This window comes from Pongo abelii, chromosome X (genome assembly GCF_028885655.2).
Source record: "Pongo abelii isolate AG06213 chromosome X, NHGRI_mPonAbe1-v2.0_pri, whole genome shotgun sequence".
Taxonomy (NCBI): Eukaryota; Metazoa; Chordata; class Mammalia; order Primates; family Hominidae; genus Pongo; species Pongo abelii.
The window spans coordinates 76,174,893-76,319,071 of NC_072008.2; the positions used below are offsets into that span (position 1 = coordinate 76,174,893).

The following is a 144,179-nucleotide window of genomic DNA, read 5'->3' on the forward strand; positions in this document are numbered from 1 at the left end:
AAACCTTCTATGATAATTTTTAAAAATTACTAATCATTTATTGAGCACCTACAATATTTTGGTACCTTTGATACAGTAGATCCAGACCTTATGATAACAGTGTAACACAAATACCTATGTGGATGAATGGTTTTTAATCTTTTTGAGCTCACCCAAAGATTAAAAAGCCTTTTGTGAGATACTGGTGACAGCTCTGGATCTTCCTTCCAGAAAAATTCACTTATGCACATATACATAGTATTGTACACAACTTCAGAAGAGGCTTCTAGGACCTACTGAAGCCCATCCTCTAGTAGTCCACAGACTCCAGGGTAAGAACTCTTGACTTATACAACCCTTTGCAGCTGACTCTTTTATGGCATTAAGGGTATAGAGAGTGTGGGGGGCATCTTATCCTCCTCATCTTCTCCTCAGAGAGAAATGTTTAGAATAGCTCCCTACATTAACCAAGCATCTCTGAATATTCTTTCTTTCTCTCTTGTACATAGGACTACAAGGGAAGAATGCAGACAATCAAATGTGTGGTTGTAGGAGATGAGGCTATAGGTAAAACCTGCCTCCTCATCAGTTATACAATAAATGTCTTTCCTGAGGAGTATATCCCCCAACTGCCTTTGACAACTATAGCGTCCAGACATCTGTGGATGGGCAAATCGTTAGCCTGAACACGTGGGACACTGCTGGCCAAGAGGAGTATGATGACTGCAAATGCTCTCCTAACCCCAGACCAGTATCTTTGTTATTTGTTTTTCCACTGGGAACCCATCCTCTTATGCCAATGTGAGGCATAAGTGGCACCCAGAGGTCTCCCAGCATTGCCCCAATGTGCCTGTTCTGCTGGTAGGCACCAAGAGGGATCTGTGGAGTGACCTTGAGACAGTGAAGAAGCTGAAGGAGCAGAGCCTAGTACCCATGACTCCTCAGCAAGGCACTTCCCTGGCTAAGCAGGTGGGGGCTGTGAAGTATCTGGAATATTCGGCCCTGATGCAGGATGGGGTGCATGAGGTATTTTTAGAAGCTGTTCGGGCTGTGCTTTACCCTGCTACAAAGAAGAACACCAAGAAGTGCATCCTCTTATAGCTTCTAGGTGCTACTTGGGGACTTCACCTGAGAAGCATAAGGGTGATATTCCTTTGTCAGCAGTTAAAGAGTGCCAGCATGAGCCATTGCAGAAACCCTAGACTGCAGTATATTCAGCTTTTGGAGGAACGAAGACAGACTTGTTTGTACATGGCTGCTTTGAAGTTTGGTCTGACCTTTTGGAGGAAGGTGTGTGTGTGTGTGTGTGTGTGTGTGTGTATGTGTGTGTGTGTGTGTGGGAAGGTGTGTGTGTGTGTGTGGGAAGGTGTGTGTGTGTGTGTGGGAAGGTGTGTGTGTGTGTGTGTGTGTGTGTGTGTGTGTGTGTGTGTGTGTGTGTGTGTGTGTGTGTGTGTGTGTGTGTGTGTCCCCTGTCGAAGTGGTAAGAAGAGATGCCATTCAGTGCTGTTCTTTTCTCTCCTGGCCAGGCAATGACTAAGCAGAGCAGCTTAGGACTGTTCATTGTAGACTTTTGCTTGTCTGCTTTTAAATCTAATTGGAGCTTTCCTTACTGTATTTACCACTGAGCAAGTGCCTCACAGAAGGACAAGGTTATCCGGTTTTATTTATTATTATTATTATTATTGTTATTATTATTTTTTTGAGACGGAGTTTCTTTCTTGTCACCCAGGCTGGAGTGCAATGACGCGATCTCGGCTCACTGCAACCTCCGCCTCCCAGGTTCAAGCGATTTTCCTGCCTCAGTCTCCTGAGTAGCTGGGAATACAGGCGCCTGCCACCATGCCCGGCTAATTCTTTTGTATTTTTAGTAGAGACAGGGTTTCACCATGTTGGCCAGGCTGGTCTCGAACTCCTGACCTCAGATGATCCACCCACCTCAGCCTCCCAAAGTGCTGGGATTACAGGTGTAAGCCACCGTGCCCAGCCTATTTTTATTATTTTTTTGAGAGAGAATCTCACTCTGTCACCCAGGCTGGAGTGCAGTGGCGTGATCTTGGCTCACTGCAACCTCCGCCTCCTAAGTTTCAAGCGATTCTCCTGCCTCCTGCCTCAGCCTCCTGAGTAGCTGGGACCATAGGCACGCACTACCACACCTGGCTAATTTTTGTATTTTTAGTAGAGACGGAGTCTCACCATGTTGGCCAGGCTGGTCTCAAATTCCTGACCTCAGGTGATCTGCCTGCCTCTGCCTCCCAAAGTGCTGGGATTATAGGTGTGAGCCACCATGCCCGGCCGGTTATCCAGGTTTTAAATCTCATTGCTTTAAACTTTCTCATATATGAATTTTTTTTTTCGGTTATTGAGACAGGGTCTCGCTTTGTCATCCATGGAGGCTGGACTGCAGTGGCAGTGGCATGAACATGGCTCACTGCCATCTCGACCTCCCAGGCTCAAGGGATCCTCTTGCCTCAGCCCCTCGAGTAGCTGGGACCATGAATGCGTGTCACCATGTCTGGTTAATTTTTGTATTTTTGTAGAGATGATGTTTCACCATGTTGCCCAGGCTGGTCTTGAACTCCTGAGCTCAAGTGATCCTCCCATCTTGGCCTCCCAAAGTACTGGGATTACAGGTGTGAGCTACAGTGCCTGGCCGACTAATTTTTGAAAACCATATTATGGGCTGGGCGTGGTGGCTCACGCGGGTAATCCCAGCACTTTGAGAGGCCAAGGCAGGCAGATCACAAGGTCAGGAGATCGAGACCATCCTAACACGGAGAAACCCCGTCTCTACTAAAAATACAAAAAAAAATTAGCTGGGCGTGGTGGCGGGTGCCTGTAGTCCCAGCTACTCCGGAGGCTGAGGCAGGAGAATGGCGTGAGCCCGGGAGGCGGAGCTTGCAGTGAGCCGAGATAGCGCCACTGCACTCCAGCCTGGGCAACAGAGCGACACTCCGTCTCAAAAAAAAAGAAAAAAGAAAACCATATTATGTGTGATTCCTGGGTGTTCCCAGTGTTGACATGTTTCTCCCATTCTTGAGATGAGACGTGTTCAGAAAAATGGTTTAGGAGCATTTTTTAAAGTTCTGTGAGATGGTAATAGATGTTCCTTAAAAGAGTTCTGTGAGAAGAACAGAACTCTGTTCTTCCTACTGGGGATTAAAAAAAAAAAAAAAAAAAAAAAGGAAAAAACGGTTCTGTCATCAAATAAGCTCAAGAACCAGCAATTTAAAAATAGTGCTGAGCGCGGTTGCTCATGCCTATAATCCCAGCACTTCGGGATGCCAAAGCGTGTGGATGGCTTGAGCTCAGGAGTTTTAGACCAACCTGGGCAACGTGGCGAAACTGTCTCTACAAAATATGTGAATATTAGCCGGGTGTGGTGGTGTGCGCCTGTAGTCTCAGCTACTGGAGGGGCTGAGGTGGGAGGATCACTTGATCCCAGGAGGTTGAGGCTGCTGTGAGCTGCGTTTGTACCACTGTACTCCAGCCTGGGTGACAAAGGGAGGCTCTGTCTCAAAAATAAACAAATAAATAAATAAAACTGAACAGGTTCTTTAATGGCAAGACTTTATAACTGAATATGATGTATGTAACATTTCTCAAACTTATTTCACCACTGAATTTTTTTTTTTTTGAGACGGAGTCTTGCTCCGTCACCCAGGATGGAGTGCAGTGGTGCGATCTCAGCTCACTGCAAGCTCTGCCTCCTGGGTTCACGCCATTCTCCTGCCTCAGCCTCTCTGAGTAGCTGGGAGTACAGGCGCCCACCACCACGCCCGGCTAATTTTTTGTATTTTTAGTAGAGACGGGTTTCACCTTGTTAGCCAGGATGGTCTTGATTTCCTGACCTCATGATCTGCCCGCCTCGGGCTCCCAAAGTGCTGGGATTACAAGCGTGAGCCACCGCGCCCGGCCACACCACTGAATTTTTTTTTGGTCCCATGTAACACCTATTAATATGTCTGATGACATCATTTCCTTTTTTTTTTTTTTTTTTTTTTTTGAGATGTAGTCTCACTCTGTCGCCCAGGCTGGAATGCAGTGGCGTGATCTCGGCTCACTGCAACCTCCGCCTCCCGGGTTCAAGCAATTCTCTGCCTCAGACTCCTAAGTAGCTGGGACTACAGGCACCCGCCACTGTGCCGGGCTACTTTTTGTAGTTTTAGTAGAAACGGGGTTTCACCACCTTGGCTAGGCTGGTCTTGAACTCATGACCTTGTGATCCACCCGCCTCAGCCTCCCAAAGTGCTTGGATTACAGGCATGAGCCACTGCGTCCGGCTGACACCATTTCAAAGAAGCTGGGTTAATGGGAACTACGAATTTCCAAGGAAGAGGCTGTAAAACCAAAAAGCATAATGTAGTCTTGTTCTTTTTGATGTTTTCCTCTTCATGCCTTTGAGACCAATGTTTATCAGCATGATCTTGTTATTTGTTCCTCTGCTTCAGGAGATGGGTCTGGCACTTAGTCATGATAGTAGTGCATTGGAGGTGGGATCTGACAGTGAGATCTGCTATCACATCCTGATAGCACTATGGGCCTTGTGATGTGGAATTACCAATCCCTCTGAAAAAAAGCTTGTGTCTGAGTCTTCCGTGTGGCCCCTCTGTCACTTTCAGCTTTAAGGATAGACCACTCAAGGTTAACCCACAACAGGGTGCAGTGGCTCACTCCTGTAATCCCAGCTACTCATGAGGCTGAGGCAGGAGGATCGCTTGAGGCCAGGAGTTCCAGAGCAGCCTGGGCAACATAGGGAGACCCCCATCTCTATTAAACATTAAAAGAAAAAGGAGAAAAAAATAAGTTAACCCCCTAAATAAAACTAACAGATAAAATACTGTCCTGCCAGTCATTGTTGGAGTTCTGTACTTTTTCTGAGACTTCTCTTCTGCCCTCGTGTCTGGGTTTAGCTGTTCTGAGTCTACACAGGCTGCCTTGCTTGCTTCCTGTCCTTCCCTGCTCGGAACATCTCCCTGTGTGTTTATTCAGCTCTGTGTGTCTTTTGAGGTCTTTTAGTTGCTCCAAGAGAGTTTTAGCATGTTTGATCCATATCTTTTTTTTTTTTTTTTTTGAGACGGAGTCTCACTTTGTCACCCAGGCTGGAGTGCAGTGGCGCTATCTCAGCTCACTGCAACCTCCACCTCCTGGGCTCAAGCGATTTTCCTGCCTCAGCCTCCCAAGTAGCTAGGGTTACAGGTGCCCACCACCACGCTCAGCTAATTTTTGTATTTTTAGTAGAGATAGCGTTTCACCATGTTGGCCAGGCTGGTCTCGAACTCCTGACCCCTGGTGATCCACCCGCCTGTGCTTCCCAAAGTGCTGGGATTACAGGTGTGAGCCACCGAGTCTGGCCCAGATCCATATCTCTAGCCACTGAGGTCATTCCCCTTGTGGTTATAAAGGAGTTCAAGTTTTGCTGGAGTTGCTAAGCTTGCTCCGGGGCAATAAGAGTCAGATTTCGACTGGGCGCGGTGGCTCACGCCTGTAATCCCAGCACTTTGGGAGGCCGAGGCGGGCGAATCACGAGGTCAAGAGATCGAGACCATCCTGGCTAACACGGTGAAACCCTGTCTCTACTAAAAATACAAAAACTTAGCCAGGCATGGTGGCGGGCGCCTGTAGTCCCAGCTACTCGGGAGGCTGAGGCAGGAGAATGGCGTGAACCCGGGAGGTGGAGCTTGCAGTGAGCAGAGATCACAGCCACTGCACTCCAGCCTGGGTGACAGAGCGAGACTCCATCTCAAAAAAAAAAAAAAGAGTCAGATTCCATGTCCTAGTGGGCCTGCTTCTCTTCCCTGTTTGTATTTTTGACCTTTTTCATTTGATCTGGAAGGAAAACTTACTTCTTCACCTGGCGCACAGTGGTTGATAACTCCACTGTGCACACATGCTCCCTGCCAAATAGCATTGGGTTTTTGAGAGTTTGGGAAATGAAGCTAAAGGATTGCATGGTCCCCACCCCCTGCAGTGGATAAAGTGTCTGTGCTTTGTTCTGTGGTAGCCTCCCTGTTGCTCTTTGACAAGGTTTGGTCAGCATAGCCTCCTGGATAGGGTTGACAGATAAAATACACAACGCCCTGTTAAATTTGAACTTCAAATAAACAGATAATTTTCTAGAATTTTTTTAAATCCCCAAACTCTGTATTTTTTTCAACAAAAATTTTTTAGTGTATATACCATGCAGTATTTGGAACATACACTAAAACATTATTGTTTATCTGAAATTCAAATTTAATGGGCCATCTTGTGTTTTTATTTGATAAAACTGTCAAGCCTACCCTTGGAGAATCTGGAATCTGAAAGTCAAGCAGATATCAAGTATTGATAGAAGATAAAAGGTTACATAAGCTTCCTATTCTCCTTCCTTTTCTTCTGGTTTCCCTTTTCTCTCACCATGGGCTAAAGTGCATGGGCTAAAGTTTTTGTTTGTTTGTTTTTTTGTTTTTGCTTTTCTTTCATCACTGCACCCTTAACTTTGGATAGCTCTTCACTGTTGACACCATCGGTTGTCTAATGGCTGTGCACAGTCCAGGTTGGGCATGTGAACCCTGAAAATTTGAGACAAATCTCAGTTAATTTAGAAAGTTTTATTTTGCCAAGATTGAGGATGTGAGCCCATGACACAGCCTCTGGAAGTCCTGATGACATGTGCCCAAGGTGGTCAGAGCAGTTTCGTTTTATACATTTTAGGGAGACATGAGACATCAATTAACATATGTCAGATGAACATTGGTTCGGTCTGGAAAGGTGGGACAACTCCAAGCAGGGAGGGTGCTTTCAGGTCATAGGTAAATAAGAGACAAATAATTGTATTCTTTTGAGTTTCTGATTAGCCTCTCCAAAGAAGGCAATCAGATATGCATTTATCTCAGTGACCAGAGGGATGACTTTGAATAGAATGGGAGGCAGATTTGCTCTAAGCAGCTCCCAGTTTGACTTTTCCCTTTAGCTTAGTGATTTGGGGGACCCAAAATATTTTCCTTTCACATTTCCCTCCTTGTTATTTATTTATTTATTATTATTATTTTTTTTTGAGACGGAGTTTCGCTCTGTGCCCAGGCTGGAGTGCAGTGGCGTGATCTCTGCTCACTGCAAGCTCCGCCTCCCAGGTTGACGCCATTCTCATGCCTCAGGCTCCCGAGTACCTGGGACTACAGGCGCCCACCACCACGCCCAGCTAATTTTTTGTATTTTTAGTAGAGATGGGGTTTCACCGTGTTAGCCAGGATGGTCTCAATCTCCTGACCTCGTGATCCGCCTGCCTCGGCCTCCTAAAGTGCTGGGATTACAGGCGTGAACCACCGCACCTGGCCCCTCCTTTTTATTTTTAAAATTTTTTTTGGAGAAAGCACTTTAGAAGAAAATTAGTCTCTGGTTCCAGGTTTTGTCTGATCTCTCATGGCTAGGACGGTTTATTCCTAGACGGGTAGGTCCTGAGTTATTAGGAAAGCTAATTTTTATTATTTATGTATTAATATTTAAGACACAGTCTCATTCTGTCACCCAGGTTGGAGTGCAGTGGTGCAATCTCAGCTCACTGCAACCTCTGCCTCCCGGGTTCAAGTGATTCTCCTGTCTCAGCCCCCCAAGTAGCTGGGATTACAGGTATGCGCCACCACACCCGGCTAATTTTTGTGTTTTTAGTAGAGACGGGGTCTCACCATGTTGTCCAGGCTGGTCTCGAACTCCTGACCTCAGGTGATCTGCCCGTCTGGACCTCCCAAAGTGCTGGGATTACAGGCATGAGCCATCGCGCCCAGCCGACACACTTTCATAAGCAATGATACCAGCAATTTAGTCCATCCTGAAAGAACTGAGGGTCCTGAGAATTTAACCACGTTAAATGCAGTTTTTTTACATAATGAATTGAGGAAAGGCCGGGTATGATGGCTCACGCCTGTAATCCCAGCACTTTGGGAGGCCGAGGTGGGCTGGAGCTCAAGAGTTAGAGACCAGCCTGGGCAATATGGTGAAACCCTGTTTCTACAAAAAATACAAAAATTAGCTGGGAGTTGCGGTGTGTGCCTATAATCCCAGTAACTGGGAGGCTGAGGTGGGAGGATGGCTTGAGCCCCAGAGGCAGAAGTTGCAGTGAGCTGAGATTGGACCACTGCACTCCGGCCTGGGGGACAGGAGTCAGACCCTGTCTCAGGGCTGGGCGTGGTAGCTCGCACCTGTAATCCCAGCACTTTGGGAGGCTGAGGTGGGCGGATCACTTGAAGCCAGGAGTTCAAGACCAGCCTGGCCAACATGGCAAGACCCTGTCTCTACTAAAAAAAAAAGAAAAATTTAAAAAATTAGCCGGGCAGGGTGGTGCATGCCTGTAGTCACAGCTACTCGGGAGGCTGAAGCAGGAGAATTGCTTGAACCCAGGAGGCAGAGGTTGCAGTGAGCCGAGATTGTGCCACTGCACTCCAGCCTAGGCAACAGAGCAAGACTCCATCTCAAAAACAAAAACAAAAAAAGAGTCAGACCCTGTCTCAAAAAAAAAAAAAAAAGAAAAAAATAGATGGTCTGCGGCTGTCAGCTTCATCTTCAATATTGTCTTGTCCCTTCTTACAATGAGTTATCTATTTGTAAACTGCTTTCTTTTTGTTGTTGTTTTTTTTGAGACAGAGTCTCGCTCTGTCACCCAGGGTGGAGTGCAGTGGCACAATTTGATTCACTGCAACCTCTGCCTCCTGGGCTCAAGCAATTATCTTGCCTCAGCCACCCGAGAAGCTGGGATTACAGGCCTGTGCCACCACGCCCGGATAATTTTTGTATTTTTAGTAGAAGCGGGGTTTCACCATGTTGGCCAGGCTGATCTCGAACTCCTGGCCTCAAGAAATTCACCCGCTTTGGCCTCCTAAAGTGATGGGATTACAGGCGTGAGCCACCTCACCCAGCCAACTGCTTATTTCTTTATGGCATTGTCCCCATAAACTTTTCATGAAGCACCAATGATTTCACCATTCTTTCACCCAAACTTGAACATAAATTTGATGTTCTTGCTTCAATTTTAGCAGAATTCATATTGCTCTGATAGGGGCTCTTTTCAAACTGATGTGTTATCCTTTTTAGTGCCTGAAACTAGATCCTGTTTAGACATTTTTTTTTTTTTTTTTGAGACGGAGTCTCACTCTGTAGCCCAAGCTGGAGTGCAGTGGTGTGATCTCGGCTCACTGCAACTTCCGCCTCCCAGGCTCAAGCGATTCTCATACCTCAGCCTCCAGAGTAGCTGGGACTACAGGTGTGTGCCACCATGCCCGGCTAATTTTTGTATTTTAGTAGAGATGGGGTTTCACCATGTTGCCCAGCTGGGTCTCGAACTCCTGAGCTCAGGTGATCCGCCTGCCTAGGCCTCCCGAAGTGCTGGGATTACAGGCATGAACCATGGCGCCCGGCCTCAGCAAATAATTATTAAGCTCCTACTATGTTACAAGCATTACCATACTAGGGGCTGGAGTTGTAAAGATAAGACATCATTTAACGTGCTTTGCCTCTTCTCAGCAAAATATCCTTCTGTTATAAAAATTGACTAATTCTGGCTGGTAATTGTGTAGCGCTGGTGCACTTGTAAGGAAAGAACCGTGTATTTTTATTCAAACCCAGCTTTATTGAGGTATAATTTACATAACATAAAATCCACCCATTTCAAGTGTACAATTTAATACTTTTTAATACATTTACTTAGTTGTGTAGCCATCCCCAAGATCCAGTTTTAGAACATTTCTATCACCCCAAAAAGATGCCTCATTCAGTAAATCCCTGTTCCCATCTCTAGCCCTAGACAAACTAGACTACTTTCTTTTATAGATGTCTTCTCTGGGTATTTCATATAAATGAAATAATATGACATATGGTCTTTTGTAACTTCATTCATTTTGGATGTTTTCAATGCACATTCATTTTGTAGCATGCATTAGTACTTCATTTCTTTCTTTTTTTTTTAGAGATGGGGTCTAGCTCTGTTGCCCAGGCCGAAGTCCAGTGGCTATTCACAGGCACAGTCATACCACACTAAATCTTGAACTCCTGAGATCAAGCGATCCTCCTGCCTCAGCTTCCAAAGTAGCTGGAACAACAAGTGCTGGCCACTCTGCCTGGTTAAATTTCTTTTTATTGCTGAATAATATTCCATTATGTGGATATCCCATACTTTGCTTATCTATTCATGAGTTGATGGGCATTTGGGTTGTTTCTACTTTGTGGCTATTATTAACACTGCTGTGAACATGTACAAAGTTTTGTGTGGACGTATGTTTTAATTCTCTTGGGTAGAAAACTATGAGTGAAATTGTTGGGTCACAAGGTAAATTTATGTAAAACCATTTTTTTAAAATTTTTTTCAGATGGAGTCTCACTCTGTTGCCCAGGCTGAAGTGCGGTGGCATGATCTCTGCTCACTGCAACCTCTGCCTCCCGGGTTCAAGCTATTCTCCTTCCCCAGCCTTCCAAGTAACTGGAATTACAGGCATGTGCCACCATGCCCAGCTAATTTTTTTGTATTTTTAGTAGAGATGGGGTTTCACCATGTTGGTCAGGCTAGTCTTGAACTCCTGACCTCCAGTGATCCACCTGCCTTGGCCTCCCAAAGTGCTGGGATTAAAGGCGCGAGCCATTGTGCCCGGCCTATTTTTAAAAACATTTTTTTTTTGAGATGGAGTCTTGCTTTGTAGCCCAGGCTGGAGTGCAGTGGTGTGATCTCGGTTCACTGCCAACCACCGTCTCCTGGGTTCAAGCAATTCTCTTGCCTCAGCCTCCCGAGTTGCTGGGATTACAGGCGCCCGCCACCGCATCCAGCTAATTTTTCTATTTTTAGTAGAGACGGGGTTTCACCATGTTGGCCAGGCTGGTCCCAACTCCTGACTTCAGGTGATCTGCCCACCTGGGCCTCCCAAAGTGCTGCAATTACAGAAGTGAGACATCGTGCCCAGCCCATTTTTATTTTTAAAAAATTTTTTATTTTACTTTCTGGACAGAACAGTGTGAATATATAAAACCATGTTTTGAATCAAGAATGGTATCTTTAGGTTAGGTGTGGTGGCTCATGCCTGTAATCCCAACACTTTGGGAGGCCAAGGCGGGAGGACTACTTGAGCTCAGGAGTTCAAGACCACCCTGGGCTACATAGTGAGACCCTGTCTCTACCAAAAAAAAAAAGAATATTATGTTATCTTTTATATTTATAGGACCTGAAGTCTCCTTCCACATCCTACAAGCCTCTACCTCTCATTGAATCTGCTTTTTCTCAAGCACAAGCATCCAAGAGACAATATGTTGTACTAAATAACTTCTTTTTGAGGCAGAGTCTTGCTCTGTTGCCCAGGCTGGAGTGCAGTGGCATGATCTCAGTTCACTGCCAACCTCCATCTCTTGGGTTCAAGCAATTCTCTTGCCTCAGCCTCCCGAGTCACTGGGATTACAGGCACCCACCACCACATCTGGCTAATTTTTGTATTTTTAGTAGAGATGGGGTTTCACCATGTTGGCTAGGCTGGTCTCAAACTCCTGCCTTCAGGTGATCTGCCCGCCTGGACCTCCCAAAGTGCTGGGATTACAGGAGTGAGCCACCGTGCCCAGCCTATTTTTATTTTTTAAAAACTTTTTATTTTACTGTTTGGACCGAACAATGTGAATATATGAAACCATGTTTTGAATCAAGAATGGTATCTTTCGGCCTGGCGCGGTGGCTCAGGCCTGTAATCCCAGCACTTTGGGAGGCCGAGGCGGGCGGATCACAAGGTCAGGAGATCGAGACCATCCTGGCTAACACGGTGAAACCCCGTCTCTACTAAAAATATAAAAAATTAGCCGTGTGCGGTGGCGGGCGCCTGTAGTCCCAGCTACTCGGGAGGCTGAGGCAGGAGAATGGCGTGAACCCGGAAGTCGGAGGTTGCAGTGAGCCGAGATCGCGCCACTGCACTCCAGCCTGGGCGACAGAGCGGGACTCCGTCTCAAAAAAAAAGAATGGTATCTTTAGGTTAAGGTGTGGTGGCTCATACCTGTAATCCCAACACTTGGGAGGCCAAGGCGGGAGGATTGCTTGGGCTCAGGAGTTCAAGACCACCCTGGGCTACATAGTGAGACCCTGTCTCTACAAAAAAAAAAAAAAAAAAAGTTATCTTTTATATTTATAGTACCTGAAGTCTCCTTCCACATCCTACAAGCCTCTACCTTTGTTCAGTCTGCTTTTCCTCAAGCACAAGCATCCAAGAGACAATATATTGTACTAAATAACTTTTTTTTTTTTGAGACAGAGTCTCGCTCTGTTGCCCAGGCTGGAGTGCAGTAGCGCGATCTCGGCTCACTGCAACCTCCACCTCCCGGGTTCAAGCGATTCTCCAGCCTCAGCCTCCCAAGTAGCTGGGGCTACAGATGTGCGCCACCGTGTCGGCTAATTTTTTTGTATTTTTAGTAAAGATACGGTTTCACCATGTTGGCCAGCCTGGTCTCAAACTCTTGACCTTAGGTGATCTGTCCGCTTCGGCCTCCCAAAGTGCTGGGATTACAGCCGTGAGCCACTGCGCGGGCTGCTACATAACTATCATAAAGTACATTAAAGAGCATTCCAGGCTGGGCGCGGTGGCTCACGCCTGTAATCCCAGCACTTTGGGAGGCCAAGGCGGGTGGATCACCTGAGGTCAGGAGTTTGAGACCAGCCTGGTTAACACGGCGAAACCCCGTGTCTACTAAAAATACAAAAATTCGGGTGCGGTGGTATGCTCCTATAGTCCCAGCTACTCAAGAGGCTGAGACTGGAGAATCGCTTGAACCCGGGAGATGGAGGTCGGCACTGCACTCCACCCTGGGCAACAGAGTGAGACTTCCTCAAAAAAAAAAAAATAAGAAAAAGAAAGAAAGATCATCCTTTCACATTCTCCCGATATAACTGATTTAGGCAAGGGACATCAATGAATGCTAAAACCACACTGGGTGCAAGGTCAATGGGGAAAAGAATATTCACAATTTATTCTGCAGAAGGATGGGCTCAGTACCAAATGACCGAAAAAAAAAAAAAGAATATTCACACAATCTCTAAGTATCTGTGGATTACTTAGTAATTACAGAGGGTAAATCGTACCTTTGTGATGGAGCAATCTGGTGGTGACTACTTTATCAAGGTGATGAAATTTAGCATCACCAGTAGTAGGACAACACTGTATCTGACAGTGTACCTTCTGATGGCTGATAAAATATTTAACCTGGGCCGGGCGCAGAGGCTCACTCCTGTAATTTCCAGCACTTGAGGCGGGCGGATCACAAGGTCAGGAGTTCGAGATCAGCATGGCCAATATGGTGAAACCCCGTCTGTACTAATCATACAAAAATTAGCCGGGGGTGGTAGCGCCGAGATCGCGCCACAGCACTCTTTCCTGGGAGACAGAGCAAGAGACTCCGTCTCAAAAAAAAAAAAAAAAAAAGTCCGGGCGTGGTGGCTCATGCCTGTAATCCCAGCACTTCGGGAGGCCGAGGTGGGAGGATCACGAGGTCAGGAAATCGAGACCATCCTGGCTAACACAGTGAAACCCCGTCTCCACCAAAAATACAAAAATTAGCCGGGCTTGGTGACGGGCGCCTGTAGTCCCAGCTACTCAGGAGGCTGAAGCAGGAGAATGGTGTGAACCCAGGAGGTGGAGCTTGCAGTGAGCCGAGATCGCACCACTGTACTCCACCCTGGGCGACAGAGCGAGACTACGTCTCAAAAAAAAAAAAAAAAAAGGAGGAAACAAGAGAAATTCAGATCATGGAATGTTTTCAAGACAACTTGCCTGGATTCTTCCAAATTTTTAGTGTCATGAAAAACAAACAAGAAGGCAGGTGGATCCTGGACTAAAGGAAAATGACCAAATACAATGCATGAAACGTGAATGGATCCTAGATTGGAAAAAAGGGAGAATGAGGAAGAGTGCTATGATGTGGTATAGAAATTATTTCAGTCTATATTATCATAATAAGTGAAAAAAGCAAGGTGAAAGCCGGGCGTGGTGGCTCATGCCTGTAATCCCAGCACTTTGGGAAGCTGAAGCGGGCAGATTGCTTGAGCCCAGGAGTCTGAGACCAGCCTGTGCAACATGACGAAACCCCGTAAAATGTCCCAACTAGGACAACTGGGGAAATTTAAGTGCGGACTCTTCGTTAAATAATATTGACTTACTTCCTAAAGATGTGATAAAGGTACTTTGGTTCCATAGTTAAGATGCTTATTTTTAGGAGTGAAGAACAAGATGCCCATAAATGGTTTAGAAAAACAAAAATCCTAGCAAAATGTTAACCATTGTGAGTCTAGGTGAGGGGTCAGCTGTCCATTTTACTAAACTTTCACATTTTCCGAAATAAAACGTTGGGGGAACAAGTATTTTTTTTGAGGCGGGCTGGAGTGCAGTGGCCCGATCACAGGTCACTGCAGACTCCAACTCCTGGCTCCCACCTCAGACCCCCCAACAGCTGGGACTACAGGCACTGGCCACCACATCTGGCTAATTTTTTTGATTTTGTGTAGGGATGGAGTCTCGCTTTCTTGTCCAGTCTGGCCTCATACTCGTGGGCTCAAGCGATACTCCCACCTCGGCCTCTCAAAGTGCTGGAATTACAGGCGTGAGCCACCGCGCCCGGTCAAAAAATCAATTTCTAGGGAAAAATGTCAACTCAAAACAAGTAACCTGCATAACTGGGGAATGCCTGTATAATTTACGTCAAGTCTCTTCTTGGGACGGAGCGGTAAAATTGCGGGCAGCACAAAGACCGGCTCTTACCCTTGCTTCCGGGTATTGTGGCACAGGAACCCGAGGTTGCCTGAGCGTAAGCCACGTGACCCGAGCAGCTCCTTCTGATTGGAGGAAGAGCCACTGCTCTAATTCGGTGCCGTGAGAAAGCTCGCGCGCAGAGCAGTGGGAGCGGGCGGGACTGAATATTTTCTTTGACCAACCGCTTTCCACATATCCATCCTCCTGATCCCGTAGCGTCGAATCAAAAGCCGTTAGTAAAGTAGTTACTTCTTTCTCCTAGGATAGCCGGTCTTTCCGGGTTTTTTCCCTCCCTCCCCCCTCTCCTCTCCCCCTCTCCCCCCTTCCCCCTCCCCTCCCCTCCCCTCCCCGCCCCCTCTGTATTCAGCTTCCGGTAGAGGCTGGTAGGGTAAGGGAGCTTAGTAAGTCACTTCTGGGCGACTGTTGTTTTATTTCCGGTCTATGGGACCCGGCTGCGATTTGTTGCTGCGGGCAGCAGCTACCATCTCTGCTGCCGCCATCATGTCCGACACGGACAGCGACGAAGATTCCGCTGGAGGCGGCCCATTTTCTTTAGCGGGTTTCCTTTTCGGCAACATCAATGGAGCTGGGCAGCTGGAGGGGGAAAGCGTCTTGGATGATGTGAGGGGGTGGGCGTGGGGGTAGGGCTGGGGGGGTGCGGCTAAGCAGAGGAAGGAGGTGCAGGGAGGAAAGGAGAGGGTGCTCAGGCAGCGAGAACAGGGCGCAGCTAACGCCGGGGAGGAGGATCCCGTCCTCATGGGTGCAGGAGCAACGTGGCGTGGGAGTGATCAGTTCTGGGGGAGGGTGGGCAGAAGAGAGCGCGAGGCGAGCCCAGGGCCAGGGGCGCAGGGAATGGTGGCTTTGGAGCTAGCGCTCTGCCAATCAGACAGTAGGACACATGCTCGTTTCGCCTACTGAGATGGCTTCCCACCCGTAACCTGCTTGGAGATTCTTGACACTGCCTGCCCCTCTGACATCGCTGCCCTGAGATGGCTCTATAGAGCCAGAGGACTGGACAGGACCTGCCCCCCCGCTCGTTTGGTTCCGGCCCCAGACTTAGGACAATGGGGTGTTCCTAGCACCCCGGCGGGCCTCCTGGTCCCAGTGCGCTTTTTAGGTGGTTCTCCCAGCGTCTTCACTGACTTCCGTGAAATAGTGTCCTGCGCCCTAGTGAAACTACCCCGCCTTCATCTAGGCCCGTTTTCTTGAGGAGTGAAGCTGTCGGCCTCTGTGGCCCCTCCTGTGCCGCAGGCGCATGCGAAACAGGGACTGAACGAGCCCCGCCTCGCCGCCTCCAATCCCACCGATCTCCCTGCTTCGGCCCTGGTTCCGAGAACGACCGTTCCGTTCGTTCAGTCTTGGCAGTAGTTATTTGATTCGTCTTCTCTTGTAGTATTGTACTTTAAAGTGTGGGCGATGCAGTTCGCTGTGGTGCTTTAATAAAGATCTGATCGATGCGGAGTTTGGTCGATGTATATTACAGTTCTTGAACCTGTTCCTTGTTTTGGCACACTGCACAGTCATTTTTCATGTGGAGTTGTGACTTTGTCGTGGACCAGGGAAATAAGCCCTGTGGTGTGGGTGTCGTAGGTTTAGTTGTTATCTTCGACTCTGGTGCTGTCCCTTTTTCAGGAATGTAAGAAGCACTTGGCAGGCTTGGGGGCTTTGGGGCTGGGCAGCCTGATCACTGAACTCACGGCAAATGAAGAATTGACCGGGACTGATGGTGCCTTGGTAAATGATGAAGGTGAAGTCTGGGTTGTGGGGAGTAGGCGGGGGAGGAGGCTAGCCACGTAGTATATATGTACTTTTTTGTGTGTGTAAGACGGAGTTTCGCTCTGTCTCCCAGGTTGGAGTGCAGTGGGGCAATCTGGGCTGACTGCAACCTCCGCCACCCAGGTTCAAGCATTTCTCCTGTCTCAGCCTCCTGAGTAGCTGGGACTACAGGCACGCACCACCACGCCCAGCTAATTTTTGTATTTTTAGTAGAGACAGGGTTTCATCATATTGGTCGGACTGGTCTTGAACTCCTGACCTGAGGTGATCCGTCCGTCTCGGCCTCCCAAAGTGCTGGGATTACAGGCGTGAGCCACCGCATCCAGCCTGTACGTGTACTTTTAAATGGGAATTATATGAGGGAGTGAGGGTCACTTACTGTTGTTGCGATTCTTCCTGCTTTTTCATAGGGTGGATTAGGAGTACAGAAGATGCTGTGGACTATTCAGACATCAACGAGGTGGCAGAAGATGAAAGCCGAAGATACCAGCAGACGATGGGGAGCTTGCAGCCCCTTTGCCACTCAGGTGATTCTTTGGTGTATTGGCTTGAACATTCCAGTGCATTATCCTGCTGTATAGTCCAGTTTGGGCTCTGGTTTCCATACCCGCTGTCTGCCATTGTTTCTGCTCTCCATGCCTTTGCTTTGGCTCCTCCTCTCCCTTTGTCAGGTCAGTTCCAAGTAGCTGCTATCTTTTTTTGTGTTCTGGCCAGTCTTAACCGTACTCATGTGGTTATTCCTCATACTGTTCAGTCATGAATTCTTGGTTAATGACAAGTAGCTTTCTTGTCACCTGGTATTTGAATACCTACAGGGTTTGTGAGATACACTTCAAAGTTGGAAACTATGAAACAAATTCAGTTTTTGCCCTTAAGGAATGGGTAGTTCAAGAAGGATACAAAATCATACATAAACAATGAACTAAGGCAGGACGTGGTGGCTCACGCCAGCACTTTGGGAGGCTGAGGCGGGCAGATTACCTGAGGTTGGGAGCTTGAGACAGCCTGACCAACATGGAGAAACCCCGTCTACTAAAAATACAAAATTAGCCAGGCGTGGTGGTGCATGACTGTAATCCCAGGTACTCGGGAGGCTGAGGCAGGAGAATTGCTTCAAACCGGCAGGTGGAGGTTGCAGTGAGCCGAGATTGTGCCACTGCACTCCAGCCTGGGCAACAAGAGTGAGACACTCCGTCTCAAAAAAACAAAAACAAAAACAAAAAACCAATAAAAAGCAATTTTTTTTTTTTTTTTTTTTGAGACGGAGTGTCTCACTCTCTTGCCCAGGCTGGAGTGCAGTGACACGATCTCGGCTCACTGCAACCTCCGCCTCCCGGTTTGAAGCAGTTCTCCTGCCTGAGCCTCCCGAGTAGCTGGGACTACAGGGGCCTGCCACCAAGCCCGGCTATTTTTTTGTATTTTTAGTAGAGACGGGGTTTCACCGTGTTAGCCAGGATGGTCTCAATCTCCTGACCTCGTGATCGCCTGCCTCGACTTCCCAAAGTGCTGGGATTACAGGCGTGAGCCACCACGCCCGCCCACACCTGGCCAATTTTTTTTGTATTTTTAGTAGAGAAGGGGTTTCACCGTGTTGGCCAGATTGGTTTCGAACTCCTGACCTCAAGTGACCCTGCTCCCCTCGGCCTCCATAAGTATTAGGATTACAGGTGTGAGCCACCGCACCGTGCCTAAAACAATGAACTTGATACCTGCTTGCAAATATGTTTTTTTCCTCTCTGGTATAAGGTGCTACATTGTAGAATCAAAACCTCAGAAGGTAGAGTCATTGAGTGGAAGGAGTCTTAGGAATTATTTATTCGTAATCTCTAGTAGAAAAGGAAAACTTGAACTTTAGAGAACTTTATAATAAAATGTGGGATTTTATCAAAAGTAATACAATTAGCTAGTAGTAGACTCTGACTAATTTAACTCAGTTCGTTAGACATTGTTTGAGCACTTGTTATGTACTCTAAACTGATAGGCAGTGTGTTTCTTTGTTTTTTTTTGAGACGGAGTCTTGCTCTATTGCCCAGGCTGGAGTGCAGTGGCGCAATCTTGGCTCACTGCAAGCTCTGCCTCCCAGGTTCATGCCATTCTCTTGCCTCAGCCTCCCGAGTAGCTGGGACTACAGGCGCCCGCCACCACGCCTGGCTAATTTTTTTTTTTTTGTATTTTTGGTAGAGACAGGGTTTCACTGTGTTAGCCAGGATGGTTTCGTTATCCTGACCTCGTGATCCACCCGCCTCAGCCTCCCAAAGTGCTGGGATTACAGGCGTGAGCCACCATGCCCGGCCTAGGCAGTGTGTTTCAAAGATAATGAAGTCCGCTGAGTGTGGTGGCTCAGGCCTGTAAACCGAGCACTTTGGGAGGCCCAGGCGGGCAGATCACGTGAGGTCAGGAGTTCGAGACTAGCCTAGCCAACATGGAGAAACCCTGTCTCTACTAAAAATAGAAAAATTAGCTGGGCATGGTGTCGTGCGCCTGTAGTCCTAGCTACTCGGGAGGCTGAGGCGTGAGAATGGCTTGAACCCAGGAGGGGTAGGTTGCAGTGAGCTGAAATGACGCTGCTGCATTCCAGCCTGGGCGGCAAGAGCTAAACGCTGTCTCAAAAGATAATGAAGTCCATTTTCTGATCTTGAGAAGTTCGATTTAGTGGTCTGGAATCTAGAGGTATTGGTCCATAGTTCATTTTTTGCACTGCCCTGTTCTACCTCTCACTGCTTGAGACTCCCCCACCCCACTCCACCTGATGGAGTCTCTGTCACCAAGGCTGGAGTGCAGTGGTGCGATCTCGGCTCACTGCGACTTCCACCTACCGGGTTGAAGTGATTCTCCCACCTCAGCCTCCCCGGTAGCTGGGACTACAGGCGTGCGCCACCACTCCCGGCTAATTTTTTTTGTATTTTTAGTAGAGATGAGATTTCGCCATGTTGGCCAGGCTGGTCTCGAACTCCTGACCTCAGGTAATCCACCCACCTTTGCCTCCCAAAGTGTTGGGATTACAGGTGTGAGCCACCCCGCCTGGCCTGCTTGGAACTTTTTTGTGAAGTTGCTCGTTATTTATTCATCGTCCACCTCTTCAAACTAGATTTCAGTCTGCTGATAAATGTAGATAAAACCTTGGTAAATACTTGAACTTAGTTTTTTCGGGACAGCTTATGGATTTGAGTGCTACTTATATGAAAAGAATTAACTGTACTGCATATACAAAAAGTAACCCATAAAAAATAGAAGATATAAGCCCTGCCTTTAAGGATATTGTTATCTTGTGGGGAAGATGACGTGAACAAATGCAGAACAATTATTCGTAGTAAGACAAACCACCTATGAGCTCATGTTTCTGTATATAGAGGGTTACATTTAGTTTTGATGGGCTGCAAGAATAGCTAAGTCAATAGCTGTCATTTTTGAGCACCCTGACTGGGGGGAGATGGTGGCAGTTATTTTCAGTAGAAGTTATAATTTCCAGGTTTGTGTTTGTTGTCTTGACTAGGGATGGTAAGGAAAAGGCTGGGAGTTTCCCTAGGGGAGTTTTATGAGCTAACTTCCTATAAAAGGAGGATGCTACATTTGATAGAATCTCAGTACTCTGGGATGCTCATTTCTAAGTTCTCTTGTCCTCTAGGGGTGCCTTCACCTATACCCTTAGCTTTTTCCTTCCTTGGCATTGGCTCCTTTGCATGGCTTGGTTTACAAGGGTACTTCTTTGGAATAATTGTAAGTGGGTGTAGATTGCTAATAAAGCTTTCAAGGAGGTGAATTTTGAGTAAAATTTTGAAAGTGAGGCAAGGTTTGGTGGAGAAGGAGCAGCAGGGGATTTTGGTTTGGAAACATGGCTTGTCTAAAGGTTTGGAGATATTTAGAAATAAGCAAGTAGTGTGTGTGGAGGGGAGAATTAGCCAGTAGGTTTTCTTGAAAGGAGTAGAAAACATATTGCCAAATAGCAAGAACTGAGAATAGAGCAATTTCATAGTACCTTTATGTATGCATTACTTGGGATTTGATGACATAAGGAATTGTAAACCAACATAGACTGTTGAGTAGGCAGGATGGTATAATGAAAAGAAAAGGACTTTGGAGTCAAAGTGTCCTAGGCTTAGAGTGTCATAGATTCAAATTCCAACTCCATATTTAGTGTGACCCTGAGCAGGTTGCTGAATCTCTGAGGCTTGGATTTCTCATTTGTAATAATCCACCAGTTTTCTTGTCTGTAGTAAAGGTGATAATATTAATACTTTTGTGAGAATTTAAGTTCATTATCACATGATGTAAAAGCACGTAGTATAATATTATGGTAAATGCTCTGTAAATATTAGTTGGCTTTCCTTTTTTTCTGCTTTGCTAGTTTACAGTCTTACAGGCTTCCCTTTCTGAGGCTTTAGAAGAGTGATACTTGTCGCTCTGGGGTTTTGATTAGTAAAAGAGTGAATGTCACACCAACTTGCAGGCTGTTCTTGCAGGCTAGAGATGTAAAGTTGTTAAGGTCCGAAGTAGGGTGACAGTTGTAGAAAATGATACCTAGGGTCAGGCCGGGCGTGGTGGCTCACGCCTGTAATCCCAGCACTTTGGGAGGCCGAGGTGGACGGATAACTTGAGGTCAGGAGTTTGAGTCCAGCCTGACCAACATGGTGAAACCCTGTCTGTACTAAAAATGCAGAAATTAGCCACGTGTGTTGGCACACATCTGTAATCCCAGCTACTTGGGAGGCTGAGGCAGGAGAATCGCTTGAACCCGGGAGGCGGAGGTTGCAGTGAGCTGTGATCATGCCACTGCACTCCAGCCTGGGTGACGAGCGAAACTCTGCCTCAAAAAAAAAAAAAAAAAAGATAGCTAGGGTCAAACTTAGAAGATACTGATAAAGTATCGTAGGACTTGGTTGCCTATAGTCCCAGCTACTCAGGAGGCTGTGGCAGGAAGATAACTTGAGCCCAGGAGTTGGAGGTTGCAGTGAGCTATGATTGAGCCTCTGTGCTCTAGCCTGGGCAACAGAGCAAGACCCCTGTCTCAAAAAAAAATAAAAATAAAATACAGGGCTTGGTGAGTGAGGAATTGTGTTAGAAAGAGTGTAGGCTTTGTTGTTAAACCAGGCTTGCATTCTGATTTTGTCACTTAAAATTCAGTCTCTTCTATATCTCAGGATGATTCCTGTTTTGAAGTGTTATTGGGAGGATTATACATAAAACAGCTAGAAATGCCTGGCACATAATGGAAGTTTAATAGTAGGAAGTTGCTATTTTTTTTTTTTTTTTTTTTTTTGAGACGGAGTTTCGCTCTGTCACCCAGGCTGGAGTGCAGTGGCGCGATCTCAGCTCACTGCAAGCTCCGCCTCCCAGGTTCACGCCATTCTCCGGCCTCAGTCTCCAGAGTAGCTGGGACTACAGGCACCCGCCACCACGCCAGGCTAATTTTTTGTATTTTTAGTAGAGACGGGGTTTCACAGTGTTAGCCAGGGTGGTCTTGATCTCCTGACCTCGTGATCCACCCGCCTCGGCCTCCCAAAGTGCTGGGATTACAGGCATGAACCACCTCGCCTGGCCACTTTTTTTTTTTTTGAGACAGAATCTTACTATGTCACCCAGGCTGGAGTGCAGTGGCACAATCTCGGCTCACTGTAACCTCTGCCTCCCTGGTTCAAGCGTTTCTCCTGCCTCAGCCTCCTGAGTAGCTGGGACTACAGGCCCGTGTCACCTCTCCCAGCTAATTTTTTGAATTTTAGTGGAGACTGGGTTTCACCATGTTGCCTAGGCTGGTCTTGAACTCCTGAGCTCAGGCAATCTGCTCGCCTCAGCCTCCCAAAGTGCTGGGATTACAGGTGTGAGCCACCTCACTGGCCTTATACTTACTATTTATAATGATCAATTGGATAAATGTATATTGGGGGTTACGAGATTGATGAAGGAGACAGTGGACTAAAGTCATAAGCTGGGAAAATGCATATGGATGTGATGTTGATAGGGAATTTAAAAGAGATAAAGGATATTTCAGTGTTTTATAAGGTACAGTTGTTAAATATCTGAGTAGAAAGATTCCTTAGGAAGCAGAAGAGTCGTGGAATTGTAGAGGAGGTAAATTAGGTCCGCATATGTAGATTTGGATTTAATCTAGGTGAAGGTGATTCTTGAGAAAGGGAATAGGGAATATATAGGGGAATAAAAGCAGAGTCTTTAGGACGAAGTCTTGAGTGATGCCAATGGTTAAGAGGCAGTGAAAAGAGTAATAAACTGCAGATGATAGATAGAAAAAGTGTGTCATCGCTCATTTGAGAGATGAGAAGAAAGACCAGTCTTACGGGAAACTGACAGAGGGAGAAGATTCCCAAAGTGCTGGGATTACAGGTGCGAGCCACTGTGCCCGGCCCAGTATGAAAATTCTAAAAAAGATATGGTCAGGAAAGGAGCAAAGGTTTCAAGCAGCTCTTGGAAACGCTTTCATATGTTGTATGATTTTTTCTTTTTCTTTCTTTCTTTTTTTTTTTTTTTGAGACAGTTTCACTCTGTTGCCCAGGCTGGAGTGCAGTGGTGCAATCTCGGCTTACTGCAACCTTCACCTCCCGGTTCAAGTGCTTCTTGTGCCTCAGCCTCCCAAGTAGCTGGGATTACAGGCACATGCCACCACTCCTGGCTAGTTTCTGTATTTTTGACAGAGATGGGGTTTTGTCATGTTGGCCAGGCTGGTCTCCGAACTCCTGACCTCAGGTGATCTGCCCGCCTCAGCCTCCCAGAGTGCTGGCGTGAGCCACCATGCCCAGCCATCATATCTTGTGTGAGATATTATACATGTTATAGCAATTGACTTGTACTGTGATGTCATCTCTTTCTGAAGGCTAAAGATATGTTTCAGATATATATGTAAAATATTTTGAGGCATGGTCTTGCTCTGTCATACGATTACTGCTCATCAAAGCCTTGACCTCCTGGGCTCAAACTGTCCCCTGACCTCAGCCTCCTGAATAGCTGGTACTACAGGCGTGTGCCACCACGCCTAGCTAATTTTTGTATTTTTTGTAGAGATGGGGTTTCTCCATGTTATTTAGGCTGGTCTTGAAATTCTGGGCTCAAGTGATCTGCCCATCTTGGCTTCCCAAAGTGCTGGGATTACAGGCGTGAGCCATCATGCCTGGCCCTCACCTTGCTTTTTTCACTTGTGTGTTCTTAAGGGATATGCATAGTGCTTCATGTGGTGCTTTAAATTATTGAGTGGCCCTGTAATCCCAGCACTTTGGGGGGCTGAGGCAGGTGGATCACGAGGTCAGGAGTTCGAGACCAGCCTGACTGACATGGAGAAACCCCGTCTCTACTAAAAATACAAAAATTAGCTGGGCGTGGTGGCACATGCCTGTAATCCTAGCTACTCAGGAGGCTGAGGCAGGAGAATCGCTTGAACTTGGGAGGCGGAGGTTGCAGTGAGCCGAGATTGTGCCGCCGCACTCCAGCCTGGGCGACAGAGCGAGACTCTATGTCTCAAAAAAAAAAATTGAGTGGCAAGGAAGCTTAAGGCGGTTGTATAATATTTTGGATATTGAGGAGATCACGTTCTTTGTTTTATTAGATTATGATGAAGATGACTATGATGCTGATTGTGAAGACATTGATTGCAAGTTGATGCCTCCTCCACCTCCACCCCCGGGACCAATGAAGAAGGATAAGGACCAGGATGCTATTACCAGTGGTAAGTAGAGATTGTCTACTTTTGTCTTAGGAGCAAGTTTCCATTCATAAGTCCAGGCTTGTGGCACACACATAAGGGACAAACTTAAGCTTATGCGAAAGGACAAAACTTCTAGAAATAATTCATACAATCTCAAATTTTAGTATTAAAGGGAAGTTTTACTTTTAAAACATTTGGCAACAGTATTTTAACATGTGCTCAAGAAATAGTAGTTTAGTCAGTGGTTCTCAAATCTGGCTACCCATCAGAATCACTTAGAGTCTTTAAAAAAAGAACAAATACCTGACTTTCACCCCTTGAGCCTGATTCAGAAGATCTTGGGTAGAGTCCAGGAATTTAATTAAATTAAATTAATTAAAATTTTTTTGAGAAAGAGTCTTGCTGTGTTGTGCAGGTTGGAGTGCAGTAGCACGATCTTGGCTCACTGCAACCTCCGCCTCCCGGGTTCAAGTGATTCTCGTGCCTCAGCCTCCAGAGTAGGGGCTGGAACTCTTGACCTCAAGTGATCCGCTTGCCTTGGCCTTCCAAAGTGCTGGGATTACAGATGTGAGCCACTGCTCCCTGCCGAACCCAGGAATCTTAAAGAGTTTCTTAAGTAATTTATGATACAACTGATCTGTATACTGGTATTTGGAAACTACTTGTTTAGATGGCTTTATTTTAAATGAAGTGGTTAAATTAGGAAGGTGCCCTGGAATGTTGATAAATCAGATAGTGTCAACTACCAGATATTCAGAGATTTCAAAGGCTGGTAGAGTCTTCAGTGTTTATCTTACCTATTCCTATAACAGTAACTGTCCTAGGCTTGAAAACTGGGGAAGAGCAGTGTTTTTGACCTCCTGTATTTTGAGGCTTGTATTAACCTAAATTCTTCCTGTTGGAGTTTTAAGCCATTTCTTTTAACAGTCTGCTAAATGTCAGCTGTTAACTTTGTTTTATAGATCTTATTTATGCCAAAGAACCTAAATGTTGTCCCGTGGGCTTAAAAAAATTCTCCAGCTCATGGGTCTCTGAACTAGGACTACCTGAGTGGTATAAAGTATTACATAATTTTGCTATTGGTCACAACATTGGTTACAATATTGGTTACTTAACAGAAAGTAGGGCCAGGTGTGGTGGCTCACACCTGTAATCCGAGCACTTTGGGAGGTGGAGGCAGATCATTTGAGGTCAGGAGTTCAAGACCAGACTGGCCAAGATGGTGAAACCCTGTCTCTACTAAAAATGCAAAAATTGAGCCAGCTGTGGTGACGCATGACTGTAATCCCAGCTACTTAGGAGGCTGAGGCAGGAGAATCACTTGAACCCGAGAGATAGAGGTTTCAGTGAGCTGAGATCTCACTACTGCACTCCAGCCTGTGCGACAGAGCAAGACTCTGTCTCAAAAAAAACAAACAAACAAACAAAAAAAACCGAAAGTGGTAAACGTAGTAATAGTGTTTGTTTTCTCATCACAACCCTAGGGTACCAGGTACGTGGTGAGTTGGGGGATGATGGGAGATAACGAGTTAGAATTGAGTTTTCTGGGTTGCATACTAGTAGTATGATTTGGGTGCTTGGGCCTATATCTCCTGGCATTGAGCCATGCGTATAGCCTAAAGTGGGTGTTTGCAGAATTCGAGGAAATATGTTCACAGTTACATGCCAAAGGGGTTTCTCTTCCTTGTTGCAGTGTCTGAAAATGGAGAAGGCATCATCTTGCCCTCCATCATTGCCCCTTCCTCTTTGGCCTCAGAGAAAGTGGACTTCAGTAGTTCTTCTGACTCAGAATCTGAGATGGGACCTCAGGAAGCAACACAGGCAGAATCTGAGGATGGAAAGCTGACCCTTCCATTGGCTGGGATTATGCAGCATGATGCCACCAAGCTGTTGCCAAGTGTCACAGAACTTTTTCCAGAATTTCGACCTGGAAAGGTACATTCTATGTAGAATGCTCAGATTGCAAACCACTGACCTCTTCCAAATAATGAGTTTTGTTGTTAAGATGCTGAATGTGGAATGGGGTTTCCTTACTCAGTGACATATTATTGGCTCTATAAGAGCTCTTCACACTGTATTAGGTCTTTTTTTTAAAGTTGTATATATTGATAGTAAATGTGATTTATGCTGTTCTCATTGGAAATTTCTCTGTTATCTTAAAAGAACTAGTCCAAATTATTAAGGAACGCTTCTTTACTTTCTTAGACGTTACAAGTCTGAATGTGACACTCCTTTGTTTCTCCCCCACATTTGAATAGATCTCTCAAGGGAGTTTTCAGGCCCAGATGCTGCTGTTTTCCCATCTGACTTTGAGTCTGTGTCATAGTAATGTATTCTGTGTTCTAGGTGTTACGCTTTCTACGTCTTTTTGGACCAGGGAAGAATGTCCCATCTGTTTGGCGGAGTGCTCGGAGAAAGAGGAAGAAGAAGCACCGTGAGCTGATACAGGAAGAGCAGATCCAGGAGGTGGAATGCTCAGTAGAATTAGAAGTCAGCCAGAAGTCTTTGTGGAACTACGACTACGCTCCACCACCACCTCCAGAGCAGTGTCTCTCTGATGATGAAGTAGGCAAAATAGAGACCTGAGATTATGGCTTATGAGAGGAGCAAATGAATTCAATGAATTCTCCCTAGTTTATGTCTGAATTGTAAATAACACCATAGCAGATAGAATTCTGTGCTAATTTTCAATGAGTAATCATGGGTTCAATCTCAGCGGCTGCCCCTTCCCTATTGTAAAAGAAAAATGTTTGGTGGGGTAGGCGGGGATGAGAGGGGTAGATGGTGATATGCTGCTGAATAAGAAGGTTTGATTGATAGGTGGAATGTGCTATGATACATCTCCATTGTTTACATTCTAACTCCAGGTAAATCATCCTCAGTTTCTCTAAGTTCCCCTCCTGACTGTTAACTCCCTATAGCCTTAGGACATCTGGGATCAGGAAATTCTCCCTGCTCTACTTCTTTCTTCTGTTACAGATCACGATGATGGCTCCTGTGGAGTCCAAATTTTCCCAATCAACTGGAGATATAGATAAAGTGACAGATACCAAACCAAGAGTGGCTGAGTGGCGTTATGGGCCTGCCCGACTGTGGTATGATATGCTGGGTGTCCCTGAAGATGGCAGTGGGTTTGACTATGGCTTCAAACTGAGAAAGACAGAACATGAACCTGTGATAAAATCTAGAATGATAGAGGTGAGCAACACTGGTATGTAAGAAAGGAATCAATGTTCTCAGGTCCTATTACTTTTACTAACTTTACTTTTTAATTGGGGAGATACTGGGTGGTAGGGTTTCTTTGGTGGGAGATTGAGGTGTCTCAGCCTTTTATTTGGTATGGTGTATCACCCTGGTAGCTAGGTCCTATTCTAAGGATTCTGTTTGTGAAATGAGTGCTGTGCCAGACTAGGAGTGGGAAGAGGCAAATATTCCTCCGTTATCAGGTGGTTGTTTCAAGTAAAGGACCACTTAGGATGTGTCTGATGTATCTCTAATGTGGAATTTGGAGTGGAAACTTTGACCAGTGACCAATCAAGGTTGTGTTTTTTCTTCCCTACTTAACACAGGAATTTAGGAAACTTGAGGAAAACAATGGCACTGATCTTCTGGCTGATGAAAACTTCCTGATGGTGACACAGCTGCATTGGGAGGATGATATCATCTGGGATGGGGAGGATGTCAAACACAAAGGGACAAAACCTCAGCGTGCAAGCCTGGCAGGCTGGCTTCCTTCTAGCATGACTAGGAATGCGATGGCTTACAATGTTCAGCAAGGTGTGCTTCTGTGACAGCTGTGTCTAGCAGATACTGCCCTTAATCTTAGTCACCATAAGTGGGCTTAGCTGTGATTTTTTTTTTTTTTTTTTTTTTTTTTTTGTGAGACAGAGTTTCGCTCTTGTTGCCCAGGATGGAGTGCAATGGTGCAGTCTCGGCTCACTGCAACCTCCGCCTCCCGGGTTCAAGCGATTCTCCTGCCTCAGCCTCCGGAGTGGCTGGGATTACAGGCGTGCGCCACCACGCCCGACTAATTTTTGTATTTTTAGTAGAGACAGGGTTTCTCCATGTTGGTCAGGCTGATCTCGAACTCCCGACCTCAGGTGATCACCCACCTCGGCCTCCCAAAGTGCTGGGATTACAGGTGTGAGCCACCACGCCCGGCTGGCTGTGATGTTCTGAGCTGCCAAGAGTTAGTGAAATGTTTAGGATCCGAGGCCTAATTCTAGTCCCTGTAATTTTTATTTTATTTTTATGCTCAACCTGGAGGGAGATAGTCCATGTAATTTTTTGCCCTGTTAAGAAGCTAGGCCAGACTCAGGTTTCTTAAAAACATGTGATAAAGGTCTTTTTTTTATTTTTTTTTTATTTTGAGACAGTCTTGCTTGCTCTGTTGCCTGGGCCGGAGTGTAGTGGCACAATCTCAGCTCACTGCAATCTCTCCCTCCTGGGCTTAGGCGATTCTCCTGCCTCAGCCTCCCGAGTAGCTGGGATTACAGGCATGTGCCACCACGCCCAGCTAATTTTGTATTTTTAGTAGCGATGGAGTTTCTCCATGTTGGTCAGGCTGGTCTCGAACTTCCGACCTCATGTGATCTATCTGCCTCAGTCTCCCAAAGTGCTGGGATTACAGACATGAGCCACCACACCTGGCCTGAAGTTAAAGATCTTTCTGAACTATAACAGTACTTTATAGTATATTTTTGTTTCCCAAGTCCGTTTGTATTTAGAATTCTGGTTTCCTTTTTTTCTCCTTAAATAGGTTTTTTTTTTTAAGGTATGCCATGATTAATGTAAAAAACTTTGAAAATACAGTATAGTGTTAAAAAAAAGTCACTGGTAATCTATCTGGAGATTATCAACTGTTAATTTTTGGTGTATTTTCAGTGTTCTGTGTGTGTATGTAGTTGAGCTCATTTCTGTATGTACAGTTTTGCATACTGTGCTTTTCACTTAATAAATATTTTTCTCTCTTTCATTTTTTATTATTGTTGAGACAGGGACTCACTTTGTTGCCCAGACTGGTTTCAAACTCCTAGACTCAAACGACCTTCCTGCCTCGGCCTCCCAAAGTGCTGAGATTACAAGCAAGAGCCACCCCACCCAGCCACATAAATATTTTCGTGTCATTTAGAGTTCTTTATAAAAATGTTTAATGACATGGGAAACTCGTTCATTTTATTTTAATTAAATTATTATTTTTTGTAGAGGTAGAGTCTTACTATTGTTGGTCAGGCTGGACTCCTGGGCTCAGGCGATCCTCCTGCCTCAGCCTCTCGAGTAGCCGAGATTTAAGGTGCACGCCACCACTCCTGGCTTGAGAAACTCATTTTAAATGGAAAGAAAGAAGATATGAAACAACATATATGATATCCTATTAGTGTAAATGAAAAAAGCAGACTATATAAACATGGAAAGCTGGATTACTTTTATATTTTGGAGGGAAAACAAAATTTTTTCTTTTTTGAGACGAGTCTCTGTCGCCCAGGGTGGAATGCGTTGGCGCGATCTTGGCTCACTGCAACATCTGCCTTCCTGGTTGAAGTGATTCTTGTGCCTCAGCCTCCCGAGTAGCTGGGATTATAGGCGTGCACCACTGTGCCCAGCTAATTTTTGTATTTTTAGTAGAGACGGGGTTTTGCCAGGTTGGCCAGCCTGGTCTTGAACTCCTGACCTCAAGTGATCTGCCTGCCTTGGCCTCCCAAAATGCTGGGATTACAGGCGTGAGCCACTGCACCCGGATACAAAAATGTCTGATTTTTAAAACCTAAGAAATCGGTCTTTTCCCTTCCATTCTGCCCACTTTATGGGTTGTGTATTATTCTTACGAATGTTTCATAATTTACCGATACATATTGCATTTGTTAATACAATTTATTACCATTTATTGTTAGCATACTTTACCATATCATTTATTATCGTAATTTAACCAATTCCTTCTTAAACATTTAGGCTATTTAAATTTCGGCTATTATAAACAGTATTGCAATGGACGTTTTTGACTGCAACATTATTTTATTTTTATTTATTTATTTTTTGAGACAGAATTTCACTCCTGTTGCCCAGGTTGGAGTGCAATGGCATGATCTCAGCTCACTGCAATCTCTGCCTCCCGGGCTCAGGCGATTCTCCTGCCTCAGCCTCCCGAGTAGCTGGGATTACAGGCATGTGCCAGCACACCCAGCTAATTTTTGTATTTTTTGTAAAGATGGGGTTTCTCCATGTTGGTCAGGTTGGTCTTGAACTCCTGACCTGAAGTGATCCACATGCCTCGGCCTCCCAAAATGCTGTGATTACAGGTGTGAGCCACCACGCCCAGCCTGCAACATTATTTTAAAGTGAGAAATACACTGTGTAGGTTCCTCTTCAGTGGACATATGAGTAACTCCACTAAGTCACTCTACTAACATGAGTAACTCTTTTTATCTTTGCCAGAATCTTGATTGAAAGGGGCATAAATGTTTTCTCTGTTACTATTTCCTCCTTGCGCTTTGACTAGGTTTTGCAGCCACTCTTGATGATGACAAACCTTGGTACTCCATTTTTCCCATTGACAATGAGGATCTGGTGTATGGACGCTGGGAGGACAATATCATTTGGGATGCTCAGGCCATGCCCCGGCTGTTGGAACCTCCTGTTTTGACCCTTGATCCCAATGATGAGAACCTCATTTTGGGTATATTACTGGCAGAGGCCAGTGTTCCTTCTCCTTTGACAACTTGCTGTTAATGTCAACGGGCAGGAGGAAATCAGAAGGGTTGGAGATGATTAGGGCTAGAAACTTACAGGTAGCGGCTTGAGAGAGCGAAGTTTTGGCTGTTAGTTTATATTATTTGTGTATATGCTGAGGGAACACTCACGTAGGAATGTTGGAAAGTTGCAACTTTGAGATGTCAAGAGCGTAGTTTGTTCGATTAGTGAATCGGACTGGAAACTTCTAGGTAGCAGTTTGAGAGAGCAAAGTTGTGGCTGTTAGTTTTTATTATTTGTGTATTCCCTAGGGAAAACTCATGTAGGACTGTCGGAAAGTAGTACCTTTGAGATGTCAAGCATGTAGTTCAGTTAGTGAATCATGTACTAGAAGTGATTTGGGATGGGATGAAAAGATACAGGTGTAGTTCAGTTAGTAAATCATGGACTAGAAGTTATCTGGGGTGGGATGAAAGGTCTAGTTAAGAACTTCATTAGAACATTCATCACCTTAAAGAAGAAAACTGAATACTTGTCTGTAGGAAAGGTGAATCTTCAGGGAGAGCAACTCAAGTGATTTTTGTTTTATTCTCAGAAATTCCTGATGAGAAGGAAGAGGCCACCTCTAACTCCCCCTCCAAGGAGAGTAAGAAGGAATCATCTCTGAAGAAGAGTCGAATTCTCTTAGGGAAAACAGGAGTCATCAAGGAGGAACCACAGCAGGTGTGTGAAGAAAAAAGGGGCTTGGTGTTTAGAAGAACAAAGAAAGGTAATAGAGAAGGATAGTCTGACCAAGATTTGTTTATCTATCATTAGAACATGTCTCAGCCAGAAGTGAAAGATCCATGGAATCTCTCCAATGATGAGTATTATTATCCCAAGCAACAGGGTCTTCGAGGCACCTTTGGAGGGAATATTATCCAGGTACAAATAGTATCTTTTCTGTGGTAGAGGAGAACCCCATGGCTTTGTTCTGACGGAGGATATGGGAAAATCTTGCTTAGGATGGAATTAGCTAATTTTAACCCTTCTATTTCCTGTTTTAGCATTCAATTCCTGCTGTGGAATTACGGCAGCCCTTCTTTCCCACCCACATGGGGCCCATCAAACTCCGGCAGTTCCATCGCCCACCTCTGAAAAAGTACTCATTTGGTGCACTCTCTCAGCCAGGTCCCCACTCAGTCCAACCTTTGCTAAAGCACATCAAAAAAAAGGCCAAGGTATAATTGAATTCTGGTTAGAAAACAGCTATAAAGGATATTGGGGTATAAATTAAGGGAATGTACCAGGTATCAGATTGTATCAGGGAATTGGTTATTTTCTCAGATGTGATAGAATGTTATTTTGGTTATTTAGGAGAATGTCTTTATTGTTAGGTGATGCATGTGAAAATATTTAAAGGTGAGGTGTCAGAATGACTGCATCTTTCAAAAACTGTCCAGCAAAGTCTATAGAAAGGTAAAGATTTAAAAAAATGGCAAAATATAAACAGCGACGTGGGATAATAAGTGTTCATAGTACAGTCGTCCTTAGATATCTCTGGGAGATTGGTTCTAGGACCTTCTCTGGATACCAAAATCTTTAGATGTTCCAGTTTCTGATAAAATAGCATAATATTTGCACATAACCTATGCACATCCTCTCCTATAGTTTAAATCACCTCTAGATTACTTATAGTACCTACTCCAATGTAAATGCTATGCGAATAGCTGTTACACTGTTATTGTTTAGGGAATAATGACAAGAAAAGTCTATACCTGTTCAGCACAGATGCACTTGTATTTTCTGAATATTTTCTATCTATGGTTGGTTGAAATCACAGATGCAGAACCCATACGTGGATATGGGGGGCTGACTGTACTATTCTTTGAACTTTACAGTATGTTTGAAAATTTTCATTATGAAATTGAAAAATAGGTAAAATCTTTTTGGTGTGTTTGTCTCAGATTGAACAACGTCATTGTGTGTAGTAGTTGTCCTGTCAGGAGCTAGATGGTATTTTCTTTGTTCTGGACAGATGAGAGAACAAGAGAGGCAAGCTTCAGGTGGTGGAGAGATGTTTTTTATGCGCACACCTCAGGACCTCACAGGCAAAGATGGTGATCTTATTCTTGCAGAATATAGTGAGGAAAATGGACCCTTAATGATGCAGGTTGGCATGGCAACCAAGATAAAGAACTATTATAAACGGGTGAGTCTCTGCTCAGAAAATTTTTTTCCATACATAATTCTGCTTATGCTTCCATAAACTTTTATGTACAAACTTTTTGTTATTAACATAGCTGTAGTGAGACAAACTGCAAACTTACATACAAATTTTTTGTTATTAACGTAGCTGTAGTTAGAGGTCTACTGGTAATCTGTGAACATATACCATAAATTTCTTGGGAGAAAGGAGTGGTACCTTTTTTTGTAGTTATAACATGTTGAACATCTCAAATCTCAAAATTCGAAATCAAAATCCAAAACTTTTTTTTTTTTTTGAGACTGAATCTTGCTCTTTTGCCAGGCTGGAGTGCAGTGGCATGATCTCCACTCACTGCAACCTCCACCTCCCGGGTTCAGGCAATTCTCCTGCCTCAGCCTCCTGAGTAGCTGGGACTACAGGTGTGTGCCACCACACCCAGCTAATTTTTGTATTTTTAGTAGAGACAGGGTTTCACCATGTTGGCCAGGATGGTCTCGATCTCTTAACCTCGTGATCTGCCTGTCTTGGCCTTCCAAAGTGCTGAGATACAGGCGTGAGCCACCATACCCGGCCAATCCTAAACTTTTTGAGCACTATCATGATACTCAAATGCTCATTGGAGCATTTTGGATTTCCAGATTTGGGATGCCCAATTGGTAAGTATAATGCAACTATTCCAAAATCCAAAACACTTCTGGTCACAAGCATTTTGGATGAGGGATACTCAACCTGTATTAGTAAAGTGCTATGCTCATATTGTGTAGGATTACTGATATATTCTAAATAACTGGATCTTCTGTATTCCTTATAGAAACCTGGAAAAGATCCTGGAGCACCAGATTGTAAATATGGGGAAACTGTTTACTGCCATACATCTCCTTTCCTGGGCTCTCTCCATCCTGGCCAATTGCTGCAAGTGAGGAATTCTTTCCTGTTTTTACTGTTAACTAAGGAAATTGATAAATGAGGAACCAGTCAGCTCAGAAAGAACTATTATAATTCTAGTTGATTAAGATGCTTTAATTTCAAGTACAAAGAAAATAAGTATAATCCAAAAATGTTTTAAAGAAATCTTTTTCTTAAAACTGGCTGTGAATTGTGTTATTCTTAGGTTAAATGTAAAATAGGTTTTTAAAAATACACACTGGTAAGCTCAGTAACATTTGGGAAGCATAAGGAAGTCAACCTAGGATGAATTTACTATAATTTATGAATGTTTAATTTTTGCGTATAAAATTGATAACAATTTGATCACATTAGCTGTGGTTATTGTGAATATTGAACCACACCTGAACTGTGCCATCTACAGTCCTCAGCCATAGTGAAATGCTTTTTTTTTTCCTCCTTTGTTGTAGTGGGTGTAAGGAGGCTCTCTTGTAACAGCTTTTATATATTCAAGGGGGGAATTATGATGGTCCACAAATGATGTGGAAAATCTCTAGCACTCTCCCATCTTGTTTTTTTTTCTCCATTTCATTTCTCTTGGCAATCTTAACCATTTGTCCTACTCTTATACCTAGTTTATTCTGCTGTTGTTATTGTTTATTCTCCTAAAGCATCTGCAAAGCTCAGTTTTTTTTTTTATCCTTTATATTCATAGTCTATTGCCAACCAGATGTTTAGTATCATCTTTGTATTGTTCTTCTCCTTTCCCTGGAACTTTCTGTTGAGGTTTTCTACCAATTCAGCCTCTTCTTTTGTGGCTACTTTTGTAGTCTCTTAAAGATCTTTTTCTGGCCGAGTGTGGTGGCTCACGCCTGTAGTCCTAGCACTTTGGGAGGCCGAGGTGGGCGAATCACCTGAGGTCAGCAGTTCAAGACCAGTCTGACCAACATGGAGAAACTCTGCCTCTACTCAAATACAAAATTAGCCGAGAGTGGTGGCACATGCCTGTAATCGCAGCTACTCGGGAGGCTGAGGCAGGAGAAACACTTGAACCCGGGAGGTGGAGGTTGCAGTGAGCCGAGATCGCGCCATTGCACTCCAGCCTGGGCAACAAGAGCGAAACTCCATCTCAAAAAAGAAAAAAAAGATCTTTTTCTGTATTCTTCTGTAATTCTTTTTCTGCCTATATTTCACATTAAGAATTTTCTTTCCACACTCAGTGATGGTCTTCCCTCTTTCTGTGTACTCTTCTGATTTTCGGGGAAGGCTTTCCTTAGACTCAGGCTTCTTGTGACAGTTGATCCCTATCTTGCCTCTACTTAAACTAGCTCAGATGTTTCTGTTCAGCTGTCCTGTGTCCTACTGTCTTGTGTTTCCCTTTTTTTTTTTCCAGCCTATTCTGTCTAGCACTCTTTCTGCCTCATTGGTTGTTTTATGATTTATTTGTTTGGAGACAGAGTCTGGCTCTGTGACCCAGGCTGGAGTGCAGTGGCATGATCTTGGCTCACTGCAACTTCTGCCTCCTGGGCTCAAGCCATCCTCCTACCTCAGCCTCCCAAGTACATGGGACAACAGGCGCACGCCACCCCATCCAGCTAATTATTGTATTTTCTGTAGAGATGGGGTTTTGTCATGTTGCCAAGGCTGGTCTTGAACTCCTGAGGTCAAGTGATCTACCTGCCTCGGCCTCCCAAAGTGCTGAGATTACAGGCATGAGCCATTGTGCCCGACGTTGTTTTATTTTTTAATTAGTTTACTAATTTATTAAACAAATGTTGCTCTCACACCTTGTGTGTCAGGCTACACTGGGGTCTAGGGTAGTAGTATAGTACTTGGTACATTATGAAGTGATTTTCATATGTAATCTTCGTAGCAGTCCTGTGAGGTATAGGCATTTTTAAGTATCTCTGTTTTGTAGATGAGGAAAACTAAACTTAGACATGTTAAATAGCTTAAATAGACATGTTAAATCATATAGGTAATGGCAGAGCTAGCATCATCTGAATTCACATCCTGTATTTTCTCCCCTACTGACTCTGAAAGATAGTGGATGAAAAATTGTTCAGTCACATTTGATAATCCATATTTTAATTTATTTGTATTACTGGATAGACCTTAGATGGCGTAATTAAGATGGAGAGCAATAAGCTTGATTTTTCTTTCTCAGCAGTTGACTGAATTTCCTAGGGCTACTCTGTATATAATTTTTGTGTTTTTACTTTTGTTAGGCATTTGAGAACAACCTTTTTCGTGCTCCAATTTATCTTCATAAGATGCCAGAAACTGATTTCTTGATCATTCGGACAAGACAGGGTTACTATATTCGGGAATTAGTGGATATTTTTGTGGTTGGCCAGCAGTGTCCCTTGTTTGAAGTTCCTGGGCCTAACTCCAAAAGGGCCAATACGCATATTCGAGACTTTCTACAGGTAAGAATGGGAGGATAGGGAGGGGGTTGGGTTGTATATAGAAAGGGGATGTTGGGGCCGGGCACGGTGGCTCACGGCTATAATCCCAGCACTTTGGGAGGCCGAGGCGAATGGATCACTTGAGGTCAGGAGTTCGAGACCAGCCTGACCATCATGGTGAAACCCTGTCTCTACTAAAAATACAAAAATTAGCTGGGCGTGGTGGCTCACGCCTGTAATCCCAGCACTTTGGAAGGCTGAGGTGGGCGGATCACCTGAGGTTGGGAGTTTGAGACCAGCCTGACCAACATGGAGAAACCCCGTCTCTACTAAAAATACAAAATTAGCCAGGCGTGGTGGCACATGTCTGTAATCCCAGCTACTCGGGAGGCTGAGGCAGGAGAATCGCTTGAACCCAGGAGGCGGAGGTTGCAGTGAGCTGAGATCGCACCATTGCACTCCAGCCTGGGCAACAAGAGTGAAACTCAGTCTGAAAAAAAAAAAGAAAATTTAGCCAGGCATGGTGGCGCATGCCTATGGTCCCAGCTATTCTGGAGGCTGAGGCAGGGAAATCACTGGAGCCCGGGAGGCAGAGGTTGCAGTGAGCTGAGATCAAGGCACTGCACTCTACTCTGGGTGACAGAGCGAGACTCCGTCTTAGAAAATGTAGGGTGTGTGGGTTTGGGAGCACATCAGGAAAGATGAAAATACATTAGAGCTTAGCAAAGGAAGAGACCCTAGGGAGGACTTTTATCCTTTTCTTTGCCAAATAAAATACACTTGGTTTGTTGGGCAGGTTTTTATTTACCGCCTTTTCTGGAAAAGTAAAGATCGGCCACGGAGGATACGAATGGAAGATATAAAAAAAGCCTTTCCTTCCCATTCAGAAAGCAGCATCCGGAAGAGGCTAAAGCTCTGCGCTGACTTCAAACGCACAGGTCATCTGTTGTGACTAGTTATTTGTCTGCCTTTTTCCAAGAAAAGAATTTTGATGGCTTTGAGTTAAAGGATAAGCATATAGTTAATAAAATAGAAATTGATGGCTGTTGAAAGGAGGTAGCAGATCTTCTAACACTCTGGTTGCTTTTTTGAATTTGGCTGCCAGGAAGTTTAATGTGATTGTTGGATATCTTCTATGAGTTGTAGGAAACTTAGCAGCTGGGGTTTTCTTGGCCAGTCATGCCAACTGTGGCTAGGCCTGTTACAGTTTTGGTTTGCTGTCCCTGTTGCTGTCAATAAATATCAGGGCCTTTGGAATTCAGAATGGTCTCATTCTCTATGTATATGTCTTTTCCAGGGATGGACTCAAACTGGTGGGTGCTTAAGTCTGATTTTCGTTTACCAACGGAAGAAGAGATCAGAGCTATGGTGTCACCAGAGCAGTGCTGTGCTTATTATAGCATGATAGCTGCAGAGCAACGACTGAAGGTGAACACCTTCCTCTTAGACACCACTTATGCCTGTGGTTTTTTGTTTTTTTTTTCTCCCCCCCAGAGAGATGAGAGAGAAGATTCTCTCTCTCACTGGCTTAGGGAGGATGGTTACTAGATTATTACCAATTACTAAAAAGTTCAATTTGTATAAAGTACTTCTGTGTACATCAGTTCTGGAGAAAAACTACAGTGTAGCTAAGTATCAGTGGGAAGGCATAATGAGGAACTTTGGGCATATTGTTTTGCTTTGAAAATGGTGACTGGGTGACTTTAATCTCTTCTTTGCAAGATAAGCATATAAGCAGGGAAAGTACTTGTCAGCCTCTCAGGCAGAGATGATGATGGTGCTGAATGTGTGGTTTAGAGAAGCACAGAATTCTTATAAGGCCAAAAGAGAAAAGGTCCAACTGAGGTGTGACAGCACAGCTCTGTCCCACTGAGTTAATGAGACTCAGTTATTGAGCATCTCTGTACAGCTTGCTTATGGGCTGTAACTATCTCTATATCAGCTAGTAAGCTCCTTGGCATATGGTAATGTATCTTCTCATAGCTTAAGGATGTGCCATGGTGTTAGATATAGTGAATACTTTATGGAATCCATCTATGCAAAATAGGCTTTGGTATTCTGTACTTGTATTCAGTAAAAAAAACTTGTGCTTTGTGTTTTTTAACTGACTGATTTATGCATGGATCTGTCCTCTTCCAGGATGCTGGCTATGGTGAGAAATCCTTTTTCGCTCCGGAAGAAGAAAATGAGGAAGATTTCCAGATGAAGATTGATGATGAAGTAAGGCTTTATACTAGTTTGTATTAGTCATTAATACATCTCATTTATCCTTTTAAAAGAGACAGCTTTATTGAGATAACAGACAGTAAACTGTATACGTTTAAAGTATACTGTTTGATGTTCTCGCTTTATTCATGCCAGAAAAAATGATGTGATATGTCAAATATTATATTTTATATGATATGGGTTTGTTTTTTTTTGTTTTGTTTTTTGACAGAATCTTGCTCTGTCACCCAGGCTGGAGTGCAGTGGTGGCGTGACCTTGGCTCACTGCAACCTTCACCTACCGGGTTCCTGCGATTCTCGCGATTCTCGCCATTCTCTTGCCTCAGCCTCCCGAGTAGCTGAAATTACAGTTGCACACCACCATGCCCAGCTAATTTTTTGTATTTTTAGTAGAGATGGGGTTTCACCATGTTGGCCAGACTGGTCTCGAGCTCCTGACCTCAAGTGATCCTCGTGCCTTGGCCTCCCAAAGGGCTGGGATTACAGGCATGAGCCACTGCGCCTGGCAGGATTTTCATTTCTTCTAGAAAAAAGACTTTGACCTGATTTATAAGACTCCACGTGATTTGGGCCTTGCATATTAATCTGACCTCCTTTCATCTCCTGTTGCTGCCTGTCTTACATTCTAAGCTCCAACTATACTGAAGTTCATTCAGTTTCCTAAATTTCTCTCCCCTTCCAGAATTTTGCAACTGTTATGTCCTCTGCTGAGATATTTTTTCTCCACTCCTCTGCCATTTGACTCTCATTTACAAGTTATTTTCTCTGGGAAGCTTTCCTGGACTTTTCTCCTCATTCCACCCTGGATTTCAATTGGATGATGATTCTCCTTTCATTATGTACATATAGTACCCCTTTACTTTTTTTTTCCCAAGATAGGGTCTTGCTCTATTACCCAGGCTGTACCGTAGTGAGATCACAACTCACTGTAGCCTTGAACTCCTGAGCTCAAGCAGTCCTTCTATCTCAGCCTCCCGAGTAGCTGGGACAACAAGCACACACCACCACACCCAGCTAATAGTTTCAATTTTTTGTCGAAATGGGGTCTCACGGCCGGGTGCGGTGGCTCATGCCTGTAATCCCAACACTTTGGGAGGCCGAGGCGGGCAGATCACCTGAGGTCAGGAGTTCGAGACCAGCCTGGCCAACATGGTGAAACCCTGACTCTACTAAAAATACAAAATGAGCCGGGCGTGGTGGCATGCGCCTGTAATCCCAGCTACTTGGGAGGCTGAGGCAGAAGAATCACTTGAACCTGAGAGGTGGAGGTTGCAGGGAGTCGAGACCACGCCATTGTAGTCCAGCCTGGACTAAAAGAACGAATCCTCATCTCAAAAAAAAAAAAAAAAAAAGAAATGGGATCTTACTGTGTTGCCCCGGCTGATTGTGAACTCCTAGGCTCAAATGATCGTCCTGCCTTGGCCTTCTAAAGTGTTGGGATTATAGGCATGAGCCACTGTGCCTGGCCTCTACTTTCTTCCCATGGCACTGATCACATAGTACTGAACTTGGTTGGCTGTTTTTCCCTCACTAACTTGAGGTTCATGAAAAAGTCGTATGGAGTAGTGTGTAGTTGGTATTCAATAAATATTTGTTAAATGAATTAAGTGATTATAAAATGAAGCAGAAAATGAGGCCACACAGAGTGAGTAAAGAATCATTGTACTACTCTCTTGAGGTTGGAATGAAAAATGAGTGGATATCTAAGAATTTCAGAAATTAAGAATTCTATTGAGGCCAGGCGCAGTGGCTCAGGCCTGTAATCTTAGCATTTGGGGAGGCCAAGGTGGGAGGGTTACTTGAGGCCAAGGGTTCAAGACCAACCTGGCTAACATAGTGAGACCCTGTCTCTAAAAAAGGAAAACAATTTTTTAAAAATTAAAAATAAAAAAAGAATTCTGTTGAATGGTTTTCAAGATTGAGTCTTAGAGAATTGGCCATTTTCTTGCTGATCACATATACTCTTTTTTTTTTTTTTTTTTTTTTTTTTGAGACAGAGTCTCACTCTGTCTCCCAGGCTGGAGTGCAGTGGTGCAGTCTCTGCTGACTGCAACCTCTGCCTGCTGGGTTCAAGCCATTCTCGTGCCTCAGCCTTCTGAGTAGTTGGGACTATAGATGTGTGCCACCATGCCTGGCTGATTTTTGTATTTTTAGTAGAGATGGGGTTTCACCATGTTGGCCAGGCTGGTCTTGAACTCCTGGCCTCAAGAGATCTGCCCGCCTCAGCCTCCCAGAGTGTTGGGATTACAGGTGTGAGTTACCACACCTGGCCTCATGTACTCCTGACTGGTCTGTGTGGGTAGGCACATTCACCCCTTGGCTTAATTCTTTAAGAATTTTGCAGGGGTTGGTAAACACTGTTCAGGGTCCCAGGAGAGGACAGACCTTTTTGACCAAACCAGTGACAGAAATAGAATGGACTTTGGCTTAGTGTCACTGGAAAAGGGGGCCAATGCTTTGAAAGCAAGCATGTCAATTATTTCGAGAAAATAGGTTTCATTCTAAAACAGCTGTTTGAGCAATTGGACAATCAAATGTAGTCATTAGTCTAATTTTGAGCATCATGAGGGTGAGGGAAACACTGTCCTTAAGAATGCTTATTGAAGCCCAAGGGATAAGGGGCTGAAGGGATACCACTGCTCTTTATTTTTCTCCTTATCCTGCCTGAGCTCTTGACCTCTATTTAATATCATGTTGTAAGTATTGTACCATAGGATAGAAGAGAACTGAGTACTAGGTAGCTATATTTAACTGTTGATTTTTGTGGACAGTTTAAGAAAGCATGAACCCACAAAAATTAAACATTAGAAAAAAAGAACATGAAAATAGTTTGTAATTATTCTACTCTTGTAGATATTGGCTAGACATAGAACAAATGTTTCGCACTGCCCTGAGAATCTTTTTCTTTATCTCAGGTTCGCACTGCTCCTTGGAACACCACAAGGGCCTTCATTGCTGCCATGAAGGGCAAGTGTCTGCTAGAGGTGACTGGGGTGGCAGATCCCACGGGGTGTGGTGAAGGATTCTCCTATGTGAAGATTCCAAACAAACCAACACAGCAGAAGGTGAGATTGTGTTTATTTCTAGAATGAGAAAGTCAAGGGAGAAAGAAATGGGTGAGTGGAGGACTTGGAATGTAGTTAAGGTAGCAGAATGACTTAGATGCCAACTTATAAGGAATTCAGGTTTTTAGGATTCTCACTTTTTTTTGTTTGAGGTAGGATGATAAAGAACCACAGCCAGTGAAGAAGACAGTGACAGGAACAGATGCAGACCTTCGTCGCCTTTCCCTGAAAAATGCCAAGCAACTTCTACGTAAATTTGGTGTGCCTGAGGAAGAGGTGAGTGTGGAAATGGAAAATTTAGAGTATACTAGGGGCTTTGTATAGAGATGGAATTGCTAGGAGGCAGATGTAAAGAACTATCTGGGGAACTTTGTATTGTAGGGTATAGTAAGCTAAGTCTTAGATATTGTTTTAGGAGTTATCTTTCTATATAATCTGCTTTGGGATGATTTTTCTTTTTTGGTCTAACTAATTGTGTACATTGACTTGTCCTTTGAAATCCCTGAATGATTTGTGTGTGTGTGTGTGTGTGTATGTATATATATATATATACATATATATATATACATATATACATATATATATATATATATTTGTGTGTGGTTATTTGTCTCGTAGATTAAAAAGTTGTCCCGCTGGGAAGTGATTGATGTGGTGCGCACAATGTCAACAGAACAGGCTCGTTCTGGAGAGGGGCCCATGAGTAAATTTGCCCGTGGATCAAGGTTTTCTGTGGCTGAGCATCAAGAGCGTTACAAAGAGGAATGTCAGCGCATCTTTGACTTACAGAACAAGTGGGTCGTTTTAGTGCTGCAGAAAATCCAAGCTGGAAAGGGGAGGAGTTCCAGGCACTATTTCATAATAAAGAGGAGGTCACCTAAAAGTTTGACTATCTAGGTAGTCAGATATCTGACATGTCAGGGTAGTATATGTTTGTAATCCCACCACCAGATTACCTATTCCCTTCAACCCAACTTGGCAAAATTTTTGAATGGAAGGAGACGCTAGTCTTGTGTTCTAGGTTCCATGACAACTCTTATGGCCTACTTGGGCCTAACAAACAGCACAATGGTAGCAGGTGACAGGTAGGGTTTTTTTCTAAAGGTTTAGTTGTGAGAGGACGTTAATACACTATTAAAAATGACCAGTGTGCTGATTTATTTTTCAAGTTGTCTCCAGGAATTCTGAAAGAGTTACTACAATTTTTCAAACTTATCTTGTTGACCAAATGTCTAGGAAAACTTTGTAAAGCTTTTCTGTTAAGGGCCCCATGTCTTAGTGGATTTTGAGTATGCTTTTTTAAGGTTGATTTCCCAATTTTTTACTTTTGCCTGCAACCATATTTCTTTAGCTCTTTCTGCACGTTGCTTTTTCTCTTTTTAGGGTTCTGTCATCAACTGAAGTCTTATCAACTGACACAGACAGCAGCTCAGCTGAAGATAGTGACTTTGAAGAAATGGGAAAGAACATTGAGAACATGTTGCAGAACAAGAAAACCAGCTCTCAGCTGTCACGTGAACGGGAGGAACAGGAGCGGAAGGAACTACAGCGAATGCTACTGGGTGAGGATCGTGGCTTCACAGACAGATAAAAAAGAGAAGGATTAAAAAAGGAGCCTACGTAACTGCAGACTGTAATTGAGGGAGATCTGGAGGCAGAAGATGTAAGGGATGCATGTAGAAAAGTCTGTGAATGAAGTAGAAAGCTTTTTACAAACTGGACTCTAGGATTGTCTGTGGAGGACAAATTGCAGAGATGATGCCACTCCACTACTGCCTCTGTCTGTATCAGGTGCCTGGCCAAGCCTGGGCTATTAGTGCTGTACTTCAAATGAGCTTTTTGTGCATTTATCCTAGAGGGTAAGAGTTTTTAATACAGAATTTGTAAATGAATTTAGGGAGTTATCTTTGAAACTTCTGAAATTACATGTAAAATATGCAAATGTGCATTTTATTATTTTTTTGTTTTGGAGACAGGTTTTCATTCTGTCACCCAGGCTGGAGTGCACTGGTGTGATCTTAGCTTACTGCAGCCCCTGCCTCCCAAGCTCAAATGATCCTCCTGCCTCAGCCTCCTGAGTAGCTGGGACTATAGGTGCATGCCACCATGCCTGGCTAATTTTTGTATTTTGTATTCCTCCTGCCTCAGCCTTCTGAGTAGCTGGGACTATAGGTGCATGCCACCATGTCTGGCTAATTTTTGTATTTTGTAGAAAATGTTGCCCAGGATGGTCTCGAACTCCTGAGCTCAAAGTGATCCGCCTGCCTCAGCCTCCCAAAGTGTTGGCATTACAGGCGTGAGCCACTGCGCCTGGCCTTAAATGTGCATTTTCTGAGAACATTCATGGCTTTCAGAAGACTCTCAGAAGGAGTCTTAGACCCTGAAAAGAGTTTTAAAATTGTAGAAATTGAGGGTGGGAATAATAAAGACCTGAATTGGGTTGGGATATGGAGGGCATTAAGGATGAAAATCAAGGCAACCTTAAGATTTCACTCTGGGATTACTAGAAAGATGTTGGTACCATTGATTTTAAAGTAGTGAATTTCAAGGTCTGACATGCTGGCTCATGCCTGTAATGCTAGCACTTCGGCAGGTCGAAGTGAGAGGATCACATGAGCCCAGGAGTTTGAGACTAGCTTGGGCAACATGGTGAAACCCTGTTTCTACAGAAAATACAAAAATTAGATGTGGTAGCAGGCACCTATAATTCCAACTACTCTGGAGGCTGAGGTGGGAGGATCGCTTGAGCCTGGGAGGCAGAGGTTGCAGTGAGCTGAGATTGCGCCACTGCACTCCAGCCTGGGTGACAGGGTGAGACCCTGTCTCAAAAGAAGTTAGGAAGGGAATGTGTATATGTGGAGTTTGAGGTCCCTTTGACACCCTTGAAGTATACATGTTAAAGAGGCAGTTGAAAACTTGGATGTACATACTGCGAGAGAGGATAAAGGCTGATGAAGATTTATATGACTTCTCAGTCACAGTAGTCTTCCCTTTGTTTCCTCTTTTCTGTAAAAGTTTTGTGTAATTTCATTGTTTTGGGTCCTTTGTAAAAATGTGATATAGCCCTTCCACCAATGTGGTCATCTGTGTTTTCTAGTGTAGTCCTGGAACACAGTATCTATATCATTTGGGAATTAGAAATGTGGAATCTCAGGCCTCACTCCACATCTACTAAATTAGAACCTACATTTGCAGCCAGGTGCGGTGGCTCACGTCTGTAATCCCAGCACTTTGGGAGGCCGAGGCGGGCGGATCACCTGAGGTCAGGAGTTTAAGACCATCCTGGCCAACATGGTGAAACCCCATCTCTACAAAAATTAGCTGGGCATGATGGTGGGTGCCTGTAATCCCAGCTACTTGGGAGGCTGAGGCAGGAGAATTGCTTGAACCCGGGAAGCAGAGGTTGCAGTGAGCTGAGAGTAAGCCATTGAACTTTACCCTGGGCGACAGAGTGAAACTCCGTCTCAAAAAAAAAAGATAACCTACATTTGAACAAGATTCCCAGGTGATTCCTATTCATATTAATGTTTGAGAAGCATATGTTAGGCTTTAAGACTCGAAACTTGTTTTTGTAGTGCCATTTTTCCCCGAGTTGCGTGCTTGGGTACTTTTTTTTTTTTTGAAACAGGACCTCATTCTGTTGCCCAGGCTGGAGGGCAGTGGTGCAACCATGGCTTGTTTACTGCAGCCTCAACCTCCTGGGCCGAAGGGATCCTCCCACCTCAGCCTCCTGAGTAGCTGGGACCACAGGTGTGTACCACCACACCTGGCTAGTTAAATTTGTAGAGACAGTGTCTTCTTTGTTGACCAGGCTGGTCTCAAACTCCTGGGCTCAAGCAATCCTCCCACCTTAGCCTCCCCAAATGCTGGGATTATAGGCATGAGCCACTGTACTCGGCCTTGTGTGCTTTTATCTGTAATGTGATCATCACCCACTTCCTACTTGGTCTTTTCTCTTGCACTGTTGTTCAGAGGAATCTGCTTCTCTGTCTCCTATAGCAAACATGTAGTTCTTTGAGGTTCTTTCAGAACTTTTTGTACTTACAAAAGTTGAGAAATTGGCCAGGCGTGTGGCTTAGGCCTGTAATCCCAGCATGTTGGAAGGCCAAGGCGGGCCTATCTCTTGAGCCCAGGAGTTAGAGACCAGCCTAGGCAACGTGACAAGACCCCGTCTCTACAAAAATTTAGCTGGGTGTAGTGGTACACATCTGTAGTCCCAGCTCCTCAGGAAGCTGAGCTAGGAGGATGGATTGAGCCTGGGAGGTGGAGGTTGCAGTGAGCCGAGATTGCACCATTGTACTCCAGCCTGGGCAACAGAGCGAGAGAGATCCTGTCTCAAAAAAAAAAAAAAAAAAAAAAAAAAAAGTGGGGAAATTGGCAGTGCCTAAAATGAAGTCAGGAAAGGACAAATCAGCATATTCTTGGGGCTGATGATGACTTTGATGCTTTTTGTAGAACCATAGTTTTGTGGCATGTTGAGCTTTGATAGCTCCACTCAACCCCAAGAAAATGATCATTTGGGAGATTAGGGGAACGTTTGGAAATCTTTTCTACCTACCTTGCAGCAGCAGGCTCAGCAGCATCCGGAAACAATCACAGAGATGATGACACAGCTTCCGTGACTAGCCTTAACTCTTCTGCCACTGGACGCTGTCTCAAGATTTATCGCACGTTTCGAGATGAAGAGGGGAAAGAGTATGTTCGCTGTGAGACAGTCCGAAAACCAGCTGTCATTGATGCCTATGTGCGCATACGGACTACAAAAGATGAGGAATTCATGTGAGTTTGATTTACCACTTCCTTTTTTTTCTTTGAGGACAGAGTCTTGCTCTGTGGCCCAGGCTGGAGTGCAGCGGCGTGATCTTGGCTCATTGCAACCTCCATCTCTCGGGTTCAAGTGATTCTCGTGCCTCAACTTCCAGAGTAGCTGGGATTACAGACATGCACCACCATGCCCAGCTAATTTTTGTATTTTTAGTAGAGATGGGGTTTTGCCATGTTGACCAGGCTGGTGTTGAACTCCTGGGCTCTAGCAATCTGCCTGCATCAGCCTTCCAAAGTGCTGGGATTACAGGCATGAACCACAGCACCTGGCCTGATTCACCGCTTTCGAGTGTGATAGGGAGAATAATAATAATAATGGTGGGGAATGGTGATTGGGGTAGGTGCTTGAGTTTTAGTGACAGCATTCTTCACAGTTATTTCTAGAACTCTGCTGTAATTGAGAACTATCTTGCCTTTAGATTGGGTTTGAATAGAGCCAAATTACAGGGAAAATTCTATTCGGTATTTGCCACAAGATGAAGGCATGTCTTGTTCCATTTTGGTCCTTTGCATTTTGATTGGTTGGTTTGCAAAAATCTTGGAGATTACTGGCTGGGTGCACGCCTGTAATCCCAGCACTTGGGGAGGCTGAGGCGGGCGGATCACGAGGTCAGGAGTTCGAGACCAGCCTGACCAACATGGTGAAACCCTGTCTCTACTGAAAGTACAAAAATTAGCTGGATGTGGTGGCATGCACCTGTAATTCCAGCTACTTGGGAGGCTGAGGCAGGAGAATCGCTTGAACCTGGGAGGCAGAGGTTGCAGTGAGCCAAGATCTTGCCACTGCACTCCAGCCTGGGCGACAGAGGGAGACTCCGTCTCAAGAAAAAAAAAAACCTTGGAGATTACTCAGAACTTACTCTAAGAGAGTTACCTCTGCAAATGGAGGACTGACTAGGGAGGGAGATGGGAATGGCATGTAGCCCCTTTTATCTTAGCCTGGCTGAATTGATTTAGTCCTGAGATGTTAGCTATCACGATAGTCTTCTTGGTTAAGGTTTGCTTATGGTCCTGTGATTTTTCTTCCTCTGCTGCCCACATTGTTCAGTCGAAAATTTGCCCTTTTTGATGAACAACATCGAGAAGAGATGCGAAAAGAACGGCGGAGGATTCAAGAGCAACTGAGGCGGCTTAAGCGGAACCAGGAAAAGGAGAAGCTTAAGGGTCCTCCTGAGAAGAAGCCCAAGAAAATGAAGGAGCGTCCTGACCTAAAAGTAAGTATAATGTGGTGTGATTACAGCTAATGGAGCAAAGGAAGAATGTATACCTTTTCCTTTAGCTTTTGACATCCTCTTTTGATATCCTCCTTTACTGGGAATGAGGGAAGTATATTGTGGAAAGCTGGTTTGAATTGATGTGACTACTTGGGGGTGTTCTCAATACTAATGTGAGTGGTATTGACAGTTCCACACCAAATCTGGTGCTGTTGTTCTCTCTCTTTTTTTTTAGACAGGGTCTAGCTCTGTTGCCCAGGCTGGAGTGCACTGGCATGATCTCGGCTCACTGCAGCCTCTGCCTCCTGGGCTCAAGCCATCCTCCTACCTCTGCTTCCCAAGTAGCTGGGACTAGAGGCACGTGCCACCACACCCAGAAAATTTTTGTATTTTTTGTAGAGACGGGGTTTTGCCATGTTGCCCAGGCTAGTCTCAAACTCCTGAGCTCAAGTGATCCTCCCACTTTGGCTTCCCAAAGTGCTGGGATTGCAGGCGTGAGCCACCATGCCTGGCTTGTCATTTATTCTTTTTTTTTTTTTTTTTTGAGACAGAGTCTCACTCTATTGCCCAGGCTGGAGTGCAATGGTGCAATCTCAGCTCATTGCAACCTCTGCCTCCTGGGTTCAAGCGATTTTCCTGCCAGAGCCTCTCGAATAGCTGGGATTACAGATGTCTGCCACCATGCCTGGCTAATTTTTTGTATTTTTAGTAGAGACAAGGTTTCACCATTTTGGCCAGGTTGGTCTCGAACTCCTGACCTGGTGATCTACCAGCCTCCACCTCCCAAAGTGCTGGGATTACAGGCTTTTTTTTTTTTTTTTTTTTTTTGAGACAGAGTCTCACTCTGTTACCCAGGCTGGAGTGCAATGGTGCAATCTCAGCTCATTGCAACCTCCACCTCCTAGGTTCCAGTGATTCTTGTGCCTCAGCCTCCCGAGTAGCTGTGCTGCCAGGCATGTGCTACCACGCCCAGCTAATTTTTTTTTGAGACGGAGTTTCGCTCTTGTTGCTCAGGCTGGAGTGCAGTGGCGCCATCTTGGCTCCCTGCAACCTCCACCTTCCCGTTTCAAGCGACTCTCCTGCCTCAGCCTCCCGAGTAGCTGGGATTACAGGCGCCCGCCACCATGCCAGCTAATTTTTGTATTTTTAGTAGAGACGGGGTTTCACCATGTTGGCCAGGCTGGACTTGAACTCCTGACCTCAGGTGATCTGCCCACCTCGGCCTCCCAAAGTGCTGGGATTACAGGCATGAGCCATCATGCCTGGCCTTATTCTTTATCTGAAATATTTTCTAGGAGTTGAGATAGGTTTGGTAGGTTTTTGTTTGTTTGGTTTTTTTAGAGACAGAGTCTTGCTTTATCGCTCAGGCTGGAGTGCAATGGTGTGATCTCCGGTTACTGCAACCTCCGCCTTCCGTGTTGAAGAGATTTTCGTGCCTCAGCCTCCCGAGTACCTGGGATTACAGGCGTGCACCACCATGCCCGGCTAATTTTTTGTATTTTTAGTAAAGATGGGGTTTTACTATGTTGGCCAGGCTGATCTCGAACTCCTGGCTTCAAGTGATCCTCCCACCTTGGCCTCCCAAAGTTCTGGGATTACACGCATGAGCCACTGCTCTTGGCCCAAGTTTGCTAGGTTTTTTAACATGTACTTTCATGTCTCTTGTCTGTGTGTATATATTTTTAAATATGTACCTTTAAAATATTGTACATATTAAAAGAAGCAACAAAAGTAAAACATACAAGTTGTTTTCCATAACTTAGGATCACAGATACTACTGTGATTGTAATAAGCATCCTAAGATGAGGCAGTTGTGGTACAGTGGAAAGAGCCACGAGCTTGGAAATGGAAGATCTGAATTCAGGTTCTGTTTCTGCCATTTAATAGGTCTGTGACCTTAACCTCTCCAAACTTGTTTTCTCTAATATAAAATGATATGTCCACAGTGTTGTTGTATTAAATGATATAATTCAGGGGAAGCACTTTATAAACTATAAAATATTCAACAAATGAAACTGTTCCTAACGCATACTGAGGTCATTAAGTGTTTTAATGTTCCTTTTTGTATGTGGCATTAGATAAGTGTGATACAGTATTGGCCCCATTTTACAGATGAAACTGAGGTCTAGAATACCAGAGCTAGTCATTTGCAAAACTGAGATGGAGACTTGGTGTTATCGAACCTTTTTCTTGTTTTGACTAGAGAATGGGAATACACCCAGCAGGCTGATTATGCTGCTGAATGTAGATGGGCTTCCAACAGCTTGTCTCTTGCATATTTAATATTTTCATAGTTTACAGCTTAAATTGGGAGTGGAAATCTTCTCTTTTTTCTTCTTACCTGATTTTTAAAGCAATGTTTAGTCTCTGGATTTCATTTTTTTTCCATGTGTCATTTCCATACATGCAGTTTTGTCTAGTGGCTTCTGGTTGATCAGTGCATAACAATTCTATTAGAGCAAAAGTTCCGAAGCTGACTTTGTTTTTCCTGTCTTGTATGTACAGTTGAGCTTTGAACAACATGGGTTTGAACTGCATGGTTCCACTTATGTGTGGATCGTGGTATGTGGAGCCTGTGTATGTGGAGGGCTGGCTTTTTGTATATATGGGCTTCACTATGTGTGGATTTTGGTATACTTGGGGGTCCTGGAACCAATCCCCTGCATATACTGAGGGATGACTTTATTTCTTACCTGCTTATCTCTGATATGTGTTTCAGCCTACTTACCTCTGACGTGTTTGATACTTTTCCTTTTGCAGCTGAAATGTGGGGCATGTGGTGCCATTGGACACATGAGGACTAACAAATTCTGCCCCCTCTATTATCAAACAAATGCGCCGCCTTCCAACCCTGTTGCCATGACAGAAGAACAGGAGGAGGAGTTGGAAAAGACAGTCATTCATAATGACAATGAAGAACTTATCAAGGTTGAAGGGACCAAAATTGTCTTGGGGAAACAGCTAATTGAGAGGTAAGAGATACCAGGCAGGAAGTGCTATGGAACAGATTTATTTGAGGTTGGTTATATTGGTGGCTGGCAGGGGTAGGTGTGATGTGTTCTCTGAAGTGGAACTGAAGGAACAGGAATTTTGATGGCGTTTCCTCAGTTATTGTTGCCAGTAATGAAAATTATAGCACTCATTAGGTTGTACCACTTGTTTTGGAGCATACTGCCTAACTTCTGAGTCTGTTTCCTTAGTTACAAAATAAAACCACCTTTACCAGGATAGTTAAGAAGATAAAATGAGACGGACTACAAAGCATACAGTACAGTGCCTGACATACAGTAGATGTCAGTTATCTCTTCTTGTTCTACTTCTAGACACTTATAATATTTGCAAGGTCCCTAATCTTGTTGTGTTTTTTTTTGAGACAAAGTCTTGCTCTGTTGCCCAGGCTGGAGTACAGTGGCTCACTGCCACCTCTGCCTCCTGGGTTCGAGCGATTCTCATGCCTTAGCCTCCCGAGTAGCTGGGATTACAAGCGCATGCCACCACGCCCGGCTAATTTTTGTATTTTTGTAGAGATGGGGTTTCATTACATTGGCCAGGCTGGACTCGAACTCCTGAGCTCAAGTGATCCGCCTGCCTAGGCCTCCCAGAGTGCTGGGATTACAGGCATGCTGGGATTACCATGCCCGGCCTAATTTTTGTATTTTTAGTAGAGACAGGGTTTCACCATGTTGGCCATGCTGGTCTCAAACTCTTGTCCTCAAGTGATTCTCCCACCTCGGCCTCCCCAAGCGTTGGGATTACAGGCGTGAGCCATCACTCCCGGCCTCGTAGTGTTCTAATAAAGGACCATCCCAAAAGATGGATGAGACATAGAAACTGTGCTTATACTTGTGTCTTGCCCTCAGAGAGTTTAATAGATAATAAAATGGAGAAGTTGTAAAGTTCTTTCCCCTAACTTTTTAGTTTGAAAATGGCAAACCTACAGAAAAGTTGAAAGAATATAGTATATAATTCCTCTAAATTCACTAATCGTTAACATTTTGTCACATTTGCTTCATCTTTATATACCTAAAACTTTTTTTTTTCCTAAATCATTTGGAACTAAGTTGCAGGCATCATATTTCACTCCTAAGAAAGTTAACATTAATGTAATAATATATAATATTCAGATCTCATTTAGTCTTCCCCAGTTGTCTCAGTGTCTTTTATTGCTTCCGTCCCCAGTTCTGGATTCAATCCCAGTTCAAACATTAAATATATTTTGAATCTTTCTTAATCTAGAATGATTTTCCTTACCTTTTATGTTTTTCTTTTCTTTTCTTTCCTTTCTTTTTTTTTTTTGAGATAGGATCTGGTTCTGTTACCCAGGCTGGAGTGCAGGGGCATGATCTCAGCTCACTGCAACCTGCGCCTCCCAGGTTTAAGTTATCCTCTCACCTCAGCATCCAGAGTAGTTGGGACTACAGGTGTGCAGTACCACACCTGGCTAATTTTTGTATTTTTTGTAGAGACAGGATTTTGCCATGTTGCCCAGGCTGGTCTCAATCTCCTGGGCTCAAGCAATCCTCCTGCCTCAGCTTCCCAAAGTGCTGTGACTACAGGCATCAGCCACTGCACCCAGCCCCATTTATGTTTTTCATGACATTGAATTTTTTGAAGATTCCAGGCCAGTTGCCTCAAAATATTCCATATTCTGGAATTGTCTGTTCTCTCATTGATCAGATTCCAATTATATGTTGTTGGCAAGACATTTAATGTCATATTTAGGTGATATACTTACTATACTATATCAGCAAGCACATAATAACAAATTTTCCCACTGTTTTGATCATCTTGTTACAGTGGTGATCCTCAGATCCTATAATAAAGTATGTTTTTTCTTTGTAATTAACATGTTGATGAATATCCTGTTCCCTGACAATCTTTTAATAGTTTTAGCATCGGTTGATGACCATTGCTTTATTCAGTTATTTCAGTGGGGGTTCCAAAATGGTAATTTTTCTAATTCTAGCATTTCTTCAACATTAGCTAACATTTTTCTATAAAAAAGAGCTTTCTACTCTCCCTTTCCAAGTATTACTATGGATTCTGAAATTCTTTCCTTTGGAAATTTAATGTTTTATAATTCCTAACGTTATTAATTTTGATGCTCACATAGTGTCCCAAATTTGACTCCCTCAAGCCAGATCCTGTGGTTTTTTGTCTTTTTTTTTTTTTAATGACCCTGTAAATATTTGAGAACTTCCTTGCTTTCTGGCACAAGATGTTTTTGTTTTTGTTTTTTTTCTCGAGACAGAGTCTTGCTCCTTTGCCCAGGCTGGAGTGCGATGGCGCAATCTCGGCTCACTGAAACCTTTGCCTCCCGGGTTCAAGGGATTCTCCTGCCTCAGCCTCCCGAGTAGCTGGGACTATAGGCACGTGCCACCACACCCGGCTAATTTTGTATTTTTAGTAGAGACAGTGTTTCTCCATGTTGGTCAGGCTGGTCTCGAACTCCCAACCTCAGGTGATCTGCCTGCTTCCACCTCCCAAAGTGCTGAGATTATAGGCATGAGCTACCACGCTCAGCTGGTATACATATATTTTAAATTACAACTTTATACTGATACCTCCAATTTAGTTTATAGATCTTTTTTCTCATCTTCCCTTATTTCATATTTGTATCCATTCACAAGAAATAACTTAATTTCTGTATATATTTACTTAGAAATCAATATATTTATTGAGAAATTTGCTCTGTCCTATGATATGTACAAAATAGTTTCAGAATTACTATAATAATACCACTACCACCAACAAACCCATAAAGTAGGTTCAAGATGTTTTTCATAGTTTATTTTTCTTGGACTACATGCCACTGAGGTATAGTTAGGTTATTCCAAACATTTTTTTTTTTTTTTTTTTTGAGACAGAGTCTTGCTCTGTCGCCCAGGCTGGAGTGCAATGGCACAATCCCAGCTCACTGCAACCTCCGCCTCCCAGGTTCAAGAGATTCTCTTGCCTCAGCCTCCTGAGTAGCTGGGATTACAGGTGCCCGCCACCACGCCCAGCTAAGTTTTTTGTATTTTTAATAGAGACGGGATTTCACCAGGTTACCAGGCTGGTCTCGAACCCCTGACCTCAGGTGATCCACCTGCCTCGGCCTCCCAAAGTGCTGGGATTACAGGCGTGAGCCACCACGCCCGGCCTTCCAAACATATTTGAATCACTTCTTTTTTTGTGTGTAATTTAAGAAATCAATTTGATACAGTTACAGTCATTTATTTCTGTTTGTTTTCAGTTTTGGGTTCCTTTTCCCATCCTTGTTGATTTATTTTATATGCCCAGGCTGGAGTGCAGTGGTGCAATCTCAGTTGACTGCAACCTCTGCCTCCTGGGTTCAAGTCATTCTCCTGCCTTAGTCTCCCAAGTAGCTGGGACTACAGGCGCGTGCTGCCACGCCTGGCTAATTTTTGTATTTTTAGTAGAGATGGGGTTTCACCATGTTGGTCAGGTCTTGAACTCCTGAGCTCAGGCAATCTGCCTGCCTGGGCCTTCCAAAGTGTTGAAATTACAGGCGTGAGCCACCACACCCAGCCTCTATCCTTGTTGATTTAATTATTAATATCTGTAATAGTCATTGTTTTCTGAAACACATTAGAAGAGGAAGATGGGCCAGACGTGGTGGCTCATGCCTATAATCCCAGCACTTTGGGAGGCTGAGGTGGGAGGATCACTTGAGCTCAGGAGTTCGAGACCAGCTTAGGCAATATAGTGAGACCCTGTCTCTGTTACTGAAAAAACAGTTTTTAAATTTAAAAAATGAAGAAGAAAAAATGTGATACCATGGTCCCTTATAGTGGAAAAGAAGAAGGTGAATGAGCTTTAATGATTGAGGGAAGCCCAAACTAGTTTGTTTTCTGTTTTCAAACCAGTTTTTAATTTCTTGTTTCCATTCTGAATGAGGTAGGTTTCCTAGCCTTTTAACATTTAAGATAGAATGTTGGGGCTGGGTTCCATGGCTCACACCTGTAATCCCAGCACTTTGGGATGCCAAGGTGGTTGGATCACCTGAGGTCAGGAGTTCTAGACCCACCTGACCAACATGGCGAGACCCCTTCTCTACTAAAAATACAAAAATTAGCTGTGCGTGATGGTGGGCTTCTGTAATCCCAGCTACTCGGGAGGCTGAGGCAGGAGAATCACTTGAACCTGGGAGGTGGAGGTTGCAGTGAGCTGACATTGCGCCACTGCACTCCAGCCTGGGTGACGAGCGAACTACATCTCAAAAAAAAAAAAAGAATGTTGGAACTGGAAGGATTCTTAAAATTCTTTAGCTTGGTTTCCTTATCTTCCCAATAGGAAACTGAGGTAAAGTTGTGACTTGCCTAGTTATTTATTAACTTGGAGAGCCTATGAGGGCTTGCCTGATCTGAGCCTTAGAAGGTGGATGTCTGGCCTTTGGTTTGGCTTTTTCCTCCCTAGGCTCATGCTTAGGTACCTTGGACTTTTTAAATTATAGTTGCTTTTTTTCCCCTGGGAATTAGAAATAGGGGCTGTATCTTACTAAAGTGTTTTGATTTTAGTGCGGATGAGGTTCGCAGAAAATCTCTGGTTCTCAAGTTTCCTAAACAGCAGCTTCCTCCAAAGAAGAAACGGCGAGTTGGAACCACTGTTCATTGTGACTATTTGAATGTGAGTATGTGCATTGCTTCCTTCTGATTAGGTGGGTTCTCATTGATTCCCCAGCCCTGTATGCCACAGCTCTGACAGCCTTATATTCTCGATTTGCCTTGCCCTGAGAATTATGTGTACTGTTCATTATAAGATTTCTAAAATATGTTTGTCTAGTTAGAGAAAGTAGATTTTTTTTTTTTTTTTTTTTTTGAGACGGAATCTCACTCTGTTGCCCAGGCTGGAGTGCAGTGGCACAGTCTCGGCTCACTGCAACCTCCACCTCCCAGGTTCAAGCAATTCTCCTGCCCCAGCCTCCCAAGTAGCTGGGATTACAGGCACACGCCACCACACCCAGCTAATTTTTGTATTTTTAGTAGAGATGGGGTTTTGCCTTACTGACCAGGCTGGTCTTGAACTCCTGACCTCAGGTAATCCACTCGCTTTGGCCTCCCAAAGTGCTGGGATTACAGTGAGCCACCATGCTCGGCAGATTTTTTTTTTTTTTTTTGAGACAGAGTCTCGCTCTGTTACCCAGGCTGGACTGCAATGGTGTGATCTTGGCTCACTGCCACCTCTGCCTCCCAGGTTCAAGTGATCCTCCCACCTCAGCCTCCTGAGTAGTTCAGATTACAGGCATGTGCCACCACACCCAGCTAATTTTTGTATTTTTAGTAGAGACGGGGCTTCGCCATGTTGCCCAGGCTGGTGTTGAACTCTTGGCCTTAGGTGGTCCGCCCACCTCAGCCTCCCAAAGTGCTGGGATACAGGCGTGAGCTACTGTGCCTGGACAGAATGTGGATTTTTTTTTGGTCTGAGGAAGCATTCTGATTTCATGTTTCTCCTTAGAGACCTCATAAGTCCATCCACCGGCGCCGCACAGACCCTATGGTGACGCTGTCATCCATCTTGGAGTCTATCATCAATGACATGAGAGATCTTCCAAATGTGAGTTTATTGCATTGGATATCTATAGCAGGGATGTCAAGGCCTTTTGTTCTGTCTGTGATTTCCAACAGAGGGCAGTAATCTATACATTTAGGTAACTGGAATGCCTAATTTTTAGGGACTTAGTTTTTTTGTTTGTTATTTTAAGCAGTTTAGTAGAGGAAACAGACCTGCTCCATCTAGAAAGATTCCTTTCAGAGTTGATAGCCAGGTAGATAGGTAAGATGTGAGAGTCTTCAGGAATTGGCTCTGGCAAGTGTTCTTTGCTGATGTATGGTTCTGGCCCTTGTTTGCAGACATACCCTTTCCACACTCCAGTCAATGCAAAGGTTGTAAAGGACTACTACAAAATCATCACTCGGCCAATGGACCTACAAACACTCCGCGAAAACGTGCGTAAACGCCTCTACCCATCTCGGGAAGAGTTCAGAGAGCATCTGGAGCTAATTGTGAAAAATAGTGCAACCTACAATGGTAAGAATCAAATGTTCTGTGATTGCAAAGGTCACTGTTCAGATCCTTATTCCTTGCTGGCCCTAAATTCAGACTAGATTGGACTGAGAGGACTACAGTGTATTTGTGCATTCATTTGTGGGTATGAAAATCAGGTAATGTACATTTTCAGTCATTTAATAAATATCACTTCTTTTTTTTAAGCGGGGGTTGGAGTCTCACTCTGTCGTCCAGGCTGGAGTGCAGTGGCGCAATCTTGGCTCACTGCAACCTCTGCCTCTCGGTTCAAGCCATTCTCCTGCCTCAGCCTCCCGAGTAGCTGGGATTACAGGCACGCGCCACCATGCCTGGCTAATTTTTGTATTTTTAGTAGAGACTGGGTTTCACCATGTTGGTCAGGCTTGTCTTTAACTCCTGACTTCATGATCCACCCACCTCGGCGTCCCAGGATTACAGGTGTGAGCCACTGCGCCCGGCCTAATGTCACTTCTTTTTATTCCCACTGTTTAGTTCTTATATCCTCTGGAGAATTTGGAGTCTATTCGTTGCAATGAAACAGTTCCATGGAAAGTAGTGGAAGAGGTGGTCCTAGGTTAGTACAAAAGAGAGACATTCGGCTGGGCGTGGTGGTTCATGCCTGTAATCCCAGCACTTTGGGAGGCCAAGGCGGGCGGATCACGAAGTCAGGAGATCGAGACCATGGCGAAACCCCATCTCTACTAAAAATACAAAAAGTTATCTGGGCGTAGTGGCGGGGCGCCTGTAGTCCCAGCCATTCAGGAGACTGAGGCAGGAGAATGGCGTGAACCCAGGAGGCGGAGCTTGTAGTGAGCCGAGATCGTGCCACTGCACTCCAGTCTGGGCAACAGAGCGAGACTCCGTCTCAAAAAAAAAAAGAGAGAGACATTCAGTGTGGATGGAACCTGTGTAGAGTATGCACTTGTGACCATATTTGCTGTGTCTGAATCTTCAATTTGGTCTACAAATTTGTTAGAGGTGCTATTATATGTTCACTTTGCTCAAAAGCTGAGAAGACAAAGAGGAAGAAATCTGTCCCTTTTTTTCCCCTTGTGAGACAGGGTTTCACTCCTGTTGCCCAGTAGCCTCCCGAGTAGCTGGGACTGCAGGTGCTTGCCATCACACCCTGTTAATTTTTGTATTTTTTTGGTAGAGATGGGGTTTCGCCATGTTGCCCAGGCTGGTCTCAAACTCTTGAGCTCAACCGATCTGCCCAGCTCGGCCTCCCAAAGTGCTAGGATTACAGGCATGAGCCATTGCGCCTGGTCTGTTGCTGTGTCTTAAAAAGAGGAAACAGTATAGCTTCTGCATGTAAAGGATAAGGTTTTCTGGTTTCCATTTGCATCCTTGAGCACAGATTCACAGATATAAATGTAGGGATTCGGAGTACAGATAGAGTGTAAATCATGGCTCTGGCACTTACTAATTGAGTTACCATAGACAAGTTATTTAACTTCTCATACCCTCCTCAGTTTTCTCATCTGTAAACATGGGATAGTAGTACTACGTGAATTTTAAAACCTTTCACAAGCAGGCCCAACCCATTTATCTACTTTCCATCTCCAATGACTGGCTCCCATACCCACTATCGACTCCTGCCACACTCAGCATTATAGTTCACGAAATATCCCCTATCATTTCTTCATGACTTTGCAGTCTTTGCTCTCCCAGTCTTTGATCTCTTTCTGGGATGCCTTTCTTTCCTATATTTCCGGACCAACTCTTATTACCTCTTTTTATGTTTTTTTTTTTTTTGAGATGGAGTCTTGCTCTGTCGCCCAGGCTGGAGTGCAGTGGCGCCATCTTGGCTCACTGCAACCTCCTCCTCCCAGGTTCCAGTGATTCTCCTGCCTCAGCCTCCCGAGTAGCTGGGATCACAGGTGCCCACCACCACACCTGGCTAATTTTTGTATTTTTAGTAGAGACGGGATTTCTCCATGTTGGCCAGGCTGGTCTTGAACTCCTGATCTTGTGATCCACCCACCTCGGCCTCCCAAAGTGCTAGGATTACAGGCATGAACCACCGTGCCTGGCCGCATTCTTTTCTTTATTTCACCATAAGAAATCTTTAAAATGGATACTGTTATAACCCTCATTTTACAGATGAACATACAGGCCTGTAGTGTTTAAATAGCTTAAAATTTATTTTTTTTAATGATGAGGTGATGGGTTGACATGTGCAGCAAACAACATGGCACACGTTTACCTGTGTAACAAATCTGCATATCCTGCACATGTACTAAAAAAAAAAAGAGGAAGATGACTTTACCTTTAGGGGCATTTTTTTTTTTTTGAGACGGAGTCTTGCTCTTTCACCCAGGCTGGAGTGCAGTGGCGCTATCTCGGCTCACTGCAAGCTCCGCCTCTCGGATTCATGCCATTCTGCTGCCTCAGCCTCTCTAGTAGCTGGGACTACAGGCGCCAGCCACCACACCTGGCTAAATTTTTTGTATTTTTAGTAGAGACAGGGTTTCACCGTGTTAGCCAGGATGGTCTAGATCTCCTGACCTCGTGATCCACCCGCCTCGGCCTCCCAAAGTGCTGGGATTACAGGCGTGAGCCACTGCACCCGGCCTTTTAGGGGCATTTCTAATCTACATTTGTGATTTTCTTTTTTTGGAGATGGAGTCTCACTGTGTCGCCCAGGCTGGAATGCAGTGCTGCGATCTTGGTTCACTGCAATCTCTATCTCCTGTGTTCAAGTGATTCTCCTGCCTCAGCCTCCTGAGTAACTGGGATTATAGGCATGCACCACCACACCGGGCTAATTTTTTTATTTTTAGTAGAGATGAGGTTTTGCCATGTTGGCCAGGCTGGTCTTGGACTCCTGACTTCAGGTGATCTGCCCTCCTCAGCCTCCCAAAGTGCTGGGATTACAGGCGTGAGCCACCGCACCCAGCCGATTTTCTCTTTTGAGACAGTCTCACTCTGTCACCCAGGCTGGAGGAGTGTGGTGGTATGATCTTGGCTCACTGCAACTTCCTCCTCTTCTGGGGTTCAAGCGATTCTCCTGCCTCAGCCTCCTAAGTAGCTGGAACTACAGCTGCACCCCACCACGCCCAGCTAATTTTTGTATTTTTAGTAGAGACGGGGTTTCACCATGTTGACCAGGCTGGTCTTGAACTCCTGGCCTCAAGCGATTCACTGACCTTGGCTTTCCAAAGTGGTGGAATTACAGGCATGAGCCACCACTAGGCTTAGGCATGAGAATCACTTGAATCTGGGAGGTGGAGGTTGAAGTGAACCAAGATCGCACCACGGCACTCCAGCCTGTGCGAGAGAGCAAGACTCTGTCTCAAAAAAGAAAAAAAAAATGATACAGTAGAGATGTTAATCCAGTTAATATCTAACATCAGAGCCTGTACTCTTAACCACCATGCTGCATATACTGTTCTCCACTTTTTCACTTACTGTTTATGCCTCACAACCCTGCACTTGTCTTCTGCTGAAGTACCAGCTACATCCTAATTGCTGGATCCACTGGCCACCTTTCAGAAATAACCTTTTATTTAAACACCTTTATTGAAATATAATTCACATACCATGCAATTTAACCATTTAAAGTGGTCAGGTTTTTTTTTGTTTGTTCGTTTGAGATGGCGTTTCGCTTTTATTGCCCAGGCTGGAATGCAATAGTGTGATCTCAGCTCACCGCAACCTCCACCTCCTGGGTTCAAGCGATTCTCCTGCCTCACCCTCCCAAGTACCTGGGATTATAGGCATGCGCCACCACTCCCGGCTAATTTTGTATTTGTAGTAGAGACGGGGTTTCTCCATGTTGGTTGGGCTGGTCTTGAACTCCCAACCTCAGGTGATGTGCCCGCCTCGGCCTCCCAAAGTGCTGGGATTAAATCAGGCATGAGCCACCACGCCCGGCTGGCTAAAGTGGTCAGTTTTAACATGTCATCCTTATTGTAACATGTATCAGTACTTCATTCCTGTTTTTTTTTTTTTTTTTTCTTTTTGAGACAGGGTCTCATTGTGTTTTCCAGGCTGGAGTGCAATGGTACAGTCATAGCTCACTGCAGCCTCACCCTTTCAGGCTCAAGGAATCCTCCCGTTATAGCGTCTCAAGTGTCTGGGACCACAGATGCATGCCACCATGCCTGGCTAATTTTTATTTTTTATTCTGTAGAGACAAGAGTCTCACTGTGTTGCCCAGGCTGGCCTCAAACTCCTGGGCTCAAGCGATCTTCCTGACTTGGCCTCCCAAAGTGCTAGGATTACAGGCATGAGCCATTGTGCCCAACCTCATTTTTTTTTTATCATGTAATACTCCAGTGTATGGATGCCCCACATTTTGTCTGTCAATTGATGGACCTTTAGATTGTTTATAATTTTGGCTAATGCAAATAATGCATCTGTGAACATTTTGTGAACATTTTTGTGCAGACTTTTGTGTGGACATTTGGTGTTTTTTTTTTTTTTTTTTTTTTTGGAGGCAGAGTCTTGCTCTGTCGCCCAGGCCGGAGTGCAGTGGCACGATCTCCACTTACTGCAACCTCCACCTCCTGGGTTCAGGCGATTCTCCTGCCTCAGCCTGCCGAGTAGCTAGGACTATAGGCGCATGCCACCACGCCTGGCTAATTTTTTGTATTTTAAGTAGAGACAGGGTTTCACTGTGTTAGCGAGGTTGGTCTTGATCTCCTGGCCTTGTGATCCACCCACTTCGGCTTCCCAAAGTTCTGCGATTACAGGCGTGAACCACACATTTGCTTTTTTTAATTTTAATTTTTTTTATTTCTCAGGCAAGTAAGACAGTTAAGGGACACTTGTTTTTATTTCTCTTGGGTATATAAAGATCGAGCATCCCAAATCCAAAAACTTGACATGCTCCAAAATCTTAAACTTTTTGAATGCCTGCTTGATGCTCTAAGGAAATCCTCACTGGAGCATTTGGATTTCTAATTTTCGGATTAGGGATGTTCACATATTTGCAGATATTCCAAAATATTTCAGATTCTTAAAAAACCTGAAATCTGAAACACTTGTGGTCCCAAGCATTTCAGATAAGGGATACTCAGTCTGTACCGAGGAGCCGAATTGCTGAGTCCACATGGTAACTCTTAGTTTAACTTTTTGAGGAACTGCCAAACTTTGCCAGAGCAGCTGCACCATTTTGTAATCCCACCAGCAGTGTATAAGGGTTCCAGTTTCTTCACATCCTTGTCAGCACTTGTTATTGTGCATCTTTTTCCTTCTAACCATCCTAGTGGGTGTAAAGTGGTATTTCACTGTAATTTTGATTTGCATTTCCCTATTGACTAATGATGCTGAAAATTTTCGCATATGGTTAGAAATACCACTCTTGAACTTTTGTGCATTTGCCACTATTGACCACTTTTTCCTCCTTGATACTCTCTTCTCCCTTTTCCAGAAATACTTTCTCGAATCATTTCCTTGCCTTTTCATTCTCATTACTTCAGCCATAGTATGTCTGTTAACATCACTATCTCCAGCCCCATACCTCTCTTCAGGGCTCCATACCTCTGCTTCCAGTTGTCTGCCAGACATGTCCATTTTTCATTGCCCTACTGGCAACTTATTGTCTGATTGTCCATCTAGTTGTACATCCTAGAAATCATAGTCATAATTTATTCCATCTTCACTTCCCCACACTCATAGATAACCAAGTCCCATAAATTGGAAATTCTAAGTTGCCAACGGAAAAACAAATAACAAAGATACTGGTCTGGGGTTAGGAGAGTGTTCGCAGTCATCATACTCCTCTTGGCCAGCAGTGTCCCGTGTGTTCAGGCTGACGATTTGCCCATCCACAGATGTCTGGATGCTATAGTTGTCAAAGACAGTTGGGGGATATACTCCTCAGGAAAGACATTTGTTGTATGGGAGGCAGGTTTTACCTATAGCCTCATCTCCTACAACCACACATTTGATTGTCTGCATTCTTCCCTTGTAGTCCTATGTACAAGAGAGAAAGAAAGAATATTCAGAGATGCTTGGTTAATGTAGGGAGCTATTCTAAACATTTCTCTCTGAGGAGAAGATGAGGAGGATAAGATGCCCCCCACACTCTCTATACCCTTAATGCCATAAAAGAGTCAGCTGCAAAGGGTTGTATAAGTCAAGAGTTCTTACCCTGGAGTCTGTGGACTACTAGAGGATGGGCTTCAGTAGGTCCTAGAAGCCTCTTCTGAAGTTGTGTACAATACTATGTATATGTGCATAAGTGAATTTTTCTGGAAGGAAGATCCAGAGCTGTCACCAGTATCTCACAAAAGGCTTTTTAATCTTTGGGTGAGCTCAAAAAGATTAAAAACCATTCATCCACATAGGTATTTGTGTTACACTGTTATCATAAGGTCTGGATCTACTGTATCAAAGGTACTAAAATATTGTAGGTGCTCAATAAATGATTAGTAATTTTTAAAAATTATCGTAGAAGGTTTCCAGGGTTGAATCAAGAAACACGGCTCTCACTTTGGGTCTCTGGCTATAGAGCCAGCAGAGGAACCTCCATTCCTGAAAAACAGAGACATCACAATACTGGAGAGAAAGGCAGACAAGTCACACTCAGCTAGAGAAATGGTTAAGAGGGCTAGGCGCGGTGGCTCACGCCTGTATTCCCAGCACTTTAGGAGGCGGAGGCGGGTAGATCACCTGAGGTCAGGAGTTCGAGGCCGGCCTGGCCAACATGGCAAAACCCCATCTCTACTAAAAATACAAAAATTAGCCAGACACGGTGGCGCACACCTGTAATTCCAGTTACTCCCGAGGCTGAGGCAGGAGAATCGCTTGAGTCCAGGAGGCAGAGGTTGCATTGAGCCAAGGTCACGCCATTGCATTCCAGCCTGGGTGACAGAGCAAGACTCTTGTCTCAAAAAAAAAAAAGAAAGAAAAAAGAAATGGTTAAGAGTCTAGGCTCTGAAGTCAGGAGGCAAAACCCAGTTCTCCCTCTAATCTTTGTGAACTTGGGAAAGTTTTGTCGTTTTTTTTTTTGGCGGAGTCTTGCTCTGTCACCCAGGCTAGAGTGCAGTGGTGCATCTCAGCTCACTGCAGCCTCTGCCTCCTGGGTTCAAATGATTTTTGTGCCTCAGCCTCCCGAGTAGCTGGAATTACAGGCGTGTGCCACCACACCCAGCTAATTTTTGTGTTTTTAGTAGAGACAGGGTTTCACCATGTTGACCAGGCTGGTCTTGAACTCCTGGCCTCAAGTGATCCACCTGCCTCTGCCTCTCAAAGTGCTGGGATTACAGGCATGAGCCACCACACCCGGCCAGAGAAAATTTTTAACCTGAGGGTTAAATGAAAGAAGGCATGCGTAGTACTTAATTAGTCTCTCTCACATAGCCAGTACTCATTAAGCGTTAGAAGCTACTATGTCTTCTTAATAATTCTACTATTCTACTACTGGAGAAGGCAAAAATTCTGTAATATGGTTACAATGCTAGATAAACCAGGGGTCTCATCCCCTTCAACCTTATGTGAGTAAAACTACAGGTCTTAATGCCACCATACTCATCCATTTGTTCATGAATCAGTATTTCAGAGTAAATGATATGGCAGAGATGATCTCCAAGAAGCTTGTTTATTATGAGTTCCTATATTTATACCCCCATATTAATACCCCATCAATGCCTTGCCTTCAATTTAGGTCCCGAGGGACTCCACTTTCTGTAGGTTCTTAACTACTGCCCTAATTTCAGACCTAATTCTTATAGCAGTACCTTCTTTAAGTGTCAGAGCACAGAAGAAAGGGCATTAAATAATCATATATATTTGGTTACAGAAAAAAAAATTGAGAATCAGTTTATTTCTCACCTTGAGGATTTGGGGAAATAGATACATCTCCCATTCTGTTGTCTCATTAGCTAAGGTCTACATTAGGCCCATATCATAGGCAAAAACAAACACAACACCTCATTTTGGTCAGAATAAAGAAAAGTGAGCCGGGTATGTGGCTCATGTCTGTAATCCCAGCATTTTGGGAGGCTGAGGTGGGAGAATTAATTCCTTGAGCTCAGAAGTTTGAGGCCAGCCTGGGCAATATAGTGAGACTTTGTCTCACTAAAAATAAAAAAAATTAGCCAGGTGTGGTGGCATGTACCTGTAGTCCCAGCTACTTGGGATGCTGAGGTGGGAGGATTGCTTGAGCCTGGGAGATCGAGGCTGCAGTGAGCTATGATCACACCATTGGACTCCAGCCTGGATGACAGATGGAGACCCTGTCTCAAAAAGAAAAAAAAAAAAAAGAAGAAAAGTGGCTTTCAGAGTATGCTTTCCACAAGCCCACTAGGGGTTGCTCTCTGCCCACAGAGCCAATTCTGAGTGGCGAGGCCTCCCACCTAGAAGTCTTCTTTAGCACAGGTTCCACAGCTAAAATAAGTCCAGAGCATAATTTAACTCTGGTAAGAAACCACCCCAGGGTATTCACTGACCATCAGCCCGTTCTTTTTCCATCCAGGAATAGGCATAAGCATCAAACACACAAGGTCGATAGAAAAGGGGCACAGTCATCACCACCTTTCTCGAGATTAGCTTTCTTTGACTTTCCTGATCTGGATAAATGTATTTCCCCTCTGAATTCCTACAACAATTACTGTCTGTGCAACTCATTTTCCCAGCTTCCTCTAGGTATCATCCAGTGTCCAACACCTCTGCTCAAAGTGACTGCTTCCAGAACAACAGTGCAACTTAGGCAGTTGCTGAACCAGAGTAAAACTCTTAGGGACACGCTGGGCACGGTGGCTCACACCTGTAATCCCAGCAGTTTGGGAAGCTGAGGAGGGCAGATCACTTGAAGTCAGGAGTTCAAGACCAGCCTGGCCAACACTCCAACCTGAGTGACAGAGCCAGACCCTGTCTCAAAAAAAAAAAAAAAAAAAAAATTCATATTGAAACTTAATGCCCAAATGTGGCAGTGTTGAGAGATGGGTTTTAAAGAAGTGACTGGATCTTGAGGACCCTGTCCTCATGAATGAATTAATCCATTCATGGATTAATAGATTAATGGGTTAATATGGGAGTGGAATTAGTGGCTTCATAAGAAGAGGAAAAGGGACCTGAGCAAGCATGCTCAGCCCCCTCACCATGGGATTCTCTGAGCCACCTCGGGACTCTGCAGAGTTTCCACTAGCAAAAAGACTCTTACTAATTGTGGCCCCTCGACCATGGACTGCTCAGCCTCCATAATTATAAGAAATGTCTTGTTTTTTGTTTTTTGTTTTTGAGACAGGATCTTACTCTGTTGCCCAGGCTGGCGTACAGTGGCATAATCACAGCGTAATGCAGTCTCAGTATTCCTGGGCTCGATGATTCTCCCACCTCAGCCTCCCGAGTAGCTGGGACCACAGGTGTGCTTCAGCACACCTAGCTAGTTTTTGTATTTTTTTTTCTTGTAGAGACAGGGTTTTGTCACATTGCCCAGGCTGGTCTCGAACTCCTGGGCTCAAGCGATCTGTCCACCTCAGCATCCCAAAGTGCTGGGATTACAGGCGTGAGAAACCACCCCCGGCCCCAGTAAGCAGATTCAGTTGTTGTAAAACAACTTATAGCATACTGTGTTGTGCTGTCAGCAGTAAATGCATTTATGATGTTTTCCACTCATTATGTGGTTATTTGGATGTAACCCTATCATAAGTCAAGGAGTATCTGTATCTCATATGCAGCTCCTCCATAATTCATGGCAACCAATATATTCCTCTATTTATACTAATACTCTATTCTTTAAAAAAAATTATGGAAATTGTTAGACACAGAAATAAAAGAGGAAAACTTCAGTGCTATTCAATCAGTTCAACACTTTGTTAGCATATGGTCAATCTAGTATATATTTTCAGCTTTTCTATCATTTCATCCATAAATACTTAAAGCATTTATACTCTATCTTGCAATAATTTATTTTCAAGTCATTTCTTTGACTAGACCAGCAACTATCTTTATTTTTTTGTTCTATTTTTTGAGATGGGGTCTCACTCTGTCACCTAGGCTGGAGTGCAGTGGCACAATCTTGGCTCACTGCAGCCTTGATCTCCTGGGCCGAAGCAATCCTCCTGTCTCAGCCTGCTGAGTAGCTGGGACCACAGGTGCATGCCATCACATCCAGCTAATTTTTGAATTCTTTTTTTGTAGAGGTGAGGTCTTGCTATGTTGCCCAGGCTGGTCTCAAACTCCTAGGCTGAAGCAATCCTCCTGCCTCAGTCTCACAAAGTGTTGAGATTACAGGCGTGAGCCACTGTGTCTGGCTTAAACCAATAAGTCTCATAGGCAGGAAGTCTGTCTTATTTTTCCTTATATTCCCATCATTGAACACATTGTACACAGTCATTAAACATTTGTTAAATGAATAAACAAGTGAATGCTGAATTAAATAATAAGTGAGAATAGAACTGACGTTTTGGCTCTGGGGAGCACTGACACAAAAGGATAGACAGGAATACAATCTAGCAAAGGATATGTAAAAGAAATAATTGGAATTACTTGCTAGATGAAAATATTTTAGCTGCGTTATGATGAGCTTAAATTAGGGCATTCATAAGCAGGGAGTGTAGGAGATAGGTCAGATAGTTCAAGGATTTTCTGAAGCTTCTGATAGGGATCAGTATGGAGATTTTCTTTTTTTTTTTTTTGAGATGGTGTTTCACTCTTGTTGCCCAGGCTGCTGGGGTGCAATGGCACAGTCTTGGCTCACGCAACCTCCACCTCCCGGGTTCAAGTGATTCTTCTGCCTCCGCTTCCTGAGTAGCTGGGATTACAGGCATGTGCTGCCATACCCGGCTAATTTTGTATTTTTAGTAGAGACGGCGTTTCTCCATGTTGGTCAGGCTGGTCTTGAGCTCCCAACCTGAGGTGATCTGCCTGCCTCGGCCTCCCAAAGTGCTAGGATTATAGGCGTGAGCCACCGCGCCCGGCCCAGAGATTCTTTTTTAACACAGGCTTTGGATTAACCCGATGTTATTAGAACACCACAAACCGTAAATTCTACAAACAAAAATTGCCATCACAAATTGTATATGTTAAGTGTGGGAAAATTACAAGTCACCCATTGGTCTCTTCAGGCATTCTTTTTTTTAATTGTATTTTCAAAAACAACTTTATTCATCGCACATATTAAAAAAAAATTCCCACCCCTGGAAATGAGCTAAAAAAGGAAACAAAATCCACCTCCCACCTCCCTGTTCCCACTTCCTCCCATTCCCTCCAAATAAAAGGGAAAAAAGGCAAAGGAAAAAAACCTGAAAAACAGAAACACCCCTAAACCCCCAAAATCAAGGTAGTGCATTTCCCCAGGGAGAAGGGGAATTTACACTGGAGCTGCTGGGAGCAGAACGGAGATCTTCTGGCTACAGAAACCTGCAAAGAAAGACACTCAAAACAGAAAAAGAAACACAAAAGGAAACAAAATAGATCACCAGGCAATCTGGAGGGGCAGGGAGCCGGAGAAGAGGGGTGGGGTGGGTGGTAGACCTGACTGGACAGGAGCTGGCAGGAGAGGACTGTGAAAGGTGAGAAGACGGAGGGAAGGTAACAAGCAGAACAGTTTGGTGTCCTTCCAGAGCCCTGGCTAAAAAATAAAAAAACCTCCTACCATCCACGCCCACCTACCCTTGAGCAGCCCCCAAGGGGGCGAAATGGGGCAGGGAAACATGGGGAGCAGCTTGCTAGTTGAGACGTGTCCATGGTGAATCCCCAGAGTGAATAAGCAGCCTCCTGCCCCACTCCCTGGGCCTTCCCCTGCTCCCTAAAGCAGGTACCCTCCTCAGCAGTTAGTTATGGGATTCTCCCCCCTTCCACAGTATATCTTTTTAAAAAAATACTTTTTTCCCATCAAGGTCATCTTCTGTTTTTTGTTTGTTTTTTTAAAATTCTTTTTTTTTTTTCCTTCTTTCCTCTTTTTTCTTCTCTCTCCTCCTCATACTTTTTTTAGTAAGGGGAGTACCATGATGTCGCTCTAGCCTGGCACCTGTAGACGTGGCCCCGGGGCCTGCTGTTAAAACCACTGTAGAATCAAGAGAGGGAACTGTTGTAGTTGGTGGTCCAGGCGTGGTAGTGGGCTCGTGGAAAACCCCGATCTGTTGTGCTGATTCCTGGTCTGTTGGTTCATTTTGGGATCACCTTGATTTGCCTTCCTCTAAATAGGGAGTCATCTAAGGCCAAGGAAGTCCTCACTGACTCTTTGAGAACTCTATATATGCAAACCTTTTGGGATGGCCACTAAATTTGTCACAGAGTATGATAACACGGTTGACTGAACCACAGCCATGAAAGTGAGCTTCCAGCTCTTCTGCTGTTGCACCATAGTCAACATAGATGGAACGGGCATCGGCCTCCATCTTCTCCTCAATGACGTGATCACTGGGCCAGCATTGCCTGGAAGTGGACTCATATTCGTCTGCTTCTCTACCTCCTTCTGTAGCTCCTTTAGCTTCTCAGCTTCTTCCTCCATCTCCCTAACTCGAGCTTTGATAGCTTCCAGCTCCGGATCCTCAATGGCGCTGTCCTCCGGGTCACCCTCGACCAGTCCCGGCTCCTCCTCCTCCTCTTGGCTGCCAGGGGCTCCCGAACCAGGCCCGGAGCTCCCGTGGGGGTGGGGGCGCAGGGCCAGGGCGGCTCCTCTTCGGGCTCGGGCTCCGGCTCGGGGTCCAGTGGCAGCTCCTCAGGCTCCAGTTCCTCAGACTCCAGGCCGTTCCCGTAGTCCCCTGTGCCCCCCAGGGCCCCCTCCCCAGCCTCCCCACCGGCCCCAGGCACAAGATGGCACCACCGCCCTGGCCCGGAGGCCCGACCGCCCGCAGCCCCAGCCGCCCGCCGCCCGCCGCCCGCCGCCGCTGCCGCCCGCTCACTCTTTAGGCATTCTTAAAGAAATTGTTGCTCCCCTTCCATAGTATTATGTTTGAGGTATTAAAGGCAGCAGTAGTACTACTGTGTGTAGATACACACAAATTAAGGAAAGAGTTAAAGTTAGTTTATTCATTCATATTGTGTACCTGCCTGCTATGTTTTAGGTGCTGAAAAATGGACATAAGTCTGGTATATCTGTCTAACCCATCAGTTAGCCTGGTGCCTGACACATTTTAGGTTCTTAAGTAAGTGCATTAAAAGGATAAAGAAGTGTTGGCAGCTTTTGCCTCCCATTATTAATGGTTTCATCTCTTTCTGTTCCTCTACAGGGCCAAAACACTCATTGACTCAGATCTCTCAATCCATGCTGGATCTCTGTGATGAAAAACTCAAAGAGGTAAGACAGAATGAGAGAAAGGCAGTGGAATTTGAAGGTGGGGGTGGGATATCAGGGTTTAGGAAGTAGGGAATTTAACAGAAGGAAAAATATATGTGGGAGTAGTAGATCTTTCGTATATGTGAAGGCTGGAAGGGACTTTAGAACTCATAGGCCAGTCCCTTTTGTAGATGGAAAAACTGGGCCCATAGAAGAAAATTATTTGCTTTGGACATCTTGACTATTAACAAAGTTAGAATTAAGATCCAGCACCTACATAACTCATTAGAAAGGGCAAAGGAAAGTGAGTTTCCAGGAAGTCAGCTGTAGCTAAGAGACTAGTCAATGTTTTAGGACGAATTTTCATTTTTTCTTCATGTTTTTAACCAACCAAGCAGCAAGTGCTAGAAGTTTTAATTTTTAAATGATAATCTATCTATATTCCCTCTTCTTACCAAAAACAATTAATGGTACTTTATAAACCTACAAAACTGTAAGTATGAAGTAGACATTTCACAAAAGAGGATAACTAGCCAGTAAACATGGAAAGATTCTCAACTTGATTGATTATTGAGGAGATGCAAATTTAAACCACGATGTCACTACATACCCACTGCAAAGGCTAAAATTAAAAAGACTGACAATACTAAATGTTGATGAGGATTTGGAGCAATAGGAATACAAACTTTTTCCTACTAGAGTCTAAAATGAATTTATTGGGTTAGGTCCCATTACGCAAAAGTCACTAATCAGTAATAATGTTTAGTGTTTTCAGCAGTGGTTTTACAGCAAAAACAGAGAGCATGATCTTAAAGCCTAAACTGCTAAAGATGTTTTTTTGTGTGTGTGGGGAGCTATGATGTTGACACTCAGGGAAGTATAAATTTTGGTGAACCAGAAGAATAGAATGTAGAGTACCTAAAGAAGTTGTTGACACATCCTTTTTGACCCTTTTACTGGAATTTTTTTTTTTTTTTTGGGGGACATAGTCTGGCTCTGTCACCTGGGCTGGAGTGCAGTGGGATGACCTTGGCTCACTGCAACCTCTGCCTCCTGGCTTCAAGTGATTCTTGTGCTTTGGCCTCCCGAGTAGCTGGGACCACAGGCGTGTGCCACCACGCCCAGCTAATTTTTTTTTTTTTTGTATTCTTAGTAGAGATGGGGTTTTGCCATGTTGGCCAGGCTGGTCTCGAGTACCTGGCCTCATGTGATCCACCTGCTCGGCCTCCCAGATTGCTGGGATTACAGGTTGTGAGCCACTGTGACCAGCCTGGAATATCATTTATCTAGACTTTTTGTCATTCCGTAGGCAATTCAAAGTTACACTTTCTGGGGCAAGGGTAATAGATAGCTAGCTAAACCTTAAATTATCCTTAATTTATTATTTATTTATTGATTGATTGATTTTGAGATAGAGCTTCGCTCTGTCCACCCAGGCTGGAGTGCAGTGGTGCGATCTCGGCTCACTGCAAGCTCCGCCTCCCATATTCACACCGTTCTCCTGCCTTAGCCTCCTGAGTAGCTGGGACTATAGGCGCCCGCCACCACGCCCAGCTAGTTATTTTTTTTCTATTTTTAGTAGAGACGGGGTTTCACTGTGTTAGCCAGGATGGTCTCGATCTCTTGACCTTGTGATCCGCCCGCCTCAGCCTCCCAAAGTTCTGGGATTACAGGCGTGAACCACCGCGCCCGGCAAATTGTCCTTAATTTTTCTGTGGTAATCACACCTTAGGGAAACCTCTGTCTTGGCTTTGCTTTGTTTAATTTCAGAAAGAAGACAAATTAGCTCGCTTAGAGAAAGCTATCAACCCCTTGCTAGATGATGATGACCAAGTGGCGTTTTCTTTCATTCTGGACAACATTGTCACCCAGAAAATGATGGCAGTTCCAGATGTAAGCTGTCTCTGTGCCAAATATTGTGAGGATCGTGCAGGGGAAAGGAAAAATGTTTAGGGTGTACGTGTGTGTATTTTGGAGAGTCTGAGTGGTGGTGTATGTTAGTTGTGACTGGTATGTGATTTTAAATATTGACCTTTTTGCTATATGGGTACATTATGCCTTTTTTTTAAGAGTACATTATCATTGAAATCAAAGAGGCCAGGAATCTTTGGATGTAGGGAGGTTTTTGCTTCCTGTTGTTGACATTCAGTATATGAATGCTCCTGAATAGCCCTGTAGAGAGAGGATGCTAGCGAATGTGAGGCTTTTGATTTAGAAGTGCTTCTAAGCAAATGATGCTTTGATAATTAGACACCGTTGGTTGTCTTTTATTTCGTTTTTATATTGTTATAGTGATCCTCCCCAGGAATTCTCAACAGACTTTCCTTTTGCACTATAGGAATGTGTTCTATGTGTGTAATGCTATAAAACTTCTGGATGGGACTAGGGAATAAGGAATTTTAATTATGACTATAGAGCAAGTGTTTTTATCCTATCATGGCATAGAAATCCTTAAAGGAATCTATGAACCCCTTACATTATATACAGAAGTTTTGTATGATTATATGTTTTTCTAGGAAAAGAGTCTATAGCTTTTTTTAGGAATATTTGTAACCCAACAAAGGTGGTGAAATTCTGGTATGAAGAGTGGTTTCCATTTAATTTCTTATGCTTTCTATTTACTAGTCTTGGCCATTTCATCACCCAGTTAATAAGAAATTTGTTCCAGATTATTACAAAGTGATTGTCAATCCAATGGATTTAGAGACCATACGTAAGGTGAGTGAGTGATTTGATCTAAATGCCTTTTTGTAATCAAGTAACTGTGTGTGTGTATCTGAGTGCCTGATTCTTTTCATCACAGAACATCTCCAAGCACAAGTATCAGAGTCGGGAGAGCTTTCTAGATGATGTAAACCTTATTCTGGCCAACAGTGTTAAGTATAATGGTGGGTATTTCTCTTTATTTTCTTTCCATGAATCCGTCCATCTTCTATCCATCTAACATTACTTAGCATTATTTAAAAAATTTTTTTTGAGACAGGATCTTGCTCTCTTACTCAGGCTGGATGCTGTGGTGTGATCATAGTTCACTGAATCAGGCACACGCCACCGCGCCAGGCTCATTTTTTTTTTTTTTTTTTTTTTTTGGTAGAGACAGGGTTTTACTATTTTGCCCAGGCTGAGCTCAAGCAATCCTCCCACCTCGGCTTCCCAAAATGCTGGGATTACAGGCGTGAGCCAACACGCCTAGCCAGTATTATTAAAATTTATGTGCATAAAGCAACCTCGAACAGTGATAGCAGAATCAATTGAGTGACCTAGTCTTTTTATTTATTTATTTATTTTGAGATGGAGTTTCACTCTTGTCGCCCAGACAGGAGTGCAATGGCACGATCTTGGCTCACTGCAACCTCCACCTCTCCCAGGTTCGAGCAATTTTCCTGCCTCAGCCTCCTGAGTAGCTGGGATTGCAGGTGCCCGCCACCACGCCCAGCTAATTTTTGTATTTTTAGTAGAAACGGGGTTTCACTGTGTTGGCCAGGCCGGTGTTGAACTCCTGACCTCAGGTGATCCACCTGCCTTAGCCTCCCAAAGCGCTGGGATTACAGGCGTGAGCCACCGCTCCCAGTCTTTTTTTTTAAAGCAAGCATATATTTTAGTGTGTATGTTCTATAAAGATTGCTATTAGCCGTTAATGATGAAAAAGTAGTATACGCTTACTTTTGAAATCTTGGAAGGCACAGAAAAATGAGGTGAGAATAAAAATCAAATGGATTTTTATCCATTTGGTCTCTGAGCCATCACTGCTTTTTCCTGGAATGTGAAAACTCACATATGTCCCAGGCCCTTACATGGAGCTTAGGGAAATGGGTAGCTATAGACCATGGTGAGCTTCCTTGGTGCATGGAGTTTTGCTCAGTACATGAGTTGATTGAATAACATATTCCAGACCCTGTGCTAGCTGCTTAATCTACTGATAAGAAAGACAGTCACTGTCCTCAAGTAATTCACAATCCATTTGGCAGAAAGAGACAATTAAAATGCAGCTTGGAACCAGGCACGGTGGCTCATACCTGTAATCTCAACACTTTGGTAGGCTGAGGTGGGAGGATTGCTTGAGGCCAGGAGTTTGAGACCAGCCTGGGCACACATAGCAAGACCTTCCTTGTCTGTTTAAAAAACTTATAAACAAAAGCTTAGCTAGGTATGGTGGTGAGTGCCTGAAGTCTTAGATATTTGGGAGGCTAAGGCAAGAGGATCACTAGAACTCAGGATTTCAAGACTGCATTGAGCTATGATCACGCCCCTGCACTACATCCTGGGCAAGAGCAAGACCCTGTCTCTATAAATAAATAAAATAAATAAGTAAAATGCAGCTTGACAAGAGCTATAATAGAAGTATGTGCAGAGTGCATCAGACGAGAGCAAGGAATAACCTGAGAGTTAGGGAAGGCTTCATAAACGAGCTAATATAGTTCAGTTTTTAATGACTCAATTTTTAAACACTGAGTACTTACATGTGCTGGCACTGATAGATGTTATAAATATCAAATCAGATATGGTCTCTGCCCCAAGTTAGTTTAGTTGGGGAAACAGAAAAGAAAAATTATAGTACTTAAATTTTATTGCTATAAGCATGCACAGAGTGTCACAGGACAGTATATCTAAATTAGAGTGGGGCGGGGTGCGGTGGCTCACACCTGTAATCCTAGCACCTTGGGAGGCCAAGGTGGGCGGATCATTTGAGCTCAGGAGTGCAAGACCAGCCTGGGCAACATAGTGAGACCTCATCTCAAAAAAAAAAAAAAAAAAGTGGGGTTAGAGGAAGCTTTCTGGAAGAGGGTTTTGTTTTTTCTTTTTCTTTTTTGTAAATAGAGATGGGGGTCTTGCTGTGTTGCCCAGTCTGGTCTGGAACTCCAGGGCTCAAGCCATCCTCCCATCTTGGCCTCCCAAAGTGTTAGGATTACAGGCATGAGCCACCACACCCATCTAGAAGAGAGTTTTCTTAAGCTGAGTTCTGAAAGATCAATGGTGTTTACTTGGCAAAGAATGTGGAGGAGAAAATGTTCTAGGGTAGAGAGAACAGCAATATGTAAAGGCACAGAGGCCTGAAATTACATGATAGGTTTAAGAAACAGGCTGGGTGTGTTGGCTCACGCCTGTAATCCCAGCACTTTGGGAAGCCGAGGCCGGCAGATCACCTGAAGTTGGGAGTTTGAGACCAGCCTGACCAACATGGAGAAACCCCGTCTCTACTAAAAATACAAAATTAGCCGGGCATGGTGGTACATGCCTGTGATCCCAGCTACTCGGGAGGCTGAGGTGGGAGGATCGCTTGAACCCTGGAGGCGGAGGTTGCAGGGAGCTGAGATGCCGCCATTGCACTCCAGCCTGGGCAACAAGAGTGAAACTCCGTCTCAAAAAAAAAAAAAAAAAAATAGTGTTGGGGTTGCAGTTCAAGTGTACATACTGGTAAATAACTGTTTCGAGAGGCAGGCAAGAGTCAAATCATAGAGGATTTTGTGTGCTATACTTGAGTTTGTACTTGATCCTAAATGGGAGAACATTGAAGGAATGAAGCAGGGAAACAATTTCTTATAATTCCTTAAACAAATAGAAGAGGGAGCTAAGGACATTTGAGAGAATTATCTGGCGTACTGAGGTTCTCAACTAAGAATCCACATGATTATAAGACTTTTCTCCTGTAATTTTTAGCAGTAAGTAATATGGCTGTTAAGTTTGTCAGAAGGGGCAGAGAATTGGAGAGAAAAGGTGAAGGATTGGACAGTCAGAAAGACTGATGAAGAAATAAGCATTCTGGGCAGAGAACACAATGTTCAATATCATGGAAGAATGAAGGAGCGGGGCAAGTTCAGGGAACTATACGTAACTAGAACATGCATATATCATTAAGGAGATGAGACTTCCATTTTTGTTCATTCTGGTTTGGGTTGAAAGAATGTACTTTCTCAGTTTGCTCTGCTTATTACACATTGGAAATTGGAGAGTGGAAATGTCCCTTGTTGGGTCAATTATCCATTATTGTTTCATGAAAACACCTAATCACCCAGAATTCTGGCAGTGGAAGTGTTGGTAAGCTCATAGATGTCTAAAAAAGACTATGTATAGCAAGTGATAAGCAAGAGTGTTACAGAAAGGCACTTGACCTGGTGATGGCTGACTTAGGACATAGGGCAGACTTACAAGGAGCTTATGTAAAACAAGGAGCTTATGTAAGCTCCTTATGTAAGGAGCTTATGTAAGAAAAACCCAGAAGATGCTAATAAAAAAGTAAGCAGAGGGCAGATGGACAAATCACAAAAGACAAAATTAAATAGCTAACAAACATGAATAAATATTCTGTTGCACTAGTAATCAAAGAAATGCAGTTGGGCCAGGTGTGGTGGCTCATGCCTGTAATCCCAGCACTTTGGGAGGCCGAGGCAGATAGATCACCTGAGGTCAGGAGTTTGAGATCAGCCTGGCCAAGATGGTGAAATCCCATCTATCCTAAAAATACAAAAATTAGCCAGGCGTGGAGGCGGGTGCCTGTAATCCCAGCTACTCAGGAGGCTGAGGCATGAGAATTGCTTGAACCTGGGAGGTAGAGGTTGCGGTGAGCCGAGATAGTGCCACTGCGCTCCAGCCTGGGTGATAGAGTGAGACTTAGTCTCAAGAAGGAAAAAAAAAAAAAAAAGCAATTGAAAGAAAGAGATACTTTTTTCTTTTTAAAACCTATTAGATTAGCTCAATTTTTTTTTTTTGAGATGGAGTCTTGCTCTGTCGCCCAGGCTAGAGTACAGTGGCGTGATCTTGGCTCACTGCACCCTCCGCCTCCCGGATTCAAGCAATTCTCCTGCCTCAGCCTCCCGAGTAGCTGAGATTACAGGCTCCCGCCACCGTGCCTGGCTAATTTTTGTATTTTTAGTAGAGACGGGGTTTCATCATCTTGGCCAGGCTGGTCTTGAACTTCTGACCTCGTGAGCCACTGCGCCTGGCCAACTCAATTTTTTAGTAGACATAATGGTAGTGAGACAGGTGCTCTCACGTATTGCTGTTGGCAGTATAAAATTGTGTGAGATTTCTGGAAAGCTATTTGGCAACATTGAGAGACTAAAATAAATTGTTGAATGAACAGACTTTATTGTCAAGTAGACTTGGATTTGAACATTGGCCCCACCACTTAATAGCAATGTGACTTTGAGCGAATAACTTAGTCTCTGCTTCTCCTATCTGTAAAATAAGAATAATAGTACCCCCCTCAAGAGGGTTGTTGTGAGGATTAAATAAAATAGTGCATGTAAGTACTTAGCATGTGGTAAGATTATAATCCTAATCAGAGATGTAGTCAAAGGTATTCATGATATTGTTATTTATATTAGCAAGGATTTATTTAACCTGAATAGTTGACATAAAGGGGATGATGTTATAGTGCCATCTGTATAATTAATTATTAGGTACAGATTTAAAGCTCTTTTTTGGAAAACTTAATGACCAAAAAATGCTCACAATGTTAAGTGAGAAAAGCAGAGCACAAAGATGTTTATTTTATCTGTCACGCTTTTTAAAAAAAGATGTATATACATACAAAAAAGGCTGGAAGGAAACACACCAGAGTGATAATAGTGGTTATTTCTGTGACATGGGGTTAGGATTGTCTTTGTTTTCATTTTCTATATGTTTTCCATGGTTTTTCCTCATATAGAAAGCAGGGAGGCCGGGCGCGGTGGCTCATGCCTGTAATCCCAGCACTTTGGGAGGCCGAGGTGGGCGGATCACAAGGTCAGGAGATTGAAACCGTCCTGGCTAACACAGTGAAACCCCGTCTCTACTAAGAAATACAAAAAATTAGCCAGGCATGGTGGCGGGTGCCTGTAGTCCCAGCTACTCAGGAGGCTGAGGCAGGAGAATGGTGTGAACCTGGGAGGCGGAGCTTGCAGTGAGCCGAGATCGCGTCACTGCACTCCAGCCTGGGCGACAGAGCAAGACTCCGTCTCAAAAAAGCAGAAGGAAGCAGGGAACTCTCCTAAGAGGAAGTAACTTTTGAACTGAGTTTTGAAGAATGATGATGATAATAACTACTTATTGAGCACCTACTGTGCCAAGGAAATAGTCAAGTGGAAAATGGTGGGGGAGAAGTTCCTGGCAGATAGCACAAATGCAAAAGTAGGTGAAGGTGCCTTGGATAGGGAAGTGCCGGTAGTTAAATATGACTAGGATGCATGGTGGAATTACGTTTGGTAGTGAGATACGAGATTTTAAAGGTAGAGGGGCCAAATCATGAAAAGCCTAGTATGTTACACCAAACCTTTAGAAGGAGAAAGGGACATATCAGGTACTAGTACCTGAATGTATCATTCTGAAACCTATCTGAAGAATGGATTGGAGGAGGAGAATAAGATAGAGACCAGTAAAGAAACTATTGACAGCATTCCCAGTTAAAAATACTGACGGCCTGAACTAAGGTCAGTATCATTAAGAGTAAAAAAATGAAGATGGGGTGTGGAGATACTTAGGAGGTAGAATTGATGTTTCATAAATGGTTAGAAGTTGGGGGCATGGGTAAAGGATGGAGATTTTAAGATGGTATCAAGCACTCATGCTCTTGGTGGAAACATAAATCAGTATAAACGTTTTAGAGGACTATAAATGTTCATTTCCATTGGCTAAGCAACTTCACTTCTAGGGACTACTCCACACAAGTTTATAAAGGTACATGTACAAATGTTCTTTGCAGCATTGTTTGTAATTGCAAAAACATGGAGCCCTCTAAATATCCAACAATAGGAAATTGTTTAAAAAATGGCACATCTAGGCCGGGCACGGTGGCTCACGCCTGTAATCCCAGCACTTTGGGAGGCTGAGGTGGGCGGATCACGAGGTCAGGGGATTGAGATCATCCTGGGTAACAAGGTGAAACCCCATCTCTACTAAAAATATAAAAAATTAGCCGGGCGTGGTGACGGGCGCCTGGTGCCTGTAGTCCCAGCTACTCGGGAGGCTGAGGCAGGAGAATGGTGGGAGGAACCTGGGAGGCCGAGCTTGACGTGAGCCGAGATCGTGAGACAGAGTCTTGCTCTGTCGCCCAGGCTGGAGTGCAGTGGTGCGATCTTGGCCCATGGCAACCTTCACCTCCCAGGTTCAAGTGATTTGCCTGCCTCAGCCTCCCAAGTAGCTGGGATTACAGGCACATGTCACCACACCCAGCTAATTTTTGTATTTTTAGTAGAGACGGGGTTTCACCATATTGGCCAGGCTGGTCTGAAACTCCTGACCTCAAATGCTCCACCTCCCTCGGCCTCCCAAAGTGCTGGGATTATAGGCGTGAGCTTTTGCACCTGGCCTCAGAAGAGAATTTATACTATAAATATGGTTACTTTTCAGATTATCAGCATACAAAAATATAAGTAGATGAGCTCAAATGGGGAGTAGGGTACATTCCTTGAACCCTCTGATGTTGTATGTAAAATATGACTGTATATTTTACTGAGTAGAAAGACCATAGATTTTATCAGATTATCAAAGTGTGTGACCCCAAAAAACATAAGAGTCACTGTTTAGTTTAGAGGATGTGGGATAAGAATAGACCTGAGAAATTCCAATATTTAAGATAACAGGTGAGGCCCGGCATGGTGGCTCACGCCTGTAATCCCAGCACTTTGGGAGGCCGAGGCGGGTGGATCATGAGGTCAAGAGATCGAGACCATCCTGGCCAACATAGTGAAACCCTGCCTCTATTAAAAATACAAAAAATTAGCTGGGCATGGTGGCATGAGCCGGTAGTCCCAGCTACTCCGGAGGCTGAGGCAGGAGAATCGCTTGAACCCGGGAGGCGGAGGTTGCAGTGAGCTGAGATTGCACCGCTGCACTCCAGCCTGGCGACAGACCGAGACTCCGTCTCAAAAAAAAAAAAAAAAAAAAGAATATGAAGGAGTGGCCAGAATGAAAGAAGAAAAACTAGGAGAGAATAATATACTGCAAACCAAGAGAAGAGGATTTCAAAGAGGGAAAATTACCAACAGGTCAGGTGTCAACAGAGAAGAGCAAAGAGGGTGGTTATTAGAAGAGTTATTTCATTGAAGTGGTAGAATGAAAAGGCAGACTGCAGGGGTTATGAATGAATGGGAAGCAAGAAAGTAGAGATTGAGAGTTGCTTGTGAAAGGAGGAAGGAAGTAGACAATATGTTGAGGGGATGAAGGCGGTTGGGCAGAGGAGACGTTTGTATAGGTCAAAGAGAAGAAAATTAAGGATATGAAATGCCTATGGAGGTGGGAAGATAGACATTGAGAAAGTTTCTGCCTAAGTAACATCTTATTTCTCTGTAAAGTAGGAAACAGCGTATTTTTTGCTGAGATTAAAGTGGGAGAAGGAATTTGAAGAAAAATATCAATAAGCGAATTATTTTTATGGGAAATTGGAAAAGGAGCTGATTAGGGGCATTTCAGAAGAACGCTGTTGAGCAGCTTTTGAAGGTCCAGCTGAAGATGGAGACCTTTTTTTTTTTTTTTTTTTTGGCAGTATCAGTTGGCACAGTTCTGTAATTTTTGTCAGTGCTCATCTGACAAAAATCCTAATCTCAGTTAGGAAACTGAGAAGGCAGATAATAAAATTGATTCAGGATTGAGATTTTGTTTTGTGGACGTACTGGAAAGATTGGGAATTGAGAGTATTAGCAAAAAAAAAAAAAAAATTATTGAAGTTCGGGCATCTCAAACCTTGTCACTCTTTAGTGATGCTTTATTGCAGAGGATTGTGACTATATAGTCTCCAGTTTGGGGGAATATCTCAGAGCAGCTCCACAAAAGCTTGAAATTTCTTTGGCAATTTATGTTTTATCTTAAAAATTTATGCAAATTTTCCATTAGGCTTATCTGTACTTTAACTTGCTTCAAATTTCTTACCAAATTACTTTATATCCCCTCTCCAATCTTCAGGTAAAATTGCTGATTCAGGAAGTTACACAACAATGATCCCATAGCTTAGTTTGATATATTCTTCTGCATTACCTTAGTTTTTAAAACATGGGGCTGATTATGCATTAAAGTAATGCCAGGAGAGGCTTAATATGTTGAGAGATAGAAATTAATGGGCCTGGCAGTTTTCTTGGAGTAAGAGAAAGAGAATGAAAAAACTGGACAGATACAAGGCTGTGATAAGAAAGTAGAATATTTGGAGTTGAAAGTTCCAGAGGTGAAGCAGTTTTCAGTAGATAGCATTCTGGGTGTAGCCATAGATGTGTTTGGCTGGAGCAAAGGTGCAAACTATTGGCACAAAGATTTGCAGGGATTTGGATAGGTTGTACATGTGAACAATAAAGTAACTCACTATGATGGGAGAGATTTGGAGCCGAGAGAATGATTGTGCCAGGTGCATAAGTCTTTGTGAATGATAATCAGTTAATAATGGTGACTAAAGGTGAAGAACACAGATTTCAAACTCACGTGTCCTGCAGGGGCCAGGCAAGTCATGTAAATGACTAAGGTGGGCTAGGTGGGATTGTGCTAAACTAGAAGAGTGCATATTCCATCTAAAGCAGCATGTCCTTTTTCTGATTGTTGTCCTAAGGAAATGAGTATCCAGTGTTGCTAGATAACTTAATTTTTCAAGAGAAGCTGAAAATCTGGACTTTTTATGTGGCATTTCTCAAATTTTTATGTATTTGCAAATAGTTTAAATATTTTTTTACTCCTTTGGCCAAATAAAAACATCTATCTGCAGGCCAAATCTGGCTCCAAGTCTTCAACCTCTGGCATAGTAAAAAACAGGCCTTAGAGTAGGAGAGATTTTTTTTTCTTCCCAAGAAGAAGTAAATAATGTCTGGATAGTAGCAGTGGACAGCCTAGAAAGCTGACTTTCCTCCCTCCTTAACCAGTGGATGAGAGAATAGGAAACTTCTGAATAGGGCTATAAGGGTTAGTGGTGCCATGTGATATGAAATGGTGACATCTAGAAAGACACCATAAAGACATTGAGGAGTGAAAGGCACATGAAATATTTCCTACTATCAGGTGATATACACAAAATAATATTTCTGTTTAAAACGTTGTTGGTTCAGCCAAATATGAGCCTGCCTCTGTTTTTAATTAATAGTAACAAAATCCAGGCTGGGTGCAGCGGCTCACTCCTGTAATCCTAATGCTTTGGGAGGCCAAGGCAGGAGGATCTCTTGAGGCCAGAAGTTCAAGATCAGCCCTGGCAAGAGACCCTGTCTCTAAAAAAATTTTTTAAGTTAGCTGGGCATGGTAGTGTGTGCCTGTTGCTCAGCCCAGGAGTTCAAGGCTGCAGTGATAATTGTGCCACTGCACTCCAGCTTGGTTGACAGAGACCCTGTCTCAAAAAACAAAAAATAAAAATAGTAACAAAGTCCATGTGGACTTTATTCTCTACTTTAAAATTTTTATGTTGTAAAATTTTATTGTTAGTATTAAAGTTAATCTAAATTAGTAGAATGATATCTCTAGTTAACATTATTTTGACTATATTCACATCCTTCACACATAATGTACTGCATATGAGCATATTTCTATAACATTTTACACTGACTTCATTGACTTACCCTTTATTAGTCACATGTTTAGCCCGTGAACTATATTGTATATAGCCAGAATACTTAGCACTAAGATTAGGGTCATTAGGCAAAAACCAGAAGATAAGTAACACTCCATATAAAGCACATCTGGACATAAGCAGCATGTATCAGAGGAATTAGTCTTGTCCTTAAGTGATGACAGTGGACTGTACGCTAATTATAGAGTTAAGCCATTGTACCTTCCAGCTGCCACGTAAGTACTAGATCAGTCTCGGAACCTCTGTTCATGTTTAAATAGCATTTGAAAAGAACATTAATGATCAGGAAAGCCCACAACTTTAAGTGGTTGGAGTTATTTGCACCCGTCCCAAAAGGACCACAACAGTTAAAGGAGAGAGTCATACAGATAAGTCCCTTCTGAAAAATACAACCCAAACTTTTTGCCAGACTTAACAAAATTGGCAGAGGCCTTACTACTTAATGTTTAGTTAAATTTGAAATGAACTGCATAATATGTGGCTATATCACCCTAAATGTGCCTGATCTTATTTGAAATGAGCTCCATAGTCTGAACCAATAGGTGATGCTGAGCTAGTCATGATGAGATTCCTCTTTCCCAAATATTTCATAGCAAGTTTCTCCTCTAGTGCTCTTAAAACCAAAATCAACTCCAGTAAGAAGCCATCTTTGGGATGGACATAGGTAGAACATGTGTCATGAAACCTGAGAGCCTGAAGTTGTAGAATGCTCAGTTGGACCCCACAATCTAGATATAAATTTACAAAGAAAAACTGAGAAATCTCCCCTTGTCCCCAACTTTTGAGCATCTCCCAACCTTTTTTGGGCTCTGATAGTTGTTCAGGTTATACAACCTTTGCCTGACATTCTGGAGTCTCATCCTATGCCTGTGCAGCTTATTAGTTATTCAGCCAAAGACTAAAGGGAGCCCTTGCAGATCTTGTTATTTTTCTGTGGAGAACCCTCTTCTCCAGTTGCGACTTGCAATTTCCAGCTGTCTTAACCTCCTCAGACTCCAATATGTCTCCACAGCTCAGGAAGACTGCTATTATAATTGGCTTGCCTTCAGCAGAAAGCCAGGGACAATTGTAGGGCTCACTTCATTTCCCTTTCCTTCTCACAAGGATCACACAGTCTTACACTACTAGTTGCTCAGTGTCTGAAAACAGTTGTTTCATTTGTTTTTTTCTAGTTTTCTGGTTATAGTAGGAGGACTAATCCAATAGCATTTATTCTATCATGCCCAGAAAGTCTTTTAATGTTAAGTTTTATGGTATTTCTGACATATGGAAACTTCATATGCATACATTTGTATTTATCAGTCTTTTCCTATATGATTCTTATCTTTGGTATTATAACTGTTCAAAAGATATTCCCTACCCCCAAGATAGCAAACCATATTTTCTTCTAATACATACAGTATTTTAAATATTTAAATGTTTATATACTTGTTAGAATAAAACCTTAAGTAGAAGGTAAATATTTAACTTTCTTTCCCAAATGACTAGCCAAAGTGCCCAAGTCCCATTTATGGAACAGTCTAACCTTTTCTACTAATTGAAATGCTACCTCCTTTTTTTTTTTTTTTTTTTGAAACAAGGTCTTGCTCTGTTGCCCAGGCTGGAGTGCAGTAGTGTGATCATGGGTCATTGCAGCCTCCACCTCCTGGGCTCAAGCTATTCTCCCACCTCAGCCTCCCAAGTAGCTGGGACTACAGGCACACATCACCAAGCCCGGCTAATTTTTTTTTTTTTGAGACAGAGTCTCGCTCTGTCACCCAGGCTGGAGTGCAGTGGCGCGATCTCGGCTCACTGCAAGCTCCACCTCCCAGTTTCATGCCATTCTCCTGCCTCAGCCTCCCGAGTAGCTGGGACTACAGGTGCCCGCCACCATGCCCAGCTAATTTTTTGTATTTTTAGTAGAGACGGGGTTTCACCATGTTAGCCAGGATGGTCTCTATCTCCTGACCTCGTGATCCGCCTGCCTCGGCCTCCCAAAGTGCTTACAGGCCTGAGCCACCGCGCCTGGCCTAATTTTTGTGTTTTTTGTAGAGATAGGGTTTCACCATGTTGCCCAGGCTGGTCTCGGACTCCTGGGCTCAAATGGTCCACCTGCCTCAGCCTCCTTAAGTGCTGGGATTACAGGCATAAGCCAATGCACCTGGCCACAATGCCACCTTTATAATATACTAAATTCTTATATATTCTTGAACCTATTTGAGAGCTTTCTATTCTGCTTCATTGATCTGTTTGTCTAGTCTGGTGCTGTTATCACCAGATATAATTGTTTTATCACAAAGGCTTTAACATTTTAAATTCCTTGACTGTGCTTGCCTAATTATCCTAAATAAACTCTAAGGTCATTTTTGTTAGATTCTACCTTGTCCTCGAATAAATAAACATGATTGAGACCTTATTTAATTTATAGATTAATTTGGAGAAACTGTATATCTTTATAATTCTCCATTTTTCCACCTGGGAGCTTATGTTTCTTCATTTATTCACATTTTCTTTTATGTCCCCCAATAATGGCTTCTAGTTTTCTTCATATAGTTTCTAGGCATGTTTTGTTTAATTTATTTAATTTTATAGTTTTTGTTGCTTTTGAATTTCTCATTGTCGAGTTTATTCCTAGGTAATTTAAAAGTTTTTATTTTGTTTATTTATTTTTCATTGTCGATATTCAATATAAAATTTAAAAGCTTTGCTGCCATTGTGCTTGTGCTCTTTTTTGCCTAACTGGTTATTAAGTCTAAAGGTTTCAATTTGAAGAATATGAATAGATGATTCAGTATTGTTCATAGGTTAAATATAATGCTTAAAGTATTTCCATAATACTAGTTTCTAAGTCTTTGTTATGAGGGTACTACTCTGTAAGTTTGGCCACTCATAAATAATAAGGGTGTTTTTTTTTTCCATCAGTGATTGGGACCCAAGGTATAAGTATTTCTGACCAGGCTTGGTGGCTGACAACAGTAATCCCAGCACTTTGGGAGGTCGAGGCGGGTGGATCACTTGAGGCCAGGAGTTCAAGACCAGCCTGGCCAACATGGTGAAACCCCATCTCTACTAAAAATACAAAAATTAGCCGGGACTGGTGGCATGCACCTGGAGCTGAGATCGTGCCACTGTACCCCAGCCTGGGTGACAGAATGAGACTCTGTCTCCAAAAAAAAAAAAAAAGAAAAGAAAAAGAAAAAGAAAAAAGAAATATTTCCATATGAAAGTTAAGTCCTTCATGTCATTGAAGAGAAGAAAAACTTCCCCAATCCTGTTTGGGTCTCTTGCTGCCATCTTGTCTCTTTCTCTTTCCGTACAGACTTTTTTATTATGGTAAAATATACATAATATAAGAATTTGTCATTTTAACTATTTTTTTTTTTTTTTGAGATGGAGTCTCATTCTGTTTCCTAGGCTGGAGTGCAGTGGCGCGATCTTGGCTCACTGCAACCTCCGCTTCCTGGGTTCAAACGTTTCTCCTGCCTCAGCCTCCAGAGTAGCTGGGATTACAGGCGTGCACCACCACGCCCGGGTAATTTTTGTATTTTTAGTAGAGACGGGGTTTCACCATGTTGGCCAGGTTGGTCTCAAACTCCTGACCTCAGGTGATCCACCTCCCCTCAGCCTTCCAAAGTGCTGGGATTACAGGTATGAGCCATCGTGCCCAGCCATCATTTTAACTATTTTTAAGTGTACAAATCAGTGGCATTAAGTTCAATCACAGTGTAGTGCAACCATTACCACTGTGTATTTCCAGAACTTTTTTATTATTCCAAACAGAAACTATACCCCTTACATGGTAACCTCTATTCTAGTTTCTATCTCTATGAAATTGCCTATTCTAGGTATGTCATATAAGTAAATCGTACATTATATACAATATTCTTCCTTTTGTGTCTGGTTTGTTTTACTTACCATATTTTCAAGGTTCATCCATGTTGTAGCATGTATCAGAGTTTCATTCTTTTTTATGACAGCCAGACTTCTTTTATGAATATGTAACATCTCTCACAATTTTCTTTGTCTTCCAGTAATGCCTCGCTTAGCTTTAAGCTGGCTTCCACCCTGTCCAGTCTACCAAGTAAACAGGATCACATAATTGTCAGATATAGTGGGCACTTTTCGGTCCTTATCTTGACCTCACCCTAGTATTTGACATCATTGACCATTCTTTCCTCACAACTGTATTGTGATTGGCTTCTATGACAGTTTTTAGCTCTGGCTGGGGGAAGCCGAGGTGGGTAGATCACCTGAGGTCAGGAGTTCGAGACCAGCCTGGCCAACATGGTGAAACCCCGTCTTCACTAAAAATACAAAAAAATTCGCCAGGCGTGGTGGCACATGGCATGAGAATGCACTCAGCATTCTTGGGAGGCTGAGGCAGGAGAATCACTTGAACCTGGGAGGCAGACGTTGCAGTGAGCCAAGATCATGACACTGCACTTCAGCCTGGGTGACAGAGCAAGACTCCAAAAATAAAAAAGCACTTATTTTTCTCCCACCTCTTAAACTATTCCTTTTTAATCTCCTTTACTGAATGTTCTGCCCACTCCTGTAACTTCAGTTGTCACCTCTTTCCTGATGACTCTGTTGTAGACAAAGCCACTTACCAAACATTTCCTCTTGGATGTCTCAATGGAACTTAAAACATACCTCAAGCTGAATGTATTATTGTTTCCTCCTATCCTTCTTTATTCCAACTTTCTCCCTCTCTCCTTCTTTACTTGAATCACTCATTTACAATTTCCAATCTGGGTTTAATGAGGCATTAACATTACCCAGTAGCTACGTCTAGGAAACTCTTGTTTTTTATTCTTTACTTTGAATAAGTTCCAACATCCAGTATGTCACTAAAGTTCACATTATATTTTGCCTAGTCGCCTGGCGAATGTCCCAGCCTTTACATTTGTCTCCTTCTAACCTATCATCTACATTCCTGTCAGGTAGACCTTTTAAAAAACAAAAAAGCAAAACCTCTTATAAAAAGATCAAATAATCTAGAAATATATAAAATTAAAAGTTAAAGCCTCTGCCTGCCCTCCCACTCCTGTCTCCCATATTTTGATTTCCCCACAGGTAACAGCTTGGTCTATAGTCTTAGGAACTTTTTTCTATGCTTAGACAAAACGTGTTTACTTATTACGCTGCTCTCAGCACACTGCCCATAGGGTAGGCCTGTTCCGCAAGAGCAGTCAAAAAGAAAATTACGTGTAGGTTTTTCAAGTTTTTGTTTTATTCTGTAATTTGCTCTTTTTTGCTCATGAATGTATTCTGATCCTTTTTATTTTGAGATAATTATAGATTGAGGAAGTTGCAAGAAATAGTACAGAGTCCTATGGGCTTCTCACTCAGCTTCCTTCAATGGCGATATCTTACATAGCTGTAGTTCAATATCAAAACCAGGAAATTTATATTGGTACATTACTTTTAAATAAATTACAAAACTTAGTTATCACCATTTAAAAAATTTATTCATTTGTGCATAAGTGTGTGCAATTTCGTGCCATATATATGTTTCTGTAACCACCACCACAATCAAGACTTAGAACTGTTACCATAAAGGAACTCCCTGTTCTTTGTATCTGCACCCCCCACACACACGCGCCCATCACCACACCCACCACTGTTCCTGTTCCACTTATCTGTTCTCCATCTCTATAGTTTTGACATTTGAGCATGTTATATAAATGGAATAGTATAATATGTAACTATTTGAGATTGACTTTTTTCGCAAAGCATAATTCCCTTGAGGTCCATCTAAATTGTTGTATCAGTAGTTCATTTTTTAAATTGTTGAGTGTTCCATTGTGTGGTTGTACCAGCGTTTGTTCAAACATTTACTCATTGAAGGACATTCAGATTTTCACTATTTTGCCATTATGAGTAAAGCTGCTGTGAGCAATCATAGACAGGGTTTTGGATGAGTTTAATTTTTCATTTCTCTGGGATAAATGCCCAAGAATAGAATGGTATATGTTTAGTTTTACAAGACACCGCACTATTTCATTTTTTTTTTTTTCCACATCAGATGTGGAAAAAAAATGTATTGGCGTTGTAATAAGGCTTGAGGGAGGCACATCTCACACATGAACGTGAAAACCCAATGTCATCACACGTCATCATAAGCTTATGAACTACAAAAAGATTGTGCCACACTTTTGGAATGTCTGTACCATTTTACATTTCCACCAGCAATGTATGTGATCCAGTTTCTCTGCAGCATTCACTATTACCACTTTTTAAAATTTTAGCTGTTCTTCTATTGTGATTTTACTTGGCATTTTTCTTTTTTTAAATTAAAGACATTTTCTTGCTCTCGGTCTTAAAATTATTTCCTCAAATACATTGTGTTTTTCTAATGGCTAATGATGTTGGGCATCTTTTCATGTGCCGTCTGTGTCTCCTCCTCCTCCCTTCTTCTTTCTCCTTCTTTCTCCCTTCTTCCTTCTTCTTTCTTCCTTCTTTCTTCTTCTTCTTGTTATCTTTGCTCACTGCAACCTCCGCTTCCTGGGTTCAAGCAATTCTTGTGCCTCAGCCTCCTGAGTAGCAGGGATTACAGGCACGCAACACCATGCCTGGCTAATTTTTGTATTTTTAATAGAGACAGGGTTTCATGATGTTGACCAGGTTGGTCTCGAACTCCTGGCTTCAAGTGATCCTCCCACCTCAGCCTCCCAAAGCCATGGTGCCAAGCCCCATCTGTATATTTTCTTTGGTGAAGTGACTGTTCATTTCTTTGGCCCAGTTTTATTTTTTATTTTTATTGTTTGGAATTCAGTACAAATTTTATTAGACTACAAAAACATATCATAGTTATTTCAGATATATTTATATGAAGTCATAAAAGCTATGATTTTTGAAAAACAGCATAAGAAATTTTTTAAATTTGTTATATAAATAAATTAACTTTAGTGTCTTAAAGATTCAATGATACAGTTTTTAAATTTTTTAAATTGACAGCAATTGTACATATTCTCGAGGGCACATAATTATATTTCCATACATATAATTTATAGTTATCAGATCAGAGTAATTAGCACATCCACCATCTCAAATGTTTATCATATTTCTTTGTGTTGAGAATGTGCAATATCCTTCTAGCTATTTGAAACTATATATTGTATTATTATTAACTATAGTCATTCTACGGCACTATAGAACACTAGAACTTATTTCTCCTATCTAGCTATAATTTTGTATCTTTTTTTTTTGTAGGGTACATGTGCACAATGTGCAGGTTTGTTACCTATGTATACATGTGCCATGTTGGTGTGCTGCACCCATTAACTCGTCATTTACATTAGATATTTCTCCTAATGCTATCCCTCCCCCAGCCCCCTACCCCATGACAGGCCCCAGTATGTGATATTCCCCACCTTGTGTCCAGGTGTTCTCATTGATCAATTCCCACCTATGAGTGAGGACATGCGGTGTTTGGTTTTCTGTCCTTGTGATAGTTTGCTCAGAATGATGGTTTCCAGCTTCATCCATGTCCCTATAAAGGACATGAACTCATCCTTTTTTATGGCTGCATAGTATTCCATGGTGTATATGTGCCACATTTTCTTAATCCAGTCTATCATTGATGGACAGTTGGGTTGGTTCCAAGTCTTTGTTATTGTGAATAGTGCCGCAATAAACATACGTGTGCATGTGTCTTTATAGCAGCATGATTTATAATCCTTTGAGTATATACCCTGTAATGGGATGGCTGGGTCAAATGGTATTTCTAGTTCTAGATCCCTGAGGAATCGCCACACTGTCTTCCACAACGATTGAACTGGTTTACATTGCCACCAACAGTGTAAAAGTGTTCCTATTTCTCCACATCCTCTCCAGCACCTGTTGTTTCCTGACTTCTTAATGATTGCCATTCTAACTGGTGTGAGATAGTATCTCATTGTGGTTTTGATTTGCATTTCTCTGATGGCCAGTGATGATGAGCGTTTTTTCATGTGTCTGTTGGCTGCATGAATGTCTTCTTTTGAAAGTGTCTGTTCATATCATTTGCCCACTTTTTGATGGGGTTGTTTGATTTTTTCTTTTAAATTTAAGTTTTTTGTAGATTCTAGATATTAGCTCTTTGTCAGATGGGTAGATTGCAAAGATTTTCTCCCATTCTGTAGGTTGCCTGTTCACTCTGATGGTAGTTTCTTTTGCTGTGCAGAAGCTCTTTAGTTTAATTAGATCCCATTTGTCAATTTTGGCTTTTGTTGCCATTGCTTTTGGTGTTTTAGTCATGAAGTCCTTGCCCATGCCTATGTCCTGAATGGTATTGCCTAGGTTTTCTTCTAGGGTTTTTATGGTTTTAGGTCTAACATTTAAGTCTTTAATCCATCTTGAATTAATTTTTGTATAAGGTGTAAGGAAGGGATCCAGTTTCAGCTTTCTCCATATGGCTAGCCAGTTTTCCCAGCACCATTTATTAAATAGGGAATCCTTTCCCCATTTCTTGTTTTTGTCAGGTTTGTCAAAGATCAAATGGTTGTAGATATGTGGTATTATTTCTCAGGCCTCTGTTCTGTTCCATTGGTCTGTATCTGTTTTGGTACCAGTACCATGCTGTTTTGGTTACTGTAGCCTTGTATTATAGTTTGAAGTCAGGTAGCGTGATGCCTCCAGCTTTGTTCTCTTGGCTTAGGATTGTCTTGGCAATGTGGGCTCTTTTTTGGTTCCATATGAACTTTAAAGTAGTTTTTTCCAATTCTGTGAAGAAAGTCATTGGTAGCTTGATGGGGATGGCATTGAATCTGTAAATTACCTTGGGCAGTATGGCCATTTTCATGATATTGATTCTTCCTATCCATGAGCATGGAATCTTCTTCCATTTGTTTGTGTCCTCTTTTATTTCATTGAGCAGTGGTTTGTAGTTCTCCTTGAAGAGGTCCTTCACATCGCTTGTAAATTGGATTCCTAGGTATTTTATTCGCTTTGTAGCAATTGTGAATGGGAGTTCACTCATGATTTGGCTCTGTGTTTGTGTATAAGAATGCTTGTGATTTTTGCACATTGATTTTTGTATCCTGAGACTTTGCTGAAGTTGCTTATCAGCTTAAGGAGATTTTGGGCTGAGACAATGGGGTTTTCTAGATATGCAATCATGTCATCTGCAAACAGGGACAATTTGACTTCGTCTTTTCCTAATTGAATATCCTTTATTTCTTTCTCTTGCCTGAGTGCCCTGTCTTTGGCCCAGTTTTAATTGTGTGGTTTTTTTTTTTGTTTTTTTTTTTCTGAGACAGAGTCTCACACTGTCACCCAGGCTGAGCGCGATCTCAGCTGACTGCAGACTCTGCCTCCCAGGTTCAAGCGATTCTCCTGCTTCGGCCTCCTGAGAATCTGGGATTATAGGCGTCTGCCCCAATGCCCGGCTAATTTTTTTGTATTTTTAGTAGAGATGGGGTTTCACCATGTTGGCCAGGCTGGTTTCGAATGCCTGAACTCAAGTGATCTGCCTGCCTCAGCCTCCCAAAGTGTTGAGATTACAGGCCATGACCCACTGCGCCCAGCTTGTGTTTTCTTTTTGAGACGGAGTCTTGCTCTGTCGCCCAGGCTGGAGTACAGTGGCGCAATCTTGGCTCACTGTAACCTTCGCCTCCCAGGTTTGAGTGATTTTCCTGCCTCAGCCTCCCAAGTAGCCGGGATTACAGACGCCTGCTACTACGCCCGGCTAATTTTTGTATTTTTAGTAGAGACAGGGTTTTGCCATGTTGGCCAGACTGGTCTTGAACTTCTGACCTCAAGTGATCTGCCTTCCTCAGCCTCCCAAAGTGTTAGGACTACAGTCGTGAGCCACCTCGCTCGGCCTGTTTTCTTAATGAGTTTTGAGGGTTCTTTATATATTCTAGGTACAAGACCTTTATTACATATATGATTTGCAGAGATTTTCTCCCCAGTCTGTGCCTTACCTTTTCAGTCCCTTAATAGTATCTCTCAGGCTAGGCACAGTGGCTCACACCTGTAATCCCAGTGCTTTCAGAGGCCAAGGTGGGAAGACTGCTTGAACCCAGGAGTTCGAGACCAGCCTACTCAATATAGTGAGACCCCATCTCTACAAAAAATTTTTAAAATTTGTGTTTGGTGGTGCATGCCCGTAGTCCCAGCTACTTGAGAGGCTGAGATGGGAGGATTGCTTGAGCCCAGGAGGTCAAGGCTTTGGTCAAGGCTGAGCCAGGAGGTCAAGGCGAAGTCCTGGGATTACAGGTGTTTGAGTCCCCAGGCGTGGCCCATGTTTGTATCTCTCTCTCTCTCTTTTTTTTTTTTTTTTTTTGAGACAAGGAGTCTCCGCTCTGTCGCCCAGGCTGGAACAGCTCACTGCCAGCTCCGCCTCCCGAGTTCATGCCATTCTCCTGCCTCAGCCTCCTGAGTAGCTGAGACTACAGTTGCCCGCCACCACGCCCGGCTAATTTTTTCTATTTTTAGTAGAGATGGGATCACCGTAGCCAGGATGGTCTCGATCTCCTGACCTTGTGACCTGCTCGCCTCAGCCTCCCAATGTGCTGGGATTACAGTCATGAGCCACTGCGCCCAGCCCAGTGTTTGTATCTCTTAAGAAGTCAGCAGGACGAGACGGGTGGGTTGCTTGAGGTCAGGAGTTTGAAACCAGCCTGGTCAACATGGTGTGAAACCCGTCTCTACTAAAAATACAAAAAAAAAAAAAAAAAAAGGTGGGTGTGGTGGTGCACATTTGTAATCCTAGCTACTCAGGAGGCTGAGGCACGAGAATTGGTTGAACCTGGGAGGTAGAGGTTACAGTGAGTTGAGATCATGCCACTGCACTCCAACCTGAACGAGAGAGTGAGACTCATCTCAAAAAAAAAAAAAAAAAAAAAAGTCTTTCCCCAGCTCAGATCACAAAGGTTTTCTCTTACGTTTTTTCCTAAAATTTTACAGTTGTAGCCTTTTACGCTTAAGTCCATGATCCGTTTTTAATTACTTTTTGTGCACAGTTTGAAGTTGAGGTTGAAGTTCTTTTTTTGCCTATGGATGTCCAGTTTTTCATCATTTATTGAAAAAACTGTCCTTCCTCCATTGAATTGCCCTGTATGTACACCTTTATCAAAAATCAGTTGAGTGTGTTGGTTTATTTCTAGAAGTCTTACTATCAGGTAGAGTGATTCCTCTCACTCTTTTTCAAAACTGTTTTATATTCTAGTTCTTTTACCATTCCACTAAATTTAGAAGGGGCTTGTCTATATCTACAAAAACATCTTACTGGGATTTGGGTAAGAATTGTGTTAAAACCCATAGATCAATTTGGGGAGAACTGACATCTTTACTGATTCTCTTTTCATGTTAGTACATATAGATCTCTACATTCTTTTAAACTTATTTCTTAGCATGGATGTATGTATCATTATTTAACCATTCTCCTATTGATAGGCATTTAAAGTATTTCCATAATGCTGGCTTGCAGACAGTTGTTCACTATTTTTTTTTTTTTTTTTTTTTTTGAGACAGAGTCTCTGTCACCCAGGTTGGAGTGCAGTGGCATGATCTCAGCTCACTATAACCTCTGCCTCCCGGATTGAAGCGATTCTTGTGCCTCAGCCTCCCAAGTAACTGGGATTACAGGTGTGCGTCACCATGCCAGGCCAATTTTTGTATTTTTAGTAGAGATGGGGTTTCCCCATGTTTCCCAGGCTGGTCCCGAACTCCTGACCTCAGGTGACCCACCTGCGTCAGGCTCCCAAAGTGCTAGGATTACAGGTGTGAGCCACTGTGCCCGGCCTAGTTGTTCACTATTTTATATCTTATTGATGTGTGCTTGTGCAAAATTTCTGTAGGAAATCTTGATATTTTGAAATTGTGTTCCAAAAGGCTATACCTGTTTATAGTCAAAATAACAGTGAAGGAAAATATCTGTTTCCCTACAACCTCTTTAACGCTGGGAATAATCAATACTTTAAAAATTATTCCTGTAAAATTAAAGTCTATAACTTAAAATTTTATAAAAATTACATACATGTTCATTGAAGAAATGAAACAGCATAGAATTGTATAAGGTGAAAAGGAAAAATCTTGTTCTTCCCTTCCTACCATCCCATTAGCCAGTATTAGATTTGGTGTGAAGTATTATAAATTTTACTATATAGGAAAAGGTGTTTTGAGGTGTTTATTTTTCTAGTTGTAGAGATAATGAGGATATATTTTTAGCCAAAGCTATCTGTTCATTTATATATTTTTAAGTTACTAAATGGAATGGTGTTTCATTTTTGAGAAAAAAAACATTTTCAGGGTCTTTGGGCTTTTCATCAAATAGGCCCTTGACCAGTGAGATTTATTACCCCAGTTCCCTCTGGATGGTTTCTGCCTTCTTGAATTTCTAGTTTAGATTCTGAGTGAGATTATGTTACTCTGGTTTGAGAGACTGAACCTCTTAATCTTGGAAACTAAACATCCTAATTTACATTTGATCTTCATTCTACATAAGGTAAGGAGCCTAGCTATATTGTGAAAGATTAGATTCACTTCTCTTTAATTTTCACTTGTTTTGGATCTAGTTTGAAGATAAACATCTAAGAATTGCAAAGTCAGAGCTCATCTCTTTGGGATCTGGACTATGTGTAGTTGCATTTAGTAATTCTAATTTCTTTAGGAATTTAGTATGCAGATTCTTCTTTTTATATCTGGCACTGATCTTTTTTTTTTTTTTTTAACTTTCTACTTCTACTGAGCTTTTATTTTTTAATTTTAATGGTTCACATTGGAACAAATGCATATCCTCACGCCATCCACTGTCAAGATAATAATTTATGCTGTTTTGACAGAGTACTCATTTTCTTAGGGAGGAATTATTTTTAGTATTTGTGGAAGAGTTCTCAAGGGAAACGTGAGCCTAGGAGTGATCACAAATCCCCTCTTCTCGTTAGTGCCCGGGGTGCTTACCAACTTGACTGGTGTTTTTCTCTGAATCTTTTCAGAAACTTAGCAGCAATAGGCTGGGCGTGGTGGCTCACGCCTGTAATCCCAGCACTTTGGGAGGCCGAGGCAGGTAGATCACTTGACCTCAGGAGTTCAAGACCAGCCTGGCCAACATGGTGAAACTCTGTCTCTGCTAAAAAATTAGATGGGTGTGGTGGTGCACACCTGTAATTCCAGCTACTTGGGGAGGCTGAGGCAGGAGAAGTACTTGAACCTGGGAGACGGAGTTTGCAATGAGCAGAGATCACGCCACTGTACTCCAGCCTGGGTGACAGAGCGAGACACTGTATCAAAAAAAAATATATATATAGCAATAATGCTTGCTTTCCCCCCTTACTGGAACCATGAAGCTTGTGACTTGCGTTTCTTCTCACATCACCATACAGAAGGAAATTAACTTAGAAACCAGAAAAGGAATTTTCTTGGTGGAATATCAACTTTCCAAAGCTGTCATTGGCATTCTCTCTATTTAAGGACATTTGAATTTGAGTTGTATGTGATTCTGTAGACCCTACCGCTCCTTATTTGGTATGAGGCAAAGTATAAATAAATAACGTTTCTCCAACGTGACATGTAGAGTTGCTTCAGCCATGATTTAACAAAAAGAGAGAGAAAAAGCAAAATATACTCAGAAAAAACATTCTTTTTCATGAGTGGGTAGCTTATTCTTACAGTGACGAGTCACAGATTATCTTTCATTCATTTTGGTGTCATTCTAGAAATTCTTTATAACTGAATTCTGGTTTTCTTTGTAGTAACCCTTCAGGGACTGGGAATTGGAGTTCAGTTCTGTTTAATCTTCTTCCTAGCCCCCCTACAGGAGCTTTAGCAACTTTACTATTCCTGTAGAGGCTCTATTGTCTTTGTCTCTTTACTTGGATTCCTCATTTCTTCCTAAGCTACAAAACCTATAGCTGATCATCCTACTTTTAGTAAGCTCCTGATTGCTCCAGAATGTAGAACGATATTTTTAGATTTATGGAGATGGTTATGGATCTCTTTGGTTCTAAGGGATTCATAGCTCTCTCTCTCATAAGAACTCCTGGTATAGGTAGGGATAAGAAGACATCACAGTGGATATTTTTATCCACTATGTTAACAGTGGTTTGCCAGTTCCACCAGCATGTTTCATTAGAAAGACTTAAATGCTCCTTTGCATATAATAGTGTAATAGAGTCTAATAGCTGAAGCTCTTGTAACTGTTGAGAACATGGACTGTGTAAAACTGACACAAACAGCTAATATCAAACACATAAGTGTATCAGCTATGCAAGTAAGTGTGGGTTTTTTTTTAATATTCTAGAGGTATTAGTGGATATTTCTTTTCTTTTCTTTTTCCTTTTCTTTCTTTTTTCTTTTTTTTTTTTGAGACAGAGTTTTGCTCTTGTTGCCCAGGCTGGAGTACAATGGTGTGATCTCGGCTCACCACAACCTCTGCCTCCCGGGTTCAAGTGATTCTCCTGCCACAGCCTCCCGAGTAGCTGGGACTACAGGCATGCACCACCACGCCTGGCTAATTTTGTATTTTTATTTATTTTTTTGTTTTGTTTTGAGAGCTTTTTTTGCCCAGGCTGGAGTGCAATGGCGCGATCTCGGCTCACCGCAACCTCTGCCTCCCGGGTTCAAGCAATTCTCCTGCCTCAGCCTCCCGAGTAGCTGGGATTACAGGCATGTGCCACCACGCCTAGCTAATTTTGTATTTTTAGTAGAGACGGGGTTTCTCCATGTTGGTCAGGCTGGTCTCAAACTCCTGACCTCAGGTGATCGCCTGCCTCGGCCTCCCAAAGTGCTGGGATTACAGGCATGAGCCACTGCGCCCAGCCATTAGTGGATATTTCTTAGAGTGATGTGTTGCAAAGAAAATGGGTAAGAGGTCCCATTTTCAAAATGGATTAAAGTAAGAAACTTCACGAATGTATAAAACTAATTTTTCCTTGTATTATAAAGTGAGGGAATTGAGATATTGAGCGGTTGGTTCATGTTTAAGTTTCGAAACTAAAGTAGAATAAAGGCTGAATTCCTAATTTATAGGCTGGGGTTTTAGCCATGAGGCAGGTCCCTATAGGTAGAAGAGCCTATACTGTAATGAACTACCATTGTACAGGCTTGGTGAAGGAGGCCTGTAACCTGTATGCAGCCTATTTTCTCCAGCAACATTTCTGTTTTCTTTTTTTGTTTTTTTGAGATGGAGTCTTGCTCTGTCACTCAGGCTGGAGTGCAGTGGAGTGATCATGGCTCACTGCAGCCTCAACCTCCTGGGCTCAACCGATCCTCTCACCTCAGCCTCCTGAGTAGCTGGGACTACAGGTGCACACCACAACGCCCAGCTAATTTTTGTGTTATTTGTATAGACAGAGTTTCGCCATATTGCCCAGGCTGGTCTTGAACTCCTGAGCTCAAGTGATCATCCTGCCCAGCCTCCCAAAGTGCTGGGATTACAGGCGTGAGCCACCACACCCAACTCTAAATATCTTGACAATTGACTTTTCTTTTTTGTTTGTGTTTGGCACAGGCAGTTTCTGTGAGGATACAACTTTATTTTACATATTTTAAAGAATAAATGACCTATACTTGTAAGAGGTTTTACCTGGAAGAGACTTTTTTTTTTGAGACAGAGTCTTGCTCTGTCGCCCAGGCTGGAGTGCAGTGGCGTGATCTTGCCTCACTGCAACCTCTGCCTCCGGGGTTCAGGTGATTCTCATGCCTCAGCCACCCGAGTAGCTGGGATTACAGGCATGCACCACCACGCCAAGCTAATTTTTACATTATTAGTAGAGACGGGGTTTTGCCATGCTGGCCAGGCTGGTCTCGAACTTCTGGCCTCAAGTGATCTCCCCACCTCGGCCTCCCAAAGTGCTGAGATTACAGGCTTGAGCCACTGCGCCTGGCCTGTGGTATGTTTTTTATCCTTTATATCCTGATAAAACAGTAGGTTCAATTTAGGTATCACCTCTTGTGAAGGCTTTCTTAATTCCTCTTCCCCTCTTACCTCCCAGAATCAGCCACTTCCTTCTTTGTGCCACTGTTTTTCCATTGCATTGTATTGCCCTATTTGTTTATAGTCTATCTCACTGTACTAGACTATAAACTTCTTGAGGATATGACCTATATCTCACTCATTTCTATCATCTCCAGTGCCTGGCACACAAAAAGTATTAAGAAAATGTCTTATGAATAAGTGAATGATCAGGATATTAAAAGAACATTTTAAGTATTTAAGTCAGGGATTGAAAACTCAAATGCCTTCAGGGTCGAGGCAGAAGATAAGCAGACCTGGGAGGGACTATGATAACCTGGAGAACATATACTTTATCTAAAAGGAACAGCTGCTACTCAGCCCCAGCCCATTGGTGCCTTGTGGGAATGCTGAGCTTGTCTTGGCCACATCTTTAAATTTTCTAAAAGAAGCCAGACAATTTAGGTTTTTATGTGAAATCTCCCAGCTGTTAAATGTTATCAACTAAGTTTTTTTCAAAAAAGCCTTCTATTGAAATATAACTTAGATACAGAAAAGTGTTTTATGTATTATGGGTGTATAGCTCAATCCATTTTTACAAACTGAACTAATTTTTTATGTGAGCCAAACAAAACTACAAGCCACCAGTTTGCAACTTATAAGTAAGGCCATATGGGGACCCATATAGTTAAGAATCATCTTATAGGTAAAAATGTCTTAAGGAGACACATCAGCCAAATGCAATGTATGGACCTTTTTTGAGTTATGATTCAAAGAAATAAATATAAAAGAGTGTTTATAAAGTAATTTGGGAAATTTGAATCTTGGCCAGCTATTTGATAATATTAAAGGATTATTGTTCATTATTTTAGATGTGATATAGTTGGTTTGTTTTTAGAGCAGCTTTAGTTCATGGCAAAATTGAACAGAAGTTACAGAGAGTTCCCATATGCTCCCTGCCCTCACATACATACAGCCTCCCCAGTTATCAACATCTTGCACCAGTCTGGGCGTTGTGGCTCACGCCTGTAATCCCAGCGCTTTGGGAAGCCAAGGTAAGAGGATCTCTTTAGGCCAGGAGTTCAAGACCAGCCTGTGCAACATAGTGAGACCCCCCGATCTCTACAAACAAAGAAAAATGGGCATGGTGGCGCATGCCTGCACCCAGGAGTTCAGAGCCGCAGTGAGCCATGATCATGTCACTGCATTCCAGCCGGGGTGACGGAGCGAAACTCTGTCTCAAAATAAAAACAACAGCCTGCACCAGGGTGTTATATTAATTGTGTTAGCTGGTGAACCTACATTGACATATCATTATCACCCCAAGTCCATGGTTCATTCTTGGTGGTGGTATACATTGTATGGGTTTTGAAAAATGTATAATGACATGTATCCACCATTATATTATCAGACATAATTGTTTATTAAAAGCATCCTTAGGCTGGGCACAGTGGCTCATGCCTGTAATCCCAGCACTTTGGGAGGCTGAGGGGGGCGGATCACTTAAGGCCAGGAGTTCAAGAGCAGCCTGGCCAACATGGTGAAACCTAGCAACACATACTGAACAATTTTTAGAGGAAAATTGTTATGATGCTGGAATTTGCTTCAAAACAATTTGAGAAGAGTCTGAAAATTGAAGTAAATGAAACAAGATTGACTGTTAATCATTGAAGCTGGCTAGTGAGTACATGGGAGTTCATTATGTTAGTGTTATATTGCATATGTTTGAAATTTTCTGCCTCTGAAAGTAGAACAAGAGTCCAAGTTAAAGCTGAGGCATGATTTTTCTAGGTCTAGGATAATGGGACACACTGCTGATGACAGAATGTAAAATTCTGGAACAAGTCTGCAAAGATAATGGCACTTTCTTATTTTATTTATAGGACCTGAGAGTCAGTATACTAAGACTGCCCAGGAGATTGTGAACGTCTGTTACCAGACATTGACTGAGGTAGGTGGTAAACATGGAGGTCCTAAGCCTGGGCAACATAAGGAGACCCCATAAGGAGACCCCATCTCTACAAAAAAAAGATTTAAAAATTAGTGGGGTCTGGTGGTACACACGCATGTGGTCCCAGCTACTCGTCTGAGGTAGGAGAATCATTTGAGCCTGGGAGGTCAAGGCTGCAGTGAGTCATGACCATATCTCTGCATTCCAGCCTGGGCAACAGCAAGACCCTGTCACAAAAAATAAAAGAGGTCCCCTTGAGATCTAGCTTTTTGAAATCCTGTTCCCTTGAATAAGGAGCTTTCCCTGATTATCCTATTTTAAAATGTAGTATTCCCCACCCCCCCAACTCCACATCCCCTATTTCCTTCCCTGCTTAATTTATTTTGATTATTATCTGTGTCCTGCCACTAGAATATAAGCTCCATGAAGATAGACATTTTTGTCTTTTGTTTACTTTTGTATCCCCAGTACTTAAAATACATGTTGAATGAATTTATTTTCTTTGTTTCTCAGTATGATGAACATTTGACTCAACTTGAGAAGGATATTTGTACAGCTAAAGAAGCAGCTTTGGAGGAAGCAGAATTAGAAAGCCTGGACCCAATGACCCCAGGGCCCTACACGCCTCAGGTGAGTCTGAGGACTAAGTACTTCCTCGTATAGTTTTCTTATTGGTTTGGGAAATTGGGAGCATGTTAACAAATCTGTTTACTGAGATACCATTCTTCTCTGTCCTTCCTCTTCATATGCCTTTCGTGTGCTTTCTTGTCTTCTCAAAGGCCAAGGTGAGTGAGGGCCATGGGTCTTGGTGGCCTTGAATCCAGAAGAGGCAGCTATGGGATGAATGAATGGGGTGGGGCCTTAGTTGTTTAGGCAGTGTTTGGGAATACCAGATCCCTGACCCAGCCATCCTCTGGGTCTCGGGAATTTTCTTGTCCATGAATTTTGGGACTCTAGAACATCCCTAGAGTGTAGACTTCTCAGTTACAGACATGGGCCATATTGTTCCTGTGCCTTACAGACACTTGATTACTCATTCCCTCAGAGATACCTCAGTGTAGCTCAGAAGTCACCCATTTTCCTGGATTGACTCCTAGTAAATGAAGAAAGGTAGTATTAATAATATTCTTAAATGTTCATGTCAAAAGAGTGAGAGAGCAGAATAAATAAGAAATTTTTAGTATTCCTGGTCTAACTGAACCCTTGAAATACACTAAGAGTATATTTCCTCCATACTGTACTCTTAGAGAGTTGCATATTTGAAGAATAGGACTTAACAGAATATCACTGGTGCTTGATTTCTGTATTGGAGGCACTATGGTAGGGTGGAAAGTACATAAGAGTTGACATAAAGCAGGCCTGGGTTTGAGTCTCAGTTCTCCTGCTGTCTAGCTTTGTAATCTTGGAAAGTTAACATCTCTCACTTAGTTTCCTTTTCTCTGAAATCTTTTCAAGATTGTTGTAAACATTAAATGAATTAATTTAATTTGCCCGACACATCTTTATCTGTTCTCTGAGACCCTTTCAAATTTAATCAGATATTTTAATGCAGAACTCTGCCAATTCCCACAGGAAAATTTTTTTTCATTCTATCCAGGTTTCCCTCTGAACTGATAATGCAACCTATGTGACCTCTGTTGGATTATTGCTGTCTCTATATCTCGTTCATGCACTATCCCTATCTATCTTTTACTCTCTCTTTCATCTCACAACCTAGGTTACTGAGGGGCCAGGTATAAAAGAACCCTCAGATACTTCTTCAAGGTCCAGAACAAGGAAAGGCTCTTGGAGCGTGTGGGCAGATTGGGTCAAGGGGGCTTGGGTGAGTGATGTTGCCCAGGAAGGCCCTATTTGCTAATAGGCCCACAGCTTCCACAAGGTACTTTCTGGTAAGTTAAAGCCTGGGTATTAGCCATCATTCCCCAGGAGAGTCTAGCCATTGAATGGTACATGGTTTGCTCATTTCTAGGACAGCCTAAGCCTAGTCCTTTGGTGAGTCAAAGCCTTGGACCCCAAAGTCACCTTCCTTTCTTCACTACGTCTCCCAGACTACCTCAAATGGCTAAGTAAAACCTGTCAGCTATTTCTCTCGAGCATTAGCTGTCATTTGGTGCAGTTAGAGGGTTTCCTATGAAGAGTAGGATTAGATAGTACTGCTTCATTATTCCAGTTCACCTTTTCATCATTCCCTTCACTCACAGTTTAAGATAGTAACCAACTCATTATCTCTTAACCTGAGGAAGGTGTACATGAGTGACTGTCCTTACTTTATTTTCATTACTACTCTCAAACTCAAATGTTATTAGAGTGTGTTTGCAAAAGTGTAACCTGCCTTAATACAATTTTGGTTGTAAGAAGCATGATAGTAATCATACCTTTCAACTTCTGAATGGTGGTGGTCAATAATGTATTTTCTTTTTTTTTTTTTTTTTTGAGACGGAGTTTTGCTCTTGTCACCCAGGCCGGAGTGCAATGGCGCAATCTCGGCTCACCACAACCTTCGCCTCTCGGGTTCAAGTGATTCTCCTGCCTCAGCCTCCCAAGTAGCTGGTTTTACAGGCATGGGCCACTACGCCTGGCTAATTTTGTATTTTTAGTAGAGACAGGGTTTCTCCATGTTGGTCAGGCTGGTCTCGAACTCCTGACCTCAGGCCCGCCTCGGCCTCCCAAAGTGCTGGGATTACAGGCGTGAGCCACCGCGCCCGGCCTAATAATGTATTTTCACTCAACTATTTCCACCTAACTTGGATTGCATCATCTGTTCAGCTTAACACCTTATCTAAAACTGTTGACTTTGCAGTTTTCTGCACTGTGCTGTAGGGTTTTGCAGAAATTTCATCCCCTTATTTTTCCTTTCTTTTGTTCCACACTGGTTTTACCTGCTCTGTAATGCTTTGAATTTTGTTTTGCCTCTGTTTCTCCAAGACCCTCTTCTGAATCAGTTTTGTTTCCTTTTTTAAAAAACACAATGTAACTCATATCTGTTTTATCTGTTGATAAAAGTAACATGTTCGTTAGAGAAAACTGGAAAATAAAAACAAGAAATAAGTTACCTGTAATCACTTCCACCACTCAGAAGTAACATCAGCCAGTGTGAATATTTTTATTTCTTTCATATCTGTAGCGTATGTATTTGTGTTTATAGACACACTTTTAAAATGAAATTGATCAATATGGTTTTGTGTCTTACTCTTTTCACTTTACATTATTTTGTGAGCACTTTATCTAGTCCTTCTTGCCCTCCTGTCACTGAATAGTCCATTTGCTGAATCCCTGTTCTTTTCAGGGCAGAAAACAGGGAAGGGATCTATAATTTATTGAGTACCAGGCATGGGTAAGGAACTTACACATCTCTTAATTCTCACAACAACCCTGTGAGGTAGACATTATCATCCATGTTTTATAGTTGAGTTAATCAAGGCTTAGAGATGTTAAGTAATTTGTTACTCACTAGCAAGTGTTGGAGCCAGGACTCAAACCCAGGACATTTTACTCTAAGGCCTATGATTTTTCACCATGCCATTTTGCTTCGTAGCATCCTCTGATGGGCTCATAAACTATCAAAGCATTCTATGCTCTTGTTGGAATTGAAATTCCTTTATCCCATTTCCTCTTAGATGTCTCCAAATCAAGCAATCAAAATAGCACTGATATGAAGCCTTGGGCCTAAAAAACCAAAAGACAAGGCTTAGAAGAAAACTAGGTTATTGACCAAAAAGGCTGTTAGGACATAAAATTGTCCCATAGCTTTGGTGCATTTCTGCTTCAGGCTTCTGATTACATGCATCAGGCACCTGTCTATTAGAATAGGCAACATTTGTAAGAGTCCCAAAAACTTGTCTGTAAAGCTGTGTCAAACTATGTTTCTCTTTAACTGAATTGCTCTGCATGATCTTTTTCTGCAGTAAATGCCTTAAAGGGGAGTTATCTGTATTTATTTTCCCTTTCCTAGATAGAAGCTAAGTTGTATGTTTTGTGCCACAGCCTCCTGATTTGTATGATACCAACACATCCCTCAGTATGTCTCGAGATGCCTCTGTATTTCAAGATGAGAGCAATATGTCTGTCTTGGATATTCCCACTGCCACTCCAGAAAAGCAGGTAACACAGGTAGGATGTTCTTTTTCTCTTTATAAGATTGGTATTGTGCCTGCAAGTGGGGCTAGCGGAATGGTGATGGTGATGGTGATGGTGATATGTGACATATGTCAAGAATGACTGGGCCCTTTGGCCCTGGGAATGAAAGCTTAGAAATGGGATTTCAAGTTGGGATGGCAGCAGGTCGTGTGACTGGTGTTACATTCTGTCTGTCCCCATGGGCAGAGTCAGGCACAGCAGAACTTCAGGGAAGACACAAGTATGAAAAAAGGGTGTGAAGCATCAGAGTAGCCTGATGGGTGACTAGAGCGACCAACTGCACTCAGACAGTTCAAAATAATTGGCCTACTGTATGTGTATTATAATTTAAATTAAAATTATTTATAAAATTAAATTTTAAAAATTGGCCTTTTCTAGAGGTATCAGAAGATATAGTTTGAAGCCAGAAATTCTACAGGTATTCTCAGTCAGGGTTCCACTGGAAAGTGTAAAACCCAGGAGGGTTTTTCTATCCCAAAGAGTTCAACACAAGCTATAAGGAAAGTTTGGGTTAGAAAGGAAGAGTCTCTTTGTAATGATATAGTAAGAGTAGACTAAGAGCCTTTCCTGTTCTTTGGGTTTTTTACTCTGGCTGTGATTTCCAAAGAATGGGGGAAAATGCGCATGCCTTGAGATGTCTAAACAGCCCCCACTAGCAGTGGGATTGGCTGGGATATCAGGGAGGAGCATCCACCCTGGGTGAGAGCCCTTGGTTAACTCCTCCTACAGGCACGTCCCTCAATGATGTGCTATTTGTGTTCCTTACTCAGATGCGCCAGGGCCGAGGTAGGCTGGGCGAGGAAGACTCTGATGTAGATATTGAAGGGTATGATGATGAGGAGGATGGGAAACCTAAGACTCCAGCCCCAGTGAGTATGCTTACAGAAAGCTTATGGTTACGTTATACCCTTATATGATAGGAGCCCCATCAGTACAGGGCAGGCCAAATCCTAAGATGATATCAGGGGGTCTCCTTAGTGAGCCCCAATCTGACTTTAATCCTTGGGACCAACTAAACAATCTATCCACCAAAAATAATTACTTAACTTCTTGTGAGGCAGCAAGTGGAGGGATGGGCGGCGCGGGGAGGGGGTAGTGCCTGGTGGTGGCTTCTGGTCTCTTACATGGTCAGTTGATAGGACTTTGACCCCCAACTGGTCTCATTCAGGAAGGTGAAGATGGAGATGGTGATCTTGCAGATGAAGAGGAAGGAACTGTACAACAGCCTCAAGCCAGTGTCCTGTATGAGGATTTGCTTATGTCTGAAGGAGAAGATGATGAGGAAGATGCTGGGAGTGATGAAGAAGGAGACAATCCTTTCTCTGGTAGGCCTCGACCATTGCTTCTATTCCTTTTATAACTCACTATAGCATCCTCAGGACTGGACTGGATAGGCGCTCTTGGCCACATATGCTTTTATTGGAAGCCGCCTCTTTTATTGAATTCCTATTAATAGACCTGAGAGTACTGAGCACTCAGGCGTAGGGTGATCATATTCATTAGCAGGAGGTACAAAAGACAACAGTGGAAAAGACAGTGCCTAAGTAACAGCTTTGATCTGGATACTTGTTAAAGGCTGGGCACAGTGGCTCATGCCTGTAATCCCAGCACTTTGGGAGGCCAAGGTAGGAGGAACACTTGAGACCAGGAGTTTAAGACCAGCCTAGGCAACATAGCGAGACCCTGTCTCTACAAAAAGTAAATAAATAAAAATTAGCTGGGTGTGGTGCTGAGTGCCTGTAGTTCCAGTTAGGAGGCTGAGGCAGGAGGATCGCTTGAGCCCAGGACTTCAAGGCTGCAGTGAGCCATGATCATACCATTGCACTACAGCCTAGGCAACATAGTGAGACTGTCTCCAAAGAAAAAGAAAAAAAGATGAGAACAGAATGATCAAGTGTTATATGTGGCAACAGGGAAGGAAAATTAAGAAAAATCCTGTTTGGGGATATTTTGTGGATTAATGGCAATGGCTGAGGAAAAGTATGGGAGTAGATGGTAGAAAAAATACAGACAGGTTGGCATGAGATGGAAAAGAAAATTGTTATTTAGATTCAGATTCTAAACTACAAACCTTGCTGCTGTTGACCCTAGGCGGTTATAAGAGGCATTTGAGGAGAGGAGTATAGGAGTGTAGATGTGTGAGAGTTACTAGTTTGGGAAGATCAAGCCAAAGATCAAGTTAAATCTGTCAAGCTTAACTCTTGATGAACCAGAATCTGTCTCTTTTTACAGCTATCCAGCTGAGTGAAAGTGGAAGTGACTCTGATGTAGGATCTGGTGGAATAAGACCCAAACAACCCCGCATGCTTCAGGAGAACACAAGGATGGACATGGAAAATGAAGAAAGCATGATGTCCTATGAGGGAGACGGTGGGGAGGCTTCCCATGGTTTGGAGGATAGCAACATCAGGTAATCGGCAGCAACATGCTACAGGGCTGTGGCATCAGTGCCCAGCTATGATGTTGAGGGGCCCAGCATCAGATTACTTTTCATCCATCAAACATTTCCTGGGCACCTACTAGGGCCAGGCACTGTGCTAGGCCCTGGGGATACACAGAGGAACAAAACATATCCTGCCCTTGAGGAGCTCACAGCCTAGTGGAAGAGACTGACACAAACAAATCATTACAAATACAATGTGATAAGTGCTATAGCATAAGTAAGACAAAGTGCCAAGGCACCACTGAGAAGGGAGTGTCTCAGTCTGCTTGGAGTTATCAGGGAAAGTTTCACAGACAAGGGAACATTTGAATTGGGCCTTAAAAGATTAATAGGAGTTTACTAAGTAGGTAGTATGGCAGGGGGTGGGGAGATCTTTATAGGTGGAACAGTGTGTTCAAAGACGCAGAAGTAGAACACAAAGTATGTTCCAGAGCAAATGGAAGTTGTTGGGGAGTTTAGGCTCCAGGAGTGTAGCAAGGGGGATTATATTGTGAAGGACTTTAAAAGGCATGCTAAGACCTTTGGACCTTAACCTGTGGGTAATAGGAGTCATCAGTTTAAGGAAAAGGAAGTAACATCAAATTTGTATAACTTAGGACAATGTGAGACAGATGATGAGGATATTAACAGGGACTTGTCAGGAGTGGGGAAAATAAAGGGACATAAAGAGGTAAGGAGGTTAGATGAATAATGAATGGAGATGTCTGGTAGAGGAAGAGGAAGAATACGCATTAGATGGGGCAGGAAAGGAGGAAAAAATGGATTTGGATTTGGCTTTGGACATGTTGGATACATCTAACCAGCAAGCAGATAATATGCAATAACATTGTAAACAAATTAAAATTTTTTACTTCAGCACATATTTATCATAAGTACAAAAACAACTAAGATATGGTCCCTTCCTTCAAGGAGATCAGTCTAGTAGGAAACCTAAAACAGGTAAAACAGGCAATCATAGTGTAATATGAAAAGTGCTATGCTAGGCAACCACAGGGTTTTTCTAGGACTTGGGTAGAGGTGGGGAGGGAGGGGAGCTGGCTAGAGAAGGAAATTGAGCCAAATATGAATAGGAATTAGCTAAACGAATAAGAAAGCAATGAGCATTCCAGAGACTAGGAAGAGCCTATATGAAGACACGGGCATGAAATACTTTACAGGCATGAAACACTTTCAGAGAACACACATAGCTCAGTGTGACTGGAGATTTTTTGATTGATCCATGTAAGATCTATAATTCATGTGATAGAAATGACTTAAAGAGGTAGGTAAATACCAAATCATGAAGGGCCTGAAAGTTCTGGGCAGTCATTGAATGAGAATAGTATGACCAGATTTACATTTTAGAAAGATTGTCCTGTGCCCCAAAAGAAAAATGGTCAAAGGCATGAACTAATTTACAAAGGAAATGTAAATGGCCAATATATCATATGAAAAAATAACTTCCAGCCAGGCGCGGTGGCTCATGCCTATAATCCCAGCACTTTGGGAGGCCGAGGCAGGCAGATCACAAGGTCAAGAGATCTAGACCATCCTGGCCAACATGGTGAAACCCTGTCTCTACTAAAAATACAAAAATTAGCTAGGCCTGGTCACACCTGTAGTCTCTGCTACTCAGGAGGCTGAGGCAGGAGAATCGCTTGAACCCGGGAGGCAGAGGTTGCAGTGAGCCGAGATCGCGCCACTGTACTCCAGCCTGGCGACAGAGCAAGACTCAGTCTCAAAATAATAATAATAATAATAATAATAATAATAATAATAACTCCCCTAATAAAGAAATGCAGTAAAACCATGAAGTGCAATTTTTTACCTATCATGTTGGTGATTAAAGTGAATGATAATGCCTAGTGTTTGGAAAGGCTATGAGGAAAAAGGCATTCTCAAACTACTGGTGGCAATGTCGATTGATAAAAATGGGGTGGTTTGGAGAGAGGCTTATTTATTTATCATCATAAATAAAAACATTTAAAAATGTGCATCCCCTTTGGCCCAAAAAATCCACATCTAGGAAATTATTTTATGGGAATAATTAACATACCATCAAGATGTTTGTGTAAGGATGTTTAATGACAGCATTGTTTCTAATAGTGGAATAATTGGAGACAGCTTAAATGTCCTAGTGAGAGACTGTTAAGTCATGTTACAGCCATATGTGGAATACCATGTAGCTATTAAAATTATGCTATAGACGTTATGTTTATTGACATGGAAAGATAGATGTTCATTATAATCATTAATGAAGAGGGCAGATTTCCTGGAGAGTATGTAGAGTATCCCGATTTTGTAAATTAAAAAAAATGTTTAAGCATCTAAAGTTCACAAAAAATTTTGAAAAGTAGTATACCAAAAGATTATCTCTGGATGATGGTTATTGATGATTTTTTTAAATTTTTTTTCTGGTGTATATTCTAATTTTTTTAACCAGTGAACGTGCATTACCTGTGTGATTTTTTTTTTCAAGTAAAATTAAGAATAAACAAACAAACAAAAAAATAAAGAGCACTCTGGCAGAAGTGTGAAGAAGTAATTGGAGGAGAGCAAGACTGGAGGCATGACGACTTATTTCAGTAGTGCAGGCCAGAGATAACAAAGGACTAAGCCAAGGCAGGTAGAGTAGGGATGGAAAGGAGGGGATAGAGACAAGATATATTGAAGAGAGAATCTTCAGGACTATTGACTAATTGGATACTGTAAGTGGTAGATGAAACCATGAGGCTGTCAGAGCATTTATGGTCATGTAAGATGGCAGTGTGTTGTTCAGGTGTAAGGGAGTTTCTTCCATTCAGGTTCTTGTGTATATGATGTTGGCAAGTTGATGTTTTTGAACAGGGTCATTTTACTCTCAGGGACATGTAGAATAGTCCAGAACCAGTCACTTTAGTGTCCAGGGGAGGTGAGATGGGCTGATCCTTTGGTGGCACTGAGAATGGGAATGGTCAGCTAGAGGATGGTGTCCGAGCTTGAGAGATGACATGTTTCTCTTCTCAGTTATGGGAGCTATGAGGAGCCTGATCCCAAGTCGAACACCCAAGACACAAGCTTCAGCAGCATCGGTGGGTATGAGGTATCAGAGGAGGAAGAAGATGAGGAGGAGGAAGAGCAGCGCTCTGGGCCGAGCGTACTAAGCCAGGTCCACCTGTCAGAGGACGAGGAGGACAGTGAGGATTTCCACTCCATTGCTGGGGACAGTGACTTGGACTCTGATGAATGAGGCTTCCTTTGGGCCTCCTTGGTCAGCCTTCCCTGTTCTCCAGCCTAGGTGGTTCACCTTTCCCCAATTTGTTCATATTTGTACAGTATCTGATCCTGAAATCATGAAATTAACTAACACCGTAGCCTTTTTAAAAGTAGTAAGTAAATGATAATAAATCACCTCTCCTAATCTTCCTGGGGCAATGTCACCCTTTGATTTAAAACAAAGCAACCCCCTTTCCCCTACCACTACCAAAAAGAGCAAGCTCATTTTTCTGTGTCCTCCTTTATTTAACTCCATTTATTGCTTTTGGTATAATTTTTCCCTGGGGAAGGAGGGGAAATTATGAAAGAACTAGTAACTTTATGTCCTCTTGATGTATTAGGAAATTTCTGGCCAGGCGTGGTGGCTCACACCTGTAATCTCAGCACTCTGGGAGGCCGAGGCGGGCAGATCACCTGAGGTCAGAAGTTCGAGACCAGCTTGGCCAACATGGCGAAACCTCATCTCTATTAAAAATACAAAAATTAGCCAGGCGTGGTGGCGTATGCCTGTAATCCTAGCTACTCGGGAGGCTGAGGCAGGAGAATTACTTGAACCCAGGAGGCACAGGTTGCAGTGAGTGGAGGTCACGCCACTGCACTCCAGCCTGGGTGAAAGAGTGAGATTCCGTCTCAAAAAAAAAAAATTTTTTTCCAAGCATGGTATCATCTCACTTTTCTAATTTACAGGCTGGAGCAGTTGAGAGCCCTCCTGCTGGGACAGAGAATTGGGTTCTAGTGGACCCTGTGCTACAGTTAAACCTGTGAGACAAACCGCCCATTATTTTATTATTTATTTAATTACGCAATGCCTAGTTCCTAAATGGATTGGAGGCAAATTACCGTAAATTTTGAAACAGCCTATATGTCAGAAATGATAATGTTGCCACCTAAATGTTTTCTGTCCCTCCCACCCAGGGGAAATGGTAGGAAAATGGTAAGTTTCTTAGGGCAAAGACTGTGTCTTCTGTTTCTTTTCATGCTTAGGATATGGTTCTGTGCATAGTAGGTACTCAGTAAATGTTCCTAGAATCATAAAATCCTCAATAGATAATGTTACTGAGCATCTGCTTTTCATGATAAGCACTCTATCAGATCCTTGGGATGCAAAGGTAAATAAGACAAATCCCTTTTACCCAAAGAGCTCACCATTGAGTTGGGGGAGGGAAAGTGGAATTCAAAACATGTTAATAAATCATCATAGTACTGTGAGATAAGTGCAATTAAGAAGCTAGTTATAAAGTATAGGGGAAATAGAGGAGTAATCATGTCTGAAAAGTCAGGGAAGTCTTCCTAGAGGTAATTTTTAAGCTGATTGTTTTAGAATTAGTAGAAGCTTGCCAGATGGAAAAGTCCAGGCAAAGTGTAACAAGAATGGGAAAGGCCACAGTCTAGAAATGGCAGAGTGTGTTCCTAGTTTGTTTGTTTGTTTGTTTGTACCTGCCTTGTTCCAGGAAGGATTCAGTGTGGTTTATATTCCAGTCCTTTAATGCTGGAATGGCTGAGATGAGACTGAAAGATGGGCAGGAAGTATATCATCACAAGCTTTGTGTTTGATGTTAATGTGTATGATTTTTATATTATGGAAAATAAGCTCTTAGAGGAGTGATGTAATCAGGTTTGTGTTTTAGAAATCTGTGTAATGAATGAATGAAGAAAGAAATTGAAGAATCACGTAACAGATATATGTGATCCCATTTTTGTAAAAGAACCATGTGTGTTTATTTATATGTGTTTGTATATATACTTGTGTATGCAAAGGTAAAAGTCTGAAAGGATATATGCTAACTGTTCACAATGATAATCCCCCAGGAATGGGATTGGAGGGGAGGGGGCTTCTGTGTTTGTTATGTATGCTGGGTGGGGTATTGTGCTTTTATTTCTGTATTGTTTGAATTTTTTTACAAGTATGTATTATTTTTGTAATAAAAATTTTAAAAAATTCCAGCAGTAGTGTGGAGAATGGTTTGGATGGATCTAGTTCAAGTAAGAGAGAATGGAGCCCAAACTGGTGCTATGGCATTGGGATGGGGAGGAGGGGGATGGATTTGAGAGATCTTTAGGGAGTAGGACTTGGCATTTGGGGGTAGAGAAGGAGGAATGGAAGGTGGCTTCCAGAATTTTGGGGGGATTGGGTGAGTACATGGTATTCGTTGGTTCATTTCAACATTTATCATGCCACCTATTTTTGTTTTGTTTTTTTAGATGGAGTCTCCCTCTGTTGCCCAGGCTGGAGTGCAGTGGTGTGATCTCGGCTCACTGCAACCTCCACCTCCCAGGTTCAAGCGATTTTCCTGCTTCAGCCTCCTGAGTAACTGGGATTACAGGCACGCATCACCACACTGGGCTGATTTTTGTAGGCTGGAGTGCAGTGGTATGATCTCAGCTCACTGCAACCTCCGCTTCCTGTGTTCAAGTGATTCTTGTGCCTCAGCCTCCTCAGTAGCTGGGATTACAGGCGCCTGCCATCATGCCCAGCTAATTTTTGTATTTTTAATAGAGACGGAGTTTCACCATGTTGGCCAGGCTGGTTTCGAACTCCTGACCTCAGAGGATCCGCCCACCTTGGCCTCTCAAAGTGCTGGGATTACAGGCGTGAGCCACCGCGCCCAGCCAAGATGGGGCTTTACCATGTTGGCCAGGCTGGTCTAGAACTCTTGACTTCAAGCAATCCACCTACCTTGTCCTCCCAAAGTGCTGGGATTACAGGCATGACCCACTGTGCCTGGCCAAGCCACTTGTTTTTATAAGCAGCCTGCCAGATGCTGATAGAGAAGTAAGATATAGTCCCTGATTGCAAGGAACTTAAGGTCTAGAATGAGAGGTAGATATGTAAATAAACAAGTTTAATAAAAAAATGATCATTGCAATAAATATTTACAAGAATCCGTGGTGAGAGGAAAAAGTTCTTGACTCTTTACGAAGTAGGAACAAGAATGCTTCACAGAGGAGACCCTTAAAAAAATCATGAAGAGTGGAAAGGAATTTACCAGATGTTCATAGGGGTGGGATGGGAGGGCATTCTAAGCAGAGGGAACAGAATGCTTAGGAGCATGAAGCAACATGTTCATAGAACTACATATAGACGGCTGGAATGTAGGGAACCTATGTAGTATAGTGATCACAAGCTCAGGATCAAATGCTCATTTTAAAGCAATCACTCTGGCAGCAGTATGAAAATAGAGTGGAGAAGGGGTGGTGCCAGATAAGAGATGCTGGAGACCTAAACTGACTGGGGCACTGACAGCAGGGATGGAATGAGTGGTATATCTTGGTGACTGATTGGATAATAGAAGATAAGGGAGTGGAACCTAGGTTTCTGATTTGGGTGACTGGATAAATGGTGATGCCATTTACTGAACAGGTTGAGGGTAGAAGGTAGGGGAAACAGCTAAGCTTAGTTTTGAAGCATGTAAGTTTGAAGTATGGTATGTATAAAGTTTAGGATTTGTACAATCTTGGAAGTAGGTGAGATCACCCGGGAAGCATGTGTAGAGTCAGAGTATGGAGGATAGACTCCTGGTGAAGACCAGTATTTAGGGGTGGTTAGAAATAGAAAACCTGAAGAAGAATATTTCTCAAACCAAGGAAAGGATTTAAGGAAGAGAAAAAGACAACATATTTACCACAGAAAAGTAAAATAAAGTCAGACCCAAGAAAGAGCATTTGGATTTGGCAACTAGCAGGTCCCTGGTGACCTGAGCGATCAAAAGCAGTTTTTACAGAGTAGTGAGATTGTAATCTCACCAGCAGTGGGGCAAGGAACAAATGGGAGGTGAGGAAGTGATTACACAGATAATAGACTACTCTTTCAAGAAGCTAGGGAGACGGACAGTCTTAAAATGGAAGATAAATAAGTATACCTATGTAGGCTTAGGGAAAGAAAGCAAGAGAGGATAATTGTTAGAAGGACCTGTGAAAACAGGAGAGGATGTTAGCTAACATAGGTAGAGATATTGCCTTAAGAGGAGAGATCTCTTCTCCTGAGATAAAGAAAAGAATGGATGTAGTTATATATTATTGTGTAGATAGGGAGATGGGAAATTGAGTTCATGCTTCATAGCTTCAGCTTCCTCTGTGAAACTAAGATCATCCTTGTGACAAAAGTGAAAATGGGAATGAGAGCTGGAATACTATCCTACTGTGGGGGATAATGAGAAACTGGAAACAAGCTAAATGTCCAGTAGCAGAGAGATTGAATTATGGTATATCCATTCAGTGAAAAACTATGCAGCTGTTAAAGGAAAATTGGCTGGGCGCGGTGGCTCATGCCTGTAATCCCAGCACTTTGGGAGGCCGACACGGGTGGATTACTTGAGGTCAGGAGTTTGAGACCAGCCTGACCAACATAGTGAAACCCCATCTCTACTACCAAAAAAAAAAAAAAAAAAAGCATGGTGGCACGTGCCTGTAATCCCAGCTACCCGGGAGGCTGAGGCAGGAGAATTGCTTGAACTTGGGAGGCAGAGGTTGCAGTGAGCCAAGATTGTGTCATTGCACTCCAGCCTGGGCAACAAGAGTGGAACTCGGTCTCAAAAAAAAAGGAAAATCTATATGTGCTAGTGTGAAAAGATATTCTTGAAAAAACTGGTAGGGTTTGATTTCATTTGTTTGGAGAGCAAAGGGGAATAAATCCATGTTTGTATACCCACAGAAAAGATTGGGCAAGATGCACTTCAGACTGTTAACACCTCGAAGAATGAGGTGGAATTGGGAGTGGGGGTTCATTTTTTTCACTTCAGACCTTTCTAAATAAGTCTAGGCAGGCCTGGCACGGTGGCTCATGCCTGTAATCACAGCACTTTGTAGGGCTGAGGCAGCTTCATCACCTGAGGTCAGGATTTCGAGACCAGTCTGGCCAACATGGTGAAACTTTACATGTCTACTAAAAATACAAAAATTAGCTGGGTGTAGTAGCGTGTGCCTGTAAGTCCCAGTTACTCAGGAGACTGAGACAGGAGAACTGCTTGAACCTGGAAGGCGGAGGTTGCAGTGAGCCAGGATCGTGCCACCGCTCTCCAGCCTGGGTGACAGAGCAAGACTCCATCTCAAAAAAAATAAGTCTAAGCATTTTTGTTTTTAATCTTATAGTCACTGATGAAAATGGGAGCTGGAGCTGACTAGGGATCCATGAAAGGATTACTGGATGCTTAATGTACAAGCAAAGTTGAAGACTTAATTTAAAATGGTACCAACTTATTATGGTGTGATTTTTTTCCTTTATTTTATTTTTATTTTTATTTTTTTGAGTCGGAGACTTGCTCTGTCACCCAGGCTGGAGTGCAGTGACGCGATCTCGGCTCACTGCAACCTCTGCCTCCTGGGTTCAAGTGATTCTCCTGCCTCAGCCTCCTGAGTAGCTGGGATTACAGACACATGCCACCACGCCCGGCTAATTTTTTGTATTTTTAGTAGAAATGGGGTTTCACTGTGTTAGCCAGGATGGTCCTGATCTCCTGACCTCGTGATCCGCCCACCTCGGCCTTGCAAAGTGCTGGGATTACAGGCATGAGCCACCGCGCCCGGCCTGTTTTTCCTTTAAAGGTACTTAGCAACACAACTGGTCAGGGTGTAGAAGCACAGATAGTAAAGCAGTCTGGGATGAAGACCTGGTTATAAGGAATAGATTGGTGAATTTCATTTCATTTCAGTAACCCTTTCTTGACTATACCAAGCACTGTGCTAGGTGCTGTGAATACCGCTCACAGTCTAGTGTTGGACAAGTCCATGCAAGAGTGTGATAAGTGAAATGATAAAATACCTATGGTGTACTTTGAAGGTACAGAGTAACCCCAACTCTGGATCTAAGGGAAACCTTTCCAGAGACTACTAGCTTGAATTAGGCAAAGAAAGCAATGGGGGTAGGGAATGGATATCATTCCAGGCAGGAAAAATAGCATATGCAAGGAGCCTGTGACTAAAAAATTAGGAATGGTTAGAGCATGGTGCACATGGAAGGGCTGGCAAGAACTGAAACTGAGGAATTAGCCAGTGTCCAGATCTGGAGAGCTCTGTATGCTTTGCTAAAGAATTTGGACTTTATCTTAAAGGCAGTGGGGATCTGTTGAAGGACTGGGATCATTTCTGCAGCAATTCAGAATGTGGATGGTAGAAGAGCAGGACTGGAAATGGTTATGGCAGTCATTAGGTGAGACACGAATCAGCTGTAAGGCAGGAACAGTGGTCACAGATTTGAGAGAATTTAGGAGGTAGAATCTGTATAAGACTTGATGACTGATTAGATGTGGATTAGTCAGTCAATATTCATTAAGTCTAATGGATACCAGGCATTATTCTAGATCAGGGGTGTCCAATCTTTTGGCTTCCCTGGGCCACATTGAATTGTCTTGGGCCACACATAAAATACAGTAACGATAGTCCACATAAATCTAATTTTTTTGTTTGTTTTGCAGAGCTAGCTGAGGTTTTATTTTGGACCAAAAAAAAAAAAAAAAAAGGCAGTTGAATTGTTTCGTAGCTGGAGGCATGGGCAAGGGGGGTCCCCAGGCAGTAAACTCCCCCGCAGGTGGGCTGAGGGCTAGGGCTGAGCCTTAGGTGGGTCTCCCATTCCCTGTGCTCCCTTGCACAGCGGCCTCCCTCCTGGGCTCTATGGAAGCCGCAGGAGGGGCAGGCTGGGAGGGGCTGCCGCAGCTGTTCACTTGGGCAGGACATCAGAGGACTCAGACACCAGCTTCCCATCGCGGGTCTCGATCTTCTTCACACCCATGGCCCTGGTGGAGCTGGTGCGGCTGAAGAAGCTGGAGCCCGTGCCAGAGCCAAAGCTGGAGCCCAGGCCATAGCTGAGGCAGGGGCTTGTGAGGCCCCCATAGGTCAAGCTCAGACCACCTGCATAGCCGCTGGTGGTCTTTGTATGGAGACTCATGTTCTGCATCCCAGACTCCACCCGGTTCTCCTCGCCCTCCAGCAGCTTCCTGTAGGTGGCGATCTCGATGTCCAGGGCCAGCTTGACATTCATCAGCTCCGGGTACTCACGCAGCTGCCACGCCAGGTCCTGTTTGGTCTGCTGCAGGGCTACCTCCAGCTCGGACAGCTTGGCATTGGCATCCTTAACAGCCAGCTCCCCAGGCTGCTCGGCATCTGTGATGGCGGCCTCCAGGGAAGCCCTCTGGCCTTTAAGACTGTCAATCTCAGCCTGGAACCGGCTGATATTCCAGTTCGTCTCAGAGTTCTCAGTCTTTGTACACTGTAGGTCAAACCCATGCTTCCCAGCCAGCGTCTGCAGCTCCTCATACTTGATCTGGTACATGCTTTCATCTCAGCCTGGCTGTGGTTGGCAATCTTCTCGTAATGCGCCTTGACCTCAGCAGTGGTGCTGTCTATGTCCAGGGAGCGGCTGTTGTCCATGGACAGCACCACAGATGTGTCCGAGATCTGGGACTGCAGCTCCCAGATCTCCTCTTCATACAGCTGCCTGAGGAAGTTGATCTCGTCAGTCAGCCCTTCCAGGTGAGACTCCAGCTCTACTTTGTTCGTGTAAGCTTCATCCACATCCTTCTTGATGAGGACAAATTCATTCTCCATCTCTGTACGCTTATTGAGCTCATCCTCATACTTGTTCTTGAAGTCCTCCACCAGCCCGTGCATGTTGCCAAGCTCTGTTTCCAGCTTCAGCTTCTCCTGGCCCAGAGTCTCCAGCTGCCGCCTAAGTTTGTTGATGTAGCTCTCCAACGTGTTGTCCATGTTGCTCCGAGCCATCTTCTGTTGCTGCAGGAGGCTCCGCTTGGTCTCCAGCATCTTGTTCTGCTGCTCCAGGAACTGTACCTTGTCTATGAAGGAGGCAAACTTGTTGAAGGTCTTGATCTGCTCCTTCTCCTGGGTGCGCACGGCCTGGGTGTTGGGGTCCACCACCAGGTTAAGGGGGCTCAGCAGGCTCTGGTTGACCATGACGGTGGTGATGCCTCCATGCTACTGGCCCCACCATAGCCTCTGCCCAGGCCACCCTGGAAGCTGCTGCTGCCCACTTGGGAGAAGCTCAAGGAGCTGATGCAGGCACCAGGCCCACTCATGTAGGAGTGGCTGCTGAAGCCCCAGGGGCCAGAGGTGGACACCTTGTAGGACTTCTGGATCACCCTGATGGACATGGTGGAGGCAGAAGTGGAAGCAGTTAGGCTGAACCAGGCGGAGATCCCAGAAGGAGCAGAGAACTTGCTTCTTGGTCCTCATAATGTTTTAAGAAAGTTTATGAATTTACATTGAGCCGCATTCAAAGCCATCCTGGGCCGCATGTGGCCTGTGGGCCACAGGTTGGACAAGCTTTTTCTAGATACAGCAATGAATAAAGCAGCCCCTTCCCTCAAAGAGCTTAGAATTTAGTGAAGGAAGGACACAATAACAAATAAGAGTGAGAAGCACTATTCAGAAAATAAAAATGATGTGAGAGGGTGTGGGTGAGGGTGCTAGTTTTTTGTTTTGTTTTGTTTTGTTTTTTTGAGACAGTCTCACTCTGTCGCCCAGGCTGAGTGCAGTGGTGCTATCACAGCTTGCTGCAGCCTCAATCTCCTAGGCTCACGTGATCCTCCCACCTCAGCCTCCTGAGAAGCTGGGACTACAGTCACTTGCCACCACACTCGGCTAATTATTTTTTGTATTTTTTGTAGAGACAGAGTCTTGCTATGTTGCCTGGGCTGGTCTTGAACTCCTGGACGCAAGCAGTCCCTCCTGCCTTAACCTCCCAAAGTGCTGGGATTACTGGCGTGAGCCACTGCACCCGATCAAGGGTGCTAATTTAATGGTCAGGGAAGACCTTGCTGAGTAACTGTCATTGGCATACAAATATACATGTATTATTTTGGTAAAGTTAAAACATTTTTTTAAGTGTGAAAAGGCAAGCAATAAAAGAACCTCAAAAGATACTTTGAAACACTGTCCAGAAAAATATGTAGAAACCAGGATATACCGTTTAGAGGGAAGCCAAAGAAGGAGAGTTTCAAAGGATGGAGTGGTCAGCAGTGTCCAGTACTTGCAGAAAGGTCAGTCAGGTAAGGACTGAAATTTGTTATTTGGATTTGGCATTTCGTGAGCCTGGTGAAAACAGTGCTGAAATCAGATGGCAAGTAGGTTGAAGAATTGAATTAAGAAGAAGTAGCAACAGTTTCTAGGAGCTTGATTTGATTAAATAATAGCTATCATTCATTGTGCCAGCCCCTCCGCAGAGAGTACCTGACCTCATTTAATCCTGAACCATCTATGAGATAGGTATTATTCCCATTTTACAAATGAAGGAACTTGTTCAGGGTCATACAAATAGAGGGATTAGTCTTGGACTGGAGAAGGACTCTCTTTAAGGCCAGAAAGATGCATATATATGCAGTAGGAAGGGGGCAAAACCATGCCCCTGGGCATTGTAGGCCCTGTTGAGAAGTTTTGTCAGCCTGGCCCAGTGGCTCACGCCTGTACGCCTGTAATCCCATCATTTTGGGAGCCTGAGGTGGGAGGATCACATGATTCCAGAAGTTCAAGACCAGTCTGGGCAACATAGGGAGACCCTGTCTTTAAAAAAATAAAGTTTTGTTTTTATCCTAAGAGTAATGGGAAACTTTTCAGTGGGAATGGGGTAGAACCTGGGAAGATGACCTCAGGTTTGTGCTTCCAAATCAGTGTGAAAATAGACAAAAAAAAATTTTTTTTTTTTGAGACGAAGTCTTGCTCTTGTCACCCACGCTGGAGTGCAATGGCGCCATCTCAGCTCACTGCAACCTCTGCCTCCCAGGTTCAAGTGATTCTCCTGCCTCAACCTCCCGAGTAGCTGGGATTACAGGCGCCTGCCACCAGGCCCTGCTAATTTTTGTATTTTTAGTAGAGACGGGGTTTCACTATGTTGGCCATGCCGGTCTCAAACTCCTGACCTCAGGTGATCCGCCGCCTTGGCTTCCCACAAGTGCTGGGATTACAGGAGTGAGGCACCACGCCCGGCCTTTTTTTTTTTTTTTTTGATACTACGGAGTCTTGCTCTGTCGCCAGGCTGGAGTGCAGTGGCGCAATCTCAGCTCACTGCAACCTCTGCCTCCCGGGTTCAAGCGATTCTCCTGCCTCAGCCTCCTAAGTAGCTGGGACTACAGGTGCGCACCATCACGCCCAGCTAATTTTTGTATTTTTAGTAGAAACGGGGTTTCACCATGTTGGCCAAGATAGTCTCTCCATCTCTTGACCTCGTGATCCACCCGCCTCAGCCGCACTTTTGACCTCGTGATCCACCCGCCTCAGCCTCCCAAAGTGCTGGGATTACAGGCGTGAGCCACCACGCCCAGCCTCTTTTCTTTTTTTTTTTTTTTTTGAGACAGAGTTTTGCTCTTGTTGCCCAGGCTGGAGTGCAATGGCACAATCTCGGCTCACTGCAACCTCCACCTCCTCGGTTCAAGCAATTTTCCTGCCTCCGCCTCCCGAGTAATTGGGATTACAGGCATGCTCTATGAAGCCCAGCTAATGTTTGTGTTTTTAGTAGAGACGGGGTTTCACCATGTTGTTCAGGCTGGTCTCGAACTTCTGACCTCCGGTGATCCACCTGCCTTGGCCTCCCAGAGTGCTGGGATTACAGGCATGAGCCACCGCACCTAGCCATCCAAAAAAAATTTTTTTTCCTATGGGTAGTTTAAGCTTCATTTGCAGATCTAGAGTTTTGGGAATTACAGTACAATTTTTGCTAAATATAATAATCTTTTTCCCTTCCCCCAACTTTGAAAATAAGCAACTGGCATACATGTTAAAAAAAAAAACAACAAAAAACACTGATTCTAGGCCCCAGTTCAGCCCTCTTGAGTCAGAATATCTAGTGGAGAAGAGGTGGTAGTCTGCATATTTTATAGATGGCCTAAGTGATTCTTACTTGAGAAGTTTGGGAAACTCTGATCCAGCAACATTCTCAAATTAATGTTATTCTCTGTATCAGCTGTTCTTAAACTAGCATGCATCAAAATGGAGTAGGGATCGCTTATTGTGAAATTTCAGTTCCTGGGCTTGGAATATGCATTTATAATATGCACACCTGTAATTCTGATGCTGATAGTCCCTAAAACAATAGCGACATTATTAATAATAATCCTTTGGTAAATACAAGTACTTAGAAGAAATATAGTCATAATTTAAAAAATTACTAGGTATGTCATATTGCAGATTTATTCTTTGCTTTTTGGTTAATAACTTAATAGTCAAGGTTTGTTTTTTTTTTTTTTTTTTTTGAGACGGAGTCTCGGTCTGTCGCCCAGGCTGGAGTGCAGTGGCGCCATCTCTGCTCACTGCAAACTCAGCCTCCGGGGTTCACGTCATTCTCTCGCCTCAGCCTCCGGAGTAGCTGGGACTACAGGCGCCCGCCACCACGCTCGGCTAATTTTGTTTTTGTATTTTTAGTAGAGACGGGGTTTCACTGTGTTAGCCAGGATGGTCTCGATCTCCTGACCTCGTGATCCGCCCACCTCGGCCTCCCAAAGTGCTGGGATTACAGGCGTGAGCCACCGCTCCCGGCCAATAGTCGAGGTTTTTTAAGTAATAAATTGCTCTTAACATTTTATATTTCATCCGTCATGCATAAATTGTGATGATTAAAATTACATATAAATTCTACAAGTTGGTTTAAATGGATATAAAAGTTTGAAAATCGTTTATTTTAAATTTTGCCTATATAGGTTTGGATTTTCCACGTTTTGGGGACTCGGAATCCAGTGTTTTCAGTCAACTCCATGTTACAACGTTTCATCTTGTTTATCCATTCTTCCTGATTTATAATAAAATAAAAATGTGTACTTATATCTTGTGTTTGTGACTCTTACTTCTGTAGTACATAAGACCTTCCATTAACCGGAAATTTGACTCAGTTATCCTACAGTATATGTAAGAAGTGGTCAAATAGAGTAAGCAGTTAAATTACATTTGAATAGTTGGAGGGCATGTTGTATCAGTGATCACAAAATTACTCTCTCTTTGTGTTTCCTTCTTCCTATGAAATCAGGAATGCTTTAAAGAAGAGGCTGTAATGGGAAATTGGAAACATAAATAGTCAAAACTAGAGAAGTAGTATCCCCTTGGCTGTAAATCAGTGCCTTGGAGAGCCATTGTTACAGATGAAAATGTATAAAGGACCAGCCTGGGCAACATAGCAAGACCCTGTCTCTAAAAAAAAAAAAAGAAAATTTATAAAGATAGGGGAAAAGCTTCAGAACCACTTACTGACTTCGTCTCCCATTTCTGACAGGGCTAGAAAGCAACCTTTTCAACTTACTTGACTCTCCGTTATTTAAAATAAACTCTTTATGACACAGTCAAATGAAAGCAAAACAAATACTTGAGAGCTCTAGACAGCTCCAAGTACTATAATACGGTTTCTTGATGTATTTCCAAAATTCAAATTTAGAATAAAAATTGGGAGTTTTAAAAGGTTTGCTTCTCATTTCGTTTTCTCTTAATTTTTTTTTTAACTTTAGAATTAAATTCTAAGTCAACATATTTAACTCTTAAGATGACCAAGTAAGTATGGGTTCTCCTAACTTTAAGGAACAAATATCGGACTGGAGGCCGGGCACGGTGGCTCACGCCTGTAATCCCAGCACTTTGGGAGGCTGAGGCGGGTGGATCACGAACGAGGTCAGGAGATCGAGACCATCCTGGCTAACACAGTGAAACCCCATCCCTACCAAAAATACAAAAAATTAGCCAGGCGTGGTGGCGGGCACCTGTAGTCCCAGCTACTCGGGAGGCTGAGGCAGGAGAATGGCGTGAACCCGGGAGGCGGAGCTTGCAGTGAGCAGAGATAGCGCCACTGCACTCCAGCCTGGGCGACAGAGCGAGACTCCTTCTCAAAAAAAAAAAAAAAAAAGAAAAGAAAAGAAAAAAAAATTGGGCTGGGCAGAATTTGTTTACCAGAAAGTGTAATATAAATTTTTTAAAAGGTAAGACAAATTTCTTACAATTAGGCTGGGCATGGTGGCTCACGCCTGTAATCCCAACACTTTGGGAGGCTGAGGTGGGAGGATCTCTTGAGGCCAGGAGTTTGAGACCAGTGTGGCAACGTAGGGAGACTCCCCCTCACCGTCTCTACAAATAATTTTTTTTTTTTTAATTAGCTGGGCATTGTGGTGCATGCTTGTGGTACCAGCTACTCCGGAGGCTGAGGAAGGATCACTTAAGCCCCAAGAAATTGAGGCTGCAGTGAGCCGTGATCATGCCACTGCACTCCAGCCTGGGTGACAGAGTGAGACCCAGTCTCAAAAAAAGTTTCTTACAATTAAACCAGAAGGTGTTCCCTTTAACTCAATTCTGGCATGATGATTTTAAATCAATATTTAGAAGTTATTACATAGTAAATACATCCATTCCATTAAAATACATTTTTACATCCCAGTGTAGCCAATTGACCTAATTTCAAGGCCTCTTCATTTTATGACATAAATTCTAGGTTTTTCTGTGCAAACCTGTAATTATTAAAGTTTCAAGCAATTAGAGTGCTTTTGCTATCAGTTGGAGCTGTGTAAAGAGGACTGCCTGGAGTTATCCCTAGATGTCAAGTCTTACCGTAGATAATGCCCTGAAACATCAAAGATAGTCTCTCAATATATATGTAAGTGGCCAGCTGTGGTGGCTGACGCCTGTAATCACAGAACTTTGGGAGGCTGAGGCGGGAGGATTGCTTGAGTCCAGGAGCTGGTGACAAGCCTGGGCAAGATGGTAAGACCCCATCACGACAAAAAATACAAAAAATTAGCCAGGCATGGTGGCACGCACCTGTGGTCCCAGCTACTCGGGAGGCTTGGGTGGATTGCTTGAGCCCAGGAGATAGAGGTTGCAGTGAGCCAAGATCGCACCAGTGCACCCCAGCCTGGACAACAGAGTAAGACCTTGAATCAAAATATATACATATGTGTGTGTGTGTGTGTGTAAGACATGTCCTCCAATGTATGCTGTCCTGTCCCCTCCCTCCAATATTCATTACAGAATAACTGCAAATTCCCATTAACTCACTTTTTTTCTCCAACATAAGCTAATCTTGTGCATTTTACCAGGGATGTATTTGCTTGCCCAGTTTGTAGTATGCTGCTTGAGACTGGTTCAGAGACACTCATGTCTGTGATTTACAAAATAAACTAAGTGACTGGTGACATTGTTCTCAAATTAAGATAGTATTAGTACCTAAGAACATGGCTTTGAAGTCAAACTCATGTGCTTAAACTCAGACTCTTTAGGCAAGTCCCCTGAGCCTTAGTTTCCTCATCTGTAAATATAGGATACTAGGGTGATTGTAAAGATTAACTGAAATAATTTATTGTAAAGTGCTTAGAATAATGTCTGGCACATAGTAACTACTCAATAAGTGTTATTTTATTACATATAATAAATAATAATGATGAATGTAGGAGAAGGGAGGTGGATCTTCCAATAATAATGAATGTGGGAGAAGGGAAGTGGATCTTCCCTTGTTCTAATTCCACAGCTCAAGCTTCCAGTGTTACGGTTCAAGTAGAAGAGCACAGCATGCTGGTAAAATAGTGAATGCAAAACTGTTGAGAGTATGTCCTCTCAGAGAAGACCAGTTGACCATCCAGTTAGTCGACCACTGATAGCATTCATCATGGTTCGTGTTTTCAAGTCTCATCAATCAGAAGGTGTGTCCAAACCTTAAACTGATATCTAAACATTTACTAATTTATTAAGAATCTACAATGAAAAATTTAACAAATAGGCAAATACTGATGTTTGTTGATTGGCACATTCTCTCCTGGTTGACAAATCTACATGTCACAAGACTTTTTTTTTTTTTTTTGAGAGTTTCCCTGTCACCCAGGCTGGAGTGCAGTGGCACAATCTCGGCTCAGTGCAACCTCTGCCTCCCGGGTTCAAGCAATTCTTGTGCCTCAGCCTCCCGAGTAGCTGGGATTACAGGCACGTGCCACCATGCCTGGCTAATTTTTTTATTTTTAGTGGAGACAGGGTTTCACTATGTTGGCCAGGCTGGTCTCGAACTCCTGACCTCAAGTGATCTGCCCTCCTTGGCCTCTCAAAGTGCTGGGATTACAGTCGTGAGCCACCACACCCGGCTGACAGAAGACATTTTATTTTATTTATTTTATTATTATTATCATTATTGTTATTTTTGAGACGGAGTCTCACTCTGTTGCCAGGGTGGGAGTGCAGTGGCAAGATCTTGGCTCACTGCAACCTCCGCCTCCTGGGTTCGAGCAATTCTCCTGCCTCAGGCACCCAAGTAGCTGGGATTACAGGCGCCCACAACTACACCCAGCTAATTTTTTGTATTTTTAGTGGAGACCGGGTTTCACCATGTTGGCCACGCTGGTCTCGAACTCCTGACCTTGTGATTCGTCCGCCTCTGCCTCCCAAAGTGCTAGGATTACAAGCGTGAGGCACCACGCCCAGCCCAGAAGACATTTTAATCAGAATGTTGTTCAGTGAGAAATCAGAACCAGGCAGTGAGTTGGATTTTATTTTTAACTTTTTGCTATGGAAAATTTTAAACATACTTAAAGGTAGAAAGAATATAATGGGCCGGATGTGGTGGCTCATGCCTGTAATCCCAGCACTTTGGGAGGCCAAGGCGGGCAGATCATGAGGTCAGGAGTTCGAGACCAGCCTGGCCAATATGGTGAAACCCCCATCTCTACTAAAAATACAAAAATTAGCTGGGCATGGTGGCACGTGCCTGTAGTCCCAGCTACTCGGGAGGCTGAGGCAGAAGAATCGCTTGAACCCGGGAGGTGGAGGTTGCAGTGAGCCGAGATCACGCCACTGCCCTCCAACCTGGGTGACAGAGTGAGACTCCGTCTCAAAAAAAAAAAAAAAAAAAAAAACGAAAGAATATAATGAACCTTCAAGAGTATAGTGAACCCTTTTATCAAGCTTTAACAATTAACAACATTTTGCCAGTCTTCTTTCATCTATCCAGCCCCCACCCTTTTTTAGAAAGCTGCTGTGGTATCTTAAAACAAATCCCAGACATTTTATTTTACCAGTAAATTCTTCAGTATCTCTTACAGGTAAAAACTTCTAAAACTAATAACTCTTCTGGCCAGGCACAGTGGCTCATGCCTGTAATCCCAGCACTTTGGAAGGCTGAGGCAAGAGGATAGCTTGAGCCCAGGAGTTTGAGACCAGCCCGGGCAACACAGCGAGACCTCCATCTCTACAAAAAAAAAAAATAATAATAATAATAATAAAATGGGCTGGCCTAGTGGCACATGCCTGTAATCCTAGCTACTTGGGAGGCTTAGGCAGGAGGATCGCTTGAGTCCAGGAGTTCAAGGCTGCAGTGAGCTATGATCACACACACCATTGCACTCCAGCTTAGGGAACAGAATGAGACCCTATCTCTAAAACAAAACGAAACAAGCCTCCCCATAACGCTTCCACCATTATAACACTTATCAAATAGTAATAATAATCCCCTAATACAATCTAATACCCAATCTATGTTCAAAGTTCCCCATTGTCTCAAAAAATGCCTTTATACATTTGGCTTGTTGAAATCAGGATTTAGACACTGTCTTTGAAGTCTTTTATAATCTTTAAGAGTTCAGGCCAGCGGGGGTGGCTCGGGCCTGTAGTTCCAGCACTTTGGGAGGCGGAGGCGGGCAGATCGCTTGAGGTCAGGAATTCTAGAACAGCCTGGGCAACATGGTGAAACCCCATCTCTACACAACATACACAAATTAGCCAGGCATGGTGGCATGTGCTGTAAGTCCCAGCTACTCGGGAGCATGAGGCAGGAGGATCGCTTGAGCCTGGAGGCAGAGGCTGCAGTGAGCCATGATCCCACCACTGCACTCCACACTCCAGCCTGGGCGACAGAGTGAGACCCTGTCTCCACACACAGACACACACCAAAAAAAAAAAAAAAAAAAAAAGTCCCACCAATCTTTTTTTTTCTTTCATGAGCTAATTATGCAGGAATTTTTTTAAATGGCATTTATTTTTCTTTTCTTTTTTATTTTATTTTTATTATATTTTATTTTATTTTTTTGAGACAGAGTCTCCCTCTGTTGCCCAGGCTGGAGTGCAGTGGTACAATCTCAGCTCACTGCAACCTCCGCTTACCAGGTTCAAGCAATTCTCCTGCCTCAGCCTCCCGAGTAGCTGGGATTACAGGTACCTGCCACTGCGCCCAGCTAATTTTTGTATTTTTGGTAGAGATGGGATTTCACCATGTTGGCCATGGTTGGCCAGGCTGGTCTCGAACTCCTGACCTCAGGTGATTCCCCCTGCCTCGGCCTCCCAAAGTGCTGGGATTACAGGGGTGAGCCACCTTGCCCAGCCTAAAAATGGTATTTATTTCTTGAGGAAACCAGGTGATTTTGAATTTCTCACAGTATGGCTGATTGTATCCCCAGTATTTTTCTGTACTATCAATGGACATTTAGACCATCAATCCAGTAGGCTGGATTAGACTCAGGTAAAAAATGATTTTATTTTTGTGGATCAGGGAGTAGCAAGATGCTTTGTAAGCAATGGCGTATGCTATTGTTACTAGACATGAGAAGGCATATGATGTCTAGTTGTTGCGTTCAACGATTTTAATGCCTGGTTATCATCAAGCACTCATTTTCTCTATAGGGATGGATTTCTACCAGAACACTCCCCACTTCCAGATAGTGCTGGTGAATATTGATGAATTTGGCCTGTATTCTGCACTCTCATCTGATGACTTGCTTACTATCCTTATTCTGTTAATACATCATTTCATCAGATAGAGCTCAGGGTAGTTGCTGAAATAGAAGCGTCTTACCTACCAGCACAGCCAATCCTGTGCTTTTTCCAAATCAACTTAATTGACTTTAGAGTGTTAAAAATCTCAAAGATCCCTTCCAAGGATGGCTTATTTTAGAAGCCTTACATTTTTCCTTTATTATTTATTAATAAAGGAAAATATAATTATTTATTATTTTTATTTTTTACAGACAGAGTCTCACTCTCCACCCAGGCTGGAGTGCAGTGGCACAATCACAGCTCACTGCATCGTTGAATTCCTGGGCTAAGGGATCCTCTCACCTCAGCCTTCTGAGCAGCAGGGACTACAGGCATGTGCCATCACACCTGGCTAATTAATTTTTTTTGTAGAGACACGGGTCTCACTATGTTGCCCAGGCTGGTCTCAGACTCCTGGGCTGAAGCAATCCTCCTGCCTTGGCCTCCCAAAGTGCTGGGATTACAGATGTGAACCACCACTCCCAGCCTTGTTTTTTAAATTATGAAATAGTTCATGTGTAAAATAATATAGGATAAAAAAGTCCTAAATAATTATCCTAAAATATTATCCTAAAGTAATATAGGATATATTAGATATGGAGAATAATAAAATCATTAAATGTGTACCTGCCACCTAGCTTAAGAAATCACATTTTTTGGCTGGGCTCGGTGGCTCATGCCTGTAATCTCAGCACTTTGGGAGGCCAAGGCAGGCGGATCACCTAAGTTCAGGAGTTTGAGACCAGCCTGATCAACATGGAGAAACCTCGTCTCTACTAAAAATACAAAATTAGCCAGGCGTGGTGGCGCATGCCTGTAATCCCAGCTGCTCCGGAGGCTGAGGCAGGAGAATCGCTTGAACCCTGAAGGCGGAGGTTGCAGTGAGCCGAGATTGTGCCATTGCACTCCAGCCTGGGCAACGAGAGCGAAACTCCGTCTCAAAAAAAGAGAAAGAAATCACATTTTTCCTTCAATACTTTTATTTTGAACTAATTTTAGATTTATAGAAAAGAGTTTCCATATACCCTTTACCTGGCTTCCCCTAATGTTAACATATTACTAAAGGCACATTTATTAAAACTAAATTATTAGAATTGGTATAGTTCTTTAAACTATAGACTTTATTCAAATTTTACTAGTTTTTTCACTCACATCCTTTTTTCCTTCCAGGATCTGATTCAGGATACCACGTTGCATTTGGTCATCATGTCTCTTTTTGTTTGTTTGTTTGTTTTTTTATCTTTCTGTGGTAGTCAGTTAGGATTTCAATGTGGAACATTGTGTCTCTTTAGTCTTCTCCAATCTGTGAATCTTCTCAGTCTTTCCTTGTCTTTCATGATGTTTTGGAAAAGTACTGGCCAGCTATTTGTAGAATGTGTTTCAATTTGGGTTTGTCTGACGTTTTTCTCATTATTAGACTGGGTAATGTATTTTTGGGCAGAATACCACAGAGATGAAGTACATCTGCATCATATCAGGTGGTACACATAACATCAACATAACTTACTATTGGTGATATTAACACTGATCACTTGGTTAAGGAGCTGTCTGCCAAGTTTCTCCACTTGATCTTAACCAAAAGGCTGAGAAGCAATGCCAGGTTTCTCCACTATAAAGTTACTGTTGGCTGGGCCTGATGGCTCACGCCTGTAATCCAAACGCTTTGGGAGGTCAAAACAGGAGGACCACTTGAGGCCAGGAGTTTGAGACCAGCCTAGGGAACATAGGGAATAGGGAGACCACCACACCCCCCACTGTGTCTACAAAACAATTTTTTTGGCGGGTGTTGAGGGAGACAGAGTCTCACTCTGTCGCCCAGGCTAGAATGCAGTGGTGCAATCTTGGCTCACTGCAACCTCCACCTCCTGGGTTCGAGTGATTCTTGTGCCTCAGCCTCCAGAGTGGCTGGTTCTACAAGTGCACACCACCATGCCAGGCTAATTTTTTGTATTTTTTAGTAGAGATGGGGTTTCACCATGTTGGCCAGGCTGGTCCCGAACTCCTGTCCTCAAGTGATCTGCCCACCTCAGCTTCCCAAAGTGCTGGGATTACAGGCATGAGCCACCGAGCCCAGCCGCATACTCTAATCTTTAGAAGCAAGTCACTAAGTCCAGCTCACTCAAGAGCCAGGGAAATTAAGTTCCACTTTGCAGAGGAAGATATATCCAAGAAGTTGTGGACATATGTTAAAACCACCATAGTAATTAATAAATTTTTGATAGGTCCCTTACATTTTGACTCATCCTAATTTTGTTATCATTACCAATATTGCCTGCACTATCATCCACCTCATATTTCCTCATCCATGAGGTTATTGCGAGTTTGCCTTCTTGAAAGTCATAAGGTACAGCAGTTTCCCAGACTTGTCTGGTTATCATAATCACTTGGGGTACATGTTTAACTATTGGTTTCCAAGCCCCTCCTCCAGAGTCAGATTCAGTGTGTCTGGGGTATGAGCTTGGAAACTAGCTTTAAAAGCAACTCAGCTGATTCTTACTGTTAACCCAAATTAGAGAAGCATTGGCTTATGCATTTCTCTTTTCTCTCTGTTTTCCATTAGCTAACCATGGACATACACCTCACTATTCTTTTTTTTTTTTTTTTTGAGTCAGAGTCTCGCTCTGTTGTCAGGCTGGAGTGCAGTGGTGCGATCTCGGCTCACTGAAACCTCCGCCTCCCAGGTTCAAACGATTCTCCTGCCTCAGCCTCCCCAGTAGCTGGGACTACAGGTGGGCACCACCATGCCCAGCTAATTTTTGTATTTTTAGTAGAGACGGGGTTTCACCACGTTGGCCAGGATGGTCTTGATATCTTGACCTCGTGATCCGCCGTCTTGGCCTCCCAAAGTGCAGGGATTACAGGTGTGAGCCGTGGCGCCTGGCCTTACACCTCATTATTCTATAGTTTGTGATCCTCCCACCTCAGCCTCCCAAGTAGCTGGGACTACAGGTGCATGCCACCGTACCCGACTAATTTATACAATTTTTATTGTAGAGACAGGGTCTCACTTCTTTGCCCAGGCTGGTCTGGAACTCCTGGGCTCAAGTGATCTTGCCTCCTCAGCCTCCCAAAGTGCTGAGCCATTGCACCCAGCCTATAGTTTCCTTATTTATGTAGTTTATAGTTTCCTTATTTTCCTTTTGAAATTTAGGAAATTTGCACTTTCCCATCTTCCATAAAGTAAGGATATTATTTAGACCGGACGCGGTGGCTCACGCCTGTAATCCTAATACTTTAGGAAGACAAGGCAGGAGGATTGCTTGAGCTCAGGAGTTCAAGACCAGCCTGGGCAACATAGAGAGACCCAGCTCCACTAAAAATAAAAACAAATTAGCCAGGTGTGGTGGCACTTGTCAGTAATCCCAGCTACTTGGGAGGCTGAGGCAGAAGAATCTCTTGAGCCCAAGAGATTAAGGCTACAGTGAGCTATGATAACACAACTGTACTCCAGCCTGGGTGACAGAGCAAGACTCTGTCTAAAACAAACAAACAACAACAAAAAACAAAAATAAGGATAGTAAAATGTAAACTACAAGAGGGATTTATAGATGGGAAGGGGAAGGTGATCTCCAACTGTTTCCCCATAGTTTTGTGTGTGTGTGTGTGTGTGTGTGTGTGTTTGACACAGAGTCTCCCTCTATCGCCCAGGCTGGAGTGCAGTGGCACGATCTCTGCTCACTGTAGCCTCTGCCTCCTGGGTTCAAGTGATTCTCCTGCCTTAGCCTTCCGAGTAGCTACAGGTGTGTGCCACCACACCTAGTTAATTTTTGTATTTTTAGTAGAGATGGGGGTTTCGCCATGTTGGCCAGGCTGGTCTCGAACTCCTGACCTCAGATGATCTGCCCACCTCGGCCTCCCAAAGTGCTGGGATTACAAGCGTGAGCCACTGCGCCCAGCCTCCCCATAGTTTTGATCTCTACTTCCTTGAGGCTTCCCTCCCTCCCTCCCTCCCTCCCTTCCTTCCTTTCCGCCCTCCCTCCCTCCCTCCTTTCTCCTCTCTTTCTTTCTTTCTTTTTCTCTTTTTTTTTTTCAGGGTCTCGCTGTGTTGCCCAGGCTAGATTACAGTGGTTTTTCACAGTGGTGATCTTACTACACTGGTCAGCCCATGAGTTTTGACCTGCTTGGTTTCCGACCTGGGCTGGTTCACCTCTTCTTAGGTAACCTGGTGGTCCCCTACTCCCAAGAGGTCACCATATTGATGCCAAGCTTAGTGCAGACACCCAATCATCATAACCCAGAACTTCTGGGCTCAAGCAATCTTCCCACCTCAGCTTCCCAAGTAGTAGGGATTACAGGTGAGTGCCACCACTCCTGGCTTCCAATCCTTTTCTAAAGAGGCCAGTTTTTCTTGAGGAGTTTATCCGTGCTTATTTCTTCTAAGTTTGGGAGGTTTCAGTAAGGATGCCATTCACTTTTATCATCCCACTTCCATGATAATAATTTCTATATCTACCATTCATTGATCACATAATATTCCAGATCACATAACATGCTTTACGTATTAGGTTTAACCATATGAAAAACATTTTTGTAGGTCAAAAAGAATAAATATTGGCAGTTTCACATGTTTCAATCTAGTTTGTAGTCTCCCTTAATCCTCACAATAACCTTGAGGGTAGGTGGTAGTATGCCTATTTTTACAGATGACAAATCTGAAGATTAGAAGGATTAAGTGACATTCCTAACATCACTAAGGGGTAGAGCCAGGATTTGAACATGGGACTACCTGTTTTCAAAACATGTTGTTTTTTTTTTTTATGAGGTATTTATTGATGATTCTTGGGTGTTTCTCAGAGAGGGGGATATGGCAGGGTCATAGGGTGATAGTGGAGAGAAGGTCAGGAGATAAACACATGAACAAAGGTCTCTGGTTTTCCTAGGCAGAGGTCCCTGCGGCCTTCTGCAGTGTTTGTGCCCCTGGGTACTGGAGATTAGGGAGTGGTGATGACTCTTAAAGAGCATGCTGCCTTCAAGCATCTGTTTAACAAAGCACATCTTGCACCGCCCTTAATCCGTTTAACCCTGAGTTGACACAGCACATGTTTCAGAGAGCACGGGGCTGGGGATCAACAGCATCCCAAGGCAGAAGAATCTCTCCTAGTCAGAACAAACTGGAGTCTCCTATGCCTACCTCTTTCTACACAGACACAGCAACAATCTGATCTCTCCTTCCTTTCTCCCACACTTCCCCCCTTCTTTTCAACAAAACCGTCATCGTCCTCATGGCCCACTCCCGATGGTCGCTGTCTCTTCGGAGCTGTTGGGTACACCTCCCAGACAGGGCGGCCGGGCAGAGGCGCTCCTCACCTCCCAGACGGGGCGGCCGGGTAGAGACGCTCCTCACCTCCCAGACGGGGTGGCAGCCAGGCAGAGGCGCTCCTCACCTCCCAGACGGGGCGGCCGGGCAGAGGCGCTCCTCACTTCCCAGAGGGGGCGGCCGGGCAGAGGCGCTCCTCACTTCCCAGACGGGGCGGCCGGGCAGAGGCGCTCCTCACTTCCCCCCAGACGGGGTGGCAGCCAGGCAGAGGCGCTCCTCACCTCCCAGACGGGGCGGCCGGGCAGGCAGAGGCGCTCCTCACTTCCTCCCAGACGGGGTGGCAGCCAGGCAGAGGTGCTCCTCACCTCCCAGACGGGGCGGCCAGGCAGAGGTGCTCCTCACTTCCTCCCAGACGGGGTGGCGGCCGGGCAGAGGCGCTCCTCACCTCCCAGATGGGGTAGCCGGGCAGAGGCGCTCCTCACCTCCCAGACGGGGCGGCCGGGCAGAGGCGCTCCTCACTTCCCAGAAAAACATGTTTTTAAACACAGTATACCTTTAAAGAAAATATTATGATGAGAATGTGGTAAACCAGGCCCTGAAACACTGCTTGGGAGTGTAACTCAGTACAACTTTGCTGAAAGCTATTTGACACCGTGCATCAAGAGCATTAAGTATTTTCAGGCTGGGCACAGTGGCTCACATCTGTAATTCCAGCACTTTTGAGAGGTCAAGGTGGGTGAATCGCTTGAGCCCAGGAGTTCAAGACCAGCCTGGGCAACATGGTGAAAACCCATCTCTACTAAAAATACAAAAATTAGCCAGGACTGGTGGCACGCACCTGTAGTCCCAGCTACTTGGGAGGTTGAGATGGGAGGATCGCTTGAGCCCAGGAGATCGAAGCTGCAGTGAGCCATGATAGTGCCACTGCACTCCAGCCTGGGCAACAGAGACCCCGTCTCAAAAAAAAGAGAAAAAAGAATTTTCATACCCTTGCATCTAGTAATGTCATTTCTAGAAAATTATCCTAAGGAAATAATCAGAGATGAACATGAAGATCCATGTAAAATATGCCCATCAAAGCATTATATTTTTAATATTAAAAATTGGAAACAGAGGCCGGGTGCTGTGGCTCACGCCTGTAATCCTAGCACTTTGGGAGGCTGGCGTGGGCAGATCACAAGGTCAGGAGTTTGAGACCAGCCTGGCCAACATGGTGAAACCCTGTCTCTACTAAAAATACAAAAATTAGCTGGGCGTGGTGGCACGTGCTTGTAATCCCAGCTACTCAGGAGGCTGAGGCAGGAGAATCGCTTGAACCAGGAGGCGAAGGTTGCGGTGAGCCGAGATCGCGCCACTGCACTCCAGCCTGGGCGACAGAGTGAGACACCCTCTAAAAAAAAAAAAAAAAAAATTGAAACAGGCTGGGTCTGCTGGCTCACACCTTTAATCCCAGCACTTTGGGAGGCCAAGGTGGGCAGGACACTTGAGCCCAGGAGTTCAAGACCAGCCTGGGCAGCATGGTAAAACCCTGTCTCTACCAAAAAAAAAAAAAAAAAAAGGCAAGCATAGTGGTGCGAGCCTATGGTCCCAGCTACTTGGGAGGTTGAGGCAGGAGGAATGCTTGGGCCTGAGGTCAAGGCTACAGTGAGCCATGATTGTGCCACTGCACTCCAGCCTGGGCAACAGAGGGAGACCCTATGTCAAAAAAAAAAAAAAAAAATGGAGCCTGGGTGCGGTGGCTCACGCCTGTAATCCCAGCAATTTGGAAGGCCAAGGCGGGAGGATGGCTTGAGCCCAGGAGTTTGAGGTCAGCCTGAGCAACATAGCAAGACCTCGTCTCTACTAAAATTAAAAAACAATTAGCTGAGTGCGGTGGCATGTGCTTGTAGTCCCAGCTACTCAGGAGGATCCCTTGAGCCCAGGAGTTTAAGGCTGCAGTGAGCTATGATCACACCACTGTACTCCAGCTTGGGTGACAAAGAAAAAGGGTATGACCACAAGATGAACATGGGAAATGGGGAAAAGCTCATAACATAATAAGTGAAACAATATACAAAATTAAGTATGACCACTTTTTTTGTTAAGTGTAGAAAAGGTCTGGAAAATAATAATGGTGGCTGGGCACAGTGGCTCATACCTGTAATCCCAACACTTTGAGTGGCCGAGGAGGGAGGCTTGATTGAGTCCAGGAGTTCAAGACCAGCCTAGCAACATAGGGAGACCTCCTCTCTACAAATAATGAAAAAATTATTAGCCAGGCATGGTGGTGCACACCTGTAGTCCCAGCTACTCGGGAGGCTCGGGTGGGAGGATCATTTGAGCCTGAGGTGTTGAGGCTCAAGTGATCCTCCCACCTCAAGTGTCTCCAGAACAAATACATTAATAATACCGTTTTATTTTTTATTTTATTTTATTTTATTTTGAGACGGAGTTTCGCTCCTGTCCAGGCTGGAGTGCAATGGAATGATCTTGGCTCACCGCAACCTCTACCTCCCCGATTCAAGCAATTCTCCTGCCTCAGCTTCCTGAGTAGCTGGGACTAAAGGCATGCGTCACCATGCCCGGCTAATTTTGTATTTTTAGTAAAGATGGGGTTTCTCCATGTTGGTCAGGCTGGTCTCAAACTCCCAACCTCAGGTTATCTGCCCTCCTCGGCCTCCCAAAATGCTGGGATTACAGGTGTGAGCCACCGTGCCTGGCCGAAAGTTTTAAAATAAAGCATTAAAGTGTTATGTGCAACTATGATCTAGTTTTGAAAAATTATATACATTATATACACACAGCTGTGTAAAAACAAACCTGGAAGCTAGCTATAGACAAACACGTTAACAGAGGTTCTCTCTAGACTGTGGGATTACAGGTTTATATCACCTTCTTTTTGTTTATATTGTCTAATTTCCTATAAAGAATAATAATATTGTAAAATAATAATTTATAAAAGTTTAAAAAACATGTTTTGTACACCATGACTGCTATCAGGTAATATTACACAATTGAGGGAACAAACACGGAGAGGTGATATTCAAAAATGAAAATTGTTTCAGTAATGAGATTATAGGTGACATTTCTTTTACCACAATATTTTCTGTGTGTGTATATATATGTATACACATGTATTATGCATATATATATACACATGTATTATGCATATATATGTATACTTATTTTTTTTTGAGACACAGTCTCACTCTGTCGCCCAGGCTGGAGTGCAGTGGCGGGATCTCAGCTCACTGCAAACTCCACCTCCCGGGTTCAAGTGATTCTCATGCCTCAGTCTCCCAAGTAGCTGGGATTACAGGTGTGCGCCACCATGCCCAGCTAATTTTTGTATTTTTAGTAGAGACGGGGTTTTGCCATGTTGGCCAGGCTGGTCTCGAACTCCTGGCCTCAAGTGATCCACCCGCTTTAGCCTCCCAAAATGCTGGGATTATAGGCTTGAGCCACCACGCCCGGCTAGTTTGTTTGTTTGTCTGGTTTTTTTTTTTTTTTTTTTTTTTGATTCGGAGTCTCACTGTGATACCCAGGCTGGAGTGCAGTGGCGCGATCTCAGCTCACTGCAGCCTCTACCTCCCGGGTTCAAGTGATTCTCCTGCTTCACCCTCCGGAGTAGCTGGGATTACAGGTGCTAGCCACCATGCCTGGCTAATTTTTTTTTTTTTTTGACATGGAGTCTTGCTCTGTTACCCAGTCTAGAGTGCAGTGGTGTGATCTCGGCTCACTGCAACCTCCACCTCCTGGATTCAAGCAATTCTCCTGCCTCAGCCTCCCGAGTAACTGGGATTACAGGCACCTGCCACCACACCTGGCTAATTTTTTGTATTTTTGTTAGAGATGGGGTTTCACCATGTTGGCCAGGCTGGTCTCAAACTCCTGACCTCAAGTGATCTGCCTTCCTCGGCCTCCCAAAGTGCTGGGATTACAGGTGTGAGCTACTGCACCTGGCCTAAATTTTTTTTTTTTTTTTTTGAGACAGAGTCTGGCTCTATCGCCCAAACTGTAGTGCAGTGGCATGATCTCAGCTCACTGCAACCTCCACCTCCCGGGCTCAAGCAGTTCTCTCACCTCAGCCTCCTGAGTAGCTGGGATTACAGGCGTGAACACCACGCCCAGCTAATTTTTGTATTTTTTTTTTTGAGACGGAGTCTTGCTCTGTTGCCCAGGCTGGAGTGCAGTGGCACGGTCTCTGCTCACTGCAACCTCCACCTCTCGGGTTCATGCCATTCTCCTGCCTCAGCCTCCCGAGTAGCTGGGACTACAGGCGCCCACCAGCATGCCCGGCTAATTTTTTGTATTTTTAGTAGAGATGGGGTTTCACCGTGTTAGCCAGGATGGTCTCGATCTCCTGACCTCGTGATACGCCTGCCTTGGCCTCCCAAAGTGCTGGGATTACAGGTGTGAGCCACCACGCCCGGCCCAATTTTTGTATTTTTAGTAGAAACGGGGTTTCTCCATGTTGGCCAGGCTGGTCTTGAACTCCTGACCTCAAGTGATCCGCCCACCTCAGCCTCCCAAAGTGCTTGGATTACACACTTGAGCCACTGTGCCCAGGCCCTTCCATTCATATTTTAAAAAAAGAATGTATAGGTCAGGTGTGGTGGCTCATGCCTGTAATCCCAGCACTTTGGGAGGCTGAGGTGAGAGGATCACTTGAGGCCAGGAGTTAGAGATCAGCCTGGCAACAAAGGGAGAACCAGTGTCTAAAAATAACATAACATAACATAAAATAAAATAAAATAAAAACAGGTGGCATGCACCTGTGGTTCCAATTACTGGGGAGGCTGAGGTGGGAGGATTGCTTAAGCCCAGGAGGTCGAAGCTACAGTGAGTGGTGATCATTGCTACTGCAATCCAGCCTGGACAACAGAGAAAGACCATGTCTCAAAAATATATATACATGTCCAGGCGCCGTGGCTCAAGCCTATAATCCCAGCACTTTGGGAGGCCGAGGCGGGAGGCGGGAGAATCATCATGTCAAGAGATTGAGAGCATCCTGGCCAACATGGTGAAACCCCGTCTCTACTAAAAATATAAAAAAATTAGCTGGGCATGGTGACGCATGCCTGTAGTCCCAGCTACTCGGGAGGCTGAGGCAGGAGAATCGCTTGAACCCAGGAGGCAGGTGTTGTAGTGAACCAAGATCACGCCACTGCACTCCACCAACCTCGCGACAGAGCGAGACTCCATCTAAAAAAAAAAATATATATATATATATATATACACACACATACACACACACACACACACATATGAATGGAACCCAGATATATATTATGCTTTCTAAACATTATGTCATAAATTGTCTTCCATGTTTCTACATAGTTTATGAAATGGTCACCTTTTTTTTTTTTTTTAAATGTGACAGGGTCTCCCTCTGTCGCCCAGGCTGGAGTGCAGTGGTGCAATCACGGCTCACCGAAACCTTGACTTCCTGGGCTCAGGTGATCCTCCCACCTTGTTACTGGTGGAGGGTGTCCAGGTTCTTGGCATTTTGAACAAAGAATTGGACAAAAGGCACAAACAAAGCAAGGAAAGAATGAAGCAACAACACAGCAGAGATTTATTGAAAACGAAAGTACACTCCACAGGGTGGGAAGCGGGCCCGAGCAGCCGCTCAAGGGCCCCAACACAGAATCTTCTCAGGTCCAAATACCCCCTAGACGTTTCCCATTGGCTACTTGGTGTTCACCCCATGTAAATGAAGTGGTGGCCCACAATCAGTCTGATTGGTTGTGGACAGCAACCAATCTGAGGCTGAAGTGACATTACAAAGTTATACTACTATGCAAACCTCTGATTAGTTGAGGTACTTTCAATTTCCCAACTGCCAGGCAGAAAAGGAGGGGGTTTGCAAAGGGCATAGCCTCTGGTCCTTTTGTTACTTAGACATGGAAACTTAGAGTTTTCCTTTCAATTTAGTTCTAGGAAGTCAGCGTGAAACGGCCTTAGGTTCCTTGCCTCCAGACCCTATTCTCCTGCCTCAACCTCAGCCTCCCAAGTAGCTGGGACTACAGGCATGTGCCACCACGCCTGGCTAACTTTTTGTATTTTTTTAATAGATAAAAGGTTTTGCACAGGCTAGTCTCGAACTCCGGGCTCAAGCAATCTGCCCACCTTGGCTTAATAGTTTGTTGAATTAATTTATCCTTATTTACTTAGCCATTTCCCTATTATTAGTTTGTTCTAAGATTTCAGAATTTTCAATAATACAATGAACATTTCATCCATATAGCTTTTACTTCTGTCTCATTGCTTCTCTTGCATCAGTTCTTGAGTATAGAATTATTAAGCCAAAGGTCAAAAACAATTCTTTGAAATTGTTATTGCCAGGTGTGGTGGCTCACGCCAGTAATCCCAGCACAGGGGAGGCCGAGGTGGGCGAATCACTTGAGGTCAGGAGTTTGAGACCAGCCTGGCCAACATGGTGATACCCCATCTCTACTAAAAATACAAAAACCGGCTGGGCGTGGTGGCGCACACCTGTAATCCCAGCTACTTGGGGAGGCTGAGGTAGAAGAATTGCTTGAACTTGGGAGGCAGAGGTTGCAGTGAGCTGAGATCTCGCCATTGCACTCCAGCCTGGGAGACAGAGTGAGACTGCATCTCAAAAAAATAAAATAAAATAAAATAAAATAAAATAAAAAGTTATCTATGTAATACACAGGTAAAAATCAGAACGGCTCAGAATGAATAGCAAGTTCCCTTCCCTACCCCTTCCCTTTTCTCCTCTGCTCACTTTCTCCAGAGGTGACCACTTTTTTCTGTTACAAAGATATTTATGAGTTTTGATATGTAGTGTCATATTGCTTTTCAAAAGTTTGTATTTGTTTATCTTGCCAGAAGTCCTATGTAAACATACTAACTTCACTACAACTTTGACAACTTTAGGTATTATTTAGAAAGGGTTTTTTTTGTTGTTGTTGCTCATTTTCACTTGTTCAATAAACATTCCAGCACTTACTACATGTGACAACTGAGAATATGAAGAATGAGATACAGCATTTGCCCTCAAGTGTCACAGGTAGTCAGACACAATAAGCACAAACCTGAGAGTAGGGTATGGCTGATGCAGCAGAAGTACACGAGAGGAAGGGGGAAATTTGGGAGGAAAAGGAAATCAACTTTGCAGGGTATAGGCAGGTTGGGTGAGTGTGAGGAAAAGCTTTACAGTACAAAAGACCTTTAAGCTAAATCTGAATGGATAACAGGGGGTTGGCAGGTGAGGTGGGGTGAGGATATTCCAGACAGATAGTACCATATACAACAGCCAGAGCCATGGCCAGGTGCAGTGACTCTTGCCTGTAATACCGGCGATTTGAGAGGCTGAGGCGGGATGATCACTTAAGGCCATGAGTTTGAGACGTTGCCATAGTGAGAATACATCTCTTAAAAAATTTTTTTTTAAATTTTTTAATTAGTCGGTCATGGTGGTGTGCACCTCTAGTCCTAGCTACTTGGGAGGCTGAAGTGGGAGAATCACTTTACCCTAGGAGTTCGAGAAGGCTACAGTGAGCCATGAGTCACTACATGGAGCCACTACATTCCAGCCTGGGCAACAAAGCATGATACCCCCGACTCTTAAAAACAACAATAACAACAACAACAACAAAACCAGAGACATGAACTACCGTGAAATGTTTGGAGAGCTACGAGTAGCCCAGTATAATTGGAGCATTGGGTATATGGGGAAGGAAGGTGAGGGTTGGGGAAAGGTGAAGAAGGCAGGGCAGATTATGAAACAGGTCCTCTGGCTGGGCCTGGTGGCTCATGCCTATAATCCCACTAGTTTGGGAGGCCAAGGACGGTGATCACCTGAAGTCAAGAATTCGAGACCAGCGTAGGCAACATGGTGAGACTATGTCTCTATTAAAAGTACAAAAATTAGCTGGGCGTGGTGTCGGGCGCCTGTAATCCCAGCTACTCAGGAGGCTGAGGTATGAGAATCACTTGAAACCGGGAAGCAGCGGTTGTAGTGAGCCAAGATTGCACCATTGCACTCCAGTCTGGGTGACAAGAGCAAAACTCCGAAGAAGGAAAGAAAGAGAGAGAGAGAGAGCAAGCAAGCAAGAGTCCTCAAAGGATTTATAGGCCATAGTAAGGAGTTTGGACTTGATCGTGATTGACAATGCAGAATTTTACGCAGGTGAAGGATGTGGTTAGATTTAGTTTGGTGGCAGAGAGATTAGCCTTGGTTTCAGAGTATGTATATATTTAATGTAGTGAATGTATTAGGGAAGGGGCCAGGCTTGAGGAAAAAGCACCTGTTATAAGACTATAAGGTGAGAGGTGATTTGTGCTTCAATTAAAGCAATGACTGGGTTGGAGAATATGGGCTAGATTTGGGAGATGTTTAGGAGGTAGACTCAACTGCATTTGGTGACTGACTATTATTGGCAGACAAGGAATAAGGAGGCATATAGGATTCATTCATCCAGTCAATAAATATAGTGTACCCACCATGCACCTGACACTGTTCTAGGCTCTGGCAATATAGCATGGAAAACATGGATATAAATCCTATTCTCACGAAGCTTGCATTCCAGTGGAAAAGAACAGACAATAAACAAGTAAACACAAACTGTGAGAAGTAAAAGAAGGTGATATATTAAAGTAATTGTGGCTGGGTTGGAGTAGAGGCCATCCTACTTTAGATAGGTAGACAGAGAAGGTGTCTAATAACGAGGTGGCATTTTAGCTGAGACTTGAAGATGAGAAAGAGCCATCCGTGCATTGAGCCAGGGGAAGATCATTCTAGGTAGAAGGAATAGTAAGATCAAAGGCTCTGAGGCAAAAAAGAGGTTGGTGTATTTGAGGAACTGAAATATTGCTAGAGTTTCTGGGAGTGTAATAGGCAAAGGGGAGAGTGGAATTCTTCCAGGTTTTTGTCTTAGGAAATCAGGGATGGGGGTGGGACATGATTGTGGAAGAACTTAAGGAAGAGGTTTTGGGTTGAAGATGGTAATGAATTAAGTGTCAAATTTGGTGAGTGAGATGTCTGGGAGACATCCAAGTGGAGATGTTCAGTAAGTAGCTGGAAATAGTGGAGCTCAGGAGAAAGTTGGGTTGTTATGTCATTAGCTAATGGACAGAATGTAAAGTTACGGAGATGAGATCAGGCCCAAGGGGAGAACTTGGGAAAAGACCCAATGTTCAATGGGTGGGCAAAGATAGAAGAAGCTAGAGGGGTCAGGCGCGGTGGCTCACGCCTCTAATCCCAGCACTTTGGAAGGCTGAGGTGGGCGGATCACGAGATCAGGAGTTCGAGACCAGACTGGCCAATATGGTGAAACCCCATCTCTACTAAAAATACAAAAAATTAGCCGGGCATGGTGGTGGGAGCCTGTAGTCCCAGTTACTCAGGAGGCTGAGGCAGGAGAATCACTTGAGCCCCGGAGGTGGAGGTTACAGTGAGCCGAGATCGCGCCACTGCACTCCAGCCTGGGTGACAGAGCAAGACCCCGTTTCAAAAAAAAAAAAGAATAAATCGAAATAAAAGATTTTCAAGACCTTTATGAAGAAAATAATGAAATTTTACTGAAAGATATTAAAGACTTAAATAAGTGGAGAGACATTCTAGATTCATGAATAGCAAGACTCAATATAGTAAACACGCTGATATGGTTTGATGTTTGTCCTCTACAAGTCTCACGTTGAAAGGTGATCCCCAATGTTGGAAGTGAGTCATGGTGCGAGGTGTTTGGGTCATGGGGGCAGATCCCTCATGAATGGCTTAGCATCATCCCCTCGTTGATGAGTGAGTTCTCTATTAGTTCACTGAGATCTGGTTGTTTGAAAGAATGTGGCACCTCCCCCTTCTCTGGCTTGCTCCCGCTTTCACCATGTAACATGCTGGCTCCCCTTCAGCTTCTGCCATGATTGTAAGCTTCCTGAGACCTGCTCAGAAGCAGATGCCAGCACCACGCTTCCTGTAAAGCCTACAGAGAACCGTGAGCCAATTAAACCTCTTTTCTTTATAAATTATCTAGCTTACATATTTCTTTATAGTGACGCAAACGGACTAACACAAATGAAAAGATATCTTAAATTGATTTATGAATTCCAAGGCAGTTTCATCAAAATTCCAGTAAGGTTTTTCATAGAATTTGACAAAATGATTCGACACTTTATATGGAAGAGGAACTGACCAAAAATAACTAAGGAGACAAACAGGGTGAGGGAACTGGAACTTGCCCTTTCGGATATCAAGGCTTATTTTAGGCTGGGTGTAGTGGCTCATGCCTGTAATTTTAGCAATTTGGGAAGGGGAGGTGGGAGGATTGCTTGAGTCCAGGGGTTCAAGATCAGCCTGGGCAACATGATGAAACCCCATCTCTACAAAAAACACACACAAAAAAATTTAGCCAGGCATGGTGGTACACGCCTGTGGTCCCAGCTACTTGAGAGGCTGAGGTTGGAGGATCGCTTGACCCCAGGAGTTTGAGGTTGTAGTGAGCCATGATTATGCCACTGCACTCCAGCCTGGGCAACAGAGTGAGACCCTCTCTCTCTCTCTCCCTCAAAAAAAAAAAAAAAGAGACATTTTAAAGCAACAGTTAAGAGTTTGGGATTGGCACAGTAATAGGCAAACGTAGCAATGGAATAGAGTAGAGAACTTAGAAACAGACCTGAACATATATGGAAACTTGGTAAATATCAAAGTAGCATTGCAGATTATTCAATAAACAGTGCTAGGTCAGTTGGTTATCTATATAGGAAAAAAATGAAATGGAATCCGTACCTCATACATCACGCAAAAATCAATCTAGATGGATAAAAGACTTAGATGTGCAAGGCAAAAATTTTAGACTTTTTTTTTTTTTTGAGACTGAGTCTTGCTCTGTTGCCCAAGCTGGAGTGCAGTATTGTAATCTTGGCTCCCTACAACCTCCGCCTCCCAGGTTCAAGCGATTCTCCTGCCTCAGCCTCCCGAGTAGCTGGGATTACCGGTGCCTGCCACCATGCCTAGCTAATTTTTGTATTTTTAGTACAGACGGGATTTCACCATGTTGGCTAAGCTGGTCTTGAACTCCTGACCTCAAATGATCCACCTGCCTCAGCCTCCCAAAGTGCGGGGATTACAGGCATGATCCACTGTGCCTGGCCAAAATTTTAGATCTTTTAAGAGAAATATAAGATAATTTAAAAAATTTTTTTAATTTTAATTTTTTTTTTTGAGACAGAGTCTCACTCTGTCACCCAGGCTGCAGTGCAATAGTGCAATCAGAGCTCACTGCAGCCTCAACCTTCTGGGCCCAATTGATCC

General features: G+C 43.6%; 1 protein-coding gene and 4 pseudogenes across 6 annotated transcripts; 2 read left to right on the forward strand and 3 right to left on the reverse strand.

Annotated features, from left to right (window-relative positions):
- Positions 1–304: 304 nt before the first annotated feature.
- Positions 305–1,574, forward strand: LOC112131044 (rho-related GTP-binding protein RhoG-like; annotated as a pseudogene).
- A 13,510-nt stretch (positions 1,575–15,084) lies between these two features.
- Positions 15,085–111,909, forward strand: TAF1 (TATA-box binding protein associated factor 1). 6 transcript variants are annotated; one of them, XM_024240821.3, is made up of 39 exons: positions 15,085–15,329; positions 16,341–16,455; positions 16,895–17,011; positions 24,034–24,153; positions 25,826–26,067; positions 26,479–26,697; positions 27,112–27,330; positions 27,702–27,909; positions 30,629–30,805; positions 31,415–31,542; positions 31,636–31,743; positions 31,866–32,039; positions 32,837–33,010; positions 33,819–33,923; positions 36,121–36,321; positions 37,097–37,238; positions 37,598–37,728; positions 38,440–38,520; positions 41,442–41,591; positions 41,748–41,867; positions 42,210–42,385; positions 42,975–43,153; positions 46,160–46,370; positions 47,464–47,629; positions 50,390–50,601; positions 55,150–55,258; positions 56,087–56,185; positions 56,482–56,659; positions 69,784–69,851; positions 71,601–71,723; positions 72,456–72,548; positions 72,634–72,718; positions 100,084–100,151; positions 100,665–100,781; positions 104,136–104,261; positions 105,059–105,157; positions 105,457–105,613; positions 106,521–106,698; positions 109,717–111,909. In XM_024240821.3, the coding sequence occupies exons 1-39, from the start codon at positions 15,150–15,152 to the stop codon at positions 109,937–109,939; spliced, it is 5,778 nt and encodes a 1,925-aa protein (XP_024096589.1). In that variant the 5' UTR covers positions 15,085–15,149; the 3' UTR covers positions 109,940–111,909. The 6 variants fall into 6 exon arrangements, with proteins under 6 accessions (XP_024096589.1, XP_024096590.1, XP_063577110.1 ...); XM_024240822.3 differs by having other exon boundaries at positions 25,889–26,067; positions 46,157–46,370; XM_024240820.3 differs by having other exon boundaries at positions 15,086–15,329; positions 46,157–46,370; positions 109,717–111,904.
- LOC100458166 (polyadenylate-binding protein 2-like) lies at positions 68,540–69,210 on the reverse strand (annotated as a pseudogene).
- On the reverse strand, positions 88,343–88,466 carry LOC112131199 (small nucleolar RNA U13; annotated as a pseudogene).
- Positions 111,910–115,168: 3,259 nt separating the features above from the next.
- On the reverse strand, positions 115,169–118,079 carry LOC112130864 (keratin, type II cytoskeletal 8-like; annotated as a pseudogene).
- Between the last annotated feature and the right edge of the window lie 26,100 nt (positions 118,080–144,179).

Coding starts and splice junctions, on each gene's coding strand:
- TAF1 (XM_024240820.3), top strand. CDS start 15,150: ATGGGACCCGGCTGCGATTTGTTGCTGCGGGCAGCAGCTACCATCTCT. Junction 37,239..37,597: donor CGCTGACTTCAAACGCACAG/GTCATCTGTTGT, acceptor TGTCTTTTCCAG/GGATGGACTCAAACTGGTGG. Junction 105,614..106,520: donor AGGAGACAATCCTTTCTCTG/GTAGGCCTCGAC, acceptor CTCTTTTTACAG/CTATCCAGCTGAGTGAAAGT.